Raw genomic sequence first — 144,179 nt, forward strand, 5'->3', positions numbered from 1 at the left:
AAGTCATTTTTATGGTTCATTTTTACACTATTTAGGCCTACACTATTTGCCTTAATAATTACAACCTATACTTCCGATCGACCCAACTCCACTCCACTCCACAGGCTCCACTCCTCTCCTCTCCTCTCCTCTCCTCTCCTCTCTTTCTCCTCTCTTCTCTTCCCCTTTCCCCTTCCCTTTCTCTGCCTCTCTTTTTTTTTTTTTACCCCGGGCGGCATGCCCCCCCTTAGCCCCTCCCATGGATACGCGCCTGATAAACTTCACCTCTATCACTCAAAATATCTCCCACTTTTTGGATTAGGACGGAGAGTGCAGCATCAGAGTTAGTCTCCTATGCAGCCAGTTGGTTACGCTCCCTCCACATGTGGAGGGAGCGTAACCAAACTGGCTTCGTAGGAGACTACGATTTGAGATCGTTCCGAAATATTATCATTATTATAATTATGATAATATTTCGGACCAACAGAAAATCATCCCGTTTTACTACAAATAGGGCGAATTTGACCATTTGCTCATAGATTTAAGTTTGAACATGTGTTGGTATTACAAATATGCCAAAAAATCAGTTTTGAAAAAAATAAAGGTATATTCTGAAAAAAGATCGTACATTAAGGCTTTTTTTTTAATGTTTTACAGATACTAAGTTTTTACTTGGTGAAGTTAAAATTTACAGTTGCAAACATTTTGTTTTTTGGGGGATGGGATGTTTTGTTCAGTGGAAAGATTCCACTTCATGACCAATTCCATTATGAATGTTGAAATCTCACAATTTGTAGTTAGTGCATTCTTAACTTGGGAGCCCCGGCAAGGGGAGGCATAGGGAACTTTACACTCCTCACTATGTAACTACAGTGTGTGTAAACAGGCTATAAACTGCAATTGACAGGCATGAAAACTGGTTTTTATGAAAACATATTATTTTTACCATTTTCTGTTAATTTGATTCAGAAAAAGGCTGAAAAACACTGAAAACAATAACAAAAAATGCTGAAATCAGCTGAAACGCTGAAAATTTAATGCCTGAATACAGGAAGATGTTGGCACACTTGCTCAAAATAAGTCCTATGTGTACAGTGTACCATATCAACGGAGTTGCCAAATGATTTCTCCATCAACATGTCGTGACTTAGATTGTACTGGCCCTCGTCTAGGTACATTGTGGTGCCTTGCTTTCTGATGGTGATGGCCTCTTTTATCTATCTTGTGTATTTTTAACTTTCTTTACCAACAATCTTTTGCCTCCTCCCAATTGATGAGATGATTATTGTCCATAACATGGTCAGTTATCGCAGATTTATGGATGGTTGATTGCAATGCTTTCCTGTTGGCTCTAGTGCAGATATTGGTGGTGACTTTCTCCCGCCAGAGAAAGTTGTTACCAATATCCACACTAGAGCCAACAGGAAAAATACTACAATAATAGAGCCATATTACATGAAGGTCTATTCTGGAAGTATGTTTTTCTGGAAAAGTTTTATTAATTGTTCAGATGATTGAATAAATATGTTGCCAATTTCTAAGAAAGATGAAACTAAATTTATTTCTAATGCTATTTCACCTCAGAGCTCCTCAGTGAATGACTTTAATCCCACCCAATCCGAGCAATGGAGCTTCACACAAGAGACAGGATCAATTAAAACACATTCCTTGGATGTGTCTCAATGTGATCTAATCTTCCCCTCTTGTGCACGCAGCAGCATCAGGTCATGAGCGCACACATGCAAAATACTCCATGGGCACCCTGCATGCACATGCACTGTAAGCCTAAGGCACCTACAAGAAACATGCTCACTATACTATCACTTCCCGGATGTGGATTTGAGTGCCGGGTAGAGACTTTCTATTATGGATGTGCACCCCATGCAGGAGATCACATTGACATGTTCCAATGTGGATACAGCTCTCGTGTGGCGTCACTCTTAGTGTTCATATGTAACACTTTAATAATTATAAAGTGGACTCATTTCACTAACAGCAGGCTAACAGCTATAATGAAAGACAGAGATTAAAAGACTAGTTTGCACCTGACGTCAGGGCAAATGCGTGCCATGACTGGTTGCCGACTTGCGCAGTACGGCATTTTTTGTCTAGTTGTCAGAATTTCAGACTCGATTTAGTCTTTTTTATCTCTGTCTTTCATTATAGTCTAGGTTTTCATACAAAAGCAAAATTAATAAAAGGAATAAAAAATCATAAAATTTCATATTTCGTGATCCTAGCATCCTCTATTTATGTCATTTTTCATTAGATATCCACGAAAAAAACCTATTCCCAAAATTTCAGTTGATTCTGATTTTGTGTTCGTGAGTTATGCATGATGATGTGTATTACGCTGTATTACGCTCCATAGACAATGCGTTGTAATTTCGTTCTGGTCCACCAGAACGAAATTTAAATTTTTTTGTTGACCTACAAAAGTTTACCAATTTCTGCTCAAATTTTGTTTTATGGAACCCAACAATCACATTTTAAGAGTGAGAAAAAAATCATTTTGACACGAAACATAGCTCATATTACCTCTGCTGGGATAACAATTATACTTCGATTTCTAACAATAAAATTGAGGCAGTCATTTCATCTAGAAGATTGTGTACTTCATGTTGTTTTTAATTTGAAGTTAGAGTTTAAGGTCACAAATTCATTGAGAATCTGAGAATCCATTCACACACAAATTCTCCCGAATAGATTTTTCAGAAGCCAAAGTAGATTCTCATGTCATGTATGTTAGGTTATACACTTGTTATTTGGGAGAGAAAAAAAAAAAAAAATCTTTTGACAGAATCCAAATGGATTCTCACATAAAGACATCAGAAAAAATAATGCAGCCGTTACAAATATACCTATAGCTTCAAAATTATTAACCATTTTTAACATAGAAAGAATGATGGTTTACTTAAATGCATTCAGATACCACATACATCCAATATAAGCAACACAGTAGTGGGGGGTTTTAACCAAAATTTAAAAAGTTGCTGTTTACAGCGATCAATGCATGGTTATTATCTCTAGCTTAATTCAAATCTGTTTAAACAAATTTAACACACACACACAAACATGCCTAAAAGACATCTTACTTTTAAGTTTAGAATAAAATACAAACAATCTAAAATCAAATTTAACTGTCCTATACCACCTGCACGTGATATCTACATGTGCTGCCCTCTACAGACTAACAGTAAAATACGGTACTAGTAAAAGGGAAGTCACATGATGGGGGAATCCCCAAATTCACCTATACCGATGGTCTTCATTCAAACCAGGAAGTTGGTCTTCATTTCTATCATACCAATACTAGCAAAAAAGGTGAGAAAAAGTTTGTTTAAAATTAAACATTTGCAGCGTTCTGCTTTTAGTAGTTGCAGTTTACTAACCATTCACCCCTACATCGACTACTTCACTCTTTGTAATATTGTCAAGCACTTCAGGTAGGCTATATTATTGACCATAATATGAATATGTGAAAAAGAAGCTTTAAACATAGTATATACATCACACAAATAAGCCACAGAACTTGTTCATGTTGCAATATTAACATTCTCACAAGACAAAGATTATTTCGTTTGGGCTATCATATTTGTTTTAATAAAACTCTTCTAGTTTCGTGCCAACGTGTTGTGTCCTTAGGCAAGGCACTTTATCCTCATTGCCTACTGGGGGATGGGGTTGGGTTGGATTGGATGTTTGTATTATAGTTGTTTGTTTCAATGTTGCAATATTGGCGCTGATTAAGCTGCTGCCTGCAAATTGCATTGTGTCTGTTTAGGCATAGACCATAAATGGTCTATGGTTTAGGTGTGTTTAATGTACAATCTAGCAATTTGACCTGCGGGTCACCATTAGAGTTTGAAATAAAACCTTCCTTTTTTTTTAATAACTTCCAATAACTATTTTAAAATATTGGTTAAACTTGGACAGCTTTACTATTTTCTCATGCATGACTTTAAATTGTGTAAATTATTTTATTATTTCTGTAAATACAAAACTGTGTGTGCATTGATATTAAACACAGCAAAAAAATTGTATCATTAACCTCACTTAATATTGACATAAAAGGATTTTCTAATTGTCTTTTATGCCAAAATTAGTAGTCAAAATATTTAATTTCCTTAATCATAAGTGGCTCAAAAAACTCACTAGCAATTAACGTGATCAATGTGCAATCATGAAAACCACCCCTCCCCTATACAATGTTGAGAATGCCTATGACCTGAGCAGTTTAGCAAAGTATTCCAACATTGATTGATTGGGAGAAGGAAAGAACAAATCATTGTGGTAGATGTTCTCTTTTCATTCAAAATGAATATTTCATTACATTTGCCAGATATGTGAGCAAGTATTAGAAAAGTAAACAAGATGTACCGGTGTATTCTGGTAAAAATGTACATACCGATGTGTTCTGGTAAAAATGTACATACCGATGTGTTCTGGTAAAAATGTACATACACCGATGTGTTCTGGTAAAAATGTACATACCGATGTGTTCTGGTAAAAATGTACATACTGATGTGTTCTTGTAAAAATGTACATACCGATGTGTTCTGGTAAAAATGTACATACTGATGTGTTTTTGTAAATATGTTATATGAGTTTAAGATTAAGATGTTTCTGTAAATATTCATCCATATATTTTGTATTAGTTGACCTGATTAGCGGGCCTTTCCTAAAAAGTCTAAGTGCCCCTTTTCAATGCATCTGTACAACTAAAATTCTGTCATATTTTGCAATAAAATTACCATTCTAAATTTCCTGCATAGAGTATGTTCAGATGCACTGTATTTTTTTTAATTGTTGTAAATTCCAATTGGATTTACATTTGCTCATAGCAATAAGTGACTGACAGTATTTGTTGTATGTAAAATATATTTTACTGTATAAAGTGCTGTTCTTATTATGACCTCTTGAACGGATGAGTTAGCCTAGCTAAAGTTAGATCGATCAACAGATAGTGTTATAAATATGGGCTAAAGAGATACAGATGAACTCCAAACAGTCAAAGTCTCAGAATCACCTGATAATGAAGCCCGGTCATTCCATACCAAACTGTTACGCACATACTGCATATTTTTACCGTCTTCGTCTTCAACATAAATGCGAAGACACGCAATGTCCTAGGCATACAATGCTGGTGTGATTGTTAGACACACACGGTTGAACGATCAGCCCTAATAAATATGCGAGATTTCACAGCATACGATGCACACAGACTTTGACTGTTGGAAAATACTATGTATTTGCCCATGGTTATAAAGTTCTTTCTGTGCCTTATTTTCAAAAACTAAAATTGTACTGTACATCATTATTCAACGTACCCTGGACACTTAAGTAAGTCATTTAAGGGGGTGAAATATTAGATTTATAGTATACTATTCAAATTTTTCTATACAAAATAATGCTCCAGTTTCTATACTGAGCACAAAAAGTTTCACACACTTAAAACAAAAGCAATTTCTTAAAGACACTAAGAGCCCATACCAATTTACCAGTGTGCAGCCTCCCCAGCCAAGCTGCAGCTTACTGCAACCCCAGTGCTTAAGCTCCCATCGAGGGATTCACCAGCCAAGCTGGGAAGGCTGCACACAGGTATTTAGGTATGGGCCCTAAACCGTAATTACCAAAGTAGTCAACATGGTCAATTGATGGACAATTTTATTAAGAGTTCTCCACAATTAAAGAACTTTTTTAGAGGTTCAAGAGGGAGGGTTCTCCTGAGAGGACAAACAAGGTTATTTAGAACCTTTATTTCTTAGAGTGTTTGGATGACATTTTACATTTTTGGATACTTCAGCCAGAGACTGATTTTTTTATCACTCTCAAATTAACTAAATTAACTAAAGTAAACTAAAATTGGGGCAAATTATTTAGGTTATGGAGCTACAAAATTCCTGGTTTTTCTAAATTTGAGTAAAAAAGCAACAATTTCAAAGCAAAGCAAATAACTCAAAAAAAGTAACTAACCCCCCTTAAATAATAACCATTATTCAAAAACAGGTGATTGTATTACAAATCTGTACAATGCGTTGGAAGCAGAATTTATTTCTGCAAATTTTGACACCTCATTTGTAGCAATTGACTAAATATTTATGTCACAGCGTACATTAAATTCAATGTAGCCCAAGATTGAAAGTTGCAGTAAATTCTATTGATTTTGCATTCAGTGTAATGGAAGGAAATCTGTGTAATGATATCTGAGTATTTTTGTATTGTAAAAATTTGTATGTAAGTGCAACTTTCAAATCAGGACCTCTATCGTACATTAAGTTGACCGGTGTTTTATTGTTTTCTGGGCTATCGTATCAAATGAGGTGTCAAAATGCGCAGAAATAAATTCTGCTTCCAACGCATTTTACAGATTTGAAATACATTAGCCACTTTTTGAATAATGGCCATTATTTAAGGGGGGTTAGTTACTTTTTTTTTAGATGTTTATAACACAATAGAAAAGACAAAATAGACTGTGGAGTAAAACAAGAATTAAAATTTTTATAAGAATTTAGAATTTAGTGTTTTAGTGTCCACTTCTTGTGTGTATGTTACTTATTACCTGTTTTGGGTTTGCACTATGACAGATTGGTTTATTGTTTCAAAAAGACAAGGAAAGACCCAACTTTATACCCAACTGGATAATAGTTGGTCACTAACATGGATTTCTAATATTGGACAAAATGTCTCCTTTTGATAATCAACAACAGCAAGCCTGCTTTAATTGATTGGATATTGAGTTTTATAAGCTGCAGTGGATTAAGGATTTTGTATCCATCCAGGAAAAGAAACAGACAGACAGCGAAATGGACAGGCTGACAACTATCTGCACCATGATGCTGTGAAAAAAAAATCATTTTGGCAGATGGTAGGCCAAAAGGGGGTTAATGATTTATGGCACAGAATCAGATAGCGGGCACTTTTCGATAATTACGTGCTAAAATGTGAGTAGAAGCATGTTATGAACATTCAAATATGCAAAAATTTTCTATTTGCTGCACTCACATCAAAATGATTAGGCCAACTTCAAGTTTTAAATTTGAGAGCAAGCAATTTTTGGCAGACCATTCTTAGAATTCACCACCCTGGGGTACGGGATACACATAATTATTGCAGAGCCCTGATATTTTTTTTTCTTTATAAAATGCTAGAGTGAACTAGAGTGAACAATAGCCCATGAGGGGTGACACAGATCAAGAACTTATATAGGCAAAGGCACTATAAAAGACAACTACATGGACCAATCAATCACTCAGTACTGGTTCACAGCAGCTTAGAAACAACAAGAGTGAAGGGATACAGTAAAGCAAATGAAGGCGTCAGTTGACAACCTTTCAATTACACACTACTAACCATTCACAGGCTGAAGGGAGTTGATCGTCAGAGTTGATCATCAGATGCAACCTTATTTTTTTTATCTCTGGCTCTGATTTATATTATCTAAAATAAAGTTAAGTGGGATATATAGACTTACACAAATAAACTTTAACCAAAATAGAACACCCTAATTATGCTGTGATCATGCTAAACAATCTTACACAAACATTGGCCTATACCACCTGGACATGATGTATCCAACCAACAAACAAACAAACACACACCTGTATACAAACACACCTTAGGTTGATGCAAACCAATTCACAATCACACAAACACTGTGTCCTATACCATCTGTATATGATGTATCTATGTGCTGCCCTCTTGTGGTTTAACTGCAAAAAAATATAAGGTCATGTGACAGGGAATCCCCTTTTCACTTCATATCACTGCATATTGACAGCCTTCCTTCTGAAGAGGAAGTTTTGTCTTTATTTCCATCCTATTTTGACCAAATTTGCAATTCTAAAGCTCTTGAAAGGTGAGTACAAATTGAAAATTTAGATTAATATTAATTTAATCATATTTAGCTCTGCATGCATGCTTTTCCAAGCCAGTTTACTGTACACCAGGCACAAAAAGGAAACTCGTCAGTAATCATCCTTGCTGTTCAACAACCTGATAATTTTGGATTATCCTGAAATTTACATTTTGTTATTTGGACTTTGCTTTCTCATTTGACACCCTGTTTGTGAATATTGAACAAGAATTGACCAAGATGCGCCACCAAACCCTCGAACCCCAAAATCAAAAGTTACCATTTTAAGGTTAGGCGAAGAAAGCGTATAAAAGGCGTATAAAAGGCGTATAAAGTTGTTCTCTAAAACCGCGTTTTCTCAGCAATCAAATATCGCAGTGAGTCAAATGTTGGTGCATGGATGTATCTTTACATTATTTTTGTGTGTTTATACAAATTTTTAGAATCCGTTTGAAAATCCTTCGTTTAAATCATTTTTACGCACCATGTTCACAAGATCAAAAACGCGTTCCATGCAGTTTTTTCAAATTTTCGCTCCGTATAAAACCACGCCGAGTGATTGTTTTCTCCTTTTTTGTATTGTACTACAAATCGACCAAAGAAATAATGTTGCCATGGGGAAGAACCAATTACAGTACCGATTAAATTTTATTAGACCGTTTTGGGGAACTTTTTCGAGAATCTTGTACCACAAAACCCTGTTATGTAACATTATCGATATCTGGATTGTGGAACGTTAATTTTGATTTCTAACTGCCTACATTATTTCTCAAATGTCTGTCGCTTACTTTACCATTTGAATTTCACACCGAATTTAAGCTACTTTTGCAAAAAACAAGGTTTTTCGCCATCGATACCTCCGACATTTACAGCGGTAATGAGCTTGTTTATCATAAGAGCCTGTTATGCACTATTCCATAATAGTCAGTTTGAGATCAATCAATTTCATATGTCCCTTCAGTGGCTCAATCGGTTAGCGCGCCGGTCTAACGTTCGACTATATAATACTATACTTTTGAGCTGGAAAATTTGGTACGTGTTCGATTTCTGGTCCATTCCGTTTATTTTATTTTATTTTTCTCTCACTTTTTTCCTTTTTCTTGTTCGTTTCTTTCTTTCTGACTGCAGCGATTGATTGTTTTTTGCCCGTTTTTTTTCATTATATAATTCAGGAATTTTTAGGCTATACTAGACTAATAGGCGCGGCCTATGAATATATTTTTACAAATTAGATTAACAAAATATTGGTTGTTGGTTTTGTTATTGTTGTTGTAGTTATTGTTGTAGGCCTATATATTGCATAATCCAAAGGAAAATTGCCGAAAACGGCTGCCCACAATCAACCCCCCCCATCAGCCCATATGGTCCTATCATGGTCGCCCCCCTCCCTATCCCTGCAACAGGATGACTCACGAGCAGCGGTTTGTCCGTGGCCCTAGTTCAGATTGATACACTATTGTACACGTGAGTTCATTCTTTTCTGCATGGCTGTTTCCATTATTAACTTACGCCCCTCTGGAATCAAGCCTTGAAAATCAATTGTATTTAACCTTAACGATCCAATTTGATTCAGTTGTGCCTTTAACATTGTGTGCTTTATTGATTGGCCTGTGGTGCTTGTGTGCAATACAACGATGCCTTCCCATTGAAAATCATTAAAATTGCAACTTTTGATTTTGGGATTATCATGCATCAATGTATGTGATTTGGGCAGCAGGGCAATCATCCCGATCAAGACCATGGGGGAGAGAAAAAAATTGTAGTAAAGCCAGAAAGGAGGTTGGGTGCATGAAAAGGGTAAAGCATTTTGAAAGGTCAAAAAGGGGAAAGCAAACAACTTATGGTATTCAATATTCCCAGTTTTTCATGGCTGCAAACGGATCAAATCAGCCATTACGGGGTGGTGTAATAATTATGTGTACCAGGGGTGGGGAATTATAGGGGGCAAAGATTTTTTGACAGGCCAAAAGGGGGGGGGCCATCATTTTTTGGCAGGTCGAAGGGGGGGTCAAGCATTTTTGGCCGGTCAAAGGGGGGCAAGCAATTTTTGGCACAGATATTTTGGGTATCGTTTCTATATTCAGGGATGTAAGTAGCTGTTGAGCACAATCTTTTTAGCGAATGCTCAGGGATCGGGGAATAAGCTATGAGGGTATCACCCCCCCCCCTAATTTTTTTTTACTCTTTTTATGATGAAATATCATAAACCACTTCCAAAAATGTTTTAAAAAAATTAAAATTTTTTCATTCGGGGAAAAAATGGAAAACTTACATCCCTGTTAATATTACGCCCTAAATAGGTGTAGGAAAACATTAGGAACATGTTCAAATATGTTTGTTAGGCATGAAGCAATCTATCTGAAAACCTTAAAGGTTTTAAATTCGGGTTCCCCAAAATCTTAGTGCGTAAAAAGGTGGGGCAAAGATTTTTGGCATGTCAAAAGGTGGGGGGAGGTTTTTGGCACATCAAAGGGGGGGGCAAAGATTTTTGGCATGGCCAAGGAGGGGCAAGCGATTTTGGCAGACCACTTTGAGAATTCGCCACCCTGGGGGTATACATAATTATTGCAATTAAATCACACGGGATGAATAGAAAAAATTATATAAAAATTCCCTGCAAAAATCAAACTTATTTAAGTTAAAGTCAGTTTCATATCTGGTGCCTTTGCCGTGCACTGTGTGCTCTCATTCAAAATACATGGTATCTTGTGGACAAATAACGAAATTGGGTATCGCAGCAAAAGGACTCATAAAAATTAAACGGTGGTCGCGATTCACTTCATATTTTCACCGAAGGTGGCCATTGAGTGTGACATATATAGAATCTTTCAATATTGGGAAAGTTCGACTTGGTTCTTACATAAATATCGATTCTTTGCTCTAAAAATATTGCACTTTTTTTGACTCACCCTGTATCAAGTTTTTATGGTATGCTGCCAGGAGACTAATTTGACAGTAAACATAACAGTTTTATTAGGCATATATAGCAATCTATCTGAAGTTCTAGGAATGATACAGGCATGTGCGTTCTTTAGTTGGAAAGAGTTATTTTATTCATCAAAAACCAGATCGGTAACAATCATTTTCAAACAGCCTGTATAACGTAACACATTGTTGCGAGAGCCAAATATCAAAAGATGCATGCTGCCCAGCGAAAGTAAACTTGTATATACTGCATGCATTGCACACTTAATATAATTAATATATAATTATATAATTTTGAAAAGAAAAGGTCAATCACAATCCCTGACCCAGGTCACAATCTGTGGGTGATATCACTGCTTTTACCATACGACTGTTTTTCCACATACAACTATTTTACTTGTGTAATAAAGGAACAGAACTATTTTAATTATCACTCTCCACCCTTCTTTTTCTTCACAGAATGCTAGTGAACACTGAGAAAAGATGGAAACCGATATTGCTTTCTACGCAAGACTTGAATTTCATGAGCAACTTGGTGAAGGAGCATTTGGCACAGTAAACCGAGTGACATTTAAGAAACCATATAAAGGGTACAATGAAGCTGCAGCGAAGAATATTCGAAAACTGAGAAGAGAGGAGGTTGATATTATGCGCAAGCTTAACCACCCACATATCGTCAAATTCATTGCTCTATATTCAAATGGTCCAATCAATATCATTCTCCTTGAATACGCACACAATGGGTCGCTATATGACTATCTATCAGACCATGCCAAGCCTCTACCAAGTTCCTTACAGCGTAAGTGGGCAAGACAGGCTGCTCTAGCAATAAAATATCTTCACAAGTGTAAGTGTCTTCATAGGGACATTAAACCAAGCAACTGCCTATTGTTCAAGAACAATACCCTGAAACTGTGCGACTTTGGACTTGCACGAGAATTTGACCATCCGTATGTGCTCTCCAGTGGAAAAGGCACATACCAGTACATGGCACCAGAGATAATCAACACCAATAACAACAACCAAGCCACTTTCTCTACATACACAGACATCTATGCCTATGGAATGTTACTCCTTGCTATATACACCCGCAAAACCCCATTCCATGGTATGCTTTATGCCTATGTTGTCTTTCAAGTCGGAAGTGGAAAGCTGCAGCCAGATATACCAGAGCATGTCCCTCAGGACCTGAAAGAAGTGATGAGAAAATGCTGGCAACTTGACCCAAGGAAACGTCCTACCATTGACAGCATGCTGGAAGGCAAGTCTGTTGTTAAATACTATTACTATCCATATCAATCTGATCCACTCAATGCTTTTAAGCATACAATTTATGGCATTTTGATGTTCTTGAGCTTGATGAAATTGTTCCTCAAGAGTTGGTCAATTTAAATCATTAACCTTAATTAGGTTGCTACATCAACTCAACAAACTAAATAATCAAATTTCACCACTTTTTCCCTCATTCCCTCATCTTATTTAGGATTTTTTTTTATCTTACATGGGTAAAATCATTTATTATTAGGGAACAAACCAACAGATTCAAGTTGATCAACACTAGTATCCACTCCCCCCGACCCCAATACTTTTCTTATTACCCCTATAAAGACCTTTTTTGAGGAGGGGGCACTCAATGCTGTGGTTTGCATTATGTGCAGTCCTAAAGACCTCCTGTTTTTATCCATTTCCCCCAAGCCCCTCTATTTTTTATCCACCATCCACCAAAGACCCAATAATTTTTCTTATTTCCCTTCATCAAATACCTGTTTAAAACAAAATCTTCACCAAAAGAACCTCTTTTTTGCCCCAAAAGTCCTTTTTTCTAAAGTCTTCCTGAAAGACCCCCATTTTGTATATTTTAACATGAAAGTCACCTATATTTCACAAAATGTTTGCCCTCAAAAGACCCCCTGTTGAAAGTTGCATCAGCACATGTATGTCACTTTCTTGTTTGAGTGCCTCACCCGGGTGAGGGGTCAGCTTTGTAAAAAAACTAGTTATGATTAGCACTTCATCAATCTTCTGATTTGTTTCTTTATTATCTTCTATATGTTGTCACAAAACTATTAAAATCATTTATTATTATGGAACAAACCAAAAAATTCATGAAGCCAAGAACAAAACTAGTAGCTACTAGAACTTTTCTCAGAGTGGAAGGGGTTTCAAATGCCGATTACATAGGTCTACTTTAAAAAAAACCATCAATGTTATTTTCAACCTACTTCCAATTTCAACTCAAGGGAGGGGTCAGTTTTGTAATGAAACTACTTTCGGTTTTATAGGACTTCATCAATCTTTGTTTATCTACTTTATTATCATAATTACCTTTTCTATATTGTTACAAAAGAATGTTACATTTTATTATTATTTGACTGTTAACAGGTACACTACATCAATGGACACAGCAAAAGAAGATCCAACTTAGCAATCCAGTGTTAGCTACAAGAATAGCCCTACATCCCAATGGCAATATGGTGATTTCCTTACTCAAGCAGGTTCATCTTCTTGATGGTGATGGCAAGTACAAAATGTCACTGACTTCACCTGAAACAGAAGGGCCATGGTCTGACGATATCAGAGCAGTATCTATCTCACCACAAGGAGATGTGTACATTGTAGAGTGGGATAGCCACCTTGTTAGGGTGTTCAGTGAAAGTGGTATATACACCCACAGTTTTTCTATTTTGACTGAAGGTGAGGATCCCAGTACACCTGTTCGCCCTGTAGGTGCAGTCATTGACAGGGATGGCAAGTTGCTGGTGAGTGACACTGAACGTGGTGTCATTACAATACACACATGTCCTGGTGGTGAGATAATAAGTCTAATCAACTTTAGGTTATTAGGCAGACAAACTAAAATACCAGCTTCTGTGAACAGCAGGAAACACATTCTGTGCTTTTCTTGTAACATACGTTCAAAGTGTAGTCAAGTGGTAGCCTTAGATTACTCAGGAAATGAGTTGTATTCATTCACTCCCAAGATAGATGAAGATGTAGGTGAGTCATGGGTGTATGCTGGTGGTATGGTGTGTGATTCCCATGACAATGTATTCATTGCCTTGCATGTTGTTGCAAAAGTACACACCAGTCACATCCACAAGTACAGTCCCACTGGTACATTCCTTGAATGTATTGCCAAAAGGCTGTACTTGGCCCATGATTTATACATGACACAGGATGGTTCCTCACTAGTTGTTGCCAATTTCACATCAATACTGACATATGGTTTGGACTAGTAGGATTAGATAGCAAGGCAATTTTATTTCTATATTGATCCTGTAAACACGGTAAAGAAAAATTCTCTTCCTGGTTCAAATTCAAAGCCAAATTTCTGCATTTCTACCACCTCAAACACAAATGTAGTATCTACATTTTTGTAATAACCTGAGAAAATAACAGTTTTCATTTGATTACACATGGAAATACATACAAATAACATAGTGTTTAGGAAGGTGAGATGGGGTAACACACGCCACACGGCTGCTTCCCTTTATGAGATATCTCCTCCCCCTCTATATAACCCCTGGGATATAACCTGAGAAAATAACAATTTCCATTTGATTACTGAGCGATATGATTAAGTGTTTTCTCAACTTTTCGATTACACATAAAGCAAAGACCGGGTTCACTTGATGCACTGTGCTGTTGATGTTTTTATACATACTACATTTTTTACTTGGTGAAGTTGATACTCATATTTGCAAACATTTTTTCTCTCGCTGGCCAGAACCAGCGAGAGTATTTGATTCCAGAATATGTGGAAACAGTGGATACAACCTGATCTGGGCGCGTGCGGGTTGTTTACTAGCCTTCCCGAAAAGCACAGATCCTGGGAAAAGAAAAGTAACTGCATCTGGCATAGGCCTTTACTACGCCAATTCAACCACATTTTTTCGAAGACCTTGTTTTGGAGGCAACTTGTTTAAAATGCTTTCTATCTATGTTTTTAACATGTTCCCTATTAAAGTAACTGCATCCCATAGGCCAGCGAGAGCAGTTTTTTCGAAGACCTTGTTTGTTTTGGGGGAGGGGCTGTTTTGTTCATTGGAAAGATTCTACTTCATGACCAATTCCTTTCTGAAAGTCAAAATCTCACAATTTGCAGTTAGTGCATGCATTCTTAGTTTGGGCAAGGGGAGGCATAGAGAACTCCATCCCCTCCCTATATGTGACCATCCACAACGAATCAAGTGTAAAGTTGCACTTTTGAGTATCTTAGGTTAGTAAACAGTGGAAATCTCTGTAAGGGTAGCTACAGATTCCGTATGTTACGTATAATATTTGATTTGTAATACAAAAAGTATTACATGTCAAATAAAAAGTATGTACCGCGAAAATATATATTTTGCTATTATCACAGGTTGCTTTTTGATCTAGAGTTGCCCAATTTCTATGAGTGGTAAATTTAGTGAGTGTTTTGATGTTGTCTTAGATTTTCACCTCTACTCGTTGAAATATTATCATAAAAATTACCGGGAAAAATTATGTTCAATGCATATCATTTACTATATAGCCTATATGACAAATGTGTAAAGCAGTGGTAGACAAAATATCTGTGGTTATACTTATCATCACAAATACATCCATAAACGTATAATAGTGTTAATCATAATATGCAATGCTTTCTATACATGTCTATGGTAAACATAGGCCCACTATTAATAATAATAGTAGTAAATGCATTTTTTTTTCTATTATTATTATTTTTTGCACAGTAGTAACATTTTTAGGCAAAAATGACATACCCAATACAAACACAAATCAGCACAGAAAACATACATTTTCCGTCAGAGAGAGATATTTGGTCTTATCACTGACATTAAAGCTACAAAACGGACGATCTTTTAAAATCATTTTAATCAAATTGCTTATTTGTTAAACCTGATTTTTTGGCATATTTGTAATCTTTACACAATGTCTCAACTTATATCTAATTGGAATCGACCCATTAAATGTGCTTGTGGGACAACAATTTTGAATTAAAATAATGTAATTGTGACATTTTAATTCCCCTAGAACACCACAGTTAAGGTAATACGATGTATTGTTGGTCGAAGCAGCAACAAAACAATGTAGTTCACAGCATCTTGCGAATGGTAGTGAGCTTTAGGAAAAATTGCATTGCTCAATTCATAGCGAGCGTGTAGAAGAATTCAAATATCACAGGTATACTTTTGTAGGTCCTGTGGTTCTTGAGTTATGTTGTAAAGAGGGCTGAAACAACAACACTTTTGTAAAACGTACAGAACTCATTAACAACAATAAATTAAGCAGGGTTTTAAAGTATATGATTTGTAGAATGAACTTTTGCAAAACACCAAAGTGTTATTTTTCAATTATGTTGATTCAGATAATGAATATCGATTTTTTTTGGCTGCTTCGACCAACAATACCTCGTATAACCTTAAGCGTCCAAAATTACCACATTTAAGCGTCCAAAATTGTAAGTAAAATGGATTTTCTTTCATTTTGCCTCATTATTTTGGCCTAAAATTACCAGAAAACCCTCCTGAGAGTTGTTACTAATAACTTTTTATAATTTTGGGCAACGAATAACCAAATATTTGACCGAATCGTATATTTAGCCTTACCGCCCCTTTGTTGTTTTGTTGCAAGCCAAAGTGCTGCTAAACATGAAACGATTACTTGATATATATATATATGTCAGAGTTGAAATAGTTTCAACACTGCTAAATTATTTCTGAAATATGTCTCTATGATTGGTTGATTGTCAAGAGGAGTGCAGCATCCTCAAAGCCTCTTGCTGCGATCATTCTCTAATCGATATCTACTTACCGTTCTTTTGAAGTCCATACATCTGTGTCAAATGAAATAGTCTTGAGTCATTTGGCTATCTGGATCCATATGCCTGTGGTGTAGCCAGGACTTTTGCAGAGGGAAGGGGGGAGGCAAAGTTGCGATGGGTAAAGGCAACTTTTCAAATATCAGAGTGGCCAGCATTCCACAGACAGGGGGAAAGAGGGGGAGGAAATTTCTCATAAAGGGACGTGTAATACTTTTTGACGTCACGAAAAGTATTAGACATATTATACGTAACATATGGAGTCTGTAGCTACCATAAATCAAGCTTTAAAATGATGTATCACTTGGGAAATGGGTTCTCAAAAATCAATTTTGCTCTTGAAATTCCTTTGTTTCTATTGATTTCTGTAATGCTTATTGATCCATATCTCTAAGCTCTGGGTTTGCAGTGGATGGTCACATAATGAAGTAACTGCAATTTTTGTAAAGTGCAAAGTGCATGAAACTGCAATCTAGGAACATGACATTTGTGACAAGTGTGTTTTTCTTGTCGATTACGATCGTGTCATAATCGTATTATAATAATAGTACCGTGTGTCTGCTCAATGTCGTCGGCATACTACAATCGTGTCATCATTCGCGAATGATGACAATTTCCATCATTGGACCGGTTTCTAGCATGATCATGTCGTAATTAATGATGAAAATTACCTGTGTGTACGCATTTTGTCATTGTAGTTTATGTTTACTCAATGGGCTTCGTAATCACCGTAGCGTAAATTTATTACGACACGATGACGAGGTGCTGACCGTGTGGACGCTCTCATCATTCATGTATCATAATCGTGTCATAATCGGGTAATTACGACACGATGACGAAAATATACTAGTGTGGACTGGGCCTAAAAAAGCCCAAGCATATGTATGTGTATAAATAAGGGTGACCCCGACATTCAATTTCCCAGGGGTTCAGGTTTGAAAAAATATACATGTACATAATAGAAACATATCAAAGATACAGTCTTTAGGAAATATATGTGAATTAAGTGTGAAAAAAAATATATATATTTCATCAAAGTGGTCATGCAAATGAGCTTGGCCTTTGTATCCTGTTGGGCTCAGGCCTACTAAGGCCCAGGGACGGAAGGGAAACATCCCTGTTTGTCAGCCGGCCTGTGGGTATATATAATTTATAATAACTCAACTTATATTGAGTTAATAAGACAATGTGAATAAAATAAAGTTGACAATAATTACTGCATATACAAATTATCGCAAGTTCTGTATCTGTTTTTGCTTTTTAATAAAATTACTGGTTCCAAGACAATTATTATAGTTATTGTGAAGTTTTGTTTCTTACATTGTTTACTCTATTGTGTAACTTTTGTTACCAATGCATTGGTTACATCCTACCCCAATGTCAGTGACACCCTACCCCCTTGGCAGTGGGCCTGTGTATGTAATTACCCTACAACTTATATTTGGTTAAGAACATACTGTAAGTAATATAACATTAATATTAATTACTGTATATAAATCAATTATTTGTCTGTATCTGTTTTTGATATTTAATAAAATTACTAGTCCAAAGACAATTATTAGAGTTGTGTTTGTTAGTGTTTTACCATTTCAGGTAACTTTCAACACCAGCTTACTTTAGGTTGAAACATTGTGTATTTTATTTGTCATTAAACCATTGCTGTGACGTCAGTCTATTCAATAAACTGTAGATTATTTTCTACGAATCAACACTTTTCTGCACGAATCTACAGTTAAGTGTGGATTCGTACAGAGAGGTGTGGATTCGTACTAAACATGTTATCTACAGTTTATTAGAATTACGGCTGTTTCTAAATTAAGTGATAGGAAAAGGAACATTATCATGGAACAAATAAAATAAAATGAACGACATTCAAAAATTATGAAACCATTTTACACTAAAAATACAATGAATACTGTGGTATTTTATTTGTACATGCGCTGATCTTACGTTTTCCAAAATTATATAGCCTACCGAGCTTTTGTATAGGCCTACAAACATGACAAAATTGTATTGTAAAATAACAACATAAATTTTGCATTTTTAGTGTAACTTGGCCATTACACTTTCATTTGTGTCATAAATCTATTATTCCACCAAGATTTGCATAGGCCTGTGCAGGGACTGGCATTTGAAATTTTCAGGAGAGCATTAAATAGCTTTTCTGGGCCATCAAGGAGAGCTGTTTGGAGCATTTATAGAATGTAGGGACAGAATGGTTCACTAAGGAGAGCTAAAACACTCTCCAATATCAGATTAAAGGAGAGCATTAGGAGAGTAATTGCTCTTGCTCTCCTCAAAAGGCAGTCGCTGCCTATATGTTCTGTTTTTTTCTACTTATTTTAATTAAAAATTTATCTTTTGTCTTTTTTTTTTTTCCTTTTATGCTCTTTTTTCTTTTTCTTCCTTTTCATTTCAGTCGCTACATGTTTTTTATTTAGGAAACTTTGCTACATAATACACATTCTGTATCAATGCATTTAGGCCTATTTATTTGTTTATTTATTTGTTTGTTTTGCACATGTTTAGTAATGATAAAAGCCACCGTAGATCTATTTTCTGTTTACTTTTTATTAGTCTTTCGTGTACAAACTGCATTTTGTTTCATCTGGTGGTATTTTGGCACGCTTGAATATTTACTTATATAGATCAGTAGGCCTATCCGATAATTAAATATTATAATGTTAGCATGGTTATAGGGACACTCCATTTGATTTCCAGGGGGCTGGAAGTTGAGGTCAAGGCTTTTTTCCATGTTGAAGGCGACGAAGTTTTGTTTTGTTGTGTTTTTTTTCGTTTTTTGCTGCTGAAATTCAGGGACAGTAGGTATTATTAATAGGACCAACCAAATAAAACAAATTCTTCCTCTGTTTACACATTTAAAATGGACATATGCCTACCTTTGCTCGGCTAAATGTAGAATCTTTCCCTTTTCGAAAGACATCTTCAAAATAAATCCCATGCATGATTCAATAATATATCCTTTGAATGATTCCATCGAAAAATTGCAATTCTCCAAATTACTATGAATACGGGATGCGTTTCAACAAAGATAACAAATAATTTCCATAATTGCATGGTTGTTCCTAAAACCGAACACTCGATTTATGGAAGAAGAGTTTCATTGCTTTGTATCCTTTCTTCTGAATATTTTCCATAATTTCCATGTGGCAAATCATCATGAAGATAGGACATCCTTCATCTTCAATAAAATTGTGTGTGGTAATATACAGAACACAGCACAGGTCTAGCTATCTTCAGGTGTAACACTGCAATGATTTTGTTATTTGGCCATTTGATATGAACCCATGACTATTATGGCAATTTTCCCTTGTTGTGAAAAATAGAGACCTATAAACGCATCTACTTCATGGCCTGACCCGTTTAGTGTAAAACACATTAAAATGTTCCCTGTACACGCAAAAACAAGTGCATCCCCACACACACCCTGGGGGGTTACTGGTTATCCACATGTATTCGTAAGAAACAGGGGATACACTTGATTTCGGGGATATCCCTGTTTCACAACAGTACGTAAATGTTCGTAAGTATCAGGGAGTCTGTAAGGTGTTACAGCATTAGCTGATTTGGGTTTTATAGCATAGTATGGAATCACATACACACACAATGTGAATTTTTAGAGAAAAATGGGGGCTTCTATAGACAAATAATTGAAATTTTCCAACTTGGTAGTACAATGTGCAAATTATTAGAGCCCCATAATTTCTACATGTTCATCCAGGGGTACATTCATGCGTGTGTATTTATATGAACCATGAAAATGAAGATATGGCACTTTTTTTTTTATAAAATGTCCTGATTTCTTAGTTTCAAACACATGTCCCCATTTTCCTCTGTTTACAATAAGTGGTGTCTTTTCTAGGGTACAAAACCTGAAACGTATGTCCTCAGAATGGTGCTGTGTTGTCAAAAATGTCCTATGGAATAACAGTCCTAAGAAGAATAGTACAAACAAACAGGGATTGAGTTTTTAAGGAGTGAGAGTGCGATTCGAACGCGCCGCACGCCTAAAAATACGCAGAGAGGTGCGATTTTTCGCACACCTAAAAAAAAAAAAAAAAAAATTTATTTAGAATGTCCCTGGAACTTAAAAATGTCCCTGAAATATTTTTTAATTTTTTTTTAAAACTTGAAAAAAAAATGACAAAAAGATTTTAAAAAATTATAAATTCATGTTCAAAATAGGCAAATTTATAATTGATGTTCACATTACAACCTATTTATGAAGTAAAGAAGCATACAAAACAAATGCATTTTAAAACTAGAGCGGTTCTCGGGTTGCGCGGTTTTCGTCATACGCGTTTTGGTGTGTAAGGTTGTTGGGTGATGGTATGGTAGTGGTTGTGTTTAGATGTGAGTTTCTTTTCAGAACCCTGTATGGGCGAAGCCTGGATGGTGGATGGGGAGTGTGGGGTGATTAAAGAAGGTAATAATATGGAAATGTAATAGGCCGCACGGCTGTGTAATGTTTATGTTTTACAAGATGCCCAGAGCACGGGTTGGGATATGGGATATCCCCTCGTGGTGTCGAGTTCAAATACAACTGACCAAGTTTAGGCGATACACCAAAACAAACCAAAAGATCGATGACGTCCTATAAACGTAACTAGTTTCATTTCTCAGCCGACCCCCTCCCTCCCTGCCAGAAACGTAATAATGAAATGTTGAAAATTTTGACATAATAATAATAATGACACATTCTTCAGACCGATGGTTTTGTACAAAGCGTAATTGAGTATTTTTACCCCCTCACCCCTAAAGCGAAACTAGTTTCGTTTATAGGACGTCATTGATCTTTTGGTTTGTTCCTAATACTCGGCATCATCGCACATGTTGACTGCCAAACTTCATCACAACATAAACTTCAAAACGATCCATTCATACTGTCCCATTTATTGATACCTTCTGTTTGTATCAATTGCCAGTGAGCAAAATACCGTGCTCTGTTCACTATACACAGCAAGGTATAGGTAGCTATGTGCACGATATTACAACCTCTACCTTGCTGCATTTGATTTGCAGTTCTCACACCTGGCCTGCGCCGGTTTAACAACCAGGTCAGACCTTTGGAGCGAGGGCTAGACAGGGATGACAGAATGCTGTGTCGTCATAAATTAAATAAAATTTATTACTTTTGGTAAACAAGGGTTGTCTGAGAGAAGAAAAAATGTGGAAAGGTGAAAAGCAAAATGAAAAAAAAAAGAGAAGAAAAACAATATTGAAAAATAGGTAGAAAAAAAATGGAAATTATTATTTGCTTTCTCCATGCTTAAAATTAAATGTTGAGATTAAAGTTTTCATTTTTTCGTTGGAAAGGGTGTGCCCGAGTGATTGCGTATTAAAACAAACGTTAACAAACAAAAACAAAATTCCCTGAATTGTTATGCCAAAATAAAAAATTTAATCTTGTAAATTTTTGGCTCTATGTAAAGTTTGGAAGGATTTTTGTTTCTAAAAAAAGAAAAAAAATCTGGGGTCATAATGAGTCAAAAGATGTGTTTTATACAGTAAATGAAGTAAAAATTATGATGCGCAGTGATTTGCCACGTTATTAAATTTTTAATCTTAATATTTCGTCTTTTTGTCAAAATTCAAAAAGTATTTAGTTTTGTTTAGTTGTGGCGTTAAAATACCCAAACAATTAAGTTTCTGACTTGAAACAGTTCTTTCAGGGACACCCTGTATATAGCATGTTTGTAAATTGTACTACAGTATCGATTTTATTGAAGGTCACTGGTAAATAAACACTTGATAGTCTGTGCCTCGGGCCAGACTGTATGTGGCTATCACGATGTTTGTTCGGATCGCCCGACACAAATTGGCTGTGTAGGAGACTAGGTCTGTGCAAACAAATTAACGACTTTATAGCGGGCGTGAGTGTTTCCAAAAAGCAACACAAAAGCAAACAAAAAATACACCCATTGCCCGCTATTTACCGCACGAAATGAACGACTCTAATCATGTACCGCACTGAAATGAACGACTCTAATCAGCTGCGGCAATTCCCCAATGGTGGATAGGCCTGTACTATACACGTATTCTTATTCGTGCATTTGACGGACTTGGGTGTTTTTGTTTTTGTTAAATATCTCCTCTCCTGAACACATATTATTATAGAAAATCTATCTACTTCTTCATTCGATTACATACTATATACCCTGCAACTTTCAATCTATACAGTGGCTAGATAAACCCTTAAGCGTCTGCGAACAAATATTGCAAAACAAAATTAAAGTATGGCTCTCCGCCTATGGCTCCTCCCATACAATCATTCATAGATTATTATGTGAACATAATTTACAAATTTGCCTATTTTAAACAAGAATTTATAATTTTTTTAAATCTTTTTGTAATTTTTTTTTTTTAATTAAAAAAAAAAATTCCAGTCACATTTTTTTTTTCCAGTTACATTTCTAGGGACATACTAAATCCAAAAAAAAAAAACTAATTAAAAAAAAAAAAAAAATTACAAATGACACTAGCAATAAGTCCAAAGTCCAGGGACATCTATGCAGTATACACCATTCATTACCCCAGAGCTTTTACCATGGCCATTTAAAAAAGTACATGTATGTTGTCACAATTGCTAAGTTTTAGCTGAAAATGAAATCATAGTCATACACCAGTTTTGAAAAAAGCACACCTTGGTTTATTTAGGTGTGCGATTTGCAGCACACCTAAAAGCACACCTCGGGTTATCCAGGCGTGCGATTTACAGCACACCTGTCACATTGCAAAACTCAATGCCTGAACAAACAAACACAGTTCATGGAAGAATAGAACAGGACCGAACATACAGTTCTCAGACACAGCCCCCCCCCCCACCCAATGCAGAATTTGTTTGCGGGGGTGCAGAATTTCCAAAATGTTGATATTGTCCGTTTTGACTTTGGGGGCTATTTTAACATAAAAAAGTGGTGGTGTTTGTTAATATTTCTTTCTAATTTGTACCCTCTTGGATATTTTTACCAAGTGGGTTTTTACCTGACATATGGACTTTCTTGGGGGAGGGGGCAGTGTTGCCACACCAGAATCGCCCTTGTGTAGGGGTGTGTTTGTAAAAGGTGTGAGACAGGCATACATTCACGTACAATTCCGATAAACTGGGGATACGCCTGCAAACGGGGATATCCCCGATTTTCTTACTATGCAAGTGGGGCTATATAACCCCCCTAGTAGAGGGCGTTAAATGCATACGTTAGACATAGGGGGTGAGCTCCCCTATTGGATAGTAAAGAATCACACGAATACACCCAATCTGACTCCATGCTATCTAACTGGGGATACACACATGTGATTTTTCCCGGCAAAGTGTGGACATTTCCACACATGCATAGCGACATGTCGAAGTTGCGGTTGGATAGTCCCAGACGATCGTACACACATGCATGTCCCCGATGTACACGTTTTACAAGTGGGGGGGTGGGTATGTGTGGGTGTATATTAGGGTGGGCCGAAAAACACCTTTTTACTTGGATCGACTTGGAACTCTCGGAGAATTTTACTGGGGTACATACTACTATTGTGCTAATATATCAGTAAGATCGGAGCTTGTTTCGCCCAGGCAGTAGATTTTCACAAAATCCCTACTTATTTGCCATTTCTTACTGTATAACTCTATTATAGAGAAATCAGTAGAAACAACCTGGGAAAAGTAGGCATTGATATGACATCATAGCCAATATTAAACAATTTGGGTAGTTTGTTTAAACCCTCCAGGACATCACCAAATAGCAAGCAGTCTCCAATTGTTTACCATTATTTTTTGCTAGACACCTGTATTTAGTTAAATATTGATGATATTTGAGTTGCTAAATTAAGGGGTAGGGGTAGCATTATGGAGCATTTCCCCAGTTCTACTGAGTCAAATTTCACAATCTTGGTCGTGTTGGGTAGATATGAACTGCAAAAGTACAAACAATACATGAGATATGAATTTAGAGCAGCTATGACATGACCAGGGGTTAAAGGGTCATGTGATGCCTGATTTGTAGTAATTTTCAAGGCTGTGTGACCTTTTGACCTCTGGTCAAAACATGGATAACCGAAAATCATATAGCATTTATTTTTGGCAATGCTGCAGTTCAGATCTGTGCAACAATACTGCATTTGGGAAATTTGACTGAGTAGAACTGGGGAAATTCTCCATAATGCTACCCCTACCCTTTAACATAGCAACTCAAATATCATTAATATTTGACTTACATGCGTGTCTTTAGCAAAAACAATGGTAACCAATTGGAGACGGCTTGCTATTTGGTGATTTTCTAGAGGGTACAAACAAACTACCCAAAGTGTTTAATATTGGTAAAGGATGGCATCTGAATGCCTACTTTTCCCAGATTGTTTCTACTGATTTCTCTATATAGAGTTACACAGTATGAAATAGCCAAAAAGTAGGGATTTTGTGAAAATCTACTGCCTGGGCGAAACATGCTCCGATATTACTGATATTTCAGCACAATACTAGTATGTACCCCAGTAAAATTCTCCGAGAGTTCCAAGTCGATCCGAGAAAAAAAGTGTTTTTTGGCCCACCCTAGTGTATATACAACACAAGTCCATACATGATTAATGCAGCATGTTACACTATAGTTACTTCAGAGGACCCAGACAACTAAAGTAAGGTATAGGACCTCGGAAAACCAGTAAGGTTTCAATTAGGTCCTCACATACATAGAGTATAACCCATGCACATGCACATAATGTATGAACACATACTAGAATATAATGCAAACCATCTAAAAGCAAAAGTAATTAGTGTCCTATATATCAGTTACCATCTGCATATGATGTATCCAACCATCCAAAAACATTAAAATCTAAAATCACACTAACACTGTCCTACACCATCTGAACATGATGTATATAATGTGCTGCCCTCTTGTGGTTTAACTATAGAAAAAATATTGGTCACATGACAGGGATTCCCCTTTTCACTATACATGTAGTATCAACAGCCTTTAAAACAGGAAGTTTTGTCTTTATTTCTACCCTATTTCGACCAAATTTGCAATTCTAAAGCTCTGGAAAGGTGAGTACAAATTGAAAATTTAAATCTTAATCAAATTAAGCTCTGCATGCATGCTTTTCCTAGTCTGATTAGTTTTTACAATGTACATGGTGTAATAAATATGATATGCATGTGAATTGTTGCTATTTGGGGAGAGAAAGAAATTGTAGCAAAGCCAAAAAGGGGATTGGGTGCATGGGACGGGTAAGGCATTTCTGGAAGGTCAAAAGGGACCTGCAGGGAAGGTAATTCCACTTTAAAAAGCACTTCTAAAACACAATAAGATGACTTCAAAAAGCGTATGATAAAAATTCCCTGCTGGCCATATGCCCCCAAGACAAGTTATGGTTTTGAATATACAAGATCATCAACATGCACTTGGCATGTGCAAAGGCAGATTTGTTGTACATGTAGGAAGTAGGAGGTAGCTGTAAAGTTTAAGTCAGCAAAGTGCAAAACGGGCCTGATGGGATACCTGGAAGCTCTTGGGTTTTGGCATCTTTCAATGGCCATGGAGAGCTCTGCTTGAACGTAATATGTACATTATTTTGATACATACAATATTGATACATATATGTGTTGATGATGCTAGGAGACCGGAAACTTGAGTTGATTCACAAACTGGAAAAAACACTCTTATCTTGAAAAATGTTATATCTTTTTAAATTGAACTATCATCACATCACAATGTGACAAAATCAGATAAATGTTGTAAAAAAGAGAATGAAGAAGTTGGAACTTAGACAGTCAGACATACCCTAATTTTTTTTTTTAATATATCAGGTCAGGGGTGTAGATTTGTTTGAAGCGTAAGCCTCATGCAGGGGCCCGGGGTTGTACAGACCCACAAAGCCAGGGGTCAACATTTTTAAATCGTTCAGCTGACCTGCAAACAAAAATAACTCTAGTGTGACAAATTTGCATCAAAGACTTGATTAAGGGAGCAATTTGCTGTAAGTTTCTTGTTCAGGAGGTATTTTTGCTTGGATGAAACTCATTTAGAGATGAAAATGTGGTCACATAAAGTGTAAACTATCATAGTTGAGTGCAGGTGCGGATTCAGGAGAGGGGGACGGCGGGCCTGGGCCCCCTGCTCCCCCAAAAAAGAGGAAAAAAAAAAAGGAAAAAAAAAAAGCGCAGTGATTTATAGTGCGCCACGCACAGGCACAACACCTAGACGTTGATCCACAAGCCTCAGCACACTTTACAGGTTGTCGCTGACCACTACGGCCTCACATCATTCCATAAACCATTACACAGCAATTCAGGGACTTTGCTGCTTCAAGAGCGCACACCCTAGACATTCCACATAAAACCATCGCAATCAGGATCAGCTCCCGAGTTTCGTACGGGTTACAACGAGACAAATTAGCAGTGAGTTCCTTGTCCAGGGGAATTTCAAGCTAACTCAATTTTACACGAGAGCGTACTAGGCACCACCAGGGTTCGAACCCGCAACCTCTCGCACCATAGTCAAACGCCTTATCGATTGAGCTACCTTGACTGCTACAAAGTGTAAACTATCATAGTTGAGTGCAGGTGCAGATTCAGGAGAGGGGGACGGCGGGCCTGGGCCTAGAAAACCGTTTCTTGAGTCGATCATGCTTTTTACGATGATCATATTTGCTTACCTATAGATGCTGTATTTATTGAGTTATCATGTACCTAAATCGTCATTTTACCGAGAAAATGAACATTGAAATAATGGCCGTTGAAGTTTAAAGTGGTCACATTTTGCACTTTCTTGAATCTCGCAGGAGAATGCGGCAGTTTTATTTTTCTACCTTACATTACATAAACATCGGGTAAATCCACGGCCCCTTGAGAAGTTTGAGCGAAATCCATTCATAACTTGATATTTAAATCGGGGGAAAGAACTTGAAAAAACCCACATTTTATCAGCTAAAATGGAGCCATTTGACCACTAGGTTTTTGTGTTTCCATAAGATGCGCCCGGCGCATGCAGGTAAGCGTCAGCGTATATGCGTAAGCGTATTTGTGCGTTAACAAATTGCGCGACACAACGCAATGCGTTGTTCTTGTGCGTGTACCCTGCTGGTACAACAAAGATTTTCTTTCCTTTTCAATTTCAAACACGAGTGGAATAGTGAAATAAAATCCTTAAAATATTGCAGTTGGAATTTACAAATTTTGATTTTCATTCCTTGTATTTATAAAAAACATAACAAAGTACAAACATATCAAAAAAACTCAATTTTGCGAAAGAAACAATGTCTAGAGTACACAGCTGCCTTAAGTAGGCCCATGCCTAAACCGCAGTAGGGTCAATCTATAATATATAGGCCTGTGAGAATTTAGGCATTGTTTGAAGGCAGGTCCTCCGCCCAAAAGTATGTGAAAACTACTGCGGGCCCGCCGATATGCAGGGCCCGTCACATTTTGTCACCAAAGTCAGTAGGCCTATTAAAGACGGACTCCATGCTAACTTCAATTCAACATCGATCCATGCATGCTTTAATTGCGAATCTCAAGTCTTAGGCCTGTAAAGTGTCAGTGTAACATTTACAACTTTGCAAATTGAGTTTGGGCCCTTTTTTGGTATATAGTGTAAAAATGATGCACCAAATGGCTTCAATTGGACCTTCATTTTGCAAATTTTCCAAACTTCTCAGGGGGAACATCCCCCTCACACACCCTCTGCGTATATAAACAACTGCCCATTTACGCTTCTGTATTTAACACCCAGCACTTGATGTTTAAACCAATAATTCATACAATAACAGTGAAAAAATGGCTTCAATTGCCCTTTCATTTTGCAAATTTTCGCCTTTTTCAAACTAAAATCTAACACAATCATAGTGCAAAAATAGTCCTCCAAATGGCTTCAATTAGGTCTTCATTTTGTAAAAGTTTCTCACTTCTGACGGGGGCACATCCCCCCTCAGACACCCCCCTGCGTGCGCAACTTTATGGGTACTCATTATAAAGTAATAATTTATACAATAAAAGTCTCAACTTGTGCACGAATGCCTTCGATTGGGCAATCAATAGCATTTTGTAAAGAATATAGCAATCTAGAGCAGTTCTAGGAATGATAAGGGCATGTGGAATTTATTAAATTGGAAAGGGTTTTTATTTTATGCAGCAAAAACCAGATGGGGTAACAATAATTTTGACACATACATGTACAGCCAGTATAATGCAACACATTGTTGTGGGAGCCAAATATCAAAAGATGCATGCTGCCTAGCACAATTACTAAACTTATATAATGCATGCATTGCACATAATATTATTCATTCATTCATTCATATTTATTTCCATAAAAATCAAAGACATTACATAAAAAATAATATATAAACACGGTACATATGGAGGAAAAGGCTGGAAGACCAAAAGGTCTGAAAGTTAGCCTTTCCCTGAAATCAAATGAAATTAACAAAATAAATCAACATCACATAACATAACCAAAAGACAAGGGAAGGGGGGGTGCTCACGGAAAAGATTAATTATATATAGAGATCAGTTTTGTTTTGAATTGATTGCGGAAATGTTTAACAGATTTGGAATCTTTCAGATGTTTATCTAAAGAATTCCAAAGAATGGGACCTCTTGTACGTATGGCATGATCAGAAAAGACTTTCTTATTTTTGGTTAGATTTAGGTCATTTACATATCGTGTCTTGTAGTTATGTATGTCAGAACGTTTGGTAAAATAATTATCAAATGAACAGGGCAGCTCATTTATAATTATATATTATTATATATATTATATATTTGATAATTATATAATTTTGAAAAGAAAAGGTCAATCACAATCTATGGGTAATATCACTACTTTACTATTTATCCACATGTAAATATTTCACTTGGGTAATAAATAAAGGAAGTTAAGGAACAGAAATCATCACTCTCCATCCTTCTTTTTAACTACTTCACAGAATGCTCATGAACAATGAGAAAGGATGGAAACCAATATTGAATTCTACGCAAGCCTTGAATTTGACAAGAAGCTTGGTGAAGGAGCCTTTGGCACAGTAAATCGAGTGACATTTAAGAAGCCATACAAAGGGTATAAAGAAGCCGCAGCAAAGAATATTCGAGAGTTAAGAAGAGAAGAGGTTGATATTATGCGCAAACTTAACCATCCACATATCGTCAAATTCATTGCTTTATATTCAAACGGTCCAATCAATATCATTCTCCTTGAATACGCTCACAATGGCTCACTATATGACTATCTATCAGACCATACCAAGCCTCTATCAACTTCCTTACAGGGCAAGTGGGCAAAACAGGCTGCTCTAGCTATACAATATCTTCATAAGTGTAAGTGTCTTCATAGAGACATTAAACCAAGCAACTGCCTATTGTTCAAGAGCAATACCCTGAAATTGTGTGACTTTGGACTTGCACGAGAATTTGACCACCCATATGTGCTCTCCAGTGAAAAAGGCACATACCAGTACATGGCACCAGAGATAATCAATACCAATGACAACAACCAAGCCACTTTCTCCACATACACAGACATCTATGCTTACGGAATGCTTCTCTTTGCAATATACACCCGCAAAACCCCATTCCATGGTATGGTTTATGTCTACGTTGCCTATCAAGTTGGAAGTGGAAAGCTCCAGCCAGACATACCTGAGCATGTTCCACAGGAGCTGAAAGAGGTGATGAGAAAATGCTGGCAAGTAGACCCAAGGAACCGTCCTACAATTGAAAGCATCCTGCAAGGCAAGTCTAATAATACAGGGTATCCCAGAAAAAATTACCGAGCGAATAAAATTGAACGTATGTCGAGAAATAGACATCAGAATCAAAACATTTAAAATGTAGAGCAAAGCTTATTTTGTTGTGCATCACATACGAAAATTTAAATTGATTCGGTTGATTGGTTGCGAAGAAATGAACGATTACATAATGCGTGTATCAATTCAGTTCATTCCAAGTTTGATCATTAGGCGCTTTTTTCATACTCGCTCACCGCTTCCTAAAGTTTGTGAATCTCATTAAATTTAGTCCACATTATCTATTTTATAATCGGACGGTGTTATGTCATTCATGCTTTCACTGAAGCTCGAAGATGAATAACAATTTGTCCGAGAAAATTTCTGCAATTGGAAGCTTTCCAACCTCAATTCTTTGTTGTGCAAATATGTTATATCTTAACTTTCCAAAGAACATTTGAGCCAAGAATAATGATCAAGTGCTTACAGCTTTACGTGTGATATTTGATACCTTGCAACATTAATGTTGAAGTTTTCAAAGATTTAAACATCGCATTACAATTTCTTGGAAATATTCCAAAAACATTAATGTGTGTGAGAAATTATTAAAGCCAGCTGGAATTCTTTATGCAATAATTCTTTATGCAACATTTATATCAACATTAACGAAAAAATACATTTACAAGACAGTACCGAGCATCATCTTACATGCAAGCTTTCATTTTCAATATCGTGCAGGTTTTCAAATTTGAAGAAAACCTAATTAAATGTTTTGCAAGAAAAAGATTGTTTAAAAAGAACAAAAAGGATTTCCCAGAACAAAATACAGGGTGTCCCAGAATGATCTATACCGGGAAAGATGGAATTTTTTAGGTATGAAGGGCATGTTAAATGGTCATATTGTTTTACATTTTTATGTTTTACATATATTTAGCTTTCTCAGATTTTTTAGATTTTAAAAATTGGACGTTTCTAGTAGAAGTTATGGAAGATTGCGTAAAAATTGTGAATTCTAAGTTTTGAGAACGCAACCTATTTTGAAAATCTGTAACATTACTAACCATTCAGCACAAAGTTATTTGGAAAAAGTTATGCAGTTATTTTAGTTGTGCCCTGTTCATATTTCCACTAAATAGCTGATATCTATCTATTATTTATGACGTTACGAAGCAATAATTATATGGAATTAAGGATTTGCGGCCTAATCCCATTCTCTCTTTGGCGGTAGTTTTAAATATAGTTATTGTGGTGTGAGGTCTATGTCATTTAAAATGCTTGCAGAGGTCAAACTGGTTGTGGTACAGAAAAGATGGCTCCTCGATTTATTGTACAGCAGCTTGGATTTCTTTCAAAAACTTACTGGCAAACCGGCAGCTATGTTGAGACGCATAAAAGAAAATTCCCATGAAGCACGCGTTCCAGTCAAAGGAGCGATAGTGTATAACGTAAAGAAGTTTGACGAGCACAGAACTGTCAGGAATTTTAAGGCGCAACCCCAACAGTAGTTGTCGTCGAAATGCTGTGCCAAACATCCCGCGTTCTTTATTTAATCGTATTGTGCCATTTTCAAGGGTATGCGAGTCGTTTGCGCTGAAAATGAAAAGCAGGTTTTTCATCGATTTTACATTATTGCATGCCACGCCAAAACAAATAAAGGTAGCATGCTGAAATTAACAGAATAAGTAGGAGACATGTCCAGCATTATAATGCAGGTATCAAAAATAGATACACTGCCCGTCTTCTATTTTTAGATATTTTTGCAAACACGGTACAAATCATTCTGGGACACCCTGTATGAAGCCAATTGACAGTTAACCACTAATATCGTGTGCATTGTGTTGAACGATCTTTCTTACAAACTTGGAATGAAGTGAATTGGCGCATGTGTTATGTAATCGTTCATTTCTTCGCGATCAGTCAATCGATTCCAGTAAAATTGGCGTATAAGATGCAGAATAAGATGGGCTACACGCTGATGTTTAGATTTGTGGATTCTGATGTATATTTCTCGACTTACTTCCAAATTTTTTCGCCCGGTAATTTTTTATGGGACACCCTGTATACTCATTACCATACTATATGCACCACATTTAGATCCACTCAAGCAAGTTCTATGTAAATCATACAGTTTTTTGGAATTTTGATGTTCTCGTGGTTAATTTGTTCTTCCACTAGAGTTGGTCAAATCCTTGACCAGGTTGCTATATACTACAACTCAAAGAAAACTGTTTAGGATTTTCAAATCTTTATACATTTGCATACCTGCCAAAATTGTAAAAATAAAAATCTGTACAGGGTGCGCGCGACCTGGAGCGCGCGAAGCACACGCTCACCCGTAACGGCGCATACTTGCCAACCTTTGGAACTAAGGTTGGTGTCTAATTAGAGTGAAGCGACAAGCGAAACAAAACTTTGGAAAAAAGAAGTTATAGACCCATAATTACTTGCTATTCAAGGTTGGAAAAAAATTTAATTTTTTTTTTTAATTAAATTTTTTTTTCTTAATTTAAAAAAAAAAAATTCAAAGTTTTTGGCAACTTTAGAGAACCACTGGACCTATTCTGAAGTGCGAACATCATTCACAGGTAATTTAAAAAAAATTTGAAAAAAAAAAGTACGAAAAAATTAGTTTGTTATCCTTATTATTTGTTATCACATATTATAGATGCATTGGTTTTCCATGCATTTATAATATGTGCTACATGAAGAGGTATTGATTGGTTAATGGTTTGCATATTAAAAATAACAAACTGTAATTTGTTCATAATTTCTTCCAATTTTTTTAAACTGTGAATGATCCTTACGATCCTAGCCCTTCAGAATAGGTCCAGTGGTTCTCCAAAGTCGCCAAAAACTTTGAAAAAAATCTAAAAAAAAAAAAAAAAAAAAAAATTGATTTTTTATTTTTGCATTTTCAAAAATCGGATTTTTCCGATTTTTGTGACCTTTGACCTCAAAAATCGGACCGAATCCGATTAAATTGGAACGGTTGGCAGGCATGCATTTGTACATTCATAAAACCATTTAATACACAAAGAATGATGAAGCGCTATGAACAATCTAGTTTTATATAATTCATACAAAAATTCTTGTCATTTGATTGGCCAATTAATTTTGCTACATCCAGCATCAGCTTTAAAAGAGACTAAGAGCGCAATAGTCAATTTGCAATTGAACTCATGCGCAGCTACCATTAGACGAGTCAATTTAAGTACCAAAATGGGTGCACCTAGACAGAAATGAAACATCAATGTTTTTTTTTGCTTGCTTGTGCCTCTAAACACCCTCCAAAAAGGGCCAAAAGGGACACAGGGGGAAAATATTTTAATATTTTAATATTAGCGGCCATTTTGGAAATAAAATTTGCATATTTCCAAAATGGCCGCTAATGCCTCAAATGTCAAAATTGGGGGAATATGGATATAAAAATTGTATTCCTCTCATTATTAGGATTCAGAAAAAGTATAGTTTGACGTATCTCCGATGCATAGTTCATGAGTTATAGGCATCAAGGTCAAATGATAATAAATAATGCTAGTAAGCAATATGTAGGATGTTTCATTACCTAGATTTCACATAAAAATAGGTCAATGACCATAGAAACCCATTGGCCTTGACATGTTTCGGTGCGTAAATAGGTAATGAAACATTCTACATTTGAATATTAACAGGTACACTACGTCAGTGGACACAGCAAAGGAAGATCCAACTTAGCCAATCAGTGAGAGTTTCAAGAATAGTCCTTCATCCAAATGGAAATATGGTGTTTTCCTACCAAAAGCAGATTCATCTTGTTGATGGTGATGGCAAGTACAAAAGAGCAGAGCCATAGCCTAGCAATATCAAAGCAGTACCTATCTCACCACAAGGAGATGTGTACATTGTAGAGGAGCAAAGCCAGCATGTTAGGGTGTTAAGTGAAAGTGGTACATACCTCCACAGTTTTTCTATTTTAACTGAAGGTGAGGATCCGAGAACACATGTTTACCCTGTAGGTGCAGTCATTGACAGGGATGGCAACTTGCTGGTGGCTGACACCAAACGTGGTGTCATTACAATGCACACATGTCCAGGTGGTAAGATAATAAGTCGCATAAAATTTAAAGTGAGATGTAGAAAAGGTTTTATGAGAGGCACTGTGAATAGCAAGAAGCAAATCCTTTGGCATTATACTCCATTAGGTTCAGTGTACAGTAAAGTAGCAGCAATAGATTACTCAGGAAATGAGCTGTTTTCATTTTCTCCCAAAATAGATGTAGATGTAGATGAGGCATGGGTGTATCCAGGTGGCATGGTGTGTGATTCCCACAACAATGTATTCATTGCCTTATTCATTGCCTTGCATGATAAGGGAAACCCAAATACAGGTCATATCCACAAGTACAGTCCCACTGGTGCATTCCTTGAATGTATTACCAAAGGACTGTACCGCCCCTGTGATTTATGCATGACACGGGATGGTTCCACAATAGCTGTTGCCAATCACCATTCAATACTGACCTATGGTTTGGAGTAGTAGGATTAGGTAGCAAGGCAATTTATTTCTACCATATTAACCCAGTATAAAAGAAAAATTCTCTTCCTCTTTAAAAACCCAAACCAGGATTCTACATTGCTGCTATCCCAAGTATAAATGCAGTATCTACAGTTTTGTGAATAAAATGAGAAAAATAGCAATTAACATTTGATTACACATGCAAATACATATAAATATCATAGTTTTTATGAAGGTATAAGAGTTCAATATGATTAAGCTTTTTCTCAACATTTGGATTATACATAAAACATAGTACACTTGATGTTACTGTGCTGTTTTACAGATACTAAGTTTTTACTTGGTGAAGTTGAAATTCATATTTGTTTATTTTTTCGGGTTTGGAGTGTCCCTGGATCTAGAGCTAAATGATGAAACATGATTTCAAAATGCATTGAATTTGTATCCTTTTTGAAATCATTCATAAAGTTTGTTCGGTTTATATAAGGCTCATAACACTGAGTGTTGATATAGAATGGCATGCACGCAGTTGGGCGCAATGCTTACGCTAGTTGTGTGTTGCATAATGCATGACTGGCGCACGCTTATTTGAATTTATGCGAGTGTGAGTTGGGACTTTATTGATGTGCACAGTAACAAAAGCCAAATGATTTCTGCCTTATATAAGCCAAACAAACTTTAGAGTATTGCATGAACACAAATTATCACACAAACAATTTTTTGTTGTAGGTCAGTCATGAATGATCCTAGCTAAAATTAGCTCTAGGTCCAGGGACACTCCAAACCTGAAAAAATAAAAATAAGTGCTTCCTCTCTTGTATTTAATATGTTTTATAGTATTTTCAAATCATGCCAAGTGTGTGAAATACATTTGTATAGTTATATCTATGACACCTAGTGTGTATACTTGCATTCATCTGGGGAAGTGTTCAAATTGTTATTAACCCTAACACTGACCCAGTTTTTTGCTATCGGAAGTCATAGAAGATCCGAAAAAATGAAGAAGAAGAATTTTTTTTTTTCTTCTCCGGGATTTGAACCTTTGACCCCCCGCATGCCAACCACACGATCGCGGACTGGGAGCTACACGGGTTATTGCTGCCCGGCCAGCAATTCCGTGAGCATTTGACACTTAGGGTGATTGCGTCATCGCAGACCCTGGGATGCATGCATGCGCAGAATTTTTCATTGTGGTATTCTGTGGTATTTATGAGTGTAAGGGTTAACATAGGCTCTAATCTGGAAAAATACATCTTAACTAACCCTAACACTGACCCATGTTTTTTGCTATCGGAAGTCACAGAAGATCCGAAAAAGTGAAGAAGAAGAAGATTTTTGACTTGGCACCCCCGGGATTCGAACCTTTGACCCCCCGCATGCCAAGCACGCGATCGCGGACCAGTAGCTGCAAGGGTAATTGCTGCCCGGCCAGCAATTCCGTGAGCATATCACACTTAGGGTGATTGCGTCATCGCAGACCCTACGATGCATGCATGCGCAGAATTTTTCATTGTGGTATTCTGTGGTATTTATGGGTGTAAGGGTTAAAGGAACACTCCGGCAATCACAACATTATGCCTTATATATTAGGTAAATAATTATCAAGCACGAATCACATGGTTTTATTTAAAACAAGTAAAAACAGCTGTCTCTCTCCACGTGATATTCAAATTTCTCGGGCAACAAAATTGCCTGTGGCAATGACGTCCCAGTAACACAATTAAGGCTGATGACATTTGAGAACAAATAACCATGATGTTATATTGCCACAAGTAATTCTGGCATAGGAATTTTGAATATCGCGTGTTGGGAGACGGCTGTTTTTATTCGTTTTTATAGTCAATACGAGTTTGTTTTAAATAAAACCATGTGATTCATGCTTGATTATTATTTTTCTAACATATAAGACATAATTTTGTGATTGCCGTAAGGTTTCTTTAAAGTATTCTAGTCAACCAGAAAACTCATAAAAGGACCACAACCATTTTAGCCGTACCATGTACAGTCTAAGGCTGGCATTTTCGGAGCGAGTATTCGAATACCAGAATAAAATTAACCAGGGCGAGTACCAAAAAAAAAAAAAAAAAACATAACATGGATTATTTTTTTAAGTTTTTTATTTTTTCGGTTTTGTAGTGTCCCCGGACCTAGACCTAAATGCTAGGATCATTCATGGTTGACCAAAAAAAATAAAAAATATTTTTATTTTTTTTTTTTTTTGATGGGTAGAGGACGCCTGGTTTAGAGTTCCAGGAAGTAAAACGTCCCCCATTTATCACAAAATATCAATTTTCTTAATAAAAACACATACATCGTGCAAATTTTTTTTTTTTTTATTTTAGGTCAACCATGAATTTTTTTTTTTTTTTTAAATTTGGTACCCGATTACCCGCTTGAAAAATCGCTGGTACCCGGGTACAAAATTACCGAAAATGCCAGGCCTAGTACAGTCACATCAACACCCAGCGTTGAAATAGGGCCAGTCAGCGGCCATTGGCCTGTAACTTTTGGCGGGCCAGTAACTTTCCGGGCTAGTTGCCGGCCAGACTAGCCGGTAAACTTTTAAAGCTCAAAGTTTTAGTTTTTAAATATGGTTCATGAATAATGCATCGTCTATCTGTCATTTATTAAATCACTTACGAAGCAAAACGGTATGAAATAAATTTAATAGTTTCAATCCGAAAAAATTCAGTCCCGATCTTGCCAGAAACATTTTGACCGTTCAACCACCGCTTCTACCAGCCTAAGTTTTATTCTGTGCATTTTATATTAGTACCAACGTATTTCACAAATTACATTTTGACAGGGTGTGCCGCTGGAACACTGAAACTTATACCCATATTTAGGGATTTTTAAACCTAAAACAAGGCTGATTCGATCGTTTTTGACCATCTTATTTCTCAAATCTGGACCCATGTTTGATTTATTTAATATGTTTTATAGTATTTTCAAATCATGCCAAGTGTGTGAAATACATTTGTATAGTTATATCTATGACACCTAGTGTGTATACTTGCATTCATCTGGGGAAGTGTTCAAATTGTTATTAACCCTAACACTGACCCAGTTTTTTGCTATCGGAAGTCATAGAAGATCCGAAAAAATGAAGAAGAAGAATTTTTGACTTGGCCCCGGGATTCGAACCTTTGACCCCCCGCATGCCAACCACACGATCGCGGACTGGGAGCTACACGGGTTATTGCTGCCCGGCCAGCAATTCCGTGAGCATTTGACACTTAGGGAGATTGCGTCATCGCAGACCCTGGGATGCATGCATGCGCAGAATTTTTCATTGTGGTATTCTGTGGTATTTATGAGTGTAAGGGTTAACATAGGCTCTAATCTGGAAAAATACATCTTAACTAACCCTAACACTGACCCATGTTTTTTGCTATCGGAAGTCACAGAAGATCCGAAAAAGTGAAGAAGAAGAAGAATTTTTGACTTGGCACCCCCGGGATTCGAACCTTTGACTCCCCGCATGCCAAGCACGCGATCGCGGACCAGTAGCTGCAAGGGTAATTGCTGCCCGGCCAGCAATTCCGTGAGCATATCACACTTAGGGTGATTGCGTCATCGCAGACCCTACGATGCATGCATGCGCAGAATTTTTCATTGTGGTATTCTGTGGTATTTATGGGTGTAAGGGTTAAAGGAACACTCCGGCAATCACAACATTATGCCTTATATATTAGGTAAATAATTATCAAGCACGAATCACATGGTTTTATTTAAAACAAGTAAAAACAGCTGTCTCTCTCCACGTGATATTCAAATTTCTCGGCAACAAAATTGCCTGTGGCAATGACGTCCCAGTAACACAATTAAGGCTGATGACATTTGAGAACAAATAACCATGATGTTATATTGCCACAAGTAATTCTGGCATAGGAATTTTGAATATCGCGTGTTGGGAGACGGCTGTTTTTATTCGTTTTTATAGTCAATACTGAGTTTGTTTTAAATAAAACCATGTGATTCATGCTTGATTATTATTTTTCTAACATATAAGACATAATTTTGTGATTGCCGTAAGGTTTCTTTAAAGTATTCTAGTCAACCAGAAAACTCATAAAAGGACCACAACCATTTTAGCCGTACCATGTACAGTCTAAGGCTGGCATTTTTGGCGGGTATTCGGTACCCGCATTACATTACCGGGCGGGTACCGAAATTCAAAAAAAAAACATAACATGGATTATTTTTTAAGTTTTTATTTTTTCGGTTTTGTAGTGTCCCGGACCTAGACCTAAATGCTAGGATCATTCATGGTTGACCAAAAAAAATAAAAAATTATTTTTTTTTTTTTGATGGGTAGAGGACGCCTGGTTTAGAGTTCCAGGAAGTAAAACGTCCCCCATTTATCACAAAATATCAATTTTCTTAATAAAAACACATACATCGTGCAAATTTTTTTATTTTTTTTATTTTTAGGTCAACCATGATTTTTTTTTTTTTTTTAAATTTGGTACCCGATTACCCGCCGAAAAAATGCGCTGGTACCGGGTACAAAATTACCGAAAATGCCAGGCCTAGTACAGTCACATCAACACCCAGCGTTCGAAATAGGGCCAGTCAGCCGGCCATTGGCCTGTAACTTTTTGGCCGGGCCAGTAACTTTCCGGGCTAGTTGCCGGCCAGACTAGCCGGTAAACTTTTAAAGCTCAAAGTTTTAGTTTTTAAATATGGTTCATGAATAATGCATCGTCTATCTGTCATTTATTAAATCACTTACGAAGCAAAACGGTATGAAATAAATTTAATAGTTTCAATCCGAAAAAATTCAGTCCCGATCTTGCCAGAAACATTTTGACCGTTCAACCACCGCTTCTACCAGCCTAAGTTTTATTCTGTGCATTTTATATTAGTACCAACGTATTTCACAAATTACATTTTGACAGGGTGTGCCGCTGGAACACTGAAACTTATACCCATATTTAGGGATTTTTAAACCTAAAACAAGGCTGATTCGATCGTTTTTGACCATCTTATTTCTCAAATCTGGACCCATGTTTGATTTTTTTTACCTAAAAACAGTTTTTGACAATTTTTTTTTTCAAATCAGGACCCTGCATGATTTTTTTTCTCAAATCGGGACCCATGTTTAAGGATTTGTTGGAGTTGCCGCTTTAGTTCAGACCCCCAAACTACCTGTAGTAACCTACACCTCCCTAAAGTACCTATTCAGTATTATACAATTCATTTTAAATATCATGACAAATAATTCCATGGTTTAAAACGTCACTACCCAGCAAACACAAAATGTTTTCGACATCATTCGCAAAAGATTAGGATAGGTTGCCAGAAAACGTTTAAATGTCGGGTTATATAAAGGGCATATAAAGGGTATAAAACATTTTCATAACATTCATAAACATTTGTTGATAACTCATTTGCAGAAAATATTTTCAACAAAATTTTGAAAACATTTTAAAAATATTTTTGTGCGTTTTCATACAAAACGTTTTAAAACGTTTTCATGAACTTTATTATAACCCAAAACCCAAAATATAGCCTGTTTAAAACGTTTTATAAGAATGTTTGTGTTTGTTGTGTACTGAACTTACTGTAACTAATTAAGACGAAAATATGTTGATATGTGTTCCAGCTTATAATTTCCAAAGCTCTAAAAAGTTTTGGCCGGTAACTTTTCAAAGTTACAGGGCCGGCTGGCCTGTAACTTTTTGAGGCATATTTCGAACACTGTCAACACCAAATAGATAAGAATTATTCCAAAGGCTTCTGTCACGGTGCCTAAAAAGAGAACCCCTTCTTGTGCAACTATTGTATTATTTTGTGTAAAGTTTGTGTGTATATTGCAAAAGCAAAAAGATGCTATAATAGGTCATGTGTCCATATTGTTGTCAATTTTAATAGTTGCCCTTGCAATACTCGCTTTAAGGAAAATTGATATCAATCTGCAGTGTAATGAGGCCTGCTAAATTAATATTGATCAAAGTATAGTTGACTGCAGATTTAACATTTCTTGGTGTACATATTTCTTTTTGTTGGCACAACTCCAGAATAAATCTTAACATTTGAGTAATACATAGATCATTTCTTTTATCAAGTTACTGTCACTGTTAAAAAGGTGGTAACTTTTTAAAGGGACCAACTTTTTGTTGACCAACTAAAGTTTACTAACTTCTGCTCAAATTTTGTTTTATGGAATACAAACATATCTAAAATAGAAAAAAAATGGCACATAACATGGATTATATTATTTCTACTGGGATAACAATTGTAATTGTATCTTTTCTAGATTATTACCTATAAAATTAAGGCTATCATTTCATCTAGCATCAGAAAGAGCTTGCAACATATACTGCGCCAATAAAGTATCCTTACACTTGGAAAAATAATCACAATTTCAAAACTGGACAATATTGGGTTAAATTTGTTTTTTTAATAGATGCACAATCTAATCCTGCACATTATGACACCATATTGAATCCAATGTGACCTCAAGAAGTAAAGTTACAAGCAATTGAATAGACGATGGTCCAGTTTTAAAAGTGACAAACTGGCCTATACAAGGTGCAAAAAGATTCCAACAAAAGCGAAACAAAGAGACAACACAGTTTCTTCAATGAAGCGTTATTTAAAGCAGTTTTTATTTCTGTTTTTACTTCTCTGTACTTTTCATAACTTTCATTTTATTTGTCAGTTCTTTTGTTTCTTTTGTTTCAGTTTTCTTTTGTTCCTTTTGTTTTAAATTAAAGCCAAACGCATAAATTAATCATTCACCACTCTCAAACCAGATGTCTAGTCTGTGGAGTTTTGAATAGGCCAGTTTGTCACTTTCAAAACTGGAACTTCGTTTAATCAAATGCTTGTAACTTTGCTTCTTTAAGTCACATTGGATTCAATGTGGTGTCATAATGTGCAAGAAACTGAACAATACTGGGGTAAATTTGTTTTTTAATAGATGCACTAGGCATCTATTAAAAAAACAAATTTACCACAATATAGGTCAGAGTGGGAATAGTGATTATTTTTCCAACTGTAAGGATACTTTATTGGCGCAGTATAGTATTAATCTAAAGTAGCCCAAACTCTTTTTGATAAGGCAAAAAAAGAAAGATAGTTTGCTTGTCCTCCACAACTTTTTCAGAGTTGGGTCGCTCTGTCAGGATTTTTTTTTAAATATTTTTTTTAAATATTTTCTTTAAAGGTCATAGACAAAACATGACTGTATGCCTTTAATTAGCTGAATAAATAGCCCATATAGTTGTGATATTGTGATATTTCTCTACTGTATACCACTTCATTCATGTTTTTAAAACAGTTTAGAAGTGTGTAGAAACAGTAAAAAAAAATTCAGGTTGTCAAATATGTTGAAAAAAACTTTTTTCTGGAAAAATTAGGGTCGGTATTCATTTGTACAGTAAACACCTTTTTTCCAGATTTTTCATATTAGAGTCGGTCGGTGGAGGACAAGCAAACAATTTTTTTTTGGCCTAACTGTGTAAGAGATGATGTAAATTAACATATCAAATTATCAGATCCAATAATTTTCACGAAATTTTGTGTTTTGTCATAATACACAGGTTATTGCTACTTCCATTTGGGATTTTGTGTTAAATTAGGAATGTACCACATCTTGAAATCAATAAAAAAGATCTATCAGCTGAAATCTGTGAATGAGCCTAACGGGTGAATACTAAACTACATGTATATAGTTTTGTCATGTATCAACAACATACTGTAAAAGTAAAACCAGTCATTTTTCTTGCAGCTTTTTTCCACCAACAATTTGGGAAAATGCACTGTTCTGAAGCTAATGAATTTTCCTGATTTTGTTGAACTACAAATTAGGCCAAACAAGTTTATGAAAAACATTAATTTTGAACTTTTTCAAGCACTGAATTTTCAATTGTTTTCGAACAAAAGAGGCCTGGGACCTCTTGATTGAAATCCATTATATCAACATTGATAACATTTAATCATGAAAGTTGGGTATTCGCAATGCAAGTACAAATATGATGGCTGTGGTCATAGAGTTTGTGAACTGACCCTGATATCAACTATTTCAAGTGTTATAAGCTTGCTAAATGACACCCTATAAAAGGTTGGTCCGAAATTACCCACGGGTTGAGGTTCAAAAAATATACATGTACGTAATAGACACATGTATACAGTCTTTAGGAAATACATGTGAAGTGTGAACAAACAAATATTTTTCATTGAAGTGGTCATGCAAATGAGATTGGCCTTTGTATCCTGTTGGCCTCGGGCCTAATAAGGCCCAGGGACGTACGGGAAATGCCCGTTTGTCAGCCGACCTGTGTGTACATATTTATATTGAGTTAATAAGACAATGTGAGTAAAATAAAGTTAACAATAATTACTGTACATAAATCATCACAAATTCTGTATTTGTTTGCTTTTTAATAAACATTTCAGGTTCCAAGATAATTATTACAGTTCTTGTAAAGTTTTGGTTGACATTGTTTCACTCTTTCGTTTAATTTTTGATGTCAACTCACTGGTTACACCCTACCCCAATGTCAGTGACGCCGTATCCCTTTCAGTGGGCCTATATATTTGGTAAATAATATATTGAAAGTAATATAATATTAACATTAACATTAATTACTGTATATAAATCAATTATTTGTCTGTATCTGTTTTTGCTTTTTAATAAAATTACTGGTTCAAAGACAATTCTTACAGTTGTTGTTTGTTATTGTTTTACAATTTGAAGTAACTTTCACCACCAGCTTAGAGTGCTTTACTGTTGGTGGAATCAATGGGCTATTCCATTTGAAATCCACCCTACCCCTGTGGAAGATTTTGGAAATATCTTCCACAGGGGGAGTATGAATTTCAAATGTAATGAGCACATTAGGCAGCTCCATTTGAATTTCATACACCCTCTGAGGAAGATTCAACCAGAATCTTCCCATGAGGGAGAGTGAGTATCAAATGGAACAGCCAATGTGTTAATTCCATTTAAAATTCACACTCCCCATGTGGCAGATATTCCAAAATCTTCCACAGGGGTAGTGTAGATTTTAACTGGAGTAGCCCAATGTGTCTTTTCTTTGTCAATATTGTGCACCTGTTCATCAGGTTTAATAATATATGAAGCTTAAACCACCTGCATAACTATAAATCTTTAAAACAGATATGCTCAATGGTCAGGCTCCCCCCCCCCCCTCAAGGAATGACCGGTCTGGTTATGGGAATTATCAGGCCTGCAGCACTCTGTAGTTCATGCCTTTACCAATTGCTTGGATGAGGTTCATGTGGTCAAACATCATTTATGACTATCACTAATTCCACAATTGTCATTTTATTCATTCTGATTATAGCTCCATGATGTCCAATTAACTGTTTTGACCAAAACTAGTCATAACAAGATGTTTAATGTCTCCCATGTGCAACTGTGAATTGCTTTCCAATTGAGCCGAACTCATCTGATAATTTAAAGATGTGTCCTTTTAGCTGTACCCATTTTATACAAACAATATTTTGTTTTCCTACATAAGATATCTGATATGCCATCTATATATTCCAGCTTCCCCACACCCAACATACAATTGGTAAATGATAAATCCAACAAAAAACTGAAGATGCGTTCCTTTGTTGTTGACGTCGCAATGAAGATATCTCCCATCACTTCCTTTCAACAATTTCAGTAGTGAAATATCGGTTACCTCTTTGCTTCTATAAGTTTGCATATGGTGCATCATCAAGCAAAATGAGTCCTCTTTTCCTTAAACAGTACAACCACCCTTATCCGGACCTCTTTTATACATATCTCTATAGATGTGTTTTCTGGCCAAATGATCTTCAAAGGACAACATGGTTTTCATTGCCATGACACATTTTTTAAGGGCTGAAGCATTTGAACGACATCTCTTTGTTGCCTATACAGCAATATACTGATAACATCTTTTCAGAGTTATTACCCTATATGAAAAAATTTATTGTTGGCTCATATTCAATGCAGCATTACGCATCATTCACTTAAGGTCTGTTCATACTACAACCGCATTTGCGATGCGTTGCTTTGCGATGCCGATATATAGATTACCTTTTGCCACAACTCAACGCAACTCGTCACATTTCCAAGTTAAAATGTATTTAACTTTATTGCGATATCGCAATGCAGTAGTTTGCAGTACGATGCAATGCGGCAACACACCGCATCGCAAAGTAGTATGAACGGACCTTTATCCAGATTTTTCACTTACCAGGCCAATGCTTGGTCATATCATGGCACGATAAAAGAGGTTTGACTGTAAACTAATGATATTTTCTAATCAGTGATTGTGACAAACCAACCATGAATTTGTCCCAACACTAATATCGTAAGAAAGTTCCCAGCAAAATGCGTTTGTAAACTTTTCAAATGGGCGCACAAAGGTTGCTAGAAAACAATTACCGTAACCACCCGGGTATATGCCCACCTTCGGCTATAAGCCCACCCCCTATTTTTCAAAACATTCTGGGAACAAGGGTGCACTCAGGTATAAGCCCAGTACTAAATTTTGGCCAAGTTCTTTTATCAAATCAATGCTTTGCTCTCATATTTAAGAACAAAATTAATATAAAAAAATATCAGTTGATAATTAATATTCCACACTTCTAATTTTAAGAAATTGACATAGATGATAGAAATTACTGGTATATTGGGCATATACAAATGGGGGATGATTGTTCTTATTTTTAAATTCAAGCACTAGCCCTTCCCCGGTTATAAGCCCACCCCCATTTTTGAAGTGAAATCTGCCATCTAGGGGGTGGGCTTACAGCCTGTCTCAAAAAAATTGTGCAAGTGAAAAGCGCCCTCTTTGGCAATTAGAAAATACCGTTGTGACATAATGCTTACATCAACGTGAAGGGGATAGTCTTAGCTGTCTAATGCCGTTTAGTCTGTTCAATTTGCTTGTTTTAATCTCGAGATATGCTTACTTAACAACGAAAGGGTAAAATCACAATTGTGCCACTTTTACTAGGGAATAGGGCTGTACATGTAAATCAATGATAGCATCAAGTTTATCAGGAGTTCCTTCGTGAAATTAAAAGAATGCATCAATTACACAACAATACAAAATTATTTGTAGTGTTTTATCATGATAAAGGTGTAAAGGTTCTCTTTTTCCACTTACGACAAATTAAACGATAAATGAATATTTCACATTCTGCTGTAAAATTAAATACATGTGCATGTCAATAATTTTACCATGGTTAATACTATTCTCTTTGTCATTCAAGACATGTTAAAAGACAAACAAATATTGCACACTTATAGGTTAATGAACTTCATGAAATTTGACAAATTAATGAAATTAGACCAAATAATGCACGAGCGCTGGTGTTGATGCGTCTAATGCACGAGCCCGAAGGGGAGTGCATTAGACGCATCAACATCAGCTATCATTGATTTACATGTACAACCCTATTCCCTAGTAAAAGTGGCACAATTGTGATTTTAACCTTTCGTCGTTAACTAAACATATCTCGAGATTACAAAGAGCAAATTGAACAAAACAAACGGTATTTGAGAGCTAAGACTGTGCCCTTGACGTTGATGTAAGTATCATGTCACAACGGTATTTCCTAATTGCCAAAGAGGGCGTTTTTCACTTGCACAACTTTTTTTGAGACAGGCTGTATACCCGAGTGGTTACGGTAAATATTTGCTTCTATAAAAAAAAAAAGTACAAGATCTTTATAGACCATTTATTATAATTCATGTTCAACAATTGTTTCAAAACAATTGTTTAATGTTATATAAATGTTTCAAAACATTTTTTTTTCAAACTTTCCATGATAACATTTTGTCAACATTATAGAAACATTCATGTCGCATTTTCTGATACAAAAATGTTTTAAATCGTTTTCATGATTATTTTAGAACCAAACATTTAAAGTTTTGAAAAATGTTTTACAAACAGTTACTCTCACCTACTGACAATTCTTTTTTTCCCTATTTTGGAGAAATTTGCCAGGAAAGAATGAAAATAGAAAGAAAAGTAAAATTTACACCCAAAAAAATTAAGACAGGACTCATTTTGCTTGATGGCAATTATACAAATCAATACCGTAAAAGTAGAAATTTTCGCGAGGTTTTTATTTGCGCAAATTTCGCGAGTGGACATAAAATTGCGAAAATAAAAACTCGCGAAAATAACCTTTTGCATTAGGTTTCTATTGTATCAATATCAAAACCGCGAAATTTAATTCTCGCGCAACTGACAAAATCTTCAAAATCGCGAAAATATTGACTTTTACAGTAATCAGTCATCAACACTTGGGTTATTTCAACAATGGAAGATGTGTTGTGTTAGTTGATGATGAAACAACGGATCAACAACAAATAAACGTCACCGGATAGTCTCTTCATTTCTTGACAACTTGGAGGACGTCTTCGTGGTTCACTATATGTTGTACTCCTACTCTCTGTGGACTGTACTTGGCACTTGTTCCCTGCAAGGTATATGGAAAACGTATTTAATGAAATGTATTTCAAGAAAATTAGCAACTTGTGGACTTTCTATAAGATTGTAATAAATTGCACAAAATACTGTAAGGCCCAAAAACAAACAAAAAAGATTGTTTGTTTGTCCTCCTTGGACTGACATGTCCAATACGTTCTGACCAAACTTTTTTTTCCTTCATATTTTTGTTAAAAATCACATATTATTCTGTTAAAAAAGAAAAGGCTTTAAAATAGTTATTTTCTGTATCTCAAAATAATCCTGCAGAACCTGTTTTTTTTTTTTTTTTTTTGGAATTACAATTTTGTAAATCAAACACTTCAATGCATCCATTGCCCACTATGAACCATGTTAAAAGTATACTTCAAACAATAAAACATTTGCTTCTGCATTAATTGACTTTATTTAGCCTGGTGAGTGTTCTCTTTCTACATTCCAGCACACTTGGCATAAACATTGTGTGCTTTTCAAGTAAAAACAAAAACGAAAAAATCCGACCAACCAGCCGATACATAAACTATGGTCTATAGACAAGCAAACAATCTTTGTTTTTGCCCATTATGCTAATAATTGAGGTGAACCAAATAATACTTAAGTTTTTACAGGTAGGTGGTCAGATTGACACATTTGATTTTTTTTTCTCACATTGAGACCCATTACTATTCCAAGTTTTGAGTTAAATTACTCCAGTGGTTTCTAGAAGCAAATATAGGTATCACAGTGGCCCATAGAACAGTACACTACAACTACAATGTAGGGTGGTTGCCAGCAAACTACCATGTTTTTACTCATACCATTTCAGGCCTAAAATCAGCATTTTGATTGACGTACAGTGGTGAAAGAGGCTGTCAATCGGGTCACACTAATATCGAGGGTTAGGAACCAGAAAGCCTCAACTCACAACAACCTGTTCCCACAAAATGAGCATCAAAGAAATTCTGGAGGAAATCTTGATGTTTGAAGACCAAATCAAGGAGCCATCATAACATGTTTGCTAAGATTTTAAAGGGTATAACAGACCTGCCAACCTACCGAAGTCAGAATGAGGGACATTGAGACCAAAACCTTAAACCAGGTACCAACAAATTCAAAGACTTGAGGTGTGCAATATGTGACACGATCTGGTCTATGGGGGCCAAAGGAGGCATTTTTGAAAATTGAGTTACTATAATTATTACCCTATACAAACATATTAGGCTATCATATACTGAAAACACCAAAGGTCTAGCATACTTGGTTCCAATGTTATGAAGTGTTGTGATGTCTATTTTTTTACTCCATATTTTTACCTTTATCTCAATTTCAAATTTGCCGCCTTTGGCCCCCATGGACCAGATCATGTCACATATACTTTCAGAATTCAGAGGAGGTTTTGCAGATCTGAATTTATCACAATAGACTAAAGAGAATGCTATAGCAAATTTTAAAGTGACATATTCATCATTTTCTGCTGTTCTAACATTTAAATTTGCCATCACTGAAATTTTCAGAAAACAGGACTGTCCCTCATTTTCACTTTGGTAAACCCCTGAGGGACATTCCCTCAAAATGAGGGACAGTTGGCAGGTCTGGTATAAAAATAAGGATTTCAAAGTTACTTTGTCAACTTTATGCTCATTTTGTGACAGCAGGTCATTGTGAGTTCAGACTTTCTGGTTCTCAAGCCTCAATGTATCCTCATTTTGTGAGAGCAGGTCATTGTGAGTTCAGGCTTTCTGGTTCTCAACCCTCGATATAAGCTTGGGGAAAGAGGCTGTCATCGGGTCACACACATTTAAGAATATATGTGACCATCCACCACAAAGTGGTAGTAAAGTCGGCTCTAGGTCATTTTCTGTTTATTGCAGATTTTGAAAGAATTCACTTTCAGCTTTAAAATGACACCTCAAACAGCTTCATCTGACATCTGGAAGTGAAGTTATGGTTCATCAAAGGTCAAATTCCTACTATATTTTACATAGAAATCCATATACTGTTTTTGATTGTATCTCAAAATGGAAAATGCCGACTTTACGACCAGTTTATAGTGGATGGGCACATATGTAAAACATACACTTTTGAAAACCCTACCTTTCTAATGAAATTAAGTTTCATTTATAATTAGCTTCATCAATCTTTTATTTCATTCTCTGAAGGAACATTACTTGGAAATATTTTCAGGCAAAACTTACCCATACAAGGGCATACTTGAATGAGCTGGCTAAGGTACGATGGATAGCGTGGCACTGAAAGAAAATAACAGAAAAATGTCAGCATTTTATGCCATCTTAAGAGATTCCTAGATGCTTTTATCGTCAGGGAATAATTTCTTATACTTTTTGTCGTAAAATCTTACTAAAATGTCAATACTAAGCAGACAATGTAAAAATACAAATCCTGAATTGGCGTTAATTATGGGCAAACCGTAAAATTCGAGCGAAATGTTTGAGCATTAGCACTATGGGGAATTATTCAATTAACTGGGAGATATTCTGTAATGGTTATAGCATATCCAGGAAAGTGTCAATGGTGGTGGAATATTTGTAGCAGAACCTGCTTTTTCCAATAGAGTCAGCAGAACACATCATCCAGCAACAATGTGCGTGTAGCAACTGCTTATTTATATTATAATACAAGCACTATAAAAACACATATATTTTGAGTTCAGTATTTCTGCTTTGAAAGCATTTTGACACCTCATTTGCTAAATGGATCCATTTGAAATTCACACTCCCTATGATGGTGATTAAGGTTGGTCTGAACCCTGGAATTATGAAAACTTTCGGGCCTCATAACTGCTAAATTATTAGTCTAAAGAATATAAAAGTATACATTTTAGAATGGAAATGACTTGATGAATTCATCTGTGAGGTCCAAGTTGGGCCAAAATGCTCATTTTGAGAAAATCCCAAAAGCGGGTTTTTGGCCCAATTTTTTCGTGCAACCTAACAAAAAAAAATTGTTTGGCCAAAATTTTTTTTACTAATTTTAAAAACTAGATAAAAATATCTAGGGACCGTTTTTCATTTTTTTGAATTTTGACCAACTTCACCAAAAATATTTGAAATTTGGGTGAAAATCAGGCTTTTTATGATTTTTTTTGAAAATTTTGCATATTTTGACCATTTTTGGTGCAAATTTCTCAAAGTTGGTCAAAATTCAAAAAAAATAAAAAACGGTCCCTAGATATTTTGATCTAGTTTTTAAAATTAATAAAACAAATTTTGGCCAAACAATTTTTTTGTTACGTTACTGAAAAATTTGGGCCAAAAAACCCGTTTTTTGGTATTTTCTCCAAAAATGAGAATTTTGGCCCAAATTGGACCTCACAGATGAATTTAGCAAGTCATTTCCAGTCTAAAATTGTATACTTTTATATTCTTTAGACTAATAATTTAGCAGTTATGAAGCCCGAAAGTTTCCATAATTCCAGGGTTAAGACCACCCTTAAAGTCATGTCTTGCATAGGGGTTGTATGGATTTCAACTGGAATAGCTCAATGTTGGCTCATTTCTAATACTACCTATAAATGAATACGGTATGCTTAAGTCTTGAATTGGAACTGTTAAACATGTATTATGTGTAAATTTGATTTTGGACCGTAAAAAAGATTGTTGAGGGCCTGTTGATTTTAAGACCCAATGGCCTGCAGCTAATAATTTTGTGCACAGTCTACATGGAAGACTACTTACTACATGTTCAACAGAGCACCCTCTCCTCATGATGATACCATCATCAAAATCTGGTTTTTCTGTGGAAATATAGAAAATGTTAAAAAACCTGATAAATGACTCATTTTAATAAATAAATAAATAAATTTCAGATTTGTATAGCGCCTTTTTCCAGCTAGATATTGAAGGATTCAAAGCGCTGTAATTTCGCTGCCATTGTGAATCATCACAATCAGATCGCATCATCTAGGCCAGTTGCAGCCGAACCTCAGGCGCAGAACTATCCGCACTTAGAATGTAACATCCACCAATTATCTGTGCAGCTCCCCAAATTCCATTGGGTGAAGGAAGTTTTTGATAACCAAACAACTAATCACCGATTTTTTGAAAGCAGGAGGAAACCGGAGATCCCGGAGAAAACCTGCGAGAGCGAGCATGGAATCGGGATAAACCAAGTGCACATGAGTCCTTGGGCGCGCCGGGCTTGAACCCGGGACCTCAGTGGTGCAAAGCGAGGAACTACCACTGCGCTAACTCGCCCTCCCATAATAAGTAGTCTAGATGAAGGTTTTGTTTACAGGTTCATTAACCCTAACACTGCCCCTGCTTTTTGGCTATTGGAAAGGAAAGAAGGAACAAAAAAGTAGAGAAGATGAACAAAGAAGTTACTTAGTGGTATCCCAGGATTTGAATCTCAGACCACTCGCGTGCCAAGCACAAGATCACCGACCGGTAGCCACAGGCGTTTTGATGGCAGAGCCAACAAAACCCGAGAGTCATTGCGCCATGGCATCACATGGGATGCATGCATGTGAAGTGGTTTTCCGTCTAAGATTTTTTGTGGTTAGGGTTAATTACTAGGGCAGGCCTTCTCAACTGGCGTGCGCGCCACTTATGGCGTTTGGGATCAGTCAAAGTTGCACACGAAATGGCGCACAATTAAGGGTAGACGAGGTATTGTTGGTCGAAGCAACCAAAGAAAATAGATTTTCATTATCTAGATCAATATATTATTGAAAATTAAAACCTTGATGTTCTGCAAAAGTTCATTCTACAAATCGTATATTTTGCAAACTTGCTTAATTTATTGTTGTTAATGAGTTATGCACGTTTTACAAAAGTGTTGTTGTTTCAGCCCTCTTTACAAAGTAACTCAAGAACAGCAGCACCTATAAAAGTATATCTGTGATATTTTAATTCTTCTACACACTCGCTATGAATTGAGCAATACAGTTTTTGCCATAGCGCACTACCATTCGCAAGATGCTGTGAACTACCAAATCACAACAGTTTAAAATAATTAATAACCTAATTTTAAACTGTTGTGATTTGGTCGTTCACAGCATCTTACGAATGGTAGTGAACTTTGGCAAAAACTGCATTGCTCAATTCATAGCGAGCGTGTAGAAGAATTAAAATATCACAGATATACTTTTATAGGTGCTGCGGTTCTTGAGTTACGTTGTAAAGAGGGCTGAAACAACAACACTTTTGTAAAACGGACATAACTCATTAACAACAATAAATTAAGCAAGTTTGCAAAGTATACGATTTGTAGAATGAACTTTTGCAAAACATCAAGGTGTTATTTTTCAATAATATATTGATCTAGATAATGAAAATCGATTTTAGGTAGCTTCAATCAACAATACTCGCTCTACCCTTAAGGGTATGATCATTGTTAATGCCTGATTGCCATCAGCTTTGACTTTGGCATAAGCAATCGATCAGTAACAATGATCATGCCCTTAATTCTAGGAAAGACTCCATTCATGCATGTACACACACTGCCCATAAGCCATCTATGTATTGGAAAGAAAAAGAGCAAGGTACACCAACTTGATGTGGGGAAACTAGTAAAATACAGACTATACTGTATGCAGGGGGACAAAAACAGCAAATTTAAGCATTAGAAGTAGGCAAATTTCAATAGCCAAAAATTACCATTTCTAAGGCCCACAGTGCTAAACCTGCAAAAACAACAAGGATCAACAGAAATACAAAAGTGCACAAGAACAAGTGATGAAAATCATGGCGCTTATAAAAAGACACGATAAACCAAGCGACTACTGTAGGCACAAAAACAGGCAAAGTTCGAAGTCCAAAAATTTCCCATTCTAGGGCCCACAGAAGTGTCAGGAAAACGTATAAAAGTACACTGCAAGTGATGAAAATTACTGCACATAGCAGACAAATAAAACCAAACAGACAAATATAAAACCAAACAACAAAAATTATGCTGTGGTTTAAAAACAAATTGAAGTCAAAAACTGAAGGCAAGTTCAAATAGAACTCAGTAGCAAACAAGACTGCTAGCAAGCTCAGAGCAAAATCAGCGGTGTCTTAAGGGAAGGGGTATGAACGTTTGGACAGTATTTATTGTGGGACATGAGAGCACATCAGACCTATCGAATTGCATTCTGAATAGAAGAATGTCCTTCTGATATCAAATAATTTTGATTTTTTGAAATTCGCAATGTAGTACACATTTTATGGCAAATCATTAGAAATTGATATTTTTGATATTTAACAATACTCGAAGTAAACTTTATAAATCTGATGATATGTACTCAAAGTGTATGTAGGTGGGATGAAAAGCCGACGATCAATTGAAAATTTGACCTTTCAGTATTGAAGATATGGATTTTTTCCCAAAACACCAAAAAAAAATTAGGTCTTTTTGGGAAAAAAATCCATATCTTTAATATGAAACGTTAAAATTTTGAATTGATCGTCGGCTTTTCCTCCCAGCTACATACACTTTAAGAATATATCAATAAATTTATCAAATTTACTTCGAGGACGGTTATATATCAAAAATGTGAAAAATATCAACTTTTAATAATTTGTCATAAAATTTGTATTATACCGTGAATTTCAAAAATGAAAATTATATGATATCAGAAAGACATTCTTCGTATTCAGAATGCAATTCGATATGTCTGATGTGCTCTCATGTCCCACAAAAAAATCTGTCGAAACGCCCAAAACGCTCATTCTAGATCTAGATCCCTTAACTCAATGAGAGCAAGTTCACTAGCTACATCTATGTATTCTCTGGACTGAAAGTCTTTATCTCTTGTGTGGTCCAAAACTTCTTGCTCTTATGCCATTTTAAGCTCTTGAAATTATATGTACATTACCACTAAACTGAACACTCTTCCTCTTTGAATAAGTTCATCAGGATTGTTAGATATCAATAATTGGTAAATTATGCTTTACAAATCCACTTGATTACTCACGTTTTTAGACGTTTCATCTTCCTACGGAAGACTTCATCAGTAATGTGATGAACCAGCAACAAAGAACTTCACCCTCTGGAGATGAGAGTAGGAGTGTTGCTGGTTCATCACATTACTGATGAAGTCTTCCGTAGGAAGATGAAACGTCTAAAAACGTGAGTAATCAAGTGGATTTGTAAAGCATAATTTACCAATTATTGAACACTCTTCCCCCTTCATATCGTGGACTCTGTATGTAAGTATGTATGTGTTGAATCTTACCTCCACGTTTCTTTGTATACACACACACCAGATTAAGATATTCCCACATTTGTTCTAGTAGATAGTCTAGATTGAGTTTCATTTCACAACTTATCACCAAACAATGAGGCTTGTGGGCTATTCTGTCGACTTCCTCAATGGATGTCTGATCTATTTTATTATATACCTGTTGAATCTTACCTCCACGTTTCTTTGTATACACGCACACCAGATTAAGATATTCCCACATTTGTTCTAGTAGATAGTCTAGATTGAGTTTCATTTCACAACTTATCACCAAACAATGAGGCTTGTGGGCTATTCTGTTGACTTCCTCAATGGATGTCTGATCTATTTTATTATATACCTGTTGAATCTTACCTCCACGTTTCTTTGTATACACACACACCAGATTAAGATATTCCCACATTTGTTCTAGTAGATAGTCTAGATTGAGTTTCATTTCACAACTTATCACCAAACAATGAGGCTTGTGGGCTATTCTGTCGACTTCCTCAATGGATGTCTGATCTATTTTATTATATACCTGTTGAATCTTACCTCCACGTTTCTTTGTATACACACACACCAGATTAAGATATTCCCACATTTGTTCTAGTAGATAGTCTAGATTGAGTTTCATTTCACAACTTATCACCAAACAATGAGGCTTGTGGGCTATTCTGTCGACTTCCTCAATGGATGTCTGATCTATTTTATTATATACCTGTTGAATCTTACCTCCACGTTTCTTTGTATACACGCACACCAGATTAAGATATTCCCACATTTGTTCTAGTAGATAGTCTAGATTGAGTTTCATTTCACAACTTATCACCAAACAATGAGGCGTGTGGGCTATTCTGTCGACTTCCTCGATGGATGTCTGATCTATTTTATTATATACCTGTTGAATCTTACCTCCACGTTTCTTTGTATACACACACACCAGATTAAGATATTCCCACATTTGTTCTAGTAGATAGTCTAGATTGAGTTTCATTTCACAACTTATCACCAAACAATGAGGCTTGTGGGCTATTCTGTTGACTTCCTCAATGGATGTCTGATCTATTTTATTATATACCTGTTGAATCTTACCTCCACGTTTCTTTGTATACACGCACACCAGGTTAAGATATTCCCACATTTGTTCTAGTAGATAGTCTAGATTGAGTTTCATTTCACAACTTATCACCAAACAATGAGGCTTGTGGGCTATTCTGTCGACTTCCTCAATGGATGTCTGATCTATTTTATTATATACCTGTTGAATCTTACCTCCACGTTTCTTTGTATACACGCACACCAGATTAAGATATTCCCACATTTGTTCTAGTAGATAGTCTAGATTGAGTTTCATTTCACAACTTATCACCAAACAATGAGGCTTGTGGGCTATTCTGTCGACTTCCTCAATGGATGTCTGATCTATTTTATTATATACCTGTTGAATCTTACCTCCACGTTTCTTTGTATACACGCACACCAGATTAAGATATTCCCACATTTGTTCTAGTAGATAGTCTAGATTGAGTTTCATTTCACAACTTATCACCAAACAATGAGGCGTGTGGGCTATTCTGTCGACTTCCTCGATGGATGTCTGATCTATTTTATTATATACCTGTTGAATCTTACCTCCACGTTTCTTTGTATACACGCACACCAGGTTAAGATATTCCCACATTTGTTCTAGTAGATAGTCTAGATTGAGTTTCATTTCACAACTTATCACCAAACAATGAGGCTTGTGGGCTATTCTGTCGACTTCCTCAATGGATGTCTGATCTATTTTATTATATACCTGTTGAATCTTACCTCCACGTTTCTTTGTATACACACACACCAGATTAAGATATTCCCACATTTGTTCTAGTAGATAGTCTAGATTGAGTTTCATTTCACAACTTATCACCAAACAATGAGGTTTGTGGGCTATTCTGTCGACTTCCTCGATGGATGTCTGATCTATTTTATTATATACCTGTTGAATCTTACCTCCACGTTTCTTTGTATACACACACACCAGATTAAGATATTCCCACATTTGTTCTAGTAGATAGTCTAGATTGAGTTTCATTTCACAACTTATCACCAAACAATGAGGCTTGTGGGCTATTCTGTCGACTTCCTCAATGGATGTCTGATCTATTTTATTATATACCTGTTGAATCTTACCTCCACGTTTCTTTGTATACACACACACCAGATTAAGATATTCCCACATTTGTTCTAGTAGATAGTCTAGATTGAGTTTCATTTCACAACTTATCACCAAACAATGAGGCTTGTGGGCTATTCTGTCGACTTCCTCAATGGATGTCTGATCTATTTTATTATATACCTGTTGAATCTTACCTCCACGTTTCTTTGTATACACACACACCAGATTAAGATATTCCCACATTTGTTCTAGTAGATAGTCTAGATTGAGTTTCATTTCACAACTTATCACCAAACAATGAGGCTTGTGGGCTATTCTGTCGACTTCCTCAATGGATGTCTGATCTATTTTATTATATACCTGTTGAACAGAAAAATAAAAGAAATATTATAGAGACTTGAGTTGTTCTGATGTTACTGCAAAATTTCATAAACGTACACTGATAGAACATTAGTAAAGATCTCTCTTACCTTGCATTAAATCAGGAAACACCAATATTTTACTGACCCTTTAAAAAGATATTTCAAATACATCTACTGCTTTTTGCCGAGACATTTACAAGGCTTAGGCCCATCAAATTAAAAAATCACCCACCACTAATTGCAACAGAAATCTTCCCAACAGGGAGTGTAAATTTCAAATGGGGTTACCTGAACAGGTGATTCCATTTAAAATCTACACCCCTGGTGTGGATGATAACTAAGTCATGTCTTCCATATGGGGCATATGGATTTTAACTGGAATAGCCCATTCTTTTATACTTACATATAAACATGGTAGGTAGATTCTGTTGTCCATGATGACATCAATAAATTCATCTTGTGTGCAGTCTTCTCTAAACAACACCTCAGCATTGAACATTTCTGACAGATGTAGAATCAAGGCCAACAACAAAATCATTGTAATGCACAAGTCGACCAAAAAAACACAGAAAAAAAAAACACTGTTCTACATCTACAGGGCTGACCAACCCAGATTTTGCATTTTTGGGGGATTTATATAGCTGTATTCAAGGAGTAAAACAGCCATTTTTGGCCAAAGTAGATTGATTTGGACTGACATTTTTAGATTTTCCAAGCTTTCTAGGGTCATTTAGCCTTTTCTAGAAAAAAGAAATTTACTCATGGCCCAATCAGCCATTGTTTACAATGGGAATTGGTGACCAGTGATGGGATCGGCCAATCAAAGAGGGAATTGATCGGCCAATCGGCCATTTCAGATAAGGACCTGATCGGTCAGACACTAACTATAAAGGTAATTTTTACTCCAAAAACAGCCAAATTTTGCTCTCTTTTTTTCCAAACATGGACATACGTCGAAAGATTTTTTTAATAAAATCCTGAAATCAATAGATTGATAGATATAATGAGGCAATAATTTAGCTGAAAAACATAATCGGGAGTTTATACAACACTGACAAGTTCACTACAGGTTTGATTGTTTAATCTGTTCCATATGATCACTATGGCAAGGATACTATACTCATGTAGAATCAACTGCACCATTCTCTCATTGCATTTGGTAAGTGTACATGTTGAGTTGAAGGAGAGACCACCTGCTTTCTTTACCTGTGGAAGAAAAATGGAAGATGGAGACTTATCAAGGAGGTTATGTTAGAGAATCCTGTATCCCCTTTTGGATTGTAACGCATGGGGAACAAAGTGTACCTCTAAGTATTTATTGAGAGTATTTAATCCCAGCCCAGCTTATTTTCACAAGGGGGAGGAAAGAAGGCAGGAAGAAAGAAAGATATGGTTTTAAACCAGGGACCCCTCGGGTGCCAGACATGTGCACAGCCACACCTTGGGGTCTAATTTAACTTAGCCAGCCAAGCTTTCCGTGCCCATATGCTGCTCTTGTGGGATACCCATGCTTGCCGATGCTTTGTAAATTGAGGATTTTGATGTTTAGCATGCTTAGGTTAAGCTTTGCGAAGGATTGCACATGTACAAGCACAGAGTTGCAATCAATGGATGCATAGCCAAATAATCCAGAATTACACTATTTTGACCTCCACAACAACATACACACAGAGGTGGAATTAACCTCTTATCTTTGTTTCAAACTTCGAAAAAAAAAAAAAAAAAAATCGACTGGCAACTTAAAATTTTCAATATGATGTAAAATTTAGGCATATTTTTAAGGCGGATGAATTCACTATAAGAAACAAATCAAGTCCTGTAAATTAAAATCATGTAAATCAAATTGAGTTAGTTTGGATCACACATCTGCCATGGATTGCACTAGACTAGCATTTCACTCACCTAATATCCTGATGGTAATGGTAGATTATACATTATCTTGTACAACATGACTGAATTATTTTTAAACAAATAAAATGAACTTTTATGTTCACAAATTGGCCAACATTTATTGATATATGTGACCCAATTAAGCAAAATGATGACAATGTCGTCAAAGTTGTGGGTCAAATCAAAATTCATACACCCACTATGGAAGACATGGCCTTCATCTCACACAGTGGGTGTGTAGATTTCAAATGAAATTACACATCCAGGTAATCTCATTTGACATTCACACTCCTTGTGAGGGAGATTAAGGTCATGTTTTACATAGGAGCAGGGTGTATGAATTTCAACTGAATACTGCAATGAGCTGTATTTATTCATTAAAAAATGCTTCAATCATACCTTAAAATAAATATTTGGTTTCTGTTTGTTGAGTCTCAAGCCAACACTCTCCAATTCTTTTTCTAGCAACTTCCTAAAAAAGAAAGATACAAACAAGTTAAAGGTGTGATAATATAATAAGTTAAGATTAATTATAATCCATAGCCATGGAGTGGCTGCTTCCTGACTTAATCTGCAGTCGACGTTTGTTAAGGATGTGTACAGATAGAGCAAGTTGTTGTTTGCTGTATCAAGCCCAGGTAGACATATTATAAATCCTGTTCCATCAATCTAACATTCTGCTGCACTGCTGAAAGTTGCTGGTGTTTCAAATCAGACCCCATCACAAATCTGAGTGTCATGTTTGACACTGGAATGACAGAGTAAGCTACAAAGAATCAGTCCATTCTAACATTTGATACCCCAAATTGTAACCAATTTGAGCCATCTTATATAATCATACCTTTGTACATCTCCTTTATTAGCATCCAGCATCATGACCACCAAGTCTGCCGTCCTTGCTACAGCTATCACCTGTCTACCTCGTCCCTTTCCTTAGAAATATACAGAGACAAATAAAAAATATTAGCTTCTATCATCATGACCACCTAGTATGATGTCATGGCTATACTTTGATCAGCTAGTAATCGGCGGGCCTTTTAACATCGCGGATAAATATTTTTGAGAATTTTCTTGTGACAACTCGCCAGAAGCATCACAAATTATTAATTCAAGTCCTATACTTTGTTTACTTTCTTTAACACACAAAATAAAGACCAGACAGGTCAACTAATAGAGGCCCTGCATGCATTTATTGATTGGTTCCAAACAAAGGATTTGAGCCGGTGTCCTTCACCGTAATCATGGCGCAGTACAGTCCTTTCAATCAAATGTTGTCATCAACCTATTTGATCGTAGTGCAATTATGCTTTTGTTGAATGCATTTGAGAAGTCCGCCATATTTACGGTATGATACGTCATATGCACCTCTAGCACTCTTAACATGGGTCTACTTTTAGGTGAAGTGGTTAAAGCCTAACATTTCCCGCCTATTACGAGCTGATAAAACTATACAGCTATCACTTGTCTACCTCATCCCGTACCTTGAAAATACATGAACACATACACACATACATGTATACAAACAAATTAACACCCAACAAACAAATACAGTGTTTCATTTTAGTCTATATAAATGAATCCATTTTAACGCATTTCTACACCTCAATGGCAGCCATAGGTGGGTCCCCCCCTTAGGTCTGTTCCACCTAAAATGTGAAATGATGTGGCCTTGGCAAGGATATTAAATTGCATTCCATCACCTGTGTTACATGTAGACAAAAGAATGATGAAAGTTTACAACACAATACAATTCAACATCGATTTTTAAGCGGATTTAATCCACCCACTTGGGCAGTAACATCACCAGTTTGCTGCAGACGGGACCCAGTATATAATGGCTGATTGAATTCTGACTATCACTTCGCTAGTTGGATTCGTCTGTAAGTCAAATTCATTTTAGCCTCATCAACATAAGTACCACCAATACAATAACAAAATGATCTGTACTCTTATAAGCTAACTTACATGTGACCTGTGTAATTAGTGCCCCAGTTTAGGTTCATTTATAGCATGCAAACCTGTTAAAAATTGTTTATTAAGTCAAAGAAAACCTGTCTAAACATTAATTGCATTTCAATGATTGTGAGATATGCTAACAGTTCTTACTTGTAGCGTTGAGGATGACCACATCAGATTTCCTTTATTATAAATAGGCATTTTGACTTTCAGAACATAGTGCCCTTGAAATATCATAAAGTGTAGTCAAACCGCTTGAGACAATAACTGTACCATTTTTCACTGTGGCAGTGACTTCAACATGTTGAAGCAGCTATTTAGCGCGTGCATCTATGCAGCATCTTTAAGCATGTGCCTGTGTACAACAGCGTTTTTAGTGAAAGTTAGCGATTTGAAGCTGCGCCCAATGAAATGCGCACTGACGACACTGTCACATCATGGTGGAAAATGGTTTATATACATGTACATGTTGATGTAGGTCAAATACTGCAGTTATAAAATGTTACTAACCTTGTGCAGCACCTTCAATGATTCCTGGTAAATCTAGAAGTTGAATATTTGCTCCCTTGTACTGAAAATGAAAACACATTACTGCTAAGATATTTGCAATATATTCTGATAACAAAAAGTTGAAATGAACATCTCTTAGGAAATCTATTTAATCTGTGTAGTGAAACAGCACCACATGAAAAATCATCACACTTTAAGGAAAACAAGACAAGATTTTAATCAACTGTATAAAAAGTTGTTGATTTTTGTTAAGGTTGGTGGTCTGATATTTTCATATGGCGTTTTATATCTTAATTGAGGCATACCACCAAAGCAATCCAATCCCAAATTTCAACTTCAATTGCACCAGCAGTTCAAATATTAGAAACAAAAATATAAATAATAATAACAGGACACCAAAGAATACATAATTATGAGCTGCCAATGAAACAGGTGCCTATTTTGTCAATGCATGGTGCTCTACTTTTATGAATGCTTATGTTTCAATTAAATTGCAGATTGGTGTCTCTGGGCCCACTAATGAGAGATTTTTTGCCCTTGATTTTGAGATTTTTAAGTTTTTACAACAAAATGAAAAACAGCCTTTTATATGACATTTATGAATGCAGTTAATGACTGTACACAATTTTGTTGACTGAATGATGAATTTATGTCAATGCAATTGAATTTTTGCATTATTTTCATCACAATTATATACACACATGAGCCCTGCATTGACATAAATTTGTCATTGAAATTAACCCAATAAGCAAACTAGCAGCTTCCGAGAACAATTTTGATCAATTTATATCATGTATTGACCAATCATGTATTGACCAATCAGAGAAGGGATTATATTTTAAATTGCTAAAAGATCTAAAAGCTTGATTAGCTTGGTTACTCAGATGATAATATCAGGTAATATTAACCAATTTATAGGGCACTGTAAAAAAGCCAGAAGTGCAAAATGACATCCAGCCATTAACCTGTTAAATAATGGTCTGTAACGGTTCTTACCTCTATGACTCCTGGGATACATGTTAAAGTGGTGAAAGCATATGATGCAGACTCACTGTGAGTTTTGGTTAGCGTATTCAATAAGGTTGACTGTGAACAAATAAAGTATACAAAACGTAGGTTATCACTTATTTGTGTAGTGAAAATGGAGTGTGGACTGAATGTACTGAATGATAAGTACATGAGGCCTGCCATTTACATAATTCAGAGATGTCACAGGCTGACCCAAAAAATCCTGAACTTATGAAGGAGTGAGCGAGCGAGCTAAGCTCTCGCAAGAACACGGCCGGGGGTCCGGGGCCGCTTAAGGGCCCCCGGTGGGGTCCAGGGGTCCAGGGGCGAAGCCCCCCAAAGCCAGATGGTTTCTGCACATTTAGCACCACAGTAAAGGCCATTTCAGAGGGTAAAAAGAACAGTTCAAAGCTCCTGGCTAATTCTACATTTTTAATAAAAAGTGCTTCCTTCTTCCAGAAAACATCTGTTAAGCATTTAGCTCTTGGTCCAGGGCCACTCCAAAAGCGAAAAAAAAAATTTAAATTTTTTTTTTTTGAAAATCCAGAATTTTTTTTTTAATCCCCAAAATCCGGAAATCCGGATAAATCCGGAAATGTGACATCTCTGATAATTGCACTTTGTACATATTCCCTTTGTTTTCATGTTGGGAATATTAGTAAACATGGCTTGATAGTCATGAAATAACCATAATTGCAAGAACTGGATGTGCTCTGTTCATTAAGGTACAATGTACATTAATTTTCGTCACAATCGATCCATGTTGCACTAGATAGATAGCAAATCAGTACAGACAATTGAAATGGGAGAAATGCATTATGGGAAGTGTAAGATATCTTCTCTGTGCAGGTACATACACTAGCAGTAGACACTGAGGACACTGATTTACACTTACAGAGCGGCTTTATTATTGTTAATCGTCTGGTGGTGCAGTTGTAAACACAAAATTCTTTGTTGGATAAGTTCATCAGGTTTGTTAAAAATAAACGAAAAGACATTTGAGCTTGACAAACCAAGTGAATTTTTACTCACTACAATATTTTGTCCTTCACATCGGAGGACTTCATCAGGTATGACTGATATGGTCATCCGGTGATGTTTAGACTCATTTGCATGTCTTTAAAAGCGGATCATAGACGTGGCTAAGGAAATATGTGCCCTCCTCTCTGTTTAAGGTCTTGCTTGGATGAAAATTGTATTGAGTAAAATTTCACTTGGTTTTGTCAAGCTAAAATGTCTTTTTGTTCACAAAATTCTTTTCAATTATAAGTTAGTACTGAATGAATCAACTTACCTTGCCAACAGATGGGAATCCTATTAAGGCTACCCTGGCATCTCCTGATTTCATAACATCAAATCCTTCACCCTGAAACATTTCACAAAACACAATCAATTTGTATTATTTTGTAATTGTTCATTTACTCGTGATGAAAATGATCATAAATTTAATTGGTCACAATGGTGTTTTTGTTTTAATTTACCCTAAAACATTGATTTTAGCTTTTCGTGATATTCATAATAAAAAATATGTACACCTTGTTCTACAAGCCTGACCAATCAAGATTTGGTGATTTGTTTTTTAGCTGCATGAAATTAAAATTAGCTGTTTTTTTTGGTCAACATGGATTGATTTTGACTGAAAAATATTTGTCAAGCTTTCCGGATTTTTGAGGGTAATTTAAATGTAGCCTCTCCAACAAGTAATCCTGACCGACCAACCCTACATGTACATGTGACGTGCCATGTCAAAAGTAGACATTTTTGGGCAGGATCGTAAATGGAGAAATAGACAAAAAATCAGGACGGGGGCAATTTTTTCACAATTTGGGGTTGTTGCGAATTTGTGATGTTATAAAATATTCAAAATATTGTCTGAGAGTTTCAGACCGGAATATAACTGCATCTTCCTACTCTCAACATTGTCAATAATATTGTTAAAGGCCGATATCTCAATTTACAAATATAACACCATAACATACAAACTCAATATCTTAGCTTACATTTGTAAGCTTGTGTCCAATTTCATTGGGGAAAACGGTGTTGTGGAGCAAAATATCTCTATATTTAATTTTAAGACATGTAAAAACCTCAAAATTGATAATCTGCCCAAAAGTGTCTCCTTTTGACATGGCACGTCACATATAAACCTGGCCCATTGAACAGGGAGCAAAGCTTTACATGTAAATGATGTAATGCAACCATGCATGATGTTAAATGGCAAATTCTTGGGGAACCAGAAAGATCCAGGTTATTGCCTTAAGGCCAGAGTAATGGAAGACACATTCGTCCACGACCGAATTTGAGATTTTTTGATATTTATCAACACTAAGATGTATTCTTTCACTTGAAACTGATAAAATACTACTTGCTAATATTTATTCGTATTTTTGCTTGATTTATTTCACTCTTTTCAACTCTAAAAAGTCACATGGCTCAAGACAGCTTAGTAAATTGGCGGAAATAATGAGTCAGAAATACGCGAATGCGAAAATATTGTGATTATTGCAGCGATTCGCGTCGCGTGTGTGGCGCAACTCTGCGCGTATGTCCAACGCAGTCAAGGCGCATTCGGTATGTTGTTAACGCCAGCAAATGTGGTGTAAACAAAACAAAATTTGCAGTCAAAATGCCACTTAGATTTTTTAATTATTTTGAACTTTTGGCGCACTGAGAGCAGAGATTATAGATTCATTGGTGCAAAAAGATGCATATTTAGACCATGCACCAGATACAGCTTTTACAAGTGTGAAAGTCTTACCGCTTTAAAATTTAAGGGCGTTTTGTGCATAATTTTGACATTTTTTTACTAAAATGTCGATTTCTCAGAGTTCACTTTTGACAATATTACGCGATTTTTGTGACAAGATAACTCGAAAAATATGCAAGCAAAGGGTAAACTTTTTGCACTATCCTTTAGAGTACATCAAAGTCTAGGGAAGGTTTTTTCATTTTTTCAAAATATTTGTTTTAAACAAAAATATACACCATTATGTGCAATTTTAGCTTAATAGAGTGACAAAATGGCTTTTTTCACATGTTTTTTCAATATTTCAAAAAAGAGACTTAATTTCAAAAAATAAAAAACCTTCCCTAAGTTCATGTCTCTTCTTCATGAAAAGCTAACTGAATTTTTTTTTTACTCCGAACAGATTTTTTTTCTAAGTTGTCACAAAAAAATTGGGGTAAAAAAGTGAATTTGTGTGATTTTTTCAAAAACTTGAGATTTTTGAACAAATCTGACGTCACCATGGGATTCCTTGACTCATTTCCTTTCCAAAAATGTATAGTTTTATATACTTTGGACATACAATTCAGAAATAATGAAGCTCGAAAAGGTCCATGTTCTCTCCCATTACTCTGCCCTTAACAACAAAATTAAGTTATAATTATTACCTTTGATGCACTCTTGCCTTGAGGTTCCAATAACTGTGCCCTATATTTGGCAAGCTTTGCCTTCAGAAGACCCAAATGGTATTCAGTTGCTGAAAAATGAAAGAAAGCAATGGAATATGTATGTTATTTTAAGGGAAGAGACTTACACAAACACTCCAACTCCAATTCTTTCGACAAGAATCACAGAATCGATTCTCGTTTAATGATTCTTGTAATTGCAAGAATCAACTTCTCTCATTGTATCATACAGTAAGTGCAGTGCTAGTGACTATGATGGATTTTGATTCTCGCAAACCAAGACGAAAATACATGTATATGAGTGGTCGGGGTAAATAGTACAAACAACAAAACACACCAGTGTATGAGATCAGTAAATGATGCTTACACGACCGCTATAGCATAGCAACCAGGGAAGACGCTTACATGTACGCATTGTACACTGGAACCAGGGTTGTTGATTTTTTAAATTTACATCTATCTTATTATAATTTATCTTATCTAATCCCAATTCCAGACAAATCCTGTCATAATTTCTTGAGATTAACAAAACAGTATCCCACTTTGCAAAACAACTAAATGGCCGGTACAGCGGTCTCACAGGGGCAATTTCTTTTTCCGTACATCATTTTTATCTGGCAACACTGACAAAATCGCGCACAATGTGTACAGGTCTGACAATTTCCCACAATGCCTTGCACATTTCCAGAAGAAGGCCTGGCGATTTCCCACATTTCCGGCAAAATGGTAAACAACACATGACGTTTCGATAGGGGAAATGGAGATATCGAAGTTGCATTTTACATCAAACAGCTGCAAGAGTAAAACGTTCTGAAGGATCGGTAATGATTAACAGCTGGTCATGCTGGTCTGGTGTATTTGAAGTGCATACTGTAAAAGTAGAAATTTTCGCGAGGTTTTTATTTTCGTGAATTTCGCGAGTGGACATAAAGTCGCGAAAATAAAAACTCGCAAAAATAACCTTTTGCATTACTGTCTGTTCAATTAGCTTAGATTCTTGAATTTTTAAGATATTTGAAAAAATAAAAAATTGTGGCCAAAGTCATCAATGAAAAGTGTTAGCACAGCCTTAGACCTAACGTGATTTATACTTTTCAAATTCCAAAGTTCAATTTAAAACCCCATTTCTTTTCAATTTTGCCTCATTTTAGGCAGTTACTTGGGTCCACCAAAAGGGTTCGCGACCTTTTTACAAATCGAGTGGGAAGGTCCATTCTCAACTTAGGGCATAGACCCTATCCAATTTAGCAAAACAATCTGTCCACCAATCTGTCCTGCCATTTCAATTGTTATACCGTTCCGGTTATTGGATATGTCTATAGGTGATGATGGTCCACCGGTTTTTGTTACACAAAATTATATGGCGCGATTACGTTTTATGCATAACATTATTCTGAGCATTATTTTTTTCCTAAACAATGACATTAAAGTTATGGATTTCGTTGTTATTTCAACTGGTTTACAATGTAAATTGAGTTTTGTTTAATACCATCATTCCTTCCCAAGAATATCAGCATTCGCTTGACATTTTCAGATACAGCGACTTTACAAGAATTGTTTTCTGTAACCTGATTGTTTTAAATAATATTTTCTTGTACAAAAGTTCTTTTTTTCCAAATGTCCTTCTCATAGTTTGTATTAAACAAACAAAACGAAATAACAAATTGAAAATAAATGTGTAGTTTCTCAGACCCATTCAATCAATCAATCAATCAATCAATCAATCAATCAATCAATCAATCAATCAATCAATCAATAAATAAATAAATAAATAAATAAATAAATAAATAAATAAATAAATAAATAAATAAATAAATAAACAAGAGCACCAATGGCGCTGTGGCTCTACGCTTTTTTTGTGGGAAAGCAATTGTTCTTGGAGCCGAATGCGCAACAGGTTGGTAGGTCGGTCAATTTTTTAAACCTTCAGTTTGAAAAAATTCCCCACAAATATTCAATACGGTCCTTGAAACTCGATGCGGTGGTCAATCTTCCTCCTCCGCATTATTATTTTTTGCCGCATTACTATTAGTTGCAAAATCTGAAAATAATTCATTATTGTGCAAATTACTACTGAACCAGCAAGAATAATTTGTTCTGCAAAATTTTAAAATCCCCTTTTTTTTTTATTTTAAGCTTTCAACAACTATAGAAAGCCTTGGCAACTATTAGAATTCATCTAAATTGACCTCAGACGACCCGAAATGACCTCCCAAAAATTTTGCTCTAAATGGTGACCTCAGATGACCCGAAATGACCTTCTAAAATTTGACTTCAAATGTTGACTGTACCCACCAAGTTTCATGCCCATACGACAGTTTTAGTAATTTGACCTCAGGTGACCCCTGGCTGACTCCGAAATGAGCTTCCAAAAATTTGGTTCTAAATGTTGACTGTACCCACCAAGTTTCATGCCCATATGACAGTTTTTGCTAATTTGACTTCAGATGACCTCTGGTGACCGTGACCCACTAACCAATACAAACTTGTTCTGTGCGACCCTACAAAATTAGGCTCCAAATGTTGGCCGTGCCCACCAATGCCCATACGACATTTTTAGCAATTTTACCTCAGATGACCCCTGGTGACCCTGAAATGACCTTCCAAAAATTTGACTCCAAATGTTGACTGCACCCACCAAGTTTCATGCCCATATGACAGTTTTTGCTAATTTGACCTCAGATGACCCTGGATGACCTCAGGTGACCTTGACCCACTAACCAATACAAACTTGTTCTGCCTGGGGTCAAGATGCACCCACCAAGTTCGAGGAACATGCAACCCCACAAAATTTGGCTCCAAATGTTAACTGTATCCAGTTTCATGTTCATACAACAGTTTTTTAGTAATATGACCTCAGATGACCCCTGGGTGTCCCCAAAATGACCTTCCCAAAATTTTGATTCCAAATGTTGACTGTACCCACCAAGTTTCATGTCCATACAACAGTTTTAGTAATTTGACCTCAGATGACCCCAAAATGACCTTCCCAAAATTTGACTCCAAATGTTGACTGTACCCACCAAGTTTCATGCCCATACGACAGTTTTAGTAATTTGACCTCAGATGACCCCTAGGTGACCTCAAAATGACCTTCCCAAAATTTGACTCCAAATGTTGACTGTACCCACCTAGTTTCATGCCCATACGACAATTTTTAGTATCTTCCCAAAATTTGACTTTAAATGTTGACTGTACCCACCAAGTTTCATGCCCATACGCGTTTTTAGTAATTTGACCTCAGATGACCCCGGATGACCTTCCCGAAATTTGACTCCAAATGTTGACTGTACCCACAGTTTCATGCCCCTACAACAGTTTTTGCAAATTTGACCTCAGATGACCCCTGGATGACCTCAGGTGACCTTGACCCACTAACCAATACAAACTTATGCTGGGGTCAAGATGCACCTAGTACCAGGGATCTGATGATTTTGTTTTTTGGGTGGATCACCACATAGGCATTTTACACATAAAATACACATAACCCACACACAACGCAATTGAATAACAGACCGGTACTGCACAGTGCCGCTGGTTACCAGTTGTTCTCATTTATGTAATCAGCAATTGGAGCCTACAAAATGTGGTGCATTTATAGTGTACGGTACTATTATGTGATATCGAGAATTGACACAAATTTTACGATAACAAAATCAGTCATACCCAGAAAGGATAAAATTCGATTGAGAAAATATTGTATGTGTGACTTGTTGTACTAAAGATGCATCCACCCACCAAGTTTGAGGAACATGCTTCCCCTACTAATAAGCTAGTGCTCTGACGATAACACTCCGATCGCCATGCAATCTAAGTTTTGTAGGCCAGTGGGACAACGGAATCACTACATGAACGAGCTACTACTACACTAGTCTCTGAGAAAAGAGGCAGACACAGACAAACAAACAGATTCTAGTGAATTCAATAGTGATGATCAGTTGTAGCAACTACAAATTTCGAACGTTTGTCAGGGGGTCAAACCCCCTCCATTTATATTTCCCCCACACTTTTTAGACAGACACCCTTTTTATCAAAAATTGAACCCCCACCCTTATGCAGTGTTTGTGACCAAAGCTTACAGCATTACTTTATCAAATTCGGAAGACTGAACATCGGCGCTATCGCCGTTTTATACAGTCACTTCCGGTCCATTTATCACTATCTGCGCCATCAATCCATTTCAGAATCCGAATTGATGCAGAATTTATCCTCATCTATCAAACACTCATGATTTTCTTATTCATCTGAAACATTTGCGACATAATATTGGCAAAACTGCAATCATCTTTCGAAAAGATACGACTTTAGATTGTTTACAGCATTACTTTATCAAATTCGGAAGACTGAACATCGGGCGCTTCATACAGTCACTTCCGGGTCCATTTTATCATTATCTGCGCCATCAATCCATTTCAGAATCCGAATTGATGCAGAATTTATCCTCATCTATCAAACACTCATGATTTTCTTATTCATCTGAAACATTTGCGACATATTAAATGTTGGCAAAACTGCATCACTGCAACTGCATCGAAAAGATACGACTTTAGATTGTTTATCATAAAGTAACACATGGGCAAATGGTAGAAGGCTGAGATACCTGTGAGATCCTGAATACATTCCGTCAGTCTATACTCTCTACACGGCCGCTGTGGTTCGGATCGCTCCACTTCTAGTGTGAGCGAGCGGGCCAAAGCGGCTGATGTAGAGACTGAAAATTATGTTCATTCATAAAACTCACGGCGCGTCGATTCTACTACAGGTGACGTCGTATGAATTGAAAACATCAGCAAATTAATTTTTGACATTTTCTTTCCAGATTTATGAAGAAAATATGAATGTTTTTCAACAGATCATCAAATTACTTTATTATGTTTTTTTTCAATTGGTAGCGTTACCCCTACGCTTTATAATTATATATTGCTCACACGCTTTTTAGAAACCCACCCTATATTCCTCAAAATTGTAATTTTTACAGATTTTCAGAATTCCCAACCCACGCTGTAGAAAGCGTGCCAGACAAACAATGATAATGAATAGCCAGATGTGACCTTCGCTGTCGAGACGTTGTTTTCAGGGTTGTCAAACCCGCGATTTGGTAACCCAATTAGGCGACTTTTGAAGATTTTCCCGGGACAATTTCCTGCCCCATAGAATACAAGGGACGCACCATTTGATACTCAGGGGGGTAGGAAGTTAGGGTCGGGGAAGAAGGTTTTTTTTGCCGCCAAAGGCGTAATATTTTTTATTTACCGTTGCGCCTTTGGCGGCAAGTTTTTTTTTTAAATTTCATGCATTATACACAGTTAGGTGGGGAAAGTATTTTTTTTTTTTTTTTAGTGTTGGTGGGGAAAGTTTTTTTTTTGCTCATGTAGTGGGTGAAGTTTTTTTTTTGAAAAACTTCCTACCCCCACCCTGAGAATCTAATGGTGCGTCCCCAAAGGGTAAAGAAAAAAATTGGGAGACTTTTCGATTATTTGACCTGCGATTCGGGCTGAATTTTTTGGCAACACTGGTTATTTACCGGGTTATTTAGCGTTCATTTAATTAAATTACTACGCCGCTGGTCTCTAAATATTTTGAAGTGTTGTCCCATGGTAACAAAACTCCCGAGAACTCAATAAACAATCTGGACAAAGGAATCATCCAATCACGTTTCTATCCATGTGAGATCACCGCAAAAATTCATGATAAAAGGTCACTTTCCCAAAGAAAAATAGTGCAATCCGTCAATTCCCGCCATGATCTCACAACTTAAATTACTCAGACCAAAATAATCTCTAGCGCATACAGGGAACCAAGCAAAGCGATAGAAATGACTTGTTTCTCATGACGACTTTTGACTTTTCTCACTTCAAAATAAGTACTTTCCCCACCCCAAATTCACTTCTAAAGGAGTGCAATCGATTGCTAAATAACTAAGCAAACCTTGGAACGTAATTTCAAAGCCAAATATCATAAACAAAAGAAACCTTAGCATAAAAAGCAAGAACGCAAGTGGCCAAAATATGTAGCAAAAATACAGTCCTCACTGACTACAATGACTAAGGCTCACTAGCTACGCTAAGAGCCAATAAATAAATAAATAAAATAAATTAATTAATGTTTAAAAACATTAATTACCGGTTGGCATACTGGCAAATATTTTGCTGGACAATACTTCCTGATGCGGATGGTCGAATAATTACTATCTCTGCGCCACTGTATCTCTGCCCATTGTGACATTCGTCCCCATTGCTCTAAATGGATTGAAAAAAAAAAGTTTATGGTACCTGACGTTCTACGGCTTTTTATAAAATTATCGCGGGAAAAGACCAAAATTGAAAAGAAATGGGGTTTTAAATTCAACTTTAGAATTTGAAAAGTAAAAATCACGTTAGGTCTAAGGCTGTGCTAACACTTTTCTTTGATGACTTTGACCACAAATGTTTATTTTTTCAAATATCTTAAAAATTCAAGAATCTAAGCTAATTGAACAGACAGTAGGTTTCTATTGTATCATTATCAAAACCGCGCAATTTAATTCTCGCGCAATTGACAAAATCTTCAAAATCGCGAAAATATTGACTTTTACAGTACCGTATTGAAGTTTGTGACTGCAATATAATAGATATTACAGGAAGTGTGTGTCTTCCAAGATTGTATTGATGTTCTGGACACGTCACACCGGAAGTGTGACGTGACCACACTGGACATAACCAGGAGCTATACCATTTTGGTCAACTGAACTTGACTCGTGCGTTCTTTTGGTTGACATAAATCGAACAAAATTTTCAATAACGGGTAATAGTAGGATTTCAATTTTTTATTAATGAAGTTATTACATGTAGTTTTGAAGAATGACAAAGTTGTTTTTGGAAACTTAGATGTTTGTTTCAACTGATGATGTACATGTACATGTACATGATCGCAAAGCAATTGACATGATTGAGGTGAGTGAATTTGTGAAGAGATTTCCTTGTTTGAGCTACGGGACGTAGCTTAGACTCGCTTGCCAGTCTCGTGTACGCTGTTTGTACACAGAGACTGACTTATGCCGTTTTGTGTGTCAATGGGATTTACACACTTAACATTTTGCGCAGCTCAAACATTTCAACAATTATTTTTGCAATTCAGTCAATTTATATGAAATTGGTACCGGTACTCACATATCTGATTTCCAAATTATAGTTATCTTATTCAATGTATCCAAGTAAATTAAACTTGGAATTTCTGATACTTAAAAGATAATTTCCAAGCCATCGACCCCCTACGTCCGACGAGCGTGTTCAGTGATGAAACAATGCAAGTCACGAGATGACACACCTCATTTACAGCCGGTTTCTGTTATCAAGTCATGTTCACGATACAGCCATGTTGCACTCTGAGGTCGAGACTAATCAGTTACTTCCGGGTCACGTCAATAACAACAAGTAAACAAAATGGCTGGGAAAGCTGAGAACATTGTGTCTTTAATTTAAAAAGTGTTTAATCGTGACGATCAGAAACCTCAAAAAACTTTTTTTGATCGCGCTGGATATGCTAACGATATACAGGTACATTGAAGGATATAAATTGGATGATAAATAAGCCAAATATTGCAAGAAATCTACTCGCTAGATTAAAGCCATATTATAACATTTGCTGAGGAAGACGCCCTCACTGAATTTTTAAAATTCCTTTTTTACACGATTAAATTGTACTTTATTAAACCAATATACCCTGCAAAAATCAAGACTCTAGGTGCTGTAGTTTTGTCAAAATCTGAGATTTTGAATAAAACGCCGGAACCGGCGCTTTATTATTACGATGGAATTATTTGTCGAATGCATACACGATGTTCATAACACACAGTACGCATTACACGGCGTCTTGGGACGGTGATATACACAACAAAGGGTCGTACCACAACATGACCGAAGGAGTGGTACGATTGGCGCATTACATTGTGCGCTGGTAGTAAATTCCAATTTTCTTTGCTTTGCCATAGTTGTTCGGCTCAAAAATAAAAGGGGATATATCTGACAGTAAAAGCTAACATTTTATGGCAAATAAATGCTATTGCTAATCTATTTTGTTTGAAAATGCTAATTAGCCCTCTGGCCATAGTATCCGTTTTTACTTCCACTAGGGCCAGAGGCACTTACATTGAAAAATTTGTTGGAGATGCTTGAACGATCCAGTACAAAAAATCCATGCTTGATCAAACCAATACAAATGTGTGTCAGGTCACTAATTAACATGATAAAACCCACTTGAGAACACACAATCGCCAGTCATTTCTAAAGATGCATTTATACTCAATCGATTTTGCAGAAATCTGAATCGCACGCATGATCATTGTACTAAATCGCCGTCGTATTTGCCTGCTGAGCATGCGCATGAATCGCTGTTTTTCAAAAGCGACACGTAGGCCTATATTGACACCCTCTGTCGGTCAACTTTCTCTAGAATTGCACACATAACTTGTGCAGTTAAGGGGGTACTACACCCCTGCCCAATTTTGTGCCTATTTTTGCATTTTTCTCAAAAATTATAGCGCATTGGTGACAAGTAAGGTATATTATAGGGGCAATGACTATAACTACTGCACTGGAAAGTTTATTTCAACACAGACAACAGTTGTGGAGTTACAGTCAAAAATGAGGGAAAACCAATATTTGATCAATAAATCAATAACTACTTGCCTTGAGTTGCTGAATTTTCATTGCAGTAGTTGTAGTCCTTGCCCCTATAATATACACATCTTACTTGTCACCAATGCGCTATAATTTTTGAGAAAAATGCAAAAATAGGCACAAAATTGTCCAGGGGTGTAGTACCCCCTTAACGACAATGATCCAGTCTGATGATGAGTCATAAGAGTTACAGTGCACTCTATTGTTATCTATTCCACAAATAAGAAACATCACAATATGTGGGCTCATTTTTGGGCTCTAAGGATGTAGCTGAGGAACTCTCTCAAGGACAGTTTGGGCATGCACTGATGATTTTAATCCCATTGTACCAGGGTTTGGGCGTGCTTGGATGATTTTAATCCCACTGTACTAGTCTATACTCACAAAGTTGAGGTAATCAATCAACATTGATCTCATCTTTTGGGTGGGTTCAAAATTCCCAGGGTTGGCAAAACCTGCAATCTTTATGGGAGTAATTTACTTAGTGCAAAAGTGGTCAAAATATTGCTCTGCAAAATGTCTTGATTTTCATGATTTGGATTTATCATATTGAGCAGCATTCTACTTGTGATGTTTCTGCACTGTGTAGAGAGGGTCTACAGCATCTCTGAGGTAAAACTGACAAATACAAGGTATATTTCTTGATGCTTGAAGTTTGGATTTCTTAAACGTACAGTGCATCCCTATGTACCGCTGCAAGACTTCAGGTCAGTAGATGTCATTATGTTTATGATAAAGACTGAAGTCTTGCTGGCAGGACTAATGATGAGTAGCCTATGGGTTTAAACACAGCTTTACACAATGACTAATTTACATAGGCACAAAAGACCGTGTTCATGTACCGTTACTCAGCCTATAGTACGTCGAACAACTGAATACAAGCACAACGTACGGACCAATATATTTTTGTAAACATTTTAGGCCTATAACAAAATGCAAGTTCGTACAAATTGTACAACCGTAGATTGGGGTGAATAGGGACAGTTTTGGCACTCTCTAGATTGTAGTTTTTTTCCTGTAGCCACATGAGCCAAACTTTTGAGGGCATATTATGTCCACCCATGATGCCTTTAATCCACTATTATAAAAAATTGAATATATGTGGGGGGTATATATTTTTTTAATAAAATTTTGGTGTCCCTATTGACCCCCGACTTCGGGGTCAATAGGGACAGCACTGGTTTTGATAAGGAAAGTACAACTTCATAGGAGTGTACTTGCATTTTTACCCCCACATGGAGGGAAAAGGGACACCAAGTGAGTTTTAAAAACAATAGAAACATGTCAAGGTAATTCATACCATCATAACTGATGAAAATCTGATTTCTTGACAACGTTGATCAGGCTCGTCAGTACAAGAAGAGGAGGGGTAGGGTGTGGTGGGGTACGGATGGCTGGGGTAGGGTTATGGGTGGTAGGGAAGTAGGTGGGTAAGGTAGGGTGTTAGGGTAGTGGGATCAGGGTGGTGGGGTATAAGAAAAGGTATCATGGTGGTAGAGGTAGTAGAAAGGATGGTGGTGGTGGAGCAGTAGATAGGGTGGTGGGGTAGGGGATAGGGTGGTAGGGTAGATGGGTGGGGTAGGATGGTGGAGTGCTGGGGTAGGGTGTGGGAGAGTGAGTTCTGGCAGTGGCATGATAGTATTAGGGGTAGATGAGGGTGGTAGCCTGGGTAGGGTGGTGTGTTAGTGGGGTAGGGTGGTGGGGATGGTAGGTTTAATGAGGCTAGTGGGGTCAGGGTGTGGTATAGTGATTTAAGGGTGGTGGTGGTAGGGTTAAGGTGGTGGGGTAGGTTCATGAGGGTAGTGGGGTAAGGGTGGAGCAGGGTAGGGGTGTCCCTATTCACCCCGTATTACGTGACTTTTACCTGAAAAATATTTAAAAAATTGTTATAAAAATTCCTGTCAGAATTAATAAATTATCTTTTAGAGAAAGTTGTAAGACCTAACAGGCTAGGTCCTGGTGAATTTCCAGCTCATTTTCTAAAATAGTGGCTGTGGGAGCAGGAAAGTTTTGACCACCCCATTTTTTAGAACGTTTTTTAGATAATTTTATTTTGGACACCCTGTATCCTAAATTTATTCTTTAACATCTGCTGAACCATTTTATAAACACTGTTTGATTGCTCTTTCAATATGTGGAAATTAAAAAAAAAAGTGTTAAAACCAAATGTGAAAAAATGAGATTTCAAAAACTTTTCTCATTTTTGTCCCTATTCACCCCTGCATCCCTATTCACCCCAATCTACGGAACTATAGTTTCTACCCTATGACCTATAAAACTTACCTGTTATCAAAGTGTCCGCAAAAAACTGGTCCTCGAAAGAATCTTTGATGCTGACAACTAAGGATATTCACGCAGGGACAGGCCAAAAACCTTACCTCGATCGTAAAATCCAGCCGATGCATGTCATAAATAATTCATTATTACATTGTGTAGTTGTCACTGATTGTGTCCATGTATTGATATTGCACCTGCAATCTCGCGCGAGAGCAGTTGTCAAGCTGAATTTATACTCGATCGCTGGATCCCCACGTGAATTCGCCTCTCGAAAACCTCTACGAGGTTGTTGCATCGAGCACGCGCTGACTGGCTTAACAATTATCAAAATAGTTTTGTAAACCAATCAGTTTAGACGTACTTTACTGGCGAGTCACATTAATTAATACCGTAAAAGGCCGTTGCGTTCATTGATTGGCTTACGATTTCAAAGAATGGCTTTTGCAACCAATCACAATACGGGTTATATGACGCCCGACGATGACGTCATGCCCCAGAGCCACGAGGCTGGCTTTTCTACAGAAGCGAGCGAGTGGTATAAAGTCAGTTTCACAGCTGTGATTTAATGGAGCACATCCACTATACCTGGTCTCATGTACCCATACCTAGTGTATGGGTACATGGTATAACCAGGCATTCAAACAGGCACGGAGAGAGCTGTCAAAGAGTGTATATTTCAAAACATGATAACTACACCAGTTATAAAAATTCCTGTATACCTACCACTTTCAACTTGCATTAAAAGTCCTTATTCCATGTCTGAAAAATATGATCCCCAATTTGTACTCACTTTGTTCAAGAAAGTTTAAATATCCACAGTCAAATTTCAGCTGTATATGTTCAATGTATATACTCCAAAACATAACCCCAAATCATGATTTCCAATTATTACACCTCAATACAGCCCAATGCAGTGCCAGCAATAAAAAAGTCACTGTGTGTCCACAGAGCATTTAATCCATAGCACCCCAATGTGTGCAGAATTAAGAAATGAAATGGCAACACTTTCTAAATTGCCAACATGTTAACTCGTGATTGGTTAATGCTTGAGTGGAGGGTATTTCAAGACATCATGCCATGCATGTGCAATGATGTGTGCATTCTTGCATCATTACCTGGAACATGTGCATATTATCATCATGATTTGAGGCAAAGTTCTTATTCTCTGGACTAGGTGGTATTGAAGAATAGGACAGCCAATGCAAGGAATGAGATGGAAAAAAACATCCTATCCTGCATTTGGGAAGAAGCCATCTCCCAATGAGTGTGGTTGGGAGTTGATATGGCAATTGGGAGGCTTGGCCAAGCACATTGTCATAAAGGTCAGAACATGCTATGATAACATCTCTGATCAATTCATGAAAGTTGGACATTTAGGAAGCTGCTGCTGGGAATATTTACATGAAATTGTCATTTTGAAGGAACATACATGTTGAAAATGGATTCTATAAATTCTTCACCATGTGCTCGTCAAGCTTGAGCAAACATGAAATGGTAAGTGAAACATATTTGGGAGAAAATTACAGGTACATCGAAGGTGGCATGTTTTGGTAGTCCATTGGGAAAGTGAATTGTATGATGTTCTGAACATACACATCCACAGCGCATTTGACAGATAAAAATTAAATTGGCAATTCTGAGCAACAGGATTCCATGAAATGGACGATTATGTAAGTTATTCTACAGGATCGGTAATAAATAACAGCTGGTCTGCTGTATTTGAAGTGCATATTGAAGTTTGTAAGTTTGTGACTTTGTATGTTTATTGCAATTGATATTATTATTATTATAGGAAGCTTAAATTGGCAGGCTCTTAAGGGCTGGGGTATGAACGTTTGGACAGTATTTATTTTGGGACATTAGAGCACATCAGACATATCGAATTGCATTCTGAATACGAAGAATGTCATTCTGATATCAAATAATTTTGATTTTTGAAATTCGCAATTTAATACACATTTTATGGCAAATCATTAAAATTGATATTTTTGATATTTAACAGTACTTGAAGTAAACTTTATAAATCTGATGATTTATACTTAAAGTGTATGTAGGTGGGATGAAAAGCCGACGATCAATTGAAAATTTTGACTTTTCAGTATTGAAGATATGGATTTTTTTCCCAAAACACCAAAACAAATTAGGTCTTCAAATCCATATCTTCAATATAAAAGGTCAAAATTTTCAATTGACGATCGGCTTTTCCTCCCAGCTACATACACTTTAAGAATATACCATTAGATTTATATAATTTACTTCGAGGACTGTTATATATATCAAAATTTGAAAAATATCAAATTTTATAATTTGTCATAAAATTTGTATTATATTGTGATTTTCAAAAATGAAAATTATTTGATATCAGAAAGACATGCTTCAGTATTCAGAATGCAATTCGATAGGTCTGAGGTGCTCCCATGTCACACAAAAAATACTGTCGAAACGCAATAAACGCTCATTTTGGATCCCTTAATGCAATGCCAATGTATCCGTCTCTTCCGAAAGTCATATACTGAAGTATGACTTGCCCACACAGGGTATAACTCAGCCAAACACGGCAGAGTAGGTCCCGGATGTTCGGTACATGTTCCTATCTCGTCAACATTATACCTTTCCAACAACGAAAGAGATACGAAAACGCGAACGTCTAATGCGAATATTGAAAACGTATAATAATCTCTATATTCTGTCGGTCGGACATCCGGGCTATCTCTAGTCTCGGGCCCAAACTGCATGTGGCTCAGGGTTTGTTGTGAACGACAGAAACCGGCTGTGAAGGAGGCTACTTAGCGATGTTGCTGGAGTGGCATTCAATTTCGGAAAAAACAACACTCGACCATGGAATTTAATTTTAAGTTTGTCAGTATTTGTTCGAGCATATTCTCTAACACGTAAATGCTTTAGCATTTACTGTTAGAGATGGCTACTATGTCATCCTTGTGCATAGTCCGGTTCATAAAATTGTACCGAACGTAAACATGCTTCATAGTTCACAAACACACTTCATAAGCGTGTCATTATAAGCTTTATTCTATTTCATGTATTACGCCGTACCTTTTTACATTTTCGATACTTACGATCCTAAAAATTGGAAGCAAATATAAGCTGATTTTTGCTGACTGCACAGCCGACGAAAAGATGGCAGAAATTTAACCTCAACCTGTAGGGGCATTTGACTCAGGTAAATATTCATGAATAATGACTGGGAGGTCATAGGCTAACAGATTCTATAGATGAGAGTATCTTTACCACGTGAGCTTACTTGACGTGACCTGACCTTAGATTGCTGCCCTCAGTCAGGCGGCGGATGACATGCATGATAGAGAGAGACGGCAAAACTGCTAAGCCGTATGCACATGATGGCACTTTCCACACAAGTGCGATGAATTTCGCAGCTGCCGTGATCACTGATACTGCGCCATTCAATTTGCACACTGAGTGATCGGAGCCTAACCAACACGGCGAATTACGCCAGAGTGACTCTAATCCAGTAATAATCAAATTTTACAGTATTTAATTAATTTGAAGGTTATTTTTGTAGGGTTCATTATCGAACCCCAACGGTTTCAGCTTGTATTAATTAACATAGGCCTACTTGTTTGTGATATTTTAAGCGTTTTTAAATTTCAAAATAATCCCATTCAATTACACGGCTGACAAAGCAAATTTACTGAATTTAGAGATTGCACGGCGTTCACCACCTGCATCTCTCTGACCTTTTATGCTGGTTTCATACTACCCTGCCGCTTGCCACTGAGCGGCGTGGCGCACGCGCATTGCAGACAAACGGACACAATAAAGGCTTGCCATTGGTTGAAACGCCCTGCCGCCGCAGCGGCAAGCGGCAGGAAAGTATGCTGGAGGCTTTACTTGAATTACTTCCTGACAAAATGGTGACGCTAGCCGATCGCCGGAAAATATTGGAGAAATTTCTCCAGAAATAGTAATGAAATATTTACCTAAATGCACCTGAAATGACACATAGTAGGACTGAGAATTACGTCAACAACTCGCATAGTAACAAATTGGTAGGTTAAGCTACGTACAATGAGGTATTTAGGGGGTATTTCAGAATTGCCTATTGTTATTACAATGACATTACGTAACGGTAAGCTTACGTAATTTGTTTACCGACCGATATTCGGGCAAGGAACACTAGCCACGTAATGCGAGGGCATCCGTGAGCAAATTCGTGGCTAGTGTTTCTCGAGCAAGTCAGTATATATAAACGGTAAATCAAGTAAGTTTCTTTCACTCTGAAGACTTAGAAACGTTTGTTTGATTCCACTGACTATTTGCGATTGAAATTTACATAACACCAATAATGTCTGACAGAAATCATTAGGGACTTGTTTTCACTCGAATATCATCAACCGGAAGTGACGTGACACGGACCGACAGAATAGCTCTAATAACGTAGCTAGGCTAAAAATAGTACTTGACCTGCTCTGACGTTTGAATTACACGGGTTGTTTCGTAGTATCTGTTTCCATATCATGCATATATATGGAACCAGACATACTCCCAAGTTCCAACCAGGTGGTGTATGACGTGCAGTCCCTAAATTCAGTAAATTTTCATCGTCAACCGTGTAATTGAATGGGATTATTTTGAAATTTTAAAACGCTTGAAATATCACAAACAAATAGGCCTATGTTGATAAATAATATAATATATAATACAAGCTAAAACCGTTGGGGTTCGATAATGAACCCCACAAAATTAACCGAGTATATGGAAAATGCCATACGGCCGGGCGGTTCCACGAGTTGCCGGCTCGATCCAACATGTATTTACACAACATCAAAATCATGCAAGGTTTCCGAATTTGGATACAGATTCCACTTCGGAAACCTGTAATGGCCTTAATATCGCATTACCTTTATTTTTCTGAGTCCTCTGTATTTCAGCCTCAATTTCTCCTATCTTTTCTAAAATACCCATCTTAAAATTGCTTTTATCTTTCACGGTAAGAATTAATTTCAACTTGGAAAAAAATGTGCCACTGCACTGCTGACAGCACGGTCATGTATTCCAACAGTTCAAGATATATATGAATAATTAATCAGGTGACGTATGTAATACGTGACGTCACCTGATTAATTATTTAAAACAAACTCAGAAACAGGCCCTGCTCAGAAATACTTTGGAAAATATGTAGGGAGGTCATAAAATTTTAGGAGTTCTGAATAGGGGGTTAAAAAGTGTTGGGTGTATGAACAGGGGGTTTAAAAGGTTTTTTGGCACGTAGAGGGGGTGCAAAAACTTTAGCGACATTTTAGGGGTTGTGCAATAATTATGTGCAGGCCTACCCCCGGGTGGTGAATTCTCAAAGCGCTCTGCCAAAATTGCTAGAACCCCCCCCCCCTTTGGCCGTGCCAAAAACTCTTTGGGGGTACTCCCACTTTGGAGGTGATGCGTATGGAGGGCTGTTAAGACCCCCCCTTTTTCAGCGCCGCTGTCACCCAAAGACCCCATATTTTTTACAAACACATTCTCTGTCACCTGAAGACCCCTTATTTTTCCATTTCATCTGTCTGTTATTTTTCAATTTGAACAGCAATTTATCACTGATTTTGTTACTTATTTTGAAAAAACAAAGAAATTAGAAGCCAATTAGAACTAGAAATCGATGTTCGAGGTTTCTGTGGCACTGTTTCAGCTCTCATCTAAAGGTTCCATTTAAAAAAAAGGTCATGTTCTCACCCAGTGACCCCTTATTTTTTACATTTCGCTCTCACCGAATGCCAAAAATCATGCTCTCACCCAATGACCCCATATGTTTTACATTTTGCTCTCACCGAATGCCCCTTACTGCGACATCGCATTACCTATTTAGCCTACTTACTGTGAAAGTGCCAGCCTTATACACCTAGGCCCTATATCCATTTCATATTGAAGTCCCCCCCCCCCCCCGGGAGGGTTAACTAGCATCCTGATGAGGCATTGAAGGTTAAGGTTTTAGAGCTGCATAGTTGGCAACCGTTTTAATCCGTGTCCAGTTGGTAAGCTTTGGTAAATAATGTCAGTGTATATGTGTACCTTTGTAGGTTCGAACCCTGTCGGTGCCTAGTACACTCTCTTGGAAAAATTGCTTGAAATTCCCCTGGACAAGTAAATGGTAATGAAGTCCTTGATATTCAACAGCAACGACATGGTTCTTAGAGTTCAAGAATGGAATGAGCTTCCTTGAAGATCATCCAAGGTCCAAAAGACTTGCTGACGTCACCACTAACGATATACGTGCTGGTACAGTGGCATTGATAATGGATAAAGAGCCAAAAAAGAAAGATGAGATAGCCACAAAATATGACAACTCTGTTGAATGTGTTTTCAACATTAATCCATTAACATTGGGTATTCCAGGGTGTCTTCTAGATGGGGTCCCAGAATCTTAATGTACAAATTTGACACCAATTGACATATTCAGGTCCACACCTTCTATGCACTTAGAATGAGGACCGAGGCAAGTTTAATCTATATGTGTCTAAAGGTGATAAAACATACATTAATCACTGGAATTACGAGAGCATTTAGTGGAAGCACCTGGATCTCCCACACCTAAGAAGATCATCACTCGGTCACCATAGTGCAAGGTCTTCATCGCTGTTTCTGAGATCCAGGGAGAGTCTTGATGACAGATCATTTGCCAAATGAAAGTACAATCATAGGCATATATCCAAGCCATCATGTGAAGAAGGTTGATGGTAGGAATGTGACTGTTCTCGGATTGTGTCCTGTACGCTATTCTTAGTTTGTCAAGCTGCCATTCACGACAGAGGGGTCAGTTAACTAAAGTAACCACATTGTGGTTCAGGCATGGCCTCCAGTTATTGAAACCTATTTTAGAATTTTAAGTCCTAGCTTCATAATACCAGGTTTGCTGGTGATCAATGCTGGTGAGCTTTCACTGAAGAGTGGCTCAAGGAGCTATCGGAAGACTTCCATTTTGTTGACATAGAAGGTTTCAAGAAAAATTGCGACGGGTGCATTAAGGTTTGTAAAATGACCATGCTCAAGAGTTAGATAGAAAGAATTTGGCTAGTACTCTTTTAAGTACCTTGTTCTACGAACTTATTGACCGCCCCTCGTATTTAACCTGTAATTTCCATGATACATGTATTAAATCGTATATAGACTCCGAGTATTGTACGTAAAATATTGTATGTAACATATCTACGTTATTTAATCTATTGACATTCTATTTCCAGTAATGTTTAAGTTCTAACGAATATTTCATGATGAAAAATCAATAATATGTTACATATAGGCCTAATATCTAGCAGAAATATATTATTGATTTTACGTCATCAAACATTCGTTAGAACTTAAACATTACTGGAAATAGAATGGCAATAGATTAAATAACGTAGATATGTTACATACAATATTTTACGTATAATAAAAAGTCTGAATACTGCTTAATAGTCATAACACTAATCAGTCTGCCGCCTGGACAACCAATTCTTTAGAAATGCTTAGTCGCGCTAAAAGTCGATCGATACATGTAAAAATCAGCACAATTCAGAGATACACCTTTTTGCTATGAAATTAATTTTCTCGGTCAAATATAAAGCAATATTTTTTTTTCTTCAGTAATGTCAGTTAAAAACTTGGTACTTGGATATACATTTTTTTAAATCCTGGTGTTAAAATTAAGCATCAAATTGTGTCTTTTAGTGTGATATTTTTGATTTTTATAGGCCTTGAATTAGCCTCTGCAGCTTTTTACGGAATTCATGTTTTAGCGTCTCAAACTAACATAGTTTGCTAAAGAAAGATATTTCCCACCTCTGTAAAGCACATCGTGTGGGTCTATATGTTATAGTTTTGTCAGAATTTCCGCTTTTGTTTTACCCTTTTTCTATTTATGCTCAGAAAATGTCAAACTAAGTAAAAGTAGGCAATGGTGAGTACTTTTATCTCGAGAGCAACCAGCAGAAATAGTCGATATTTCCTTTGTTGTTATCCAGGTCAATTTTTCATTGAAAGCAAATTGCCCGACCAGCGATTAAATCCCCAATTGGGTGTTCTGGTTAAACATGATCAGTAGGAGCGCTATAGGTCTGGGAATTTCTTTGCTATATTGAAGTTCTGGCAACACTATAGCCATGCCGGTATTCCTATTAAACCCAGGGATATCGATCCACAATGCTAGTACTAGCCTTTAGATTTCACGTGTTGATTTAGAATTTTTTCAGCCGACAGTGAAAGATGGTGAAATCAAAACGGAAATTCTGACAAAACTATGATATATAGCTCACGGTGATGTGCTTTAGAAAGTTGGGGAAAATCCTTCATTAGCTTAACTATATTACTTTGAAAAGCTAAAAGGTTGATCAAGAAAAAGCTCATGGGCGAGCTGAAGCCTATAAAAATCGAATATCTTACACTAAATGACTGAATTTCAGGCCTAAGTTTAACACCAGGATTAAAAAAAAAATCAGTATCAAGCATTATAGTTTTTCCAGCCATTTACTGAAAAAATGAAAATTATTGCTTTTCATTTGGCTGAGAAAAAATTTTACACTGAAAAGGTGTAACTCAAAATTTTGCTCATTTCAACACCAATTTCGATCGTTTGTATTGCCTCATTAAATGACTGAGTGAGCCTTGCAGAACAAAAGAATCGGTTGTGCAGGTAGCTGACTGTAATGGCTAGTCAGGGGGGTACTTAAGTACTTGACTACAAGTACTTGACTACTTGCATACATTTGCATGACCAAATTGTTCATACCCTCTGATCCGCAAATAAGTGCCTCTGAGTATCTTCAAATGAATTAAATTTTTAGCCCCCAGTTTAGGTCAAAACTTTTTCATTTGACGACATATATATTCATGATGGGGGGGGGGACTATTTAAAACAAATCAAGAATGAAACATCTTTATTCTTGAAAATGATGTTATTGTAAAAAATAAATTAATATCTTTGTAAAATATTTTGTCACACATAAATAATGTAATGTTAGAAAGTTTTCAAAGAACATTGTTTAATGTTACGAAAATGTTTTATAATCTTTATATAACCCGACATTTAGGGGCTGTACAGTTAGTATGAGCCCTGGGGAGGGTCAAATTTGTTTGGTGGGCCGAGGGGGGGGGGGGCAAGCGATTTTTGGCAGATCTTTTGAAAATCCCCCCCTCAGGCTCATAATTATTGCACAGCCCCTTACTTGTTGTGTGTGTGTGTCAAATGTTTCATGTTTTGGGATTGTAGGCACTTATTTATAGGAGGCATTTATTTATAACCCATACTAGCATTCCATGCCAACAGATTTTGCTAAGGAAACTAAGGAATTGCAGGACAAAGATTACACTTTTAACAACTCAGGCCATAATACTTTCCTGTGCTTTTATTTACAATTGTCTATTTCTTGTATCAAAATGATTAATATTCGATTACATTACATACAGCAGTATAGGGGCAATGCAGCCAAAAGGGCTCTATTTCATGGTTTCGTAGGACATGATGTTTCAAATGGAAAATCATATATCAACATGTTCAGAAGAGTCTGTACATGTATATCAAAGCACTTTAGACGAAGTAAACTAAAAAACAAGTTTCACGTCCGGGTTTGTGAAAAAAAGGAGGAAGAGGGGCTTTTTCATTTTCTATTTTTCATTGCAAAATCGGTGTAAATACCCATATTTATTATTTACTTATAGCTGTTTTAGAGTATACAATAATGCCTGGAAAAATTACGCCTTTTTTATTTTGTTGTTCTGAGAGGTAGTGTTTCTTATTTTTCACAAGGCTAAGAATGCATCTGAACTTCCTAGACATATTTTTTGAAAAGTTATAACTGAATTTCAAAAAATAAACATGTAATTGAAGAAACCTCAAAATAGGAAGCGGGAGGGGACGTGAAACATGTTTATCCTTTTATTTGGTCTTAAATATATTACACTGCCACCAGGATATATCACAGCATTTGGCTGTCAACATGATATTAATGCACTGGATGACTATTACCCCCATGAGGAAGGCACATCATAACTGTTTGGTGGGTATGTTCCCCCACAATTTGGAGGTGGTGGGTCTTTGGGAGCTGACGGCGTACCGGTAAAAGGGTGTCTTTTGGAGCTTTGAACAAGTTAAATGGTGTCTTTACAGCAGTGAACAGTCAAAATCAAGGGTTTTCCTTGGCTTTCTGATTGAGAATCACCTGAAAATTAAGAAATGTGTGGAATGAGCAATTTAGGTGTCTTTTAGATCTCATATTATGAAAATCAATGGTCTTTATGAGCTTTATCTTGGTCAAATTGAGGTCTTTTGGAGCTGTGAAATCCAAAAAGGGGGGTTTTTCCGGGGGAACATACCAGTATGGTAATTTGTGTTAAGTGCCCCCCTGACTACTTCCCATATACAGCTCCATTATACACTTGGGTAGAGTGGTAAAAGCAAGATACAACACTTTAGCTCTATAATGGGGTTATTAGCATCAACCTGTCCGGTGTGTGGGGGGGCAATCGGCCTGAATTGTCAACAAGTGGCTGGAAAGAACAAAAATAGGGCATTTTGCTGAAAGGTGGCATGGCATAAAGCCACAACCATGTGATAAGCCACATGATCTGGCTGTTAAGGGAGTGTTCAGAAATACTTTGGTGGGGGGGGGGGGCTGGTAAAAAGGGAGGGGCCCAAAAAAGTTTTGGACCTTAAAAGAGGGGGACCAAAAGTTTTAGGTGGTAGGAAAGGGGGCCAAAAAGTTTTCCTCTTCAAAACCCAAAATTGTTGCGCGCTTTGCGCGCATTGAGACCCTCTATATCACTTTTAACATGGGCAAGTTTTCATTTTGAGTGCTTTTGTTTGAAAAAATGATGGCACTTAGTGTACACATATCTATGAATTAATATAACATTAAAGATGATCAGCAACATGCAACATCTGGGTTGGTCTAAGAAACACTGGCACTTTTTATCATAAAATTTTATATCTCTTCAAAGTAGGCTACAAATCAGTATGATTATGTACCAATCTGATCAAATACAACTAAATCAAGAAAATATTGAAAATAAATTGGATTTCTTTGCATGTAAACTGCACACTTCAGCATGTTCAGTTTACTATTTCTCATTGCAAAATTATTTTGTACACAAAGGACCTGGGTAGATTTACCATAGGCAGAGTGGGCACAGGCCCAGGTACCACGGTCTTTGGGGGCCAAAACTGATACCTGTGTACATTTGCGTGACCAAATTAATCTCATACAATGTATTTAGCTTTTTGCATCAATTAGTTCTAATTTTAACAATATTTGACCATTCAAGCTTCAATATGGCCAAATTTTTTGGGCGGTTCACACGCATTTGTACAGTACTATCATAATAGCCACGGATCCAAATTATGCACCTATGAACCTCCAAATAAATCCTCTATTTCATTTAACCCTGTGAAATCAGATAAACACCCTGATTTGGGACAAATCTAAATTAAGTATAAAATGAAAATTTGCTTGTGCTTGTATTTCATGCGCAATTGTCCCACCGGGAATGTTTCAAACATTTGCCTCTCTCAATGACATGTGACCCAGATACCACACCACTGGAAACAACACTAAGTATGTTTGTTATATGATAATGGGGGGGTCAAAAAAGTTTAGCAGTCCATCGAGGGGGGGGTCAAAAAAGTTTTCGAGTGAAAAATTTGAGGTAGACCAGCCCCCCTACCAAAGTATTAATGAACACTCCCTAATAAGCCGGCACCAAGCAATGTTAGCATGGTTAGAGATTATCATGATATAAATACCATACACTGCGCAGAAAAAAACAAAGCCTGATTGAAATAAAAATAACATATTCTACACTAGTCTAAATGAGCCAGTAAATAACAAAACATGTGACATGAATGATCAAGTAACTAGAATTACACTATTCATTTATTAAATTTGGCCCCCACAACAAAGGTTTGTAATTTGTAATTAAGGTTTGTAATTTGAAGTCATTCATATTCATAAATGTGCAAATAGCATGACACAAGCTATACAACACAAGAGGTGATCATACTCTATCACCCTATTAAGTTAGAAGTTCATTGGTTATTGCATGTAAGCTTCAGAGTGGAGTAATGGCATTATTACAAGTAAAATATGCAAATAAGGTCATTCATATTCACAAATATGCAAAACACCTGACACAAAACTTTACAGCAAATTAGCCCACCACACTGTGTCACCAGACCAAGTTGGATCGGTTGTTGCATTTAGGGACCGTTCACAAACACTTGCTAGGGGGCCTGATGCAAAAAGGGGCCCTGAAATTTTTTGACCCTCCTAAGAGGGGGGGGAATTACCCCAAATTTTCCTGCTAAAATTGAGTTTATATACTTTTCTATGGGGTTGACCCATAATTTTCATGTCAAAAAGGAGGGCCCTGAAATTTTTGAGGTCTGTAAAGGGGGCCCGAAAAATTTTGCAATGAAATTTTTTTGCATCAGCCCCCCTAACAAGTGTTTGTGAATGGTCCCTTAACTGAATATTGGGCTAATAATGAGCTGTCTGTCAGAACAATTGACTCAGTTGAAAAGGATTTTTAAAATATTAAAACTCCTATTATTCCTCAATGTACCTCATGAATCTCATGTTTAATATCAACAGTATTTTTGCATAGCATATACAAGGGTCATTCAAAAAGTTTACCTCCACCATCGATCTCAGGTTTTGCCAGGCACGTAGCAAGCGGGGGAACAGGGTGGACGAAGTCCATGGGCCGAGGGTTCAGGGGCCCCTAGCACAAAAGCAAAAATGAAATAAGGACTGATAATGGAGAGCATGGCCGGATTTTTATACCATTGGGCCAGATGGGCCCGGGTCCAGGGCAATTTTCTTTTAACCCCAATAACAGCATGTTTTTTGGTCAAAATAGGGCAAAATTGTAAAATTTTCTGCACTTCGCACGCATTCAAATACCAAAATTTATGTTGATCTGGGGCCAAAGTAGAATTGAATTGAACAAAATATGTTAGTCCCCCTTTAGTTACCAAAAACTTGGCCACTGACTTGAGTGTACATGCCTTCCTCGGCACGTGAGTTCGGGGCCTCCAAATTTTAGCCTGGCCCAGGGCCCATAAGGTAGGCTAAATCCCACCCTGGTTAAAAGGGCCTGTACTGTTCCTTGTCCATGGGCCCCTGATGCTCATGCTACTCCCCTGGGTTTTGCATTTAGTAGCCCTTTCATATTTTACATGATTGTAACCTAATGTCTTACATACCGGTACATGTAGTTTGTGAGAAAACTTTGTTTTAATATCTTTTTCTATTTGTATTAGACGAAGTGATAAAGTGTTCAATATATCAAAATTACATATTTGTGATCCTTGGGTCTAGACGAATAATTTGATATACTTTGAAGTGATATTTGAACACTTTCAATTTTTGACCCCTGTATACACCGATGCCGGTCACTTTGCAGGGCCAGTGCAACCTTAGAGACTGGTCAAGCGATCGCAGCACCAGTTTTGTGGCAAAGCAAAAAAAAAAAAAGTATTTCTCTTATTTAAAAGCAATTTTAAAATGAACACTAATACTAAATATGTTGTTGTGTTTCTGGATACAATGTTTTAAAAATGTTTTCATGACCTTTAATAAACCTAGAATATCTGCAATTTTGTTTAAAAAACAACAGGAAATGCCCTCTTAAGCGCATCCAGAAATAAACATTTTCTGGATCCCACGCCATTAGACGCTCCTCTCGCGCTTCGATCGCAACGCTCGCATTGGATAATATATTGTGAGCGCCGCACCACTTTGAAATCCCTTGCGCCAGGGCCTGTTTTGGCATCATTTATTTCAAAATGCCCAAGGGTGCCAGGGTGGCATCTGCCAGATTTTGAATTGGTAGGTCTCGAAGATATAGAAAACACAATCAAACATTATGCAGGTGCTACTTTTAGGTTTTTGGTTTAGGCACCAGACTTTTGCCACATAACAAAATAATACATGGGTACAGTATTATACATGTACCTCCAAGAGCGACAAGCAAACATATTGGACTCAAAACTCTTTGCATTTATATACTGCGCCAAAAAAGTATCCTTACACTTGGGAAAAAATCCTAATTTTAAAAATAAACCATATGGGTAAATTAATTTTTTCAATAGATGCAATATCTAATCCTGCACTTTATGACACCCCATTGAATCCAATGTGACCTACAAGTAGTTACAAGCATTTGGTTAGACCAAGGTCCAGTTTTAAAAGTAACAAACTGATGAGAATAAACACCTGGCTCAGATTTCAATTTTTATAGCATCGCAGTATCACATCACGCTGCGTAGAACCGGACTTAAAGATACTTTTTGGCACAGTATATACATGTACTCTCTTTGGCTAACATAATACAAAAACCAAGCTAAAAAGGATAGTATTATTTGACATTGTAGTCAATGCTGCTTGCACAGACACTTTTGTGAGAATCAATTCCAGCGATTCACTCAAAGTCCAATGAAATTGCACCCCTATTGATATTGGCACATTTGGAAATGTAATCCAAATAAACATCACACACAAAAAGGCCAAACTTGTTTGTGGGCCAACACATAACTAAGGAAAAACACTGTCAGCATAAATAGGCACAGGAAGAATTTTGGTAGCTGCCATTTGATTTCGATTTTTTTGAGTATGTGTAAAACTCACTGCTCAACTTCTTCCTATCAAATGTAAACCACACAGGGGTGCTATTGTATAAAGTTTTATCAGGAAGCTCTGGAAAATAACTCCCAGGTTCTAAATCCTGCTGATATGAACGAACAATAACTCCCTCATCAATATTAAAGTGTTTGCCATCGATAAGAATCTCATCATCCACATAGAGCCGTCCATCTTGTTTCCTTATAGTAACTTCCATGGTGCCATTATCTTGGGCTTTGAGAATCACAGGGCTGACATGATAGTAAGGATATCCACACTCGTACAGGTACAAGATTCGGTACAACTGGCCTTTGTAGACAAAAAAGAATGGGACATACAAACCCTCCAATTTCCTCACTTCTCTTCGTTCCATCTCTGTATAATAAAGTATAAATTATAACAGGAATAAAAATAATCGTTTGAGTGGTAGAATGAATTTAATATGCAAATATGCAAATTAATTAACATTATGCAAATTTGTGTCAATTTTGATAACAGCCTACCAGTTGTCTTTAGCAGAACGGTAAACTGCATATCCGTCAATACACGCTTTTCAATGGGAAATTAACTTTGCTGCTCGGGATGATGTCACGAGAGGTTAGCATTTATTCCGTATTGAAAAGCGTGTACTGACGGATATGCAGTCGACCGGCCTCTTAAATTTTAGACATATAGGTTGAAATTATTTTTTCTCCTGGCTATGAAAGATGTGTTACAATAACTTTTTCTACAATATACAATAAATAACTTGTCATTCCTGGTGTTTTTTACGATGCTGAAGTTATCCACTAAAAGATATCAGCATCAAAAATTTTGATGACCCCAATCGGGACATGGGGTTTTGGGGGTTGTGACATCCTGCATAAGAACTTCTTCTAATATTTTGATGTTTTGAGATATAAAAGGAACGTCAATACTAAACAACTGCAAAAAATAAAATTTGAAATCATGTTTCGTATTTTAGTTATGATTCCTGAAAGTGGAGGGACTGCAATGGTGCACCTTACCGAAGAATGACCCAAATTTGTTGTGTTTATAGGTCGATCAACAAAGCAATTTAGACATAAAGTCTTATGAATTTAATTCCCCCATAGAACTGCATGTTAAACGGCCAATATAACCAGTGGGGTTCTTTCACTTATCCTTGTTACTTCAGCTTAAAATGGACAGAAACCCTTCCTGGCAGTTATTATTTCAGCATTCTGGGTAAGGAATAACAACATTAAAATTTGAAGGAAATCATACATTAGGCCGATAGTTTTAATTGACATAACATTTATGGAATAAATCACAATATTACCAAACAAATCACCTACATGTATTTCTAGATGTCATCAGGTGCATTAAAGTACATAGTGACGGATCTGCACTTTACACTAAAATCCATAGTGGCAGATATTGAGCTCTCAAAATAATTGTGCAAGACATAGTGACGGATAACTTTGGTAATCTATTACACATGCGAGATGTAAAATATTACTACATTTTAACGTTTTGAAAATATCTTTCAAGGGTCTACTTTTAATAGACACATGAATTGCTGAACATTAATTGCAAGTTTATAATCTATGCCCAATACAATTTACCTGCACAAAGTTTTCCCGGTGCCCATTTTTTGATACATTTGTGATCAACATCCGTCACTATGTAATACACCCGATGATGTGTGCAAACACATCTACTAGGGAGTACGGTCCATCATCTTGCATACAGTACACAGAAACTCTATGCACCAAGAGAATCTTAAATGGTAAGAAGAAAAAATAGCAGCCAACTGAGTGTGGAAAGAAACAATATTTTTCTGGGGGGGTGGGGATATATAATTAAGGAGATTTTTTTCTGATTTTTTTTGCAAAAAAATAGAAAAAATAAAAATAAATAAAAATTTTTTTTAAAAGTAACAAAAAAGTTCCAAGTTTTTTTTTTTAAATAATAAAACAAAAAATTCCCGACCGACCTACCCTAATTGTTTTTTATGTTACGCCAATCAAACAATTTTGTTCCTAGGACTAACATTCATGTAAACAACTCACAGGTGTAAAAATGCTAGCAATAATGCTCAGATACTTACTATTTACTTGCCAGTTGTCTGTCCCTGGGTCATATATCATCAGGTCTTCATGTATGTAATCAGAACTGAGTGGTCTTCCGGGGCCACGAGGTCTGCCTGCCGTTTGCCTCACACTGCTCACAAAGATCTTCCCCTCAAATACCACTGCAGAAGTATCGGGGTGTTTAAATTGCCTGGAGGTGGTTTCACAACTTCCCACTTCTTCTCATTTATATCATAACGCTCCATTATTATTCGTCCAGTGGCAGATGGTCCTTCCAGAATGATGGCAAATGAATAGATGTGGCCTCCTAGTAAGAAGAATCATAAAATTTTGAAGTTTAAACTGTCTCCTTTTAAAAAATGCAATAAAATGAAAGATGACAATTTTCCATAAAGAAATAATGTTCAACCATGTCTGTAGGTTAAAAAATTACAAAGTTATGACCAAAAGTGTATTGCCTTAAAATTGCCCAAATTTGCAAATATTTGGATCATAAAAGTTTGTTCACCTCCAAATCATGGCTTGCCAATTAGCATGACTCGGCATTCTCCCATTGAAACCTGTGCTTAATGACATGATATTCCAAATCATTTTAGCTAAAATGAGCTTTACTTTCATGATGTCCAGTTGCTTGTGTGTGGTTATTTAGGCATCAGTGAATACACAACACATTTAGACTTTACAACATGGGATTTACACAGGATAAAAATGAATTTTGAATTTTCCCCCATACGCTTACACAGTAAAGTAAGCGTTTTTTTTTAAAGTACACTGCCAAATTCTACTCAAATGGCATGCCATGTTGATACATTTCATAAAGGACACCATCTATATTCAATGATGTGAACTTGCCTACCTAAAGACAAAAATGTAGTATTGTCGTGACAATGGGACATTGGTGGCAACTGGACCCACTTGTTGTCTGCAGCTTGGTAACTGTAAAAACCTGCTTTATTTCCCACTGCATACAGGAGTCCATCTGCAACAATCAAGTACTTGGCAAATTCAGGCAAAGTGGCAAACTTGTCCAGATTTACCCAGTCTTTATGTTCTGCAGCATAAAATTGAAAATCCCCGAAACGTGATATGATTGGTGCCTGTCAAAAAAACAAACAGAGTTTACAATTAATGAGCATTTTTAATGTACAGACAAAACAGCAATGAAATCATCCTGCTGACCCGTTACTAAAATCACTTTACTTGGACAAATGAGCACCCCAAAATAAGGACAATATGTAGCCTAAAGCCGGGCCAAAGGAAATTGAACAACTTTTGGTCAATTTAGTAATGGTATATTGGGCCAAGAGGGGGCAACCAGTACTAAATTTACATTTTTAGGGCCCTTGGCTATCCAGATCCATGTGTTACATAGCACCAAGGGCACATGCCCTCCTTTTCCCCCCTTGTTACACCCTGGAGCCTTACACCCGCACCCCAGCAGCTATTTCTCATTCCAAACAAGGCACTTTGCTTAACTTTTTCCATTTTGCCTTTTTTAATTATTTCATTTGCTTTATCCTTCCAAATATTCCCTTCAGACTTTGCCCACGTGGTAACTGGTGGCTGGCCCTTGGGGAAACTTGTCCCCCCGACCGCCCACCAATCGCTACACCTCTAAAAATACCATTTCACACTTAAACTGGGATGCTGGACACAGACACCTATTTAAACTGTCAGCTGATGGAGGGGGACTGGTAGAACACCTTGGGGACCCCAGGGGGTCACTCATGTATAAAAGTTGTAAGCAACTACATGAATTGACTTTCAAAAATAACCCTAAGGTAGGATGTCAAAAATATGACAAACTAACAATGATTTTACTCAAATAAAAATACCCTAAGTGAGGAATTGGTTTGAAATTTGCCCCTAAACAAGGATAGACATTGTGTGTGTCAGTAGTGTCAGTCAGTGACAGTGATGATATCAGAAGGCTTAAAATTGGCGCTGTTGAAGTCGGCTCCGATTTTTTTAAAAATCTGGTTAGTAAAATTGCTCAAAACCACTCTTTTGTGCCACTTGATAAATATGTCACCACTAATGTCAGTTAATTGAGTAATTTTTAAAAACTACCCCAAGTGAGAATCGTCCTTAAAAAACACCCCTTCTTTTATTAAAATGAGTGTTTTGAGACTCAAAGTCGGATCTGCACGGATCCTCGTTTTGCTTTTCAAAACCACCCTAAAACTGTGTTTTCTTTAACATGGATGCTTACAACTTTCATATATGAGTGCCCCCCCCCCTTGGGGACATGGCTTGTTGGGCATGGATTTTGACTGAGGGTGAAAATGGCAAAACCTGGTGTTGTGTTGACAAATTTACGAATAGTTGTAGCTTTATAATTCAAGTGATGCTTACACCTGGCCTTACTTATCACCTTCTTAATATTGGTTATAACATTATGTGATATTGGAATAAAGTTAGGTGGTACTATAGCCCTACCCCCCAAATAAATTTTGTGATAAATTTTGCATTTTTCTCAAAAAATAACTACACACTGGTAACAAAAGTTATGTATATTATAGGGGCAAGGAATCCAATTACTTCACTGAAATTTCAGTGATTCAAGACAAGTGGTTCATTATATATGTTAAGGGTTTTCCGTCGTCACCCGATTCGACTCGACTATTGCGCCTCTTTTCAACGCGTGCGTACTCCAGCGTCGTGCTTTCGGCGTTGCGTTGCAGACATCGCAGAGAACGATGCGTGTTGTGCGTGTCAATGCTATTTTTGCGCACCAGCGATAACCAGGGCCACAAAATAAAGAAAACAATGTTTGCTGAGCGTAAGAAATGTGGCCGCTTAAATATAACATGTAGGCCTACAAACCAGCGTGCCAGCGTTCCACTGATAACGGACCTGGACCCCTGGACCCGTCCCCCAAAGTAGGCTTACGACAGTAGGGTCCAATAGATGGTATAAAGTTAGGCCATGTCTATGGGCCTACCCAACAAACACAAAAATCAAGTTTTTTTTTAAACATTAGGCCTAAACGAGTGTTGGATAAATTGGTTAATTCGTTTTAATAATATTTTGGCCTAAATGTTGTGTAACCGCTACCGATATATTATAGGCCTAAATATTAAAGGTTATACGTTTGTAGAACGTTTCGTAATAAAACGCACCACACGGCAAGTTTATAATCCAACATTTAAATCTTTAAAGTATTTTGTTTTATTGGGTAAAGACCTAGGCCTACTACGTGTGAATTCATAATGCATGCGATATAGACAACACCATCAAAACTATTCAATTTCAAAAAAATGTGTCATACATTTACAAAAATAATATCATAGCCTAATAGGCCAAACGTTTTTCTACAGCTATAGGCAACCCAGTGTTTAACTTTGCTTTAATTGAACTGCAATGTGATATGAATCCACCTCGATATAATTCCGTATTATAAATTTTTGTAACCAAAAAAGTGTTCCTCTCGGTAAACGGCACTAAGCATGCTAAGTAGGCCTATGCCTATAATAATTGTAGACTAATTCCAATCAGCCGTCTACACTTCGCATGTACAGACGGTTGACGACTGAGGGCAGCAGTCTATAATAATTGTAGGCCTATTATAAGCTATTATAGTCAAACACTTCCGGCCATTGTGTCAAACGCTTTGCTTTAACATGTTTAATAAATCCTCTTTTTGGTCGACCGAGTCAGGTGAACATGGTGAAAGCTGAAAATTCCTCAATTTGTGTAACTTGATAACTCTTTGGTCCAATATCTTATGCAGATTGCGGAATGGGAGTCTTTCTTACACCCGTTTATGACCAAAATACACCAAATTAGTAAGAATATTAAGGCATGAAGTCTTAATAATCGACATTGTTCCTATTATGGTAACTTCTTAGGTAACTCTTTTTACAGTGACAACTTTCCTGCGTAAACAGACAATTCCTTTTTTGTGGCCATATGCGTAAACGAACGCTTATCCGGCATCAGATTGCGCGTGTATACCAGCGCGTTGGTACGCACCAAAATATCCATGTACGCAATTAACTACGCATGGTGTCGCAGAAAAAATGCATTTTTGACCTATTTTGGTCAAGGTCCGGTACCCCCAAATTTTTTTTTGCGCGATTTGCAGAGCTTTTTATTTTTCATAACATATATAAAATTTAAAAAATTTTATCGATACAATTTTTTTCTACAACGCAAAAGGTTGTCTATTTTAAGAAAATTGCTGATTTTGCCATTGAAGTGTACAGAGATTTTTGGAAATGTACACCTCTTTTAAAACGGCTGTAGCTCAAAAGTGAGGTCCGGCACCCCCTGTTTTTTTTACTGATTTATTATCTACACATATTAATGTACAAAATATGTCAATTTAAAAAAATTTGATCGAACGGTTTAGTTACGACGGTAAACCCTTAAGAAATGAGGTACATTCTAGCGGTACCTCTTTTCTTATCATAAATAACGTACTTGAGTCACTGAAATTCCAGTGTAGTAACTGGATTCCTTGCCACATACATAACTTTTGTTAGTGTGCTATTTTTTTTGAGAAAAATAGTCACAAATTTATCAATGGGTGTAGTACCACCTTAAAAGGCCTCCAGATTATACATGTCAGCAAGAGTAGCGCTAGATCAAAACACTCCAGTGTCCGCAGGGATCCCTGAACTTGCAGAAAATTAAAAAAAGTAAGGGGTCCCTAGTAGAGTTTGGCGAGTCCAGAGTTGCACAAATGCTTACAGAAAACTTAAAATTAGGGGGTTATAACTGTATTTTGGCGGGTCCGGGACCCCAAAATGCAGCGCTACCCCTGCATGTCAGCATGCAAACCTATTCATATTTGATGTTCACTAAAATTTGCTGTTTATTTACAATCATGCCATACCATAATAGTACTCCTTGTTGCTGCAATTTCTGGGTTCTCAAATGCCAGGACATCTCTAGGTTTCTTGGATGCTTGCTCCTGAAGCACCTGGTTAACCAAGTCTAAACACTCTGGGATGCCAAGTATTTCTGGACTAACAAGCTCTTTGATATCTTCTGAAGCAACAAGTCCGAGACGAACCTTCTGTAGAAGTTGGTGTGAGTGTTTCTTCCGGTTTTCCCAGTCATGTTTCAGCCAGTTGATTACCAACTCTAGGGCCTGTGGTTATAGTTGATACAAGCACATATAACAAATATGTTAAATGTATGCTACAATATTTCAAATACTGGTACTTAGGCGACGAAAAAAAAGAAATCCTGTTCTATGGGGGACGGTCCTTTCAAGTTGGGTCGGTCGGTCAGCCTTTTTTTTTTTTTTTTTTTTTTTTTTTTTTTTGAAATGACCAAAAAATCACTAAAATCTGTAAATAATTTGCAATTTGAGAAGATACAAAAAAAAAAAAAATTTGGTCCTGAAATTTCTGAAATTTGGGTCGGCATTCATTTGTACAGGAATTTTTTTTCCCCCAATTTGTTCAAAATCTGGGTCGGTCGGGCCCGTAGAACAGGGTTTTCTTTTTTCGTCGCCTTATATACAATTGCAACTATTTTAGAGATTAACATGCACATATGTATATTGGTGCAAGGTACTATGGGTTTGAGACTTTATTTTCTTACATTATAGAACCAATTTTTTTGGCATCCGTGAACCTGAAATGATAAAAATTTGATTGGTTCCATTTTTTTCTATGCCCCCTGTGGTTCACACGAGGGGTAGAAGGTCACAGTGGTGTAAAAACTTAAAAATAGTTCCATAGGCATGTTGTAATGTAAATCTGACAGCCTCTATATATATATATCCTCCATATGGAATCCTGAATGTCTCTGCTTCATTCCAATTTTGTTTTAAAAGTATTTAAGGGAGCACTTATAGTTGTGAACCCTAAGCCCTTGTGCCAGGCTCTAACTTCAACACATGAAGGCTTATACTTACATGATTTTCATCATCTTCACTCCCTAGGTTTTCCCGGGACAGAAAAGCTTGCAGGAAAGTCATGGTTGTATTCTCTAGAAATACTTCCAAGCACTTCAAACCTTCCACATGATCCTCCAAGTACTTCAACGAAGCTTCATGAAGTTCTTTCAGGTTGCTGTGTTTCTCGGCAAGCAACATGACCTTACAAACATCACATACAGACAGTTTATATTCGTCCCTCATCAGTAGTGTTTTTATGCTGGAAGAGCAGGTTTGCACAAATCTTGTAAACTGCATATAACATGCCATCTCAAGTACCTCATAGCAACAAGTAGATACCTGTGAATTCCCCACCTTACCAGTGTATGCAAAGTTGAGTAATATCTCAAAGGCCGCTGCACTACCATCTATCTTGATCTTCTTGTCTGAACTTTCTCTAAATCCAGATGTAAACATTGCCAGAAAATAGTCCCCAGTAGCGGCAAGAACAGTTTTGTGTGCATGAAAAGATTTCCCACCCACACTGACGATGACATCACACAATTGATTTTGCTCTCGTAGATTGTTCAAGCCCTTTAAAAGTTCTTCTGGGTACTTCCAGCTAGATTCCATATCCCAGCTGTATTCCATATTGTTGTTAGTAGACTCAATTTTGGTGTGACCGTGTGTGTAGTTGTTGTGCTAAAAATGAAAGTTGGAAGAAAAATATTAACATCACAAGTCACATCAAGATTCTATAATACCGTTTCTATTTTCAAATGCTATTTTTGTAATAATTTTAAGTTGGTACTACATGTACACCCCTTGATAAATTTGTGACTATTTCTGCATTTTTCTCAAAAAATAATAACACACTGGTAACAAAAGTTATGTACATGTATATTATAAGGGCAAGGAATCCAGTTACTACACTGGAATTTCAGTGACTCAAGACAAGCAGTATGTTATTTATGATAAGAAAAGAGGTATCTCTAGAATGTACCTCATTTCTATAATGAACCACTTGTCTTGAATCACTGAAATTTCAGGTGAATTGGATTCCTTGCCCCTATAATAATAATATACGTAACCTTTATTACCAGTGTGAAGTTATTTTTGAGAAAATGCAAAATTAGTCACAAAATTTATCAGGGGGTGTAGTACCACCTTAAAACCATATTTACTGAAACTAAGGCATATTGAACAATCTCTCCTGAAAAACAATATAGTGTCACGGAGGTATAGGTGTATTGGTGTTATAGACCTAACAGTGATGTCCCCTTCTGGTCTATATGCTAGTGCACTTGTCTTTTAATGCCAAGAACATGGGTTCAAGTCCCAGAAGGACTGGAAGTGGCTTCCGGAAGTGGCTTTAGAAGGCGCAGGATAGTAGTACACTACTCAAAATATTTAAAGGATCAGACTTATATTAGCATTTTTCAAAACCTGCAGTAACATTGTACATCAGATGAGCTTAATTTCATTTAATTATAATTTCATCAGTGGCGTAGGCCTAGCTAGGGGGCGGGGAGACATGTGCCCTAGATGCCGCATTTTAGGGGAAGCCGAATCACCCCTGGTTAGAATAAATTGAGGGCAACAATTCAAAATATTTAGTGTACATATAAATTATACTGATATAATATGTTACCAAAATTTGCTTTTTCCATTTTGTCTCTTTGCATGATAATGAACCAAATTTGGCCATATTGAAGTATTAAATATGTGGGTTGAGAATATTTTTTGATCCCGACCCCTCCCCGACCCCTTTTTTTTTATTCTTGAGCATATTGGGCAAAAAAAATTGGGGTCAACAATTGACAATTTCAGTCGGCAAAAAATAGTTTTACAATTTATGGGCACCATTCTGTATTCTAGCTCAGGGCACCACAACCCCTAGCTATGCCACTGATTTTCATTCAACAGATTTCACTACCGGGTACTGAAGTACCATGAAACCGAAAAGCACTTTGGTCATCAGCACCACAAGAGCAGTAATTTATCATATAGTGGTTAATTTAAAATGGAGATGTTTGAATTACGAAAACATTACTGGTTAACATTAACATTTTCTGGTGGGACAAAGGTTTTCGGTGTGAAGTGAGATCTGAATGGGGGTAAATGTGGCATTTTCCCCCCAAAAGTGGTATTTTCTGTTTGGACTCTGATGGGGAGGGGCACAGGGGAGCAAAGCCCATATTTGGGTGGGGAGGATGCTCCCCTCTCCCCCATACTGGCTTGGGGTACTGTCCTGAGCAGATCAAACAACAAGCCTACTTATCCATAGTTAGACCAGTTCTGGAATACTCAGGCACCATCTAGGATCCTCACTACCAGAAGCACATTTCAACCCTTGAGGCAGTCCAGCGGAAGGCAGCTCGCTTTGTGAAGAGGAATTACCAGCGTACAGCCAGTGTTACCCAGAAGCTTCAGGAGTTGAAATGGCCTTCACTTCAGGACAGAAGAACCATCTCACGCCTCACAATGCCTCCACAAGATCAACTCTGGAGATTCACCACTCACAGTTCCAGGGAAGTTCCAACCAGTGAACACAGACAGGCCAGTTACTCACAGCCATAGACCTGACCAATTCATCAACTATCCAGCCAGAACAGAGCTCTACAAGAACAGCTTCTACCCACGAACCATCAGGCAGTGGAGTCTACTCCCAGCCAGTGTCATCACTCAATCAACATCAGCCAAATCCTTCAACACAAATGCATGGAAGTACATGAACGACCACAAGGCACAGCTGTACATGGGAAGGCCAGCCGGACATTCCACCTCTGCAAGCATCTAATAGGTATCCCAGGCAAACCTTAGTTAACACATTTGCTAGTCAGCCAAATTCGCCGACAATGTCAATGCATATTTGTCATAGAAATTTAAAACTGGCGAAGAAGGAAACCTACATAAATATGTTTTCTATACTTCACTTGACCCAAATATATGATTTTTTATGGTGATAAGACAATCACACATGGAATTTTAGAGGATTTTGATAGCAGTTCCATTAAAAAAGCTGCTATCATAATGAGACTAAGATCTAGAAACACCCCGAAATGCCGTTTTGGGGAATTTTGCTAGCTGAATCTTTTTGATGAAAGTCAATCTTTGACAAGATGTAACTTTGCTACAGAAAGTGCTATGAAAAAAAGGTTTTCAGTTTTGGCTTTGTTTACTCAAGGGCTTTACTTTGATAAATTAAAACGATGCAGGTTGATGGCAAATTTGAATTCACCTAGCATACCTGCATCTAAACTTCACTCCAGTCACTGTATATTAGCGCACCCCTTTTTATGGTTATCTGCACCCTCAGTTGTTTTGTGTGTAAGAAGCTGAGATGTAACCGGAAGTCTGGATATTTATACTGCCTGGTCCTGTCCAGTATTACCTAAGAAGTAGAAGTAGAGTAGATGGTTACAGTTACTGGAACTAGCATAAATCCTGGACCTGGATCATGTGACAATAGGGGCCTACTGAATTGCGTACTTCATACTAATATACCATGTCATGATGGTGTCTTTCTTTGTAAATTGTAGTAGTAGCGGGGGGTGTTATTTTGCAAATTTCAACTTTTTAATACGAATTGCAGTTCAAAATATGGTATCAACATTGGAAATCAAGAATATGAAAGAATTTTATTCAAAAAGATTTCTAACCCCCTGTACATGCCCTTGACAATTTTGAAACAAGGTTTCCGAATTCGGCAGGCTTGTATACTTACTGCATGTAGCAGACAACATTAATGGAAGTTCAAATGGCTGTGAACACTTGATTAAAGTGCTTTTCGCTAAAACTATTAGTTTAGTATGTGGCCTTCTTGATTAGCTAGTGTGAAATTAGTTCCATATGATGACATTAGAGCAATTTTGGACATTTATAGGTAAGTGTGGTGTAAAAAGTGAGTAGGCCTATCTTCGTGATCTTAGAAGCAGCAAGTGCAGTAGAAACTAAAACACTTTAAAACATTGTCATCACAGAGTAGTGTAGTTGTAGAAATTCTTAATTATTGATGAAAGGGGTTATGTCGGACCATCTTTTCTGTAAGGTGTAGGCCTTAAGGTCCGTATGCACACAAGAGTTAGACTGGTCCAAGTGGAATTGAGTTCCATCAGGAATGGTCTTTACTCTTATTTACTTCATAGAGTAGCTAGCAAATTCTAAAGATTTACATGCAAAGTTCAAAAATAATACAAAATAGCTTAAGAAAATGTAAAGGGAAATGTCCCTTGTCCTGGGACTAAATTCCACTTAGACAAGGTCTAACTTTAGACCCGGTCTAACTCATTTGTGCATAAGGACCTAAGATTAAGAGTCTTACCAAGCACGTAATTGAGAACAGAATAGGTAGACAAGATAATGCCCAAGAAAAATATTACTCAGCTACTGCCTCATGGTCGAGCAGTTTGACTCAACAGGCACTTGACTGCATACAAAGTTAATAAATCATGGAACAAGTCCAATGAAACATCCACATTTCCCAGTGAGCCTGAAGGACAAACGCTTTAATGACTAACTCTAGCTATTTAGAAAATCTTCAAAAGTAGGCCCTATTATGAATTAACACATACTTGCATTTTAGTGAAATTTCAGTGACTCAAGACAAGCAGTTCAGTATATATGATAGGAAATGAGGTACATCCTAGCGGTACCTCATTTCTTATCATAAATAACAAACCACTTGTCTTAGGTCACTGAAATTGCAGTGTAATAATTGGATTCCTTGCCCCTATAATATGCAAAACTTTTGTTGCCACTGTGTTATTAGTTTTTGAGAAAAATGCAAAAATAGACACAAATTTATCGAGGGGTGTAGTACCCCCTTAAAGTAGCAGAATCCTTCTCATATATGAAGCCACAAAGATAAAGATGATCGATCATGTCTTGTTCCGTGGGTTTCAGAAGCAGAAGGGAGACAGTTTTACCTTTGGGGAATGTGATCTTACAGCTGAGCATGCCATAGGCCTATCTTCCACGGATCCAGAGAAGCTTGACAAGCCAACGATCCAAAACCTTGCAGCTGGGCATCAAGGGACACAAGTCTTTCACTTCTTAAATCAAGTGATGTTTGCAGTTCTGTGTGTGAAATATAATGTCAAAAACCTGAACCTCTATTAGGAATGTGATGTCTAAGGCAGACTGCAGCTGGATTAATGGACTTATATGAAGCATTGTACTCTCTTCTAGACAAATAAAAAGTGATTTTATCCTCCAGCTGATAAGCTGTTTATGTTATTGTCGACACATTTGATCAAACTCAGCATTTACAATACAAAATAATTTTTATTGGCTCATGAACCTCAATTTCTTTCAGTTTCTATGATAACCTACTACATTTAAAAGCAATGTGCAAGGTTGCCGAATTCCTTGTTACCAAATCATCAGGGGGCATTAGCTTGAGATACTCTAGCTAAAATAAAATACAGGTTGACATTTACTATCTTACATTATCTTGCTGTATTTCAGCTAGAGCTCCAAACGACAAGCTTCCGGGTTTTTTGGAGAACAATACTGTTACGTAAGATGAAGAAGAAACCCGCCTTATTATCATTATTTCATTGTACTTATTGCAATTTGCCTCCACACATTACCAACACAAAGCTTATGTGAGGATTAGCGAGTGGATAAGAAATTGACAGTGGAGGATACCAAGGACACGCTGATTGTTTGTTGTCAATCATGAAATGCCGCAACGTATTAATATTTTACTGCATGGCATTCCGCAAACACCAAGACAAATTATGCCGTATTTTTCCAAAGATCATCTCATATGAAGTAAGCTGAATGCGATCTGTACTTTTGTAACATTCGATCGCTTTTGAGCACCTATTTATCGGCGAATTTCTTCTTCTTCTTCTTCTTTGACGGTACTCCGCAACGCTCCAGAGTTGTAACCACACGCAGAGGAATAGGTTGTGCGCAAAAGATGTTTTTTAGTCGCTGAGTTCCTTTCCTGCTTATAGTGTGTTGATAATGCTTGCTTTAATAGAGTTTCTGTGTTTGATATGCTGATGAGGTTTTCTGGCAAAATGTTCCAGTCTGCTATTGATCTTGGAAAAAATGTGTTTTTGAAGCTATCTTTCCTCGTTTGGTATCTTTGGTATGCTTTGCTGTTGTGGTGACGGGTGGGGCGTGTAACTGGCCGCAAGAACTTTTGCGCCGGTATGGCGACCTGACCGCTTTGAATCTTATGTAGCATGGCCATTCTTGAGATTTTCCTCCTGGTTTGCAGAGACTCCCACTCCAGCCGATCAATCATGTCTGTAACACTGCTTCTCCGGCCGTAGTCCTTGCATACGAAGCGGGCCGCCTTCCGCTGCACACTTTCAAGTTTTTGAATATCTTCTTTGGTATAAATGGATCCCACACTGTAGCTGAAAATTCCAAGTGTGGTCTAATGAGAGTTTTGTAGGCTGTAGATTTGAGCTCGGTTGGACAGGGGTGTAGATTTCTACGCACCATACCAAGTACTTGTTTGGCCTTCGAGGTAACATGGGCAATGTGATTTCCCCACTTGAGATCATTTGCTTGAAAACATGTGAGTTCATGTTGTGTAAACATAATTAGCACAGACACAAATGAAATTACGATGCAATACAATGCAATTTGAATGCGCAGCAGATCTATAGAAATAACGTTGCCCGGATTTATGCAGAATTAGACCCTGTCTGGGGGGCATGTACAGGGGTGTTAATTACATACATCGAATGTCAATGTATGGAGCCGGTATATAAACCATGGATTGTGAAAAGCCGTAACTCACACATACGATGGGTGTAGGTGTTAATCTACTTAAGGCCAGAGTAATGGAAGACACATTCGTCCACGCCCGAATTTGAGATTTCTTGATTTTTATCAACACTAAGATGTATTCTTTCACTTGAAACTGATAAAATACAACTTGTTAATATTTACACGTATTTTTGCTTGATTTATTTCACTCTTTTCAACTCTAAAAGTCACATTGCTCTAGACAGCTTAGTAAATTGGCGGAAATAATGAGTCAGAAATGCGAGAATGCGAAATATTGTGATTACTGCTAGCGATTCGCTGGCGCTGTGACGCAGCGCATAACTCTGCGCCGTATGTCCAACGCAGTCAAGGCGCATTCGGTATGTTTTTAACGCCGGCAAATGCGGTGTAAACAAAACACAAATTTGCAGTCAAAATGCCACTTAGATTTTTTAATTATGTTGAATTTTGACGGACTAACAGGAGACATTATAAATCATTGTTGCAAAAAGATGCATATTAAGACCATGCACCAGGTACAGCTTTTACAAGCGTGAAAGTCTTGCCGTTTTAAAATATAAGGACATTTTGTGCATAATTTTGACATTTTTTTACTAAAACGTCAATTTCTCATAGTTCACTTTTGACAATATTGCACGATTTTTGTGACAAGATAACTCGAAAAATATGCAAGCAAAAGGTAAACTTTTTGCACTATCGTTTAGAGTACATCAAAGTCTAGGGAAGGTTTTCTCATTTTTTCAAAATATTTGTTTTAAACAAAAATATACACCATTATGTGCAAATTTTAGCTGAATAGAATGACAAAATTGCTTTTTTCACATGTTTTTTTCAATATTTCGAAAAAAGAGACGACGAAAAAAAAATGAAAAAACCTTCTCCAAGTTCATGTCTCTTCTTCATTAAAAGCTAACTGATTTTTTTTACTTGAACTGATTTTTTTTAAGTTGTCACAAAAAATTGGGGTAAAAAGTGATTTTTTGTGATTTTATCAAAAACTCGAGATTTTTGAAAAAATCTAACGTCACCATGGGATTCCTTGACTCATTTCCTTTCCAAAAATGTATAGTTTTATATACTTTGGAGATACAATTCAGAAATAATGATGCTCGAAAAGGTCCATGTTCTCTCCCATTACTCTGCCCTTAAGGGGGTACTACACCCCTGCCCAATTTTGTGCCTATTTTTGCATTTTTCTCAAAAATTATAGCGCATTGTGGACAAGTAAGATATGTATATTATAGGGGCAAGGACTACAACTACTGCACTGGAAATTTTATTTCAGCACAGACAACAGTTGTGGAGTTACGATCAAAAATGAGGAAAACCAATATTTGATCAATAAATCAATAACTACTTGCTTTGAGTTGCTGAATTTTCAGTACAGTAGTTGTAGTCCTTGCCCCTATAATATACATATCTTACTTGTCACCAATGTGCTATAAGTTTTGAGAAAAATGCAAATATAGGCAAAAAATTGGCCAGGGGTGTAGTACCCCCTTAAATTTATTTTTAATAATCATATTCTTGTTTTGTATAGTCGATACCATATTTTCAGCAGCAATTAATAAAAAGTTGGAATTATCGCACCCCCCTAGTAGTAGAAACTCGATGTACTTACAAGTCACGAACCTACAGCATTTAGCCTCAAGAACCACAAGTATTTTGGGGGGATTTTTGGAAACTAAAATAGTCGAGTCGGATCTCGTGCCAATTTATAGGTAACGACAGCCCGTCACACAACAGGCGCAAGGGAGCACACCACTAAAAGAAGTTTGTTTTTATCCAGGTTCCAACAGACTGGATCATTTCCTTAACGAATTAAATTGAATAAATTTTAAAAAAACAAAAGAACGAAAAAAAAACAAAAGAATAAAAAAAAAAAAAACAAGTTGAGACAAACTTTTGAGTTACCATGGTCATGGGCACCTGAACGGCACCATATTTTCAGCTTGAACGAATGCCTTTAACCAGGGGGGTCACTCCCATCATGCCTGTACACCATCCGCGATAATCAACTTTTGAAAAGCACCCTAAACAAGGATTTAACCCTTGGCTAAAACGACACCCTAAACAGGGATTTCATTCCTAACATCAAATTTCATACCCTAGATTTCATTTCCGCGTAGTGCAATTTTCCTACCTTTTTTCCAATTTTTCATTTTTTGACACCCTAAACGCGGATGGTGTAGGCCTACAGGCCACAATGGGAGTGCCCCCCGGGGCCTTTAATTCATTGATCCCAGCGAAAGTGTAAAACAATGTTTATAAATTGCTTAAAAGTGAAGGATAAATCATTCAAATTATCATTTATTGGTATTTTTGAAATGAACATTTTGGTAAAAAACGAAGAAAACAGCAGTAGGGTGAGATGGGGTAAGGGAGTGTAGGGGGCTGGTCTCCTCAAATTTTTCGCTCGAAAACATTTTTGACCCTTTCCCCCCCCCCCCCTCGATGGACCACTAAACTTTTTTGACCCCCCTCTTTTGACAGACAAAACTGTTTGGACCCCCCACCACTATTATCGTATAACAAACATTAATAGTGGTGTTTCCAGTGGTGTGGTATCTGGGTCACATGTCATTGAGGGAGGCAAATGTTTGTGAAACATTCCCGGTGGGACAATTGCGAATGAAATACAAGCACAAGGACATTTTCATTTTTAATTTAGATTCGTACCAAATCAGGGCGTTTATCTGATTTTACCAGGATAAATGAAATAGGGGATTTATTTGGAGGTTCATAGGCACATAATTTGGCCATATCGAAGCTTGAAATGGTCAAAAAGGCCTATTGTTAAAATTGGAACTAATTTATGCAAAAAGCTAAAATGGTCAAATATGAGATTAATTCGGTCACGCAAATGTACACGGGTATCAGTTTTGGCCCCAAAGACTGTGGCACCTGGGCCTGTGCCGGGGCCTGTGCCCACTCTGCCCTATGGTAAATCTACCCATGGGCCTATGTTTTTACGGTGTACAAAATAATTTTGCAATGAGAAATAGTGAACTGTGCGCAGTGTACGTGCAAAGAAATCCAATTTATTTGCAATATTTTATTGATTTAGTTGTATTTTGATCAGATTGGTACATAATCATGTTTGTAGCCTACTTTGAAGAGATATTATAAACTTCTACGATAAAAAGTGCAAGTATTTCTTAGACCAATCCAGATGTTGCTGATTATCTTTAATGTTATACCGGGTATTAATTACCGTAATAGATATGTGTACACTAAAGTGCCATCATTTCTTCAAACAAAAGCACTGAAAACCAAAACCTACCCATGTTAAAAGTGATATAGGCCTAGAGGGTCTCAATCCGCGCGAAGCACGCGAATATTTTGGGTTTTAAAGCGGAAAACTTTTTGCCCCCCCTTTCCTACCACCTAAAACTTGCTTGAAGTTTGGAGAATACTTAAAATATTTGCCGGTTGTTTTTCACACAGTGATGTTAACTAGGCAAATGCCTATACTTCTAACATATTGTAAAGGTTGCGCGTCAATGGTTGTGCATAGGAAACGGACAGTAACTGCAGCATGGATTAGTGTGGACCCGACTTGTTTGCATTGGCCTATGTTTTGATGAATCCGAGTATATTGGATCCAAAACATAATAATGATAACTTATTGGATGCTTTTACGTCCAATATTTATTGGTCTTGCTATGAGTTTTAAAATATTGGACTCGACTACCTTTCGTCCAATATATTTAAAATTCATAGCTCGACCAATAAATATGGGCTCAATCGATCCAATTCTATATCAGTATAGTATAGGCTCTGGGGGTGCACATGCCGGATGATTTCGTGTACATGACTCTTTTAGAAATTTACTTTGCATTTTCATGTTATATGATGCCAGGATCGACGTTCAGAAAAGGTTTGGGTAAGAAATTCAGATCAAGTAAAATTAAATATGGCGTCCAAAATGGCCTCCAAATAGGATTTTTCCTTTAAAACACACTATATAGCAACATACAATTATTAATGATCTACTTGAATGACACCCCCTACGTCTTCGCTTCTATGTTGGACACCCGGCACCTTTATGTTTAAAGCAATATGTATTCAATAACAGTGAATATAGGCCCCTAAGAGTGAAATTTTTCTTCATTTCAAATTTTCGGCTTTTTCAAAGTAACATTTTCCTATGGGATTTCCTAAATTTTCAAATCGATGGGGGATGGTGCTATAGTGCTACGCCACTGTTTGCTCCCCCGGAATTCGGAGATGGTGAGTATTTGTGTGCTGACGGTCTACCGGTAAAAGGAGGTGGTGAAAGGGTGTCTTTCAATGTAGGTACTAAATCAATCAATCCAGGTACTAACCGTTCGTTCATTTTCCTATCTGTTTTTTATTTACAGTAAAGACAAAAGATACTCAATTTGTTTTATTCTTTTATTCATATGCTTAGAATGTAAACTTAAATTAACCTTTTCTTGAATTTTATTTTGGTATAAATTGCAAACGAAAAACTGTAATAAGTCGACTTTTTCTGTTTCATTTACGCTTTTCCGTTTTTCTTTTCACACATTCTTGTGTCGAAAACGGTAAATGACTGGTTACTGTTTTTCATTTTCTTAAAATGTAAGAGAAAAAACAAACCCAGAAATATAACGTTTAGATTTCTGATTTTGAATTAGGAAAAAAGAAAATAGGTCATTTTCCATTTTCTTAATGAAACGAAAAAGCGAAAACAGTCATTTACCGTTTTTCTATTTTTATAAATTCAAAATAGGAAAACAGAAAAGCATCGTTTTCCATTTACCGTTTTAATATGCAAATTTGATAGGCCTATTTGAATGTATTAGTCATGAATTAACATAATTGTGTCTGCAAATATTTCACTTCATGAGGGAATATCAGATAACTCGACCTACGGACAATTTGACCTCAAACGGAAAACTGTTTATTTCTTTTTTCATTATTCAAAATCACAAGTCTAGATGGTATGTTTTTATTTTTTCTCTCTTATTTGAAGAAAATAAAAGCAGTAAACAACCGCTTACAGTTTTTTGACGCAAAGATATGCGAAAAGGATAAAGATAACAGACTATAATTTAATCAGAAAAAAATCGACTTGTTACTACTTTTCTTTTGCAGTTTAGATACTAATAAAATAGTTATTTTGAGTTTACATTCTAATTAAATCATAACAGAATAAAACAAATTGTGTGTTTTTAGTTTTTACTCTAAGTAAAAAGAGATAGGAAAATGAACGAACGGTTAGTACCTGGATTCAAGTCGATTTTTTTCTGATTAAATTCGGTTTGTCTTCTTTATCCTTTTCGCATATCTTTGTGACAAAAAACCGTAAATGGTTGTTTACTGTTTTTATTTTATTCATGTGAGAGAATAGATAAAAATATACCATTTAGACTTCTGATTTTGAATTATGAAAGAAGGAAATGAATAGTTTTCTGTTTTCTGTAGGTCAAGTTATGCGTAGGTCGAGTTATCTGATATGCCAGTATGCAGTGAAATGTTTGCAGACACAATTACGTAATAATTATTCATCACTATACATTAAAATATCAAATTTGCATATCAAAACGGTAAAGGGAAAACAACCCTTTTCCGCTTTCCTATTTTGAATTTATAAAAATAGAAAAACGGTAAATGACTGTTTTCGCTTTTCCGTTTTCATTAAGAAAACGGAAAATGACCTATTTTCTTTTTCCTAATTCAAAATCAGAAATCTAAACGGTATATTTCTGGGTTTGTTTTTTCTCTGGCATAACTACACAATACCCACCACACCATGGGCACAGCCCTGAGCTGCTTCAAAGGGAATAGCCCCTCAATTTGATATTTTCTTGTATTTTGACAAATAATCTCCCTATAGTCACATCATAATTTCTTTTACATTTTGGTTCTTGGACAAATGTCTTCAACGAAGCGCCATCTATCTAGTAGTTGGACAAATAATCCCCCTACAGTCACGACATGGCTTTTGGGATTTTGGTATTTGGACAAATAATTTCAGACAGAGAGGGTGTGTTGGTTGAAAACAGCCCGACGGTGTTGGTCGGCGTAGACGCAGTGTCTTCAACGAAGCGCCATCTATCTAGTAGTTAGACAAATAATCCCCTACACTCACGACATGGCTTTTTGGATTCTGGTATTTGGACAAATAATTTCAGACAGAGAGGGCGTGTTGGTTGAAAACAGCCCGACGGTGTTGGTCGGCGTAGACTCAGTTGAAAACTCATTATTTGAGTACGTCCAAGGTTCCACACCATGGGCCATTAACCAAGTGCGTCCATGTCCAAATAGGATATGCACGCAATTCTTGGTTTTATGTTGGCGCACAGGCGCAGTAGGCGCAGACGTAGTTCTGAATTCGATAGAGGGCTTATAGGTCTTGGTTTTATGTTGGCGCAGTCGGCGTAGACGTAGTTCTGAATTCGATATGGGGCTTTGAAAACATCATGCTTCTTAACAGGACATAGACACACTTGCGTGTAGGTCTTGGTTTTATGTTGGCGCAGTCGGCGCAGACGTAGTTCTCAATTCGATAGAGGGCTTATAGGTCTTGGTTTTATGTTGGCGCAGTCGGCGTAGACGTAGTTCTGAATTCGATATGGGGCTTTGAAAACAGCATGCTTCTTAACAGGACATAGACACACTTGCGTAAACACAATGCACGACTAAACATAATGTATGAGGGAATGCCTCGTTCTAACAAGAAAGCCCGACTGCGCGTTGGGACGAGAGACCTTATTTTTGTAGTATATTTAGAATCAATCGTATCAAATTTTTACTTGAGTTGTAAAAACCATAAAAAGAGTCTCAATCAGTCTCATTAATTTTTATGTATTTTGCTGTTTGTTGATATAAGAAAAGATGTAATAATAAGTGCAATGCATCGCAACAAGACCAAAGTCATATAATTTGGATTCTATTATTTTTTAGAATGTAGTTCAGCCATCAATTCGCGGGAGAATTTTCCCAATTTTAACGTGATAAAATGGACTTTACAATCCATACCCGATGACCCCCCCTTTTTTTTTTTTAGTTGCGGCTACCCAATGAACCCCTTTCTTTGGTTGCGGCTACCCATAACCCCTTTTTTCTATAATAGCATCATCTAAATGCAACTAAACAATGCAGAAACCTGTCCAATTTTGCTTCATTTTTTCACAATTATGCCGAAAGTTTCAAAATTTTGCTAAGGCATACATCACTTTACATCTGAAATCGACCAAGTAATAATGACACACGGACAATTCTTAAACAACATCTTTTGCACAGAGTTCAATGGGATTTGAAAAATATAGTGGCAGTTGAAACTCAGAGGATGATTTTTAAAAGCACTTCCCAGCAAGTCTTGCGGTTAGCACAGCTGTGTGAGTGAACATGACACCACTGCCCGCCCACTGCATACACGTACACATGTGCATGGTTAAATTTGAATTTGGACAGATATATTTACAATAAAAACACCTTCAAAAAGTTGGTCGATTTCACATTTTATGTTATCTACCATGTCTACAGAAGGTGTGAATTATCCTTCATGCATACATCACTTTAGATCTGAAATCGACCAAGTAATAATGACACACGGGCAATTCTAAAACAACATCTTTTGCACAGAGTTCAATGGGATTTGAAAAGTAAAGTGGCAGTTGAAACTCTAGTGATAACACTTTTACAATGCATCATGGGGCTTCCTTAAATCATCCTCTGGTTGAAACTCTAGTGATAACACTTTTACAGTGCATGATGGGGCTTCCTTAAATCATCCTCTGGGCTGGTACGTTCAATCTCAGCCCATTCAGTCTAAACGCAGGACAACCGATCTTTTGTTCTGCTTAGTCGCGCTAAAAGTCGATCGATACATGTTAAAATCCACACAATTCCGAGATACACCTTTTTGCTATGAAATTTATTTTCTCGGTCAAATATAAAGCAAATTTTTTTTTTCTTCAGTAATGTCAAATAAAAACATAGTGCTTGGATGAACATTTTTTTAAAAAATCCCGGTGTTAAAATTAAGCATCAAATTGTGTCTTTTAGTGTGATATTTTTGATTCTTATAGGCCTTTAGTTCGCCCGTGAGCTTTTTACAGAATTCATTTTTTAGTGTCTCAAACTAATATAGTTTGCTAAAGAAAGATATTTCCCACCTCTGTAAAGCACATCGTGTGGGTCTATATATTATAGTTTTGTCAGAATTTCCGTTTTTATTTTACCCTTTTCCCTTCATGCTCCGAAAATGTCAAACTTAGTACTTTACCTCGAGAGCAACCAGCAGAAATAATCGATATTTCAATTGTTGTCAACCCAGGTCCCTTTTCCATTGAAAACCAGGATTGCCTGACCAGCGATTTGGTAGCCCAAATCCCCAATTCTGGTAAATGAGGTGGATTTTGGAAATTTGCTCCCGTGATAGCCTGCAATTTCAATTTATAGGGGCTATGGATTCCATGATTATGAAAACCATTTTGTCTGTTTGTTTGTTTGTTTATTTATTTATTTACCTAGGATGAGGTCCATGGGAAAATCCACTGTCCAAACCTAGAAAAATTCGCGTGTTATTTAATAGAGGGGATTTTAATTTTCTGTCCCTCCTATCTCCAGGTGAATTTTGAATGACCCCCACCCCCATCGCGGGTTGGCATTTTCATTACACCCTTCAGACTTGCGTTCGGGTTTGTGTAGGCCTATTTGTCATAATTTAGCGCTATAGGACCTACTTTCTAAATGTATAGCTATAGCCGTGCTATATAAATATTATAAGGTACCGGTATGTAATATTATGTAGGCCTATGGGGGTGGGGTGGGTACTCAACACATTTTAACCATGACTTACAATGCAAGGCTCATTGTTACCATAAATGATTTTTCCTTTAGGTCATTATAATAGGTTGTTATAAACTTCCGTGTTTAACCTTGTATTGTTTTGGCTGCTTCATTATGACTTTCGGTGGGTTTAAGCAATTTCAAACAAACACAAACAAAAGGCACTCAACACATTTTAACCATGACTTACAATGCAAGGCTCATTGTTACCATAAATGATTTTTCCTTTAGGTCATTATAATAGGTTGTTATAAACTTCCGTGTTTAACCTTGTATTGCTTTGGCTGCTTCATTATGACTTTCGGTGGGTTTAAGCAATTTCAAACAAACACAAACAAAAGGCACTATACCGAAACACTAGGTAATTTCTTTGCTATATTGAAGTTCTGGCAAAACTGTATCCAGGCCGGGCACCCAGAGATATCGATCCACAATGCTAGTATTTCACGCGTGGATTTGAAATTTTTTCACCTGGTAGTCAAAAATTATGGAATCAAAACGGAAATTCTGACAAAACTATCATGCATACATCACTTTAGATCTGAAATCGACCAAGTAATAATGACACACGGGCAATTCTAAAACAACATCTTTTGCACAGAGTTCAATGGGATTTGAAAAGTAAAGTGGCAGTTGAAACTCTAGTGATAACACTTTTACAATGCATCATGGGGCTTCCTTAAATCATCCTCTGGTTGAAACTCTAGTGATAACACTTTTACAGTGCATGATGGGGCTTCCTTAAATCATCCTCTGGGCTGGTACGTTCAATCTCAGCCCATTCAGTCTAAACGCAGGACAACCGATCTTTTGTTCTGCTTAGTCGCGCTAAAAGTCGATCGATACATGTTAAAATCCACACAATTCCGAGATACACCTTTTTGCTATGAAATTTATTTTCTCGGTCAAATATAAAGCAAATTTTTTTTTTTTTTCAGTAATGTCAAATAAAAACATAGTGCTTGGATGAACATTTTTTTTTAAATCCCGGTGTTAAAATTAAGCATCAAATTGTGTCTTTTAGTGTGATATGTTTGATTTTTATAGGCCTTTAGTTCGCCCGTGAGCTTTTTACAGAATTCATTTTTTAGTGTCTCAAACTAATATAGTTTGCTAAAGAAAGATATTTCCCACCTCTGTAAAGCACATCGTGTGGGTCTATATATTATAGTTTTGTCAGAATTTCCGTTTTTATTTTACCCTTTTCCCCTTCATGCTCCGAAAATGTCAAACTTAGTACTTTACCTCGAGAGCAACCAGCAGAAATAATCGATATTTCAATTGTTGTCAACCCAGGTCCCTTTTCCATTGAAAACCAGGATTGCCTGACCAGCGATTTGGTAGCCCAAATCCCCAATTCTGGTAAATGAGGTGGATTTTGGAAATTTGCTCCCGTGATAGCCTGCAATTTCAATTTAGAGGGGCTATGGATTCCATGATTATGAAAACCATTTTGTCTGTTTGTTTGTTTGTTTATTTATTTACCTAGGATGAGGTCCATGGGAAAATCCACTGTCCAAACCTAGAAAAATTCGCGTGTTATTAGAGGGGATTTTAATTTTCTGTCCCTCCTATCTCCAGGTGAATTTTGAATGACCCCCCCATCGCGGGTTGGCATTTTCATTACACCCTTCAGACTTGCGTTCGGGTTTGTGTAGGCCTATTTGTCATAATTTAGCGCTATAGGACCTACTTTCTAAATGTATAGCTATAGCCGTGCTATATAAATATTATAAGGTACCGGTATGTAATATTATTATGTAGGCCTATGGGGGTGGGGTGGGTACTCAACACATTTTAACCATGACTTACAATGCAAGGCTCATTGTTACCATAAATGATTTTTCCTTTAGGTCATTATAATAGGTTGTTATAAACTTCCGTGTTTAACCTTGTATTGTTTTGGCTGCTTCATTATGACTTTCGGTGGGTTTAAGCAATTTCAAACAAACACAAACAAAAGGCACTATACCGAAACACTAGGTAATTTCTTTGCTATATTGAAGTTCTGGCAAAACTGTATCCAGGCCGGGCACCCAGAGATATCGATCCACAATGCTAGTATTTCACGCGTGGATTTGAATTTTTTCAGCTGGTAGTCAAAAATTATGGAATCAAAACGGAAATTCTGACAAAACTATCATGCATACATCACTTTAGATCTGAAATCGACCAAGTAATAATGACACACGGGCAATTCTAAAACAACATCTTTTGCACAGAGTTCAATGGGATTTGAAAAGTAAAGTGGCAGTTGAAACTCTAGTGATAACACTTTTACAATGCATCATGGGGCTTCCTTAAATCATCCTCTGGTTGAAACTCTAGTGATAACACTTTTACAGTGCATGATGGGGCTTCCTTAAATCATCCTCTGGGCTGGTACGTTCAATCTTTGACAATTCAACAGGAAGGCCTGTTTCCATTGCTACATTCTTGATGTCTTATATTAAACGAAAGTACGATTGCCGGATTCCGAATGATATTGTTGATTGTAACACATAATAAGTTCTATGTTAAAGCTTTGTTTTACATTACCTAATTACAATTGGGTGAACAATGTGTTCGTATGTTTACTGCGCTCTGTACAAAATAGAAGAATAACATTACATAAAACCCTCCACCACTAAATACTTACAAATTAATACATGAAGAAAATAATATTTAAACTGGACTACTGCCTAACATTTTGTGTCTTGAGCTGTTTAAGGTGGTTATGCAGGCATTATAAAAGTGCTCTAAACAGATTAATTGAGTAGACCAAAGTACACTGATCAATATGCCTTTTCTTTGGAATCAATCGGACATAGGCCTACGGTTTTCAAAATACATAAATTTATATTTTCTTTGTATCGTATTGTCTTTATCAATAATCAATCAAGTCAATAAGCTAAAATGACTGGAGAAGCTCATTAACATATAATTTTGCCAATATTTTGCTAAAAATCCATGCATAAATGTTCGGGGTACTTTTATTTTGCATAAATTTGCCCTGAAACTTGGTCAAAGTGTTTCTAATATGTTTTAATGTATTATATAGTGAAGGCCAAGTTCAATAATAAACAACCTGTTTTACATCCGACTTATTCAAAACAAGGTGGAGGAAAGGGCATTTTATTTTTAGAGCAGAATCGTGAATACCCATAATTATAGTTATTCTAGCATACACTATGTCTGCACAAAAGAGGAGAAATCTTTTTATTTGTTATACTGACATATAGGACCCCCTTATTTATCTCAAAACATTCCTAAAGTGTTTCTAGTTTATTAGCAAGGCTATAGGAAGAATATTTGTTTTGTTAAAATAACTGACTTTCACAAAATACAAATTTAATTGAAGAAACCTCAACAAAGGAAACAAAGAAGACGTGAAACATGTTAATTTTGTTTATTTGGCCTAACTTAAGGGCTATATGTTTTACATCCTACAGCATTATCGTTGCTCAACAATGTAAAAACATTTTTGTAACATTCCTAAAACATTTTTGAAAACTTGGTACAAATCATTCTAAACAGAATGTTATTTTGGAGTTGCAAAAATATTTTGAAAAACATGTTTGTCCAAGTATTTACAATCACGTTTTTAAAATGTTTTCACGACCTTTATATAACGCGACATTTAAATGTTATTAAAATGTTTTACGTTCAACATTCCAAAAACATTTTTGAAAACGTTGTACAAATCATTCTAAACATAATGTTATTTTGGAGTTGAAATAATATTTTGAAAACGATGTTTGCCCCAAATATTTCGTTTTTATAAATATTTACAAATGAAGGTAAAATGTTTCTAGTAAATGGTTGAAATTTTAAACAGGGTCAGTCCATATCAAATCAACCAATTTCTGAAAATTCCCAGGTGACCCTCTCAGATTTTGATGAAATTCCATCAGAATATTCTTTTGTGGCCACAATGAACCCATACAAAAATTTGGCTTCATAGGCCATGTCGTTTTGAGAATTTTGGCCCGGACCCCCCCCTTTTTGGCACTCGCGAGTGTCATTGGTGATTTTACCAACTTTGGTGGCTCATAACTTCTTGTTCTGAACAGATATAAAGCTGCAATCTTGGATTCTAGCTAACCTTATGTCATATTTTCAGAATCTGGCTCTAAATTTCAGATATCTGCTTTCCTTTTTAAGTTATGAGCACCCAAAGTTGGTCATTTATTCAACCGCAAGTGTGATTTTGTCATTTTGGGGGTCCCCTGGTGTCAAAAATATGTGGTCATATGACTCAAATGTCATAGATACATTGTCTATAGGTACATATCTAAGCCCACAAGCAAGTTTGAGCAAATCAAACCATTAATGGAGGAATGGGCGGTATACGAAGTTGGGTTCGGGTGAAAATTTGCTCGAGACCCCCCTCTTTCAGACCAATGGTTGACCATGTTGACAGTTGAAACATGAATTGAAATTTACAGCCCTGAAACATACTTATGAGACCTAACCTAAAAAAAAAAATCAGCTTTGGTACTCAACTCCATCATAGTTAGATGGCAGCTTGAAAATAGGGTGGAAAACCTACTATTTCTTGTCTAAGGGTGTTGAATTCAGCAACCATGACAACAAAATCAGCAAAATTTGACCAAGTTTTTTCACAAGTGTCATATGAAATTTGTTCTGGGTGTGTTTTAGAGGCTAATAAACACATCTAGAGTGGTCTGTAAGGCCGAGTAAAAAAACAAACATGTTTCTCGTCCGCGCCCTCCTCATTTTTTGAAGATTTTTCAAATTTCTTTTTATTTTGTAAACTGTCAGTTATAACTTGTAGAAAAAGATGTTTCAGAAGTTGAAACTTATTTTACAGTTTTGTAAATGCATAATACATCATTTAAAAAGAGTTTTGTGATCAGTAGAGGGGTCTACCTCTCAAAACAATAAAATAAAAAGGGCCTCCTCCTTTTTCTCAGATATGATCTGTATGTCGAATACCCGAAACATGGTGCCAAATAGGCCTACAGGTATTTAGCGTCGTTTTCCAATAAAAAATAAAAAATAAAAAGCCCCTCATTCTCCTAATTTTTAAAAACCCGGACGAGAAACACGTTTTTATTTTTACTTGGCCTAATGTACGACCCAAAAATATGCACATATACTAAGTAAAATTTTGCATATTTTGTTGCCATGGTTGCCGAATTCAACACCCTTAAACAAGAAATAACAGGTTTTTCTCCCTATTTTCAAGAGCCATCTAACTATGATGGAGTTGAGTACCAAAGCTGAATTTTTGTTTCTAGGTAGGTCTCATAAGTATGTTTCAGATCTGTAAATTTCTATTCATGTTTGCTCCAAATATTTCGTTTTTATAAATATTTACAAATGAAGGTAAAATGTTTCTAGAAAATGGTTGAAATTTTAAATGTTTTTGCTTCCTAAGACTATGTATTTATTATCAATATCATGCCTTATACTCTGTTTGACCAAACTTCCTATTCAATCATGAGATGGAAATTTGTTTTTTAAGATGTATCCGGGAGTTGTATAACACTTTCAATTTTCATTTCATCACGCTCTAAAACAAACGATTTCTTATGTATTACTTTGTTTCGTGATGAAAATCGTGATGTTTTATTTCATCACTCACGAAAAATTGATTTTTATGTATTACTTTGTTTCGTGATGAAAACCGTGATGTTTTATTTCATCATCACGCTCTAAAACAAACGATTTCTTATGCATTATATTTGTTTTGTGATGAAAATCGTGATGTTTTATTTCATCACGCTCTAAACAATAATTATAGTTACATGCATTTTAAGAAAAAAATCTTATTAAAACAGTATGTTGTTTAGAAAAAATGTAGAAAGTGATGATGATGATGATGATGATGATGATGATGATGATGATGATGATGATGATGATGATGATAATGTCTCCAAAAGTGTCCCGGGTTTTTTTTCTTGCCCTAAATCGTGCGTATATCTATAAAATAAGGCACTTCAATAATCAATAATCAGTCCCGCGACGGTCTCCGCTAACTAGCTACTAACTTGGGTTATGGGCGCTGATTTTCATGTTCACTGTCACTTACTCATCAGCGAAGTACGACCCTTTGTCAATCACCTTCAGTACCCCATTTCGGCATACTATATAAGAAACTCATCATGATGATCGAACAGAGAGTACTTTAAATGTAGCTTGTACCGTTTTCGTGTGGCATTCTTCAGAAGTGAGCGGTCCGTTTACCAAAATTTTCGGTCAAATCTCCATTCAATTAACACGGGAGTTGGCTAGCTATGCCTTGCCCTCACTCACTATTTTACCAAAGTACCACATTTCTGAACATCTAACCTATAGCTGTAATTTTAGGTCATGTACTTTTAATATTGGCCGGTTAACCCTAACCCTACCACAATATAGGCCTACTGCCGGCCATTTTGAAAAAAGTCCACTGAACCAATGTAGATACATTTTATGCAAAAAACCCGGCAAAAAAGCTTTCCGGATTCGGTTTCAGCAGCCAAAATGGCTATAGAATCCACTCGTCTAATAAATGATTTGCAAAAATGCTATCATTTGCCCAGGTACGGTATTGTGCAAAATTTTACTAAACAGCAGAGTAAAATCTTTCCCTTACTCAACACCGGGTAATTTTACTCAATTCATGTGATGTTTGGTTTATAATGTGATTTTTGGTTTACATTGTGATATTTTGGTTTAAAATGTGATTTTTGATCAAAAAATTAGTTTTTGGTCTAAAATGTGCTTTTTGATCAATAATTTGATTTTTTTGTTGGTCAAAATTCAAAAATGTGACTTTTGGTCAAAATTAATGTGATTTTTGGGTTGGAAGGTGTTTTTGGTCAAAAATGTGATTTTTTTTTTTTTTTGTATGTATGATTTGTTTTCCTTTTCTAAAACATCTTGTTTTAAAATTGGGAAACAAATGATAATGACGTAGATATTCATTTGTTTTATACACATTACCCACCTAAAAAAATGCGGACAGTCCTATATTGCATAATATGTATTTCGATTGAACATCTGCATTTTGTACCATTCAAAGAACAGTAGTTTTAGCTAGTAGTAACTATACAGTTAATATTGATGAGAATTTCAATAATATGATATTGGAATTAAATTCATAGTCCCTCTTTAAAAATAAAATGTTATCAATTTCAGACAATTGAGTAGTTATTGATTTATTGATCAAATATTGGGTTTCCCTCATTTTTGACTGTAACTCCACAACTGTTGTCTGTGCTGAAATAAAATTTCCAGTGCAGTAGTTGTAGTCCTTGCCCCTGAAAAAATTACAAAGTGATAAAAAATCCTCACTTTTTTCCTCAAAAAATATTAATAAGAAACATACCAAATGAAAATATTACAAAGTGATAAAAATTTCGGGTTGGTACAATTTGTGACCCTAACTTCTCATACCCGACTTTTCAACCTAAAATTTTCAGCCAATATGGTACATATTTTCTAATGATTTAAGCAAAATATTTTTTTAATTCTCAAAAACCCAACTTAACTAAATAACAAAACTGATGCTAAACTTAAAATGTGTATCCATTATTTAAATTCAATCAATCCCGGAAATTAAGCATGTTATTAAAACCCTAAGCCACGATGGGTAGATTTGTTTTTGATTACCCAGATCAGCTATAATGCGTATAATAAAGGCTACTGCGTGGAGGTGAGGTTTATGACCAAGAAATGTAAATATTGACTTTCCCTCTGTGTGTGTCATCACATGAACAATTACGTAATCGTATTGACTTTTGTTGAACCATGGTTGAACTTGTTAAAAGGTCAGTGAACTCATCATCACTCCTGCCAGAGACCATTTTCTCGGGGGGGGTGCCCTGTGCAAGGCAACATGATTCAGCTTTGGCCCTTCAGATCTGTAACCTAACTTTTCCAAGCTGTCCCAAAAATCTCTTTTCCGTGAAAATTTGCTATCAATGCTAAAATGCGAAGGGGATACCGGAGCCAGGGCCAAAATTTCCACATCGCATCGTTCAACTAAAAAACATTAATTACCAGGACAAATGCGCGCGAAAAAATTGCAATGAACAAAATAATCATGTGCCATAAAATCGTGCCAAAGCCCACCCCTATAGCCAAAGTCATCCTTAAAGAACTAATATCACTTTCAAAACATACTGAATCTTCAATTATTAGGGGGGCTGAAAAATATGTAGGGGGGGTTATAAAATTTTGGAGTTCTGAATATAGGGGGATTCAAAAGTTTTGGGTGTATGAAGAGGAGGTTAAAAAGTTTTTGTGCACTTAGAGGGGGGCTGTAAAAACTTTAGCAACATTAGTCCTGAAGCAAAAAATAAAGAATAGCCTCCAATATTTTCGTAAATGTTCCAGTATTAAAAACCAAAACTAAAGTTCATTCCAGATAAGGGTATTTATTTGATACAGTTAACATAATTTAACTACGTCCACGCCTAAACGCAAAACCTGCTATTTTTGAACTACGTCTGCGCCGACTGCGCCGACATAAAAACCAAGACCTACGGTCCAAACACTGCATGTAGCAGCAAAACACCGTCAAACACTTCTGGTATCAAACACAAAACAACATACCATCCCAATTCAACTTCAACGGGGACAAATCCCCCTCCAACACTGCGTCCATGCCCCATTTATAAAATCACCCATTTTAATTACGACCACACCCAAAGCCCAAACATGCTAAATTTCGACTACGTCTGCGTCGACATTAAACCAGGACCTATACTTTGTCCAATTTACATGTACCAACAACAAATTCAAACACTATCAAACACAAAACAACATCTTGTAGGCCTACTCCTTCAACGCCATTGGGGACAAATCCCCCGCAATACTGCGTCCACGCTCCATTTTTAAAATCACCACTTTTAACTACGTCCACGCCCAAACGCAAAATCTGCCATTTTCAACTACGGCTGCGCCGACTGCGCCGACTTAAAAACCAAGACCTATGTCCAACATACTGTTCATGTACTGCCAGTCTGCCACCACATTCACACACAATTTAACATATTATACTAATTCAACATCATGGGCACAAATCCCCCAAACACTATGTCCCATTCATAAAATCACCAATGTTATCCACGTCCAAGCCCAAAGCCCAAACCTGTTAATTTTCAGCTACGTCTGCGCCGACTACGCCGACATAAAAACTAGACATAGAATTTGTCCTAGTAGGCCTATACATGTACCAACAACTAATTCAAATACAATCACACAAAAAAATACCACATCTTGAACTCCTTCAACGGTATAACGGGGACAAATCCCCCGCAATACTACGTCCACGCCCCATTTTTAAAAACCTGTCAATTTTCAACTACGTCTGCGCCGACTGCGCCTTGTTAAAAACCGACACCTAGGGCCTATAGGCCTACTCCCGAGTAGTACCAGCAAACATACTTCCTTTGTTTCATCTGCAACTTAAATAATGCATATACGCTGCATTGATCAACCCCCCAATTTAAACTGCGTCCACGTCAAACGCCAACTCTGTCGGTTTTTCGACTACGTCTGCGCCAACTGCGCCCACAAAAAAACCAAGACCTATACTTCGACTTATTGCAGTTTTTGATTTTGCAATTTATAACAAAATAGAATTCAAGAAAAGGTTAATTTAAGTTTTCATTCTAGGCATATGAATAAAAGAATAAAACAAATTGGGTGTTTTTAGTGTTTACTGTAAATCAAAAATAGACAGGAAAACGAACGAACGGTTAGTACCTGGATTGATTGGTAGCAATCAAACCAGGTACTAACCGTTCGTTCATTTTCCTATCTCTTTTTACTTAGAGTACCTGGTTTGGTAGCGACTCCTTTTCCATTCTTTCATCGTATACTGCTAGCTACCTACTGAATATAGAAATGTCGATCTCTTTTGCCACCGCTATGTACTGACGGTGCGTTACATTCTAATCTCACTGCGACGGTCTACTGAGGATTGCAATGTGAATCAAATTTTAATCTGCTGTGCATCACAGTCTGATCTAACTGCTATACTGAGTGAAGATAGCAATGTGCATAACATACTAATCTCACTGCTGTCGACTGAAGATAACAATGTGCATAATATTCTAATCTCACTGCTGTCTACTGAAGATAGCAATGTACATCAATCAAATCTCGCTACTGTCTACTGAAGATTACAAATTACAATACATTCTAATTTCAATATTGTCTACTGATGGCATCACAGTCTAATCTGACTGTTGTCTTCTGAATAATATATATATAGCAATATGCATCACATTTTAATCTTACTGACTCCTGTCTACTGAAGATAGCAATGTACATCAATCTAATCTCACTGCTGTCTACTGAAGATAGCAACGTACATCAATCAAATCTCGCTACTGTCTACTGAAGATTACAATGTACAATACATTCTAATTTCAATACTGTCTACTGATGGCATCACAGTCTAATCTGACTGTTGTCTACTGAATAATATAAATATTATATAGCAATATGCATCACATTTTAATCTTACTCACTCCTGTCTACTGAAGATAGCAATGTACATCAATCTAATCTCGCTACTGTCTACTGAAGATTACAATATACAATACATTCTAATTTCAATACTGTCTACTGATGGCATCACAGTCTAATCTCACTGTTGTCTACTGAAGATAGCAATATGCATCATATTCTAATCTCACTAGCTCTCACTGACTGCTGTCTACTGAAGATAGAAACGTGTGTCACATTCTAATTTCACTGCCTGCTAAAGATAGCAATGTGAATCACATTCTAATCTAACTGCAGTTTACTGAATATAGCAATGTACATCAGTTTAATCTCGCTGCTGTCTACTGAAGATTACAATATGCAATACATTCTAGTTTCACTACTGTCTACTGATGATAACAATGTGCATCACAGTCTGATCTTATTAATGTCTACTGAAGATAGCAATGTGCATAACATTCTAATCTCACTGCTGTTTACTGAAGATAACAATGTGTATGACAGTCTAATCTCACTATTGTCTAATCTCACTGACCGCTGTCTATTGAAGATAGCAATGTGCATCACATTCTAATCTCACTGACCACTGTCTACTGAAGATAACAATGTGTGTCACATTCTTATTTAACTGCTATCTGCAGAAGATAACAATATGCAATACATTCTAATCTCACTACTGTCTACTGAAGATAACGATGTGCATCACATCCTATTCTAACGGCTGTCTACTAAAGATAGTAATGTGCACTACATACTAATGTCACTGCTGTCTACTGTAGAATACAATATGCAATACATTCTAATTTTATTACTGTCTACTGAAGGTAGCAATGTGCATCATATTCTAATCTCACTGCTGTCTACACACTTAAAACTACGGGGTCAAAAAATGACCCAAACGGGGTCATTTTTGACCCCAGCATAGTTATCAACTAAACACCATACCACTAACGGGGTCATTTTGACCCCATTGGTCGGGGTCATTGCAATGACTACGTATTTGGGTCAAATAGTAACCCCATTGGGGTCAAAATATTACCACATTTCGGGGTCAAATGAAATGACCCCTTCAAAAGGGTTGCCTTATTGGGTTACTTAATGACCTCATTTCGGGGTCAAATGAAATGACCCATTTGAAAGGGTTGTTTTATAGGGTTACTCAATAACCACATTTAGGGGTTGTTTGGATTTTTTAGTAGGCCTATGGTCATGCTGGTCCCACCAGGACATAAGTGTGTTTCTGCACAGAGAAAGCATTACATAAACAGCAAACTGCAAAATGCATCTGTGTATCACACTCACACACAGTCAGTCATCGCCTATGACAGTTCACGTATTATAAGCTTACATGATATAAGCTTAACAACTGCAGCCAAGACACCAGCCACGACAGCATGAAATTGGAATGAATCTGCGTGCATAGACCCCGGCATAGACAAGGGTCTATGCATCCTTGCAGTCTCACTTTTCAACTAACTTTTCATATTCCATCATGCAGACAAGCACACACGACAATCCGCTGAGCTGCACAATCAGAACAAATATGGCGCTGATGTGACCACGTGAGCCGATGCACACCGTGTGTACAAATAGTTCCGAAATGCAAGTCATTATAAAGTTGACAAATTGGGTAACTTCGGTCAAAAAATGAGTTTTATTTATTAATCAACAAACATTAATTGCAGCTCATGTTTAAACTCATTTATGAATTGAGATTTTCAAAGCGGAAGATTGAAACTGATATCAATGCGCGACGGTATCGGCAAAATGACCACTAAGTTTTTGACCACGTTCGTCGTGGCTAAAATGACCTCGTGAATGTGGTCAAATTAAAACAGTACAACCCCCTTGAAGGGTCAAAACAACCCCAAACGTGGTCAATTCAAAATGACCACGGAAAATATAACCCCGTAGTTTTTAGTGTGTACTGAAGATAGCAATGTACATCAATCAAATCTCGCTAATGTCTACTGAAGATTACAATGTACAATACATTCTAATTTCAATACTGTCTACTGATGGCATCACAGTCTAATCTCACTGTTGTCTACTGAATATAGCAATATGCATCACATTTTAATCTCACTGACTGCTATCTACTGAAGATACCAATGTACATCAATCAAATCTCGCTACTGTCTACTGAAGATTGCAATATCATGATATACAATACATTCTAATTTCAATACTGTCTACTGATGGCATCACAGTCTAATCTCACTGTTGTCTACTGAATATAGCAATATGCAGCACATTTTAATCTCACTGACTGCTGTCTACTGAAGATACCAATGTACATCAATCAAATCTCGCTACTGTCTACTGAAGATTGCAATATCATGATATACAATACATTCTAATTTCAATACTTTCTACTGATGGCATCACAGTCTAATCTCACTGCTGTTTTATAGCAATATGCATCAATAGGCACTTCAAATATTCTAACATAATGTTTTAAACAAGGTTTTTAAAATGTTTTTGTAGAATATATCTTGCAAACATATTTTGCAAATATTTTGTATTCATTCACATGTTAAACAAAATGAATGAATGAATGAATGAATGAATGAATGAATGAATGAATGAATTTAGTGTTGACAAAATATTTGCAAAATATGTTTGCAAAATATATTCTACAATAACATTTTGACAACATTTTAAAAATCTTTATTAAAATCATACTAAACGTTTTCATGACCTTTAAATAAACGTACATTTAATGTTATTAAGATTTAAGGTTTAACCAAAACTAAAACCCAATGTGTAACCTGTTTAAAAAATATTTGCTGGAAAGCTACGGTATATGCCTAACTACGAACTTATGATGCCAAAAGATGGCAAAGGTTGTGAGCTAAATTTCCGGATTAATTACCAAACATTTTTATGTCTTTAATAATATGTTTTATTTCCAGTGCTTTATATGTTTTTATATTGTATTTCTCCGCCCTGGATGATCTTTTATACGATCTGTCCTGGGTTTTATTGTATTCCTTTCACATTAGAGAATGAATTTGGAGAAAATCTTCAGATAATTACAAACACTCGCTGAGCAGCAAGACTAAGCTTTTAATCCGATAAGCTGATTATTTATTTGTTTTCATGAATTGGAAGACATTCTTTAATGTATTATTGAGCTCTATCATCTGAAATTACTGGAGCGTAAGCCACCCAGGCTGGTGGCTCAGCATAGTATATATCTACCAAAAAACGTTTCAAAACGTAAAAAGCGGCCAAAGTTTAAAAAATCTTTCCTGTGTGGCTTTTCACCCTTTTTTAAACTTGGTCCCATTTAGTAAAGTAGTAATAACATGAAGAATGAGTCCTAATTTTTACATGCAACCATTATCAAAAACATTTCAAGGTTTATGTTTTATTATATTGCGTGATCATAAAGAGTAGTAGAGTATTATATATACTTAGCAAATTGACTGTGTGTCAACCTGCTACATATAGGCCCTACATCTGTACATAAGGCGCAGAATCGCACATGACGATGAAGAATTAAACAAAGTGAGTATTTGCTACAAAATACATTATAACGTCTATACGGAAAAAAACTTCAATTACGCACGAACATTAATTCATTTGCTCTACAAAATAAACACTGACAACTAAGAAAACCAACAAGTAGCCTATAGATGACTTCGTATGGGTCTTTAGAAACTTTCATAAATGGGACCAAGTTTAAAAAAGGGTGAAAAGCCACACAGGAAAGATTTTTTAAACTTTGGCCGCTTTTTACGTTTTGAAACGTTTTTTTGGCAGATATTAATTCTTTTTTGAGGTAAAAAATATTGCGCGCTAAGTGGTTCTTTGTAGCCATGCGAGGTGAACTAGTTGGATATCCATATTTCGCGGTTAATGGTGCTTTGTAGCCCTGCGGGCAAACTAGTTGGATATCCATATTTCGGGGTGAGTGGTTTTTGAAGCTCCGAGGGCAAACTAGTTGGATATCCATATTTCGCGGTTAGCGGTTCTTTGTAGCCCTGCGGGGCAAACTAGTTGGATATCCATATTTCGCGGTTAGTGGTTTTAACGACCCGTAACCACCCCAATCAGCTGCATACCGCATCCAGCTATTTTATTTATCAAAATACTAGTTTTTTAATGCTATGGGGTTAACAGAATTATTCAAAAAATTAATAGCTGAACCCAATAGTTCAGCCAAGGACTGGAAACGACATATTGATGACTTTATATAGAGTGTATTCAATAAACCCAAGGCGGAACGAGAGTTGCTAAGTAACCGCTATCCGAACCATAAACACACATGCATGATCAGACAACGAGTATTCAATTTCCTCATAGCATCCCACGTTGTTCACACGTCAGTCGAATTTGGCGGTGTTGGTTTGTTAGCCCTCCAAGTTATAACATCGTTCACTTTGTGTTGAACATTGTATGTGAGCCTCGCTGTAATAACATAAAGATCAGTCTGATCATGGAAGTAAGATACATGGAAGCTGGTCGATCCAACACCTATTGAATTATTTACGTAACATTCTATAGAGGGTACGTATCAAGCTATTGTGATAACAATGTAGTCAGCGTGTCTTTGATGTGGATCATACTTGCCGCCTTTATTGCCAGTTCGTTTTTACAGGTTTATTATTATGAGCAAAAATCGTGTTTTTTCTTGATTATGTTTCAAGTATGTTGTTTATATTCGGAAAAAATGACAGGGATGTTAGATTTGTAATCCATATTTACAGAAATTCAATCAAAATATCAAGTTCAACCCTATACTTACAGATTTTCTTAATTTCAAAATATTGGAAATCATGCATTTACTTCTAAACCGCTAATTAGCCGTACAATTTGATATGCGCACTTGGCACATGCGTTGCATTATAAAATTAATCCGCATCTATTTGTGTGCCTGGGGCTGCCCGAAATTGCTGTTGACCAGAATGTTCCAGGGTCGGGTATTATTTTTACATTCTGCGTAAAATAAATTGTATTTCATTTCATTTTCTGTTTTAAAACTGCTATCTGAGAGTCTAGCATATATATATACATTTAATCGGTAGGTTTTTACATAATTACATACATTTAATAAAATTGTATAAATTGATAGCATTCTCATCATTACGTAGGAATTTTATAAAATTTGTTTGTGTTCATAAAACTAGTCATGCACTGCGGTAATATAACACAGCCCGTTGTCAGGACTTAGTACACGACCTCGTATTGCTATTGATTTTTAAGCGGGAACTTTGATTTTAGACATGGTACACGTTGACCATGCGTTGACTCAATTGTTCCCTTTCCACCTGTACTTCTTTTGTTCAGTATCGCGGCAAGTATGATACTCACTTTGATGTAGTATTTGACCAGCTTCCATGTCTCTTACTTCCATGGTCTGATCAGTGTGATATCACAGAGCAGACCCTTGAGAGGGCACTTGGCTCATTTGCATGGCAGTCGGACTCTCCATTGTATTTGATCATTTGTGTATGGAGTGCAATGGCGACCCGTCATTGTATTTGTTCATGTGTGTATGGAGAGCCACTCTTGGAGCCCATGGGACTTAGGCTAGGTCCTCAGGTAGAGTCAGACGCTGTATGTACTAGAAACGCCCATTCTTGATTCTGCGTTCATTCAATGTTAGCATTAAATTTGTATTGCCCGGCGGCCCCGCGTAATGGAAAAACCTGATTTTGTTACATAAAAAGAAATGAAAATTAAAAAGGCAAGGTTCCACCTGAGTACATATTAAATGGGTGTAGAATTTTTTTTTCAAATATATATATGAATTTAGACAAACATACGGGATATAATGAACCTTTGACATGACGCCATGATGACATGATTTTATTAGTCGTTTTAAATATCACCTATAGAGGAATCCAAATACACGCATTCCTACACCTGACTAGCAGCCTTTAGTTGGTTCCCCGTCGGCTACAATGCACTCAAAATGTGAAATGATTCGGCCTTGGCGGAAATTTAAAACTGCATTCCATCACCCGTTTTACACCTTCCGCGAAAACACAGGTAGACAAAAGAAGTTTACAACACAATACTGTTCCAACAGTTGTGCAAATAAAACCCGCCTTACACCTAGAGAAGGTCGAGGAGGGTTAATAGAATAATACAATAGAGATAATTCCGCAGGTAATCCCGTCGCATCTATTCATAGATGTACAAATGGATGAACAAAAGGACTATGTACGGATAGATGCGACAGGATTACCTCTATTGTATATTATTATTCTATTAACCCTCCTCGTCTTTGCATCTTCTCTAGGTGTTAGGCGGCTTTATTTGCACAATCGAAGTGCTCAAAACCCCAGGTTGGTACTAGCGGGAAACCAAAGATGGCCGACCAAATCCTGACCATGACTTGGCTCGTTGGATTCGTCTATATCGTGTATCATAATACCAGTATTTGTAATTTTATATTATATAGAACTAATATTTTGCATCATAAATGCGCAGTTCATATGCACAGATGATTACTAATCTTCACGACTTCAAAATAACATGTTACAAAGCAGGTAATAGGTGCTGGCCTTGTCCTATTGTACTTGTTCATTTGTGTATGGAGAGCTCACTGACCTGTTAATAGAGGTCAATGGAATAGCTTCTTTATGGGACACCTCTCCATCGGTTTCAGGGCGCAGTTCATTGAACTCAGCGGGATTCTATTGCAAGTGCTTTTATATTATTACAAAACGGATCGTGGTTATTGCCTTGACAAACCTAATAAATAATTCATACCAGGGATGAATAAATCCCGAGGTTCTAACATTGCATTGGTCGCAAACCATCGGGATTCGATACAAGTTTGCGTTGTAAATGAATGCGTGAATAAGAGTGTCATCCCCTTGGCGCGATATTTGATTTCTGAATATACTCAAGTTGCCGTTGAAAATGCCTAAAATCATCAAGATATTGCAATACTGTCTAAAGTGATGTAAAATTGTGGCAAATTTGTATGATTTATCGCACATAATTTCTGCGTAGCGTGGAGAATCATTTACATAGGATTTTGGAGAAAAAATGTGATAATTTTAGGGAAATATAGATGGGCGGAAGAAACAAATAAAACATTTTCCTGGAATGTGTAGACCATACTCTTTCTGTTCCTATTGATTTCTATACTGAAATAATTCTTAAAATGAAGTTGTTGGATGATTTTAGTTGGCATTTCTAGAACGTAAACATGTAGGCAGATAGTAGAGAGGGCACTCTATTCACGAGATTTCTTTTCCAACGCCAAAATAGCACGAACTTTGGTGGTTTGCGAGTGAAGAGTGTCCGCACTATCGATGGACTACGTAACTGTTCAATAGGTTTTTGTAAATGAGCTAGTGTTAGTGGGTAAGCTGTACATCTCTTTTGCATTGTTAAGACAACCACGCTAGGTTTTCGATCAACGTACTATGCGTGTTTGGTCAAGCGAGGATAATTTGTAAAGCAGCAAGTAATGGTGAGGATGTTGCCCTTTTTAACTACTTCTGACTTTTGATTTAGCCCAAAATGAATCAATAAAATCGCGTATAAGATATTTGTGGGGATATTTGGGCGCTATTACAACAATTTAAATAAATGGGCACTTCTGGGTTGGATATATTATAGACTCTATAGAATTTAAGTATGATATATTTTCGATGGTAAATATATTTTCACTTTCAAAGTTTGTAGTTTTCATAATTGCAATTTCTTAATATTATATAAAAGGTGAGAATAAGACTATAAATGTAAGAGTATGGGATAATGTTGATTGTTAATAAATGCGAAACGCCGGCGGTAGACATCAGCAATATCAGGGATTGCCGCGATTCTTGCAGTAGCTTTTATGAATAGAATACAATAGTGGATACAATAGCGGATACAATAGCGGAACAATAGAGCTCTCTTACGGGCAAATAAACCTCGTCGCGTTTTGCTAAATTTCACTTCTTCTTTTTCATGAACTAACCGTTATTTTTTTAAACTTGTGGCAAAACTTCGACCGAAGTTTTTAATAAACAGAAGGTTTTCTCCAAATTCATTACCTAATGTTATTGTTCATTTGTTTTATATCATATGTATTTTGATAATAAAGTGACATGATCTCCGTAGAAAAGACATCTAAATAGAAAATCAAGTTGACTACGTTTTAAAAGATGTTTAATCTGGTATAATTATATTACTGAAAAGCCTGAACAATGATAATTAAACATTGTCGCAGTATTTATTCAGTGAATTCAGCCTTCCAGTGTGTTTCATATCCATCTTCAACGGGCTTCAGAATAGAGAGGATTCTGAAAAATACAAATACAATACAACTCGTTAAGTAAAAATTACCCCCCAAATGACCTTTGACAAAATGACCCCTAAACTTTGACCTTTTGGGTCATAAATGTTTTTAACATGTTTAGAATGTTGTACGAATCATGCCTGTTGCATTTGAGCTCGATTGGACCAATTTTAAAATTTGACCTTTGACCCCTAAACTTAGACCTTTGGGGTCGTAAATATTTTCTAACATGTTTAGGATGTAATAAGGATCATTTCTGTGCAAGTGGCATCAACATACTATGTAGCAGATATGGATTTTTGAAGATTTTTTAATTTTATATTTAAATGCATATGTGCAAGTGACATCATCGTAGGCCCTACTATGTAATTTGTGGCAGAAACAGCATTTTAAAGATATTTCGTTTTAAACCGGAAATGACCCCTTAATGACCATTGACCCCTAATCTGTGAACACCCTGTAGACACTGGTTCCAGCCCATGCATATGTGCTTTGGAACCCCAAAGGTCAAAGTTTAGGGGTCAAAGGTCAAATTTTAAAAATTGGTCCCATCAAGCTCAAATTGGAAAGGAGTGATCCTTATGATATTCTAAACATGATCAAGATGTTTATGACCCCATAGGTCAAAGTTTAATAGTCAAAGGTCAAATTTTGAAATTGGCGCAATCGAGCTAAAATTGGAAAGGTATGATCCTTATGACATTTTAAACATATTACAAATCGGTTTATGACCATTAAGGTCAAAGTTTAGTGGTCATTTCGTCAAAGGTCAGTAAGGTCTGCTTAACGGCTACGGTTAGGTTCAGATCTAGGCCTATAGCTACCGGTTGTAGTTCTTTCTTTCTTTCTTTCTTTCTTCTGGCAACAAATTTCAAAATGCTTCTTCTCTTACATGTTACATCCAACCGTGACGAAATGCACAGCTAGGTAAGAAAGATCGAGTTTGATTTAAAGACCTAGGTAGGGGGTGGGTGAGGATTTGTGTTAAGACCACAAATATATAATGAGCCATCAAATCAAAATGCGAAATCCTTCTCCCATTCAACATCTAGATAAAAAGCAAGTGATGTCATCTGCGCTCTTTTAATTTGATTTATAAAATGTCCGGTCCTGACCAAAGTGACTTACTTGGACACACTAATGTTCTTGTTGTCTTCGTCAAAATAATTCACGACAGCAATGGCTTGTATGTAACCAGTTGACAGCAGTTCAACATCATGCTTTACTACCTCCGCGCTACAATACCCGGAATCAAAAATATCTTGATATGCTTCTCGCACAGCTAATACATAACAAAAAATAGGCAGTAATAATATAATAATGATGAGAAGAAGAAGAAGATGAACATGGAAAAGAAGAAGAAGAAGAAGAAGCAGAAGAAGAAGAGGATGAAGAAGAAAGAGAGACAGACAGACAGACAGACAGACAGTCAGTCAGAAAGAAAGACAGACAGACAGACACACAGACACACCGACAGACAATATTTAGGGTCATCCGGCATCATTGTACCAAGCATATGTACACCGAGTAGTTCTTGAGCTAGAGCCATTTAACATTTTACATAAGGTTTCTAAACCTTTGATATCTGGGGTCGAGACTACCGCAGAATATTCCTCGGGATTATGGGCCATCTTTATACCAATTATAGCCCCAAGACAACAGAGAAGAAGGAGGAGAAAAAGACGGAGAAGAAGGACGAGAAGAATAAATAGCATAAGCAGAATATCTACGCCCCGTTACACTGCACGGTCATAGATATAGAAGGTGCAGGTGTGTAATGAATAATGATGTTGGTCGATTATTACTTCTTACTTAGTTTGTTTGATTGGTTGGTTGGTTTCTTGCTTGCTTGCTTCCTTGCTTCCTTGCTAGCTTCTGCATATTTCGTTGAGTTGATTGACATCAGTTCCAGGTGCAATCTTATAATATCGTTATAATTTTAGAGTGCAAAAGGAAACTGATGAGCTTTTCAGATTCGTTTCTAAATTGCATGTTTTGGTGTTTTATTTTTACTTTTTTTACTTAGATTTAGCCGAGTACGTACTGGGCAACATAAACAACACCATATAACCAGTAGCGTACGTACCGTGGCCGCTCTTACCCCGGGGGCTGTAGGAAATTCAATTTTGCCGCCCCTTCCTCAACAGTCCGAAAAGGTTGACCCAATTTTTTTTCAGTCGTTTCAAAAAGTGAAGAGCAAAAAAAAAAAAAAAAAAAAAAGGGGATTATAAGCGCTAGCGCCCTAAAAGCAACACAATTTGATGTATAGTACAATGTTTCCAAAAAAATTTATACTTGTCAGAATTTTTCCGCCCTTTTTCTTTACTAATTCTTTTTGCCGCCCTTCTTCTTCCACCGCCCCTTCGTTTGCCGCCCCTTCTGCTTCCGCCGCCCCTTCGTTTTGGCCGCCCCTGCTTTAACCCCGGGGGCTGGCGCCCCTAAAGCCCCCCCCCCAAAAAAAATACTCGCATGATAACCATGATAACACTTACCCTCTCTACCTCGTAGGATCCCTTTGTCTTGATGCAGTGACACGCAATCATCTGTGTATTTCTTTGCAATCGATGCAGCATCATGAAGCTCAAAGAGCTCTTCATATTCCCTTATCCCTTCTTCAACAAACAGCTTGTTATCTTCCTTGCCATTAGGCAGCGTTCCGCCTTCAAACCAGTGATTACCTATATTCATACCAAGGAGGTAGAATCAAAGATTACGCCTACTGACTCCGCCATGTTTGCGTGTCGCTCAGGGAGGCCAATGTAATGTGTTTTCTACTGCTAATAGCATACATGTAGTCTCGGCATGTAGTATGCTATTAGCAGTAGATAGTTGATGAAGTATTGTGTTATCTGCAGGAGAAAGAGGATGCAGCAGTGCGCTATCAACAGTAGATAGTGGATGACGTAGTGCGCTATCAGCAGTAGATAGTGAATGAAGTAGTGTGCTATCAGCAGTAGAAAGTGAATGAAGCAATGTGCTATCAGCAGTAGATAGTGGGTGAAGTAGAGTGCTATCAGCAGTAGATAGTGGATGACGTAGTGTGCAATCAGCAGTAGAAAGTGGATGAAGTAGTGTGTTATCAGCAGTAGATAGTAAATGAAATAGTGTGCTATCAGCATTAGATAGTGAATGAAGTAGTATACTATCAGCAGTAGATAGTGGACGAAGAAGTGTGCTATTAGCAGTAGTTAGTTAATGAAGTAGTGTGCTATCAGCAGTAGATAGTGGATGACGTAGTGTGCTATCAGTAGTAGAAAGTGAATGAAGCAATGTGCTATCAGCAGTAGATAGTGGGTGAAGTAGAGTGCTATCAGCAGTAGATAGTGGATGACGTAGTGTGCAATCAGCAGTAGAAAGTGGATGAAGTAGTGTGTTATCAGCAGTAGATAGTAAATGAAATAGTGTGTTATCAGCATTAGATAGTGAATGAAGTAGTGTACTATCAGCAGTAGATAGTGGACGAAGAAGTATGCTATTAGCAGTAGTTAGTTAATGAAGTAGTGTGCTATCAGCAGTAGATAGTGGATGACGTAGTGTGCTATCAGCAGTAGAAAGTGAATGAAGCAATGTGCTATCAGCAGTAGAGAGTGGGTGAAGTAGAGTGCTATCAGCAGTAGATAGTGGATGACGTAGTGTGCTATCAGCAGTAGAAAGTGGATGAAGTCGTGTGTTATCAGCAGTAGATAGTAATGAAATAGTGTGCTATCAGCATTAGATAGTGAATGAAGTAGTGTACTATCAATGAAGTAGTGTACTATCAGCAGTAGATAGTGGACGAAGAAGTGTGCTATTAGCAGTAGTTAGTTAATGAAGTAGTGTGCTATCAGCAGTAGATAGTGGATGAAGTAGAGTGTTATTAGCAGTAGATAGAGGATGAAGTAGAGTGCTATCAGAGGTAGATAGTGGATGAAGTAGTGTGCTATCAGCAGTAGATAGTGGATGAAGTAGTGTGCTGTCAGCAGTAGATAGTGGATGAAGTAGAGTGTTATCAGCAGTAGATAGTGGATGAAGTAGTGCGTTGTCAGCAGTAGATATGTGGATGAAGTAGAGTGTTATCAGCAGTAGATAGTGGATGAAGTAGAGTGCTGCCAGCAGTAGATAGTGGACGAAGTAGTGTGGATGGGGTTGGAAAAAAATCTAGTTTATGGTATACAAATTGCGTGAAGCGAGCGATGAAATATTGTGCAAAAGTGGAATAAATTCGCGCGTAGTGTCAAAAAGAAATCTTCGCGACTGATAGATACAGAGGGATTGCGAAATGGTGTTTATCTTATTTTCATGCATTGACAATCTAATTAGCGACAATGCATTCGATTTGAAACAATGGTTATAACCACGTATACTCACATTGAATCCCTATCTGTAACACTTTTTAAACACATTTTAAACACGTTAGTATTGAGCCAAATTTTGATTTTGATTTTATCTACATGTACCTTTTCAGAAAAATTTGCATCTAAACGCATCCTATGGGAGTGTTCACAAATACTTTGGTGGGGGGTGTAGAAAATATGGGGGATCCAAAACATTTTGGGTCCTAAAAAGGGGGGATCAAAATAAAAATTAGTCCTTAATACGGGGATCAAAAAAATTCAGAATTGATTAATTTTGAATATCTATTAGACCTTTATAGAGTTTTTTGAGTACTCAGCCAAGTAGTATGCTAACGCCCACCCCATTCAAATCATCCTATTTTATGTAGTTGTTATTATCTTCTTGTTTCAGTCATAGTAATTCGATGAAGTTGATATTGTTTTATTGTTTTAAATACATGTACTTTCATTTAATTGTTTTTATCTTGAATTAGTTTAGTTGAATTAATAAATCATTTGGTGAAGCAAATATTTTTAAACTGTTTAAAATACTGGTACCTATAAGCGCAAAATATAAACAGAAAGAAAAGAGAACATAAAATTCAAAGCCGTTTAAAAATCTATATCATATGGACCCATATTAGCAATTCTACGATAATGGATTTAATATAATTTTTATTATATTACTTCTGATACCTCTAATAAAGGGCGTTAGGTGCGGGATTGTAGTATTTTGTTATAGATAATTTTGATATGTTTTTAAAATATATCTGATAATTCAGACATTATCTAAATTATCCGTCCATTAGGGCTATATAGCAGACATTTGTGATATTTGGATATTAGGGATTAGATCTTTTTACATGATAAGTGATGGATAATAAGACGTAATAAAATATTTTATCCAAAATATGAGATAATTTAGATATTATCCAAAATATGAGATAATTTAGATATTATCCGAAGTATCAGATAATTTAGATAATCTAAAATATACGATATCTCAAATATGTATGATATTTAGATTTAAACTTATAATTTTCGTGCGGTTTCCAATCCAAAGACGACTGGCTGATTACAGCAAATGAGTTGGTGTTATCCAATCCTGCACGCTTGTTCAACTTCAGTGTTCCTATGAGAACATTATTGGCAGCTTTGAATAGCGGTTATCCGTGTTCTATAAGTTGCATATCCTATCAGCGACTGCTATAGAGTGTATGCAATAAACCAACCGGAACGATATAACAATTGAGATGGCAGCCATGTTGGAGGACAGTTCTAAAATAGCTTAAGATGACAGAGGGACAGGTCTCTAGATCGATTCCACATCCATTCATACCTATCACCTGTTTTAATGTATTATCATGCGATTTGCCCCGTGGCACCTTATGGAGGACAGAATTTTATTTAAATGAGGATGACTCTGTCATGAGTGACGTCGTATTGCATACCCTCTATACCTTGTTTAGGACTTTCAAAAGAAGTACCTGCATGTGCAACCATGACTGCTTCAAAATAGCCAGCCAAAGCCATGCAGGTAACTTCGAGGTCGTGCATTGAAAAAACAGAGACCAAAAATTGAAAAGAAAGAATAGGGCCTATACATATTCTTACCTTGTTTCCTGTACTTCGCATTGACATTGCAAGATGTCAAGATTCCAGCCGAAATTATTAGGGCAAATAGTGTGATCTTCATAATAAACAAGTATTGTTCTTGACTGATTGGGAAAAGTATACACTAATGATGATTGTACAGATGCTTGCCGTCAATGAAAGGTTTATTTATAACTGTGTGCAATGGACAGATGGTGCACCCGAGTATAAATTCATCATCTCTTGCCGAGTATAAATTCATCATCTCTTGTCAAGGCGAATGGAATCCAATAAACTAAAATTACTATTATTTTCTTTGATCTTTGCGAATTAATGTGAATTAGAGACGGATTTGCGTTCGTCTTGACGTAATCAAGATTAACGTAATTTCTGGCGTAGTTTCAAATTGAATACCTGAGTGGAAGAAGGGCCCAACTCCAATTTTTTACAAAAATGAGTTAGACCCAGCATTTTATTGCCAGCATATTTCTTCTTCCTTGTGTGTGAAAGATGAGCCAAAATCAACTCTCCAAATAGTCTTTCAAGTACACTTAATCATGAGTTTTCATGGAAGAAAGGCCCAACTCCATGGAGTTGGGCCCTTCTTCCACAAATATTGGGTTTAACAGGAATTTTGTTCATCCATGAAATCTGCTTTATACTACAATAAACTTTCTTGACATGCTTCTACTTGTGCAATTAATGGATAATTACCAAATTTCTATTCTATTTATAACACATCTGCTTACGAAACTGGCACTTGCAGTATATTAGTGGAAGAAGGGCCCAACTCCAGTTCGTATTAAGACCTGTATCGTTGCCATGGAAACATCATATTTAATTTTGAATGTATGTGATATTGTATATTCATGTATTAAAGGTCCACTGAAGATGAAAACCTTCTGCCTATAAAACTTTTCCAAATATTAAGTTTTTCCTTAATATCTCAAAAACAGTTTTGATGGAGTTGGGCCCTTCTTCCACTCAGGTATTCAATTGCATTGGTGTAATTTCAAATGGATTACTGACATGTTTATCCATTAGTTGTTATATCTGTTTTCTGTTTAAGACGCCAGATTCCCTGAAAAGAAAGCACTTTTAGATCAAAAGAAATAGTAAATGCGAGAGGAGGAGTTTGTTTTGTCAACCAAGACTTTCAATTTCACAGTGTATAAGAATGATTTATTTATTTATTTATTTTTTTATTTATTTATTTATTTATTTATTTATTTATTTTTTTATTTATTTATTTATTTATTTATTGATTGATTGATTTTTTATTTTATTTTTTTATATTTTTTATATTTATTTATATTTCATTTATTCATTTATTTATTCATCCAACCACTCCTGCAACCATCCACCCATCCAACCCAGCCATCCATCCAAGTCGTCCAGACCGCCGTTCATCATTCATTCCAGAATGCAAGACCGCGACTCTGACGCAGGTACTCTGCATTGTGCACCTGTCATTGTTAAAAGAACTGAAAGTTCGCCATCACGATTCACAAAAATACGTGCAACAAAATATGAAACTAACCAAGTGAGGGCTTCATCAGCTTTCACGTGGTTTGTTAAGATTCTTTACCTGATGTCTGTAACTTAGATAGGTCACCATTACTCCTAGATACACAGAGCGCAAGAAGTAGAGAATAAGATGCAGGTCTATATTACGAAGTGTTCAGAACGGTTTATTAAAACCGAATTTCATTATTAAAAATATTTGGAATTAGCCCGTTTTAGAAGCTCACATAAAATTGGATTTTGTCATCACATGTTAAAACCTAAATCTAATATAAAATCAACACAGCTGATTTTGTTTTTATTATATTTATATATTCTATAATTGTTATCTGAAACAACATTCCTTCCAATCATAAACGCGGCAATTTTCATCAACCCCGTGTCATTTTGCATGTGGAATTCCAAGATACTATTTTATAAATTAACCATTACACAACCTGTAGTCATTTTCATCTTACCATATTCAGGGAATCACCTGTACTGCCGTTGATATACGATATTTCCCTATCTTAAGCCCTTGAATTACAGTGTGTAAACTGACCTTTGCAAACCCAAGTGGTAAATTCATACAAAATAGATCTAAAAGCGGAAATTCCTAAAATAAAATAAAATAAATGAGGTTAATGAAGATTAAAAATAGAGACTACTATAATGTTAACCACTTAGCATTACGCTGATCCAATACTGTCTGTTTTATATCCTTAACTCCTTATCTACGAATGCTGCAACCAGTCAATAAGTTATTTGATTTTTCACAAAAAATCTTGTTTGCTACTCGTTTCAAATAGAACGCGATGCATTAGTATTATAACATGATGCACATTTGCTTTCTTCAGTAGACAGCAGTGACATTATATCATGATGCACATTTGCTTTCTTCAGTAGACAGCAGTGACATTATATCATGATGCACATTGCTTTCTTCAGTAGACAGCAGTGACATTATATCATGCTGCACATTGCTATCTTGGGTAGACAGCAGTGACATTATATCATGATGCACATTGCTATCTTCAGGAGACACCAATGCCATTATAACATGATGCACATTGCTATCTTCAGTAGACAGCAGTGACATTACAACATGATGGGCATTGCTATCTTCAGTAGACAGCAGTGACAATATCATGATGGACATTGCTATCTTCAGTAGACAGCAGTGACATTATATCATGGTGCACATTGCTATCTTCAGTAGACAGCAGTAATATTGTAACACGATGCACATTGCTATCATCAGTACACCGCGGTGAGATTATAGAACGCGGTGCACATTGCTATCGTTAGTAGACAGCAGTGAGATTAGAATGTGATGCACATTGCTATCATCAGTAGACAGCAGTGAGATTAGAATGTGATGCACATTGCTATCATCAGTAGACAGCAGTGAGATTAGAACGTGATGCACATTGCTATCATCAGTAGACAGCAGTGAGATTAGAACGTGATGTACATTGCTATCATCAGTAGACAGCAGTGAGATTAGATTGTGATACACCTTGATATCTTCAGTAAATGGCACGATTAGAGGGTTGTACACATTGCTATCTTCAGTAGACAGTAGCGATGTTTAAATGTAATGATCATTGGTATCTTTAATAGACAGCGAGATTAGAATGTGATGCACTCTGCTATCGTCAGTAGACAGCAGTGAGATTAGAACGTGATGCACCTTGATATCTTCAGTAGACAACGGTGAGAATTTGCATATTGCATATTGCATTGAGTTGAACTCGATTTCATGATCATTTGAGAGTCTAATTAATTGATTACACTTGTTGTGTGATTATAGATTGATGAGTGGCTAGAGATGACACCCATTAAGTGTAATTTGTTTCGATTTGTTGCGAGATAGAGATAATCAATAGTCTCGAACATGTTGAATTAATAGTCTACTGACAGTATGAATTAAAGGGGGTAACCCTATTGGTTTTGGATATGGATTGTCTTTAAAATTACATAATAATATCAAATATCGCCTCCTTTATGCTGCTTTGTGAAAAACGAGAGCATTTTCAGCGTAAATGTGAATAAATAGCCAAATTTGCAATCCAATACCTTGGTATACGTGAATTGCATTCTGGGCAGGCAATGACGAATGCTGACATGCTGTACAATGCCCGGCCCGTATTGAACGGAAAATGTGTTTTTTTCGTACCGTTTCAGAAAAAAAGGAAACAAAATATACTTCCCCTTGCAATATGTACATTTCAAATGAATATAAAAAAGTTTGGGTAAAATGGAGAGGAAAAAAACCCTTCCGAGACCGGGTTTTGAACCGGGTACCTCTCGGGTTAAAAACAAACGCGCTAGTCAATTGAGCTATTTAGCTCACCACGCTTACCGTTGCCGTTTTCATAACTATATACGGCGCACCGTCTTGCGGTGACTGATATTTCGTTCATAATTCCTCCCAGAATTCCAAAGTATTTACCATTGTTTACAAACTGGTATACCTGTAAAAACCGCTGTGATTCATGATTTCTCCGGAAATACATCGATTTGGAGCGTCAAATTTCAGGATAGTAATGAGAAAAATAGTATCTATTATGTGATACCAAAACCTCATCAACAATGAAAAAATCGGGGGATGATGCTGTCGATCGGGTTACGGACCTTTAACTCAGCAGAGCTGTTGTAATTTACAGTCAATCTGATGAATTAGATTATCTGATGACAGAATGAACCGAGACAATTATTCACCATTCTATAAGGATACATTTCGTTTTCAATTTGTATAGGGAGGCCAATGACGGGCGCAGATCTTTAAATTATGGTCTGAATGAACTGATTTTGAGAAACTGTGGTCTTGAATAGTTTATCAGCGGCAAAACAGGAATCCCACATTTGACGTTTATAAGCTATAGAGGATGATTCCTGAGCAAAATTGTGTTCCAAAGAACTAAAAATCAGGGAAGCTTTGATCTGGAATTGTCACCAACTTGAAGCTTACAGAAAGCGATATATCTACAATATTTTGCAGGATGTTCTTGAAGAAAGATAAGGATAAAGTGATGGCCTTCAAAAACTGTCAGAGAGGGGCAACCTATAAGGGTGTTAACGACCGTCAATATTGGCGCGTGATGCTTCCCCTGGGTGTCCAGATTTGAGGTGTTGTGGTGGCTGCTAATCATCTCCCGGAGACGCGAGAGGTGAAACTGACGTCATCAATTTATGCTAATCCTTTGTTTTCAAAAGAATCAACAGCCATACATCGCGAATTTCGACTATCATGTTCAGAGAAGTCAAGATTCCGATACTACATCTGCTTACAGAATTGCATATTTAAATTGCGGCAGGTTTGTGTGTGACGTCACTTTCACAACCACTTGAATCTCTCCAAAGACCTGTAGAACCAATAACGTTT

The 144,179-nt window shown here is 36.7% G+C and overlaps 3 protein-coding genes across 3 annotated transcripts; 1 reads left to right on the top strand and 2 right to left on the bottom strand.

The window, feature by feature from the left end:
* The first annotated feature begins 7,725 nt into the window (after positions 1 to 7,725).
* LOC140165095 (uncharacterized) lies at positions 7,726 to 17,849 on the top strand. Its single transcript, XM_072188522.1, has 3 exons — positions 7,726 to 7,837; positions 11,219 to 12,020; positions 13,142 to 17,849. The coding sequence occupies exons 2-3, from the start codon at positions 11,243 to 11,245 to the stop codon at positions 13,993 to 13,995; spliced, it is 1,632 nt and encodes a 543-aa protein (XP_072044623.1). The 5' UTR covers positions 7,726 to 7,837; positions 11,219 to 11,242; the 3' UTR covers positions 13,996 to 17,849.
* A 29,034-nt stretch (positions 17,850 to 46,883) lies between these two features.
* LOC140165097 (uncharacterized) lies at positions 46,884 to 81,634 on the bottom strand. The gene is made up of 13 exons (XM_072188523.1): positions 81,491 to 81,634; positions 65,659 to 65,747; positions 63,560 to 63,631; positions 62,254 to 62,343; positions 61,258 to 61,318; positions 59,633 to 59,723; positions 59,191 to 59,263; positions 58,017 to 58,107; positions 57,305 to 57,402; positions 54,574 to 56,359; positions 50,912 to 50,970; positions 49,412 to 49,465; positions 46,884 to 47,229 (listed from the first exon to the last, which is right to left on the bottom strand). The coding sequence occupies exons 1-13, from the start codon at positions 81,552 to 81,554 to the stop codon at positions 47,143 to 47,145; spliced, it is 2,715 nt and encodes a 904-aa protein (XP_072044624.1). The 5' UTR covers positions 81,555 to 81,634; the 3' UTR covers positions 46,884 to 47,142.
* Positions 81,635 to 87,317: 5,683 nt separating this feature from the next.
* Positions 87,318 to 99,817, bottom strand: LOC140165098 (kelch-like protein 25). Its single transcript, XM_072188524.1, has 5 exons — positions 99,161 to 99,817; positions 98,129 to 98,386; positions 94,145 to 94,385; positions 93,306 to 93,595; positions 87,318 to 91,609 (listed from the first exon to the last, which is right to left on the bottom strand). The coding sequence occupies exons 1-4, from the start codon at positions 99,770 to 99,772 to the stop codon at positions 93,423 to 93,425; spliced, it is 1,284 nt and encodes a 427-aa protein (XP_072044625.1). The 5' UTR covers positions 99,773 to 99,817; the 3' UTR covers positions 87,318 to 91,609; positions 93,306 to 93,422.
* Positions 99,818 to 144,179: the final 44,362 nt, after the last annotated feature.

This window comes from Amphiura filiformis, chromosome 11 (assembly GCF_039555335.1).
Source record: "Amphiura filiformis chromosome 11, Afil_fr2py, whole genome shotgun sequence".
Taxonomy (NCBI): domain Eukaryota; kingdom Metazoa; phylum Echinodermata; class Ophiuroidea; order Amphilepidida; family Amphiuridae; genus Amphiura; species Amphiura filiformis.

Bases quoted from the DNA above. Each gene is read 5' to 3' on its own strand.
- LOC140165097 (XM_072188523.1), bottom strand. From the start codon at position 81,554: ATGGGTATTTTAGAAAAGATAGGAGAAATTGAGGCTGAAATACAGAGG. The intron at 62,344-63,559 runs GTAAGTTGATTC...ATTTGTTCACAG, and splicing joins GATTCCCATCTGTTGGCAAG to TCAACCTTATTGAATACGCT. The intron at 56,360-57,304 runs GTAAGTATAAAA...AAGATTCAACAG, and splicing joins TCTACCTACCATGTTTATAT to GTATATAATAAAATAGATCA.
- LOC140165098 (XM_072188524.1), bottom strand. From the start codon at position 99,772: ATGGAATACAGCTGGGATATGGAATCTAGCTGGAAGTACCCAGAAGAA. The intron at 94,386-98,128 runs GTATGGCATGAT...TTTTTTTGACAG, and splicing joins CAACAAGGAGTACTATTATG to GCACCAATCATATCACGTTT. The intron at 93,596-94,144 runs GTAGGCAAGTTC...TCTTCTTACTAG, and splicing joins TACTACATTTTTGTCTTTAG to GAGGCCACATCTATTCATTT.
- LOC140165095 (XM_072188522.1), top strand. From the start codon at position 11,243: ATGGAAACCGATATTGCTTTCTACGCAAGACTTGAATTTCATGAGCAA. The intron at 12,021-13,141 runs GCAAGTCTGTTG...GACTGTTAACAG, and splicing joins CATTGACAGCATGCTGGAAG to GTACACTACATCAATGGACA.